This window comes from Eublepharis macularius, chromosome 2, assembly GCF_028583425.1.
Source record: "Eublepharis macularius isolate TG4126 chromosome 2, MPM_Emac_v1.0, whole genome shotgun sequence".
NCBI lineage: Eukaryota > Metazoa > Chordata > Lepidosauria > Squamata > Eublepharidae > Eublepharis > Eublepharis macularius.
This window is the reverse complement of record NC_072791.1, coordinates 113,507,722-113,631,947: the sequence shown is the minus strand read 5'-3', so window position 1 is coordinate 113,631,947 and position 124,226 is coordinate 113,507,722. Positions and strand designations below refer to the sequence as shown.

The 124,226-nt window shown below is 41.1% G+C and overlaps 1 protein-coding gene across 2 annotated transcripts; it reads left to right on the top strand.

The window, feature by feature from the left end:
• The first annotated feature begins 4,480 nt into the window (after positions 1 to 4,480).
• Positions 4,481 to 106,255, top strand: WT1 (WT1 transcription factor). 2 transcript variants are annotated; one of them, XM_054971516.1, is made up of 9 exons: positions 4,481 to 4,871; positions 12,620 to 12,742; positions 13,789 to 13,879; positions 37,289 to 37,366; positions 77,573 to 77,675; positions 79,335 to 79,485; positions 100,782 to 100,871; positions 103,309 to 103,392; positions 105,977 to 106,255. In XM_054971516.1, the coding sequence occupies exons 1-9, from the start codon at positions 4,481 to 4,483 to the stop codon at positions 106,096 to 106,098; spliced, it is 1,233 nt and encodes a 410-aa protein (XP_054827491.1). In that variant the 3' UTR covers positions 106,099 to 106,255. The 2 variants fall into 2 exon arrangements, with proteins under 2 accessions (XP_054827491.1, XP_054827490.1); XM_054971515.1 differs by having other exon boundaries at positions 103,309 to 103,401.
• Positions 106,256 to 124,226: the final 17,971 nt, after the last annotated feature.

The following is a 124,226-nucleotide window of genomic DNA, read 5'->3' as shown; positions in this document are numbered from 1 at the left end:
TACTATAAGGAAATGGTTCAGAGAGATGCGTTGGAAAGGGGCTGTGGACTACTCTACTTTGCGCTGCAAGTATGCTCTTACTAGGTGGTTGGGTCATGTAATAAGTTATGTCAATTTACTTAGCGTCATTTCCAGCTCTGTATCAGATTTCTGCTTGTTTTCCATTTTCTGCAATTCATACCATATTGTATTGTTTATTGAATATTGTAGCCATTGATCGTGTTGATCTACGCTGTGTAATCCGCCTTTAGTCTCAGTGAGAAAGGCGGATGATAAATAAATCAAGCAAACAAGAAAGCTACACTATTCTTCCATGACATTGTTGAGGAGTTTGAGATGCGAGCTGCCCTGGAAATGGTCGATTGACTGATTATGTTACTAACAGTCTTTTCAGATTACCTGTAAAGGACCTTTACCATTTACAATGAAGACCAAATTAAAATTGTCTTCATGCACCTTTTCAGTAGCGTTCTCTTTTGGGGGTCGGTGAGTAATGAAAATAGCTGCACTTTCACTGTCCGTCTGTCCCCCGTCCAATTTGAGTGGCAATTTACCCCTCAACCTCTGCACAAATTTACTGAGCTCTGGAGATCAGATCTGATGTTTAGTTCTGTGCTGAGAGCAGTCACTGTAGAAACTGAACAGTTCAATAATTGAAAGAGTAACTCTTTTTTGTTTAAATAAAAAAGACATTGCATATATAAAATAAAAAAGAAACATTACTCTAAATAATGCCTGTTTTTTTAAACACTGATCTTTACATTGAAGATGAAATTACTGAAACGAGGAAAATTCAGAAATAATTTAGCAGAAGATGACTGTACCCAAGATTATCGCAAATGTATGCTCTGTGTAGGAGCAAAAACAAATTGTAAGGTTAGCACTATAACATTTTCCACATACCAAGGAGAGAGGAGTTCCGCTGGATGAGGACTGCATCCCACATTAATTAAAAAGACTTAGTAAAGGAAATGTAGAAACCTTCCAATTTAATTAAACTTTGATTTTAGGCTATTTTGGAACAACCTATTATGTTTTTCAAAACAAATTTCTGAAAAAAGTACCCCGTGTTCCGGTTTAGTGGAACGAATAATCAGGAAATCAAATAACTTTGAAAAATATATCAAGTTCAATTAGTCCTTTATTTTAAATTTAAATGTAAGATGTCATATTTGAAAGGAAGATGTTCTTGAATACTTTCTGTAGATTGTTTTAAAACTTGTAAACAAACGAATTAATGTCAATTATCAAAAACAATGAAAATTCTGTACAGCGTTCCCAACACCGGATATAAAAGCTGTACATGTTGTTTTAAAATGATGTAATATGCTGCCTAGGTTTTGAATGTGATTAAAGTAATAAACTAAGACTAGAGTTTCTGAAGTTGCCCTCTTCAAGTACCAAGTAACCCGACTCCCCAGAGAATATTATGTTAACTAGGTTCTCTAATACCTGTTGAAAAATTGCAAATGACACCAGAAGAGTGATTTGCAACGTTTTGCTTCCTCTCTTGTAACATACACCGGTAAGTTTATTGCGTTAAATTTCATCTGTGGGGAGCTGTCATCAGAGCCAGATGTCAAAAACAGCTTAGGCTGCCATCCTAACGCAGCAATACAATGAACTCCAGCGTATAGTTCTTTGAACTCAATGGGACTTGTTTCTAAATTCCTCGGATTGGTCTGTCCTTAGGTTTCTCAGTAAAAAAAAGAAGTTCCACTAAAACCAATGAGCGATTACCTTTGAGAGAATGACTCAGCCTAGATGTTTTCTTTGTTAAATACATTAGTTTCGTCCCGAGTAAAAAAAAAATCTAAGCAACACCAAGGAAATACCTATGATGAGACCAAGCAATGAGTTCATCTCCCTAGAATCTTTCTTTCTTTCTTTCTTTCTTTCTTTCTTTCTTTCTTTCTTTCTTTCTTTCTTTCTTTCTTTCTTTCTTTCTTTCTTTCTTTTGCTATTGATATGCATTCAAATGAAGCAAATCAGAGTCCTTTTGACGCACCTCTCCAAATTTTTTAGTTATTATATTTGTATCTTGCCGAGAATGCAGAGTATCCCGAGAATGCAGAGTAATAATTTGACCGAACAACAAAGCTGAGATGTAGGCGTGGCTGAGAGCCCACGGCTTGTAGAAAATTATTCCTGGTTTTCACCCACATATGAAAGCCAGAATCCCCTCCAGAAGAGCAAGGCTCTTAAAAATGCCTGCCTATCGGGCTGTCCTCGTTCAACCCCCGAAGTAAAAGTGCCAGCGAGAGTTTCCAATCTGATGCCACCTCTTCCTGAAGGCTTTAAAACTTATCCTGGTTTTGGGCAGGGGACAGGATACAGATGTGAGCCAAACTCCCTAGCAGCTTGGGGAAAATGACTTCCTCACAGGATTGCTGCGAGTGTTAAATGAAAGATGAAGCAGCATGAAGTTGAACTCAGTTTAATAATGACGAACTTCTTTCTACTCTGAGAAGCAATAACAGTGCATTAGTCACCAATAACAGCATCATTAATGTCGATCTAGCCTTCTGGTTATGAGGGCCAGCATGGAAGGAGCTCAGTCCTTCTCTACCGAGCCCTGGGTTCAAATAGGCCAGAGCTTGGACGCTAACCGTGAATTTCTGCAAATTCCTAGGGGAAACGGTAAAGGCCCGTTTGACAAGCGGCATGTGGCCACCTGATAAGACGATCCTTTGTACTGTCCCGCCAAGCGGCGAGGAGACTCTTAACACAATTCTGGGCCTCCTGAGAAGTCCAGGCGCAGAAGAGTGCTAAGATAGCGGCTGGCAAAAGGTCCTCTGCGATTCTCATTCTAACCTACTTTCCAGGCTGATAAAAATGCGAGAACGGGCCAAGACAACACCTTGAGATCCTTGGAAGAAAGAAGGCTGCGGATAAACGAGGTTAATCAAACGGGACAAATGCCCAGTGCAGCAGGTGGTATTTTCTACCAGCAGCACCTCTAGGAGCAGGCTCCGAAGAGCGCCGAGTTTCCATTGGATTTAAAAGGCTCTGGTGGGGGTGGGGGGATATTCTGTGCGGGACAGCAGGCCAGTGTCAAAAGCACCGGACTTTCCCTCAGTCAACTGGTTGGTGGAAAACTCGACTAGGATGGTAAAGCAGAGTGTGAAGCATCTGCCAGAAGTATATTAAAAAGCTCCCCCGCTTCAGTTCTCCCGCGGAACCATCGTCCCACAGCTTCAGAGTTCGGGTCCTATATCAGAACCAACACGTTTAATGTACACGTGCAGGATGTGTAAGGGGACCTTTCATTTTTAACCCTTCTCTTCCACTTTGGCTGCTGGACAGAATTTCCCCCCATTTTCAGTTGGTGAATTTGTATATTATCGACTCTGTCCTCTTCTAAGGTGTTGTTTCACATCTGTTGCCTTGTCCGTAAGTGCTGCAAGATGGAGGGGAGATTTTATCCCGAGGGAGCAGGAAGCCACTCTGGAAGAGGCTCTGCTGGATGACAGGTGGCCATCAGAATTAAACGGAGGTGAAGAGGGACAGAAATGTGTACTTTTGTCTTCTTACATAGTAAGAAGGTAGACGCATATAGGTAGACGCATCAGATGATCTTTGACCGACGCGTCTTTAATTTTTTTTTTAATCCTACGCTTTCACATACACACCCGAGTAACAGAAAGCCCCGTGTGCCAATGGATCTCTCCCTCTCCTCCGTGGCGCATTTCTTTCTTTTCACACGAACCAGCCTACATAGCTACTGAGGGGTCAACAAACCGGCGGACGACCTGCCTCCCTCACTTCGCGTTGTAAAGAGGAATTCGGAAAGGAACTGCGGCCGTTCGGGTTTGGCGGCGGCCTTTATTGCCCAGAAAGCGGGTGGGCGCGGGAGGGGAGACTTGGTCTTCTCTCCTCCTCACGCCCCTGCCCCGCTGTTCTGCCCGGCCGTGGGAGCGAGCCAGCGAGCCAGCGCCCTGCCGTCGGGGGAGGGTTCCGTGGGCGCGAGGAAGCCGTGTGGCTGAGGAGCGCGTGAATGGAGCGCCCGCGCGCCACTGACTCCTCCTCCTCCGCTACAGCCACCTCACGCGGTGAGCCCCTCACAATTAGCCGAGCTTTGGGGATTTGAGGGCAAAGCCACAGCTGAGGGAAGAAGTTCAAGGCGTCTCCCTCAGCCCGCCTCTCCCTCGCAGCCATCTCTTCTTTCCCGCCTGTCCCGCTCCGAGCTCGGCTGCGCGCTCTCTCCGTGCGCTGCTGACTGTTGGACCAAAGGGCGACCCTGGAGACCAACCTCGCGCTCTCGCTGTTGCCCGCTCCCGCAGGGCTGGAGCCGGGGACTTGCCTCCCCAACCCGGAGCCAGCGTCCCCGAAAGGGCTGAGCTCGGCAGCCTGGTGCCTTCAGCCGGAGCCGGGCAGGGGCCAAAGTGCTTGGAACAAGTGCTCTGGCCCGGGTGCTGGGGTCGCCGGCGGAGGCAGCGAGTGGTTTCCCGCCCCCCGGCGGAAAGTGTGCGGCGAGCAAATGGGCTCGGACGTGCGCGACATCAACGCGCTGCTGCAGCCCTCCGTGCCCTCCCTGGCGGGCAGCGGCAATTGCCCCATGCCGGTGAGCAGTGCTGCGCAATGGGCGCCGGTGCTGGACTTCCCGCCGGGAGCCTCCTACGGCTCGCTGGCCCCGCACTCGGCCTTCATCAAGCAGGAGCCCACCTGGAGCGCGTCGGAGCCGCACGAGGAGCAGTGCCTGAGCGCCTTCACCGTCCACTTCTCGGGCCAGTTCACCGGCACCGCCGGAGCTTGCCGCTACGGCCCCTTCCCGCCGCCCAGCCAGGCGCCCACCGGCCAGGCTCGGATGTTCCCCAACGGGCCCTACCTGCCCAACTGCCTGGAGAGCCAGCAAGCCATCCGCAACCAAGGTAAGGCCGCGTGCCCCGTCGGGACCTGCTGGACACCCTTATCCCGCGGCAGCTCTGCCTGACGCGGGGGCTTCTAGTGCCCCCGCCGGAGCGCTCCGAGCTTTGGGAGAGGGTTGCTTTCGACAACGCCTTCTCTGGACCCTCGTGTCCTATGCCGGCCCCCCAGTTTTAGAGATGTTGACCAACAGTGGTGGCAATCCGCAGCCCCCAGGGAGAACAGTCTGCAGCAAGATCTTAGCCATCAACTTGTACGGTTGTTTTTAGAGGCCATTGCCACGCAATTGCTGTATAAGCGACTGGCAATAGGCATGTGCGTGTATTGGGCCAAACCTCACCGGAGATACGCATCCAAACAAGCGAACTGCAGCCAATAATATCCGCACGTGCAGCGCGAGCCTCTGCCCGTTTGCTCTGAACTAAGTTCTACGGAGTCAGTCGCTGCAAAGATTGCAGCCTTACTTCTTGCCCGGGATGTGAAGTGAGGCTATTCCGGAAGAAATTAATTTTGGGTTGTAATTTCATGTTCGAATTTCAATTTAATTAATCTAGTCCAGATTAACTAGTTTGTGGATCGCTGCTTGATTAAATGAATTTAATTTCATGACCAAAGAAACACTATAAAGAATTTACTTGAAGTATGAGATTTAGATGGGGACAAAACGTCATTGAAGCCATTCCGAATTTAGTGGGTTTTAACATTCAGGGAAATTATTGTGAATCAAACGGATTCTGGATGGGTAGTTTTAAAAAACAGTTAAGAACTCCACTGGACTATTCTGGAGTAAGAAGGCTGTGGATTGCAGAGGTTTCTTTAAATGCACTCCAGATTCAGAACAATCAGTGGAATATTTGTGATCCCTTCAGTTAATCAGCATTTCATAGTAAGTTTTATGTTCTATTTTTTTTAATTGATGGAGCACAGACCCATTCAGCTTTCTCCTTTCCTAGTGGACTTTTATACTTCTTGCTTCAGAAGGCAAGATAGAGAAATCCAGAAAAAAGTTTCAAGAAAACACACAACAACCAAGTTTCCATAAGAGTTTGATCCTAATTCTCCTGCATTCAATAGAAACTTTATAATAAACTTTATAATAATCAATGCAGCCTCAGATGTGAGTTCCCTTGAACTCTATGGGGAATCTCCTAATATTTAAGCTTAGATTGCAATATTAGTGGAAAACAAGCTTTTGTTTTCAGTTCTGAAGTCAGTCTTGTTTACTTATTTATAACAGGGGAGCCTGTTAATCCCCACCTTTCCTTTTTTAGTGAACAGGTTGTAGTGGTATTTCTCTTCTTGAATCAAAAAGAGTCCCGTAGCACCTTTAAGACTAACCAATTTTATTGTAGCATAAGCTTTCGAGAATCAAGTTCTCTTCGTCAGATGCATGGAACAGAAACTGGTCAAATATAGAAGAGGTCTTCTCTTCTTGAAGACATTCCACAAGAATTTATGGTGAATTTCCCAGGAACCAGATTCCAGAAATTACTGTGTCCAGTTGGCATACAATAAATTGTTGGAACTTTGCTAATAGATTCTTCTACTAACCTATAGACAGTGGAAATAAAAACGAATTATAGTCTAATTATAGCCCCCTCTACCTTTACATCTACTAATGAAAAAGAAACAAGCAGGTAAGTATATATAGTGCTGGAATAAATGCCAGAACAAATAATATTGAGAAACTAACACTGTGGGGCTAGTACAAAGTTTTAATGCTGAAACTATTTGTGATTTTATTGAGTTAAAGAATGCCTTTGCATTTTACACCACCAAATTTCGCTGGACCACTATATCAAAGATATGTTCAAAGATGCAGTTCTTTGGGGGGCACATTACTAAATAGCACCAGAACCATAGTATATTAATGCGGTAGTAATTCTTGGTGAAATCAACCATTTTTTCCCTGTATTATGTATGCAGAATAAATTATTGCCTCTAACAAAATTTTCAAACCCACTTAACCTACTTCTAGAATTTGGCATTTGTGACACTTAACTCTACATGGATTCATTTAGAAATGTTCCACTGATTTAGGTGAAAGTCATATTCAAAGAAATATCCAATTCATTGGCTTATTTTGGGTCATAGCTCCTGATAATTGAAGAGGACCTTCATAGGCTTCTGTTTGTTTTGCCCATGAGGAATAGGGAGAGAGATGGTGAAAAACCAGAAATAAGTTGTAAAGAACTACCTACTAAAATTCACATGTTCCTTTGTTTTACTCAAGATGTCTCTGTATGAAGAAGAAAGCAATGTCTTGTATGAAATCAGGGGAAACATTAGTACAGTTATATTAGTATATATATACACTAGTACATCAAAGGAAACGATCCAGTAGAACCATTCATTTCAATGGGGCTGGTAGAGAAGAGCTTGCAAGTGGATTGCACCCATATAGTGTCATGATTTTTTCCTTGGCTACAACCTGCTTAATAAAATCACTATTAAGTAAAGGTACAAAACAAGGGGAACCTTTTGTTCACGTGTAAATATATTCCTTTAAAACATGTTGCTTGAACTGCAATACATAGCAACAGTGAAATACAATTCTAAAGAAAATTAATTGGTTTCCTTATAATGCTGTCACAGTACTTTAGTTTTGAAAAACAAATCCTCCCCAACTGTTCTAAAAAGTTTTCCTAAATGATTGCTTTAATAATAAGTTGTTAGTTGTAATGTGATAATGGGATTTTCATAATCTGAGATTTTATGTTCTCAAATAGTGAAGAAAATAGCTTTCTGAAGTATGTGAAAGAAATCTCTTTGATTATATGGGGTGGGTGGGGGGAGACAGCTCATTTTTCAAAATAATTGCTGTCCCCCCCTCCCCTGGGATAATAACTTTTTCTGAGGAATTTTGATGTTTTATTACTTGCTTAGGCAATATATGAAGCAAATTAATATCCCTACTGGATTCCACTAAATATGTAAATTTACAGCACTTCTAGGGGTGGGTGGAAATTGTCATATTTAACTAGGGGAAAAAAGCCTAGTGCCACCTTAAAAGACTAACAACATTTATTTAAATATGAGGTTTCATCAGACAGAGCTTACTTCTTCCATTATGAAGCTGTGGGCTCAGGAAAGTTCAAATTCAAATAAATGTTGTTAGTCGTTAAGGTGCCAGAGGGCTTCCGTTTTATTTTGCTATGATAGAATAACAAATAAACCAGGACTGAGTAATTTCAGGGTTTCTTTGGTGTTCCCTGCTGTTCTTTGTTTGGTACATATCTTTTTGTGCTTGTGGTTTTTTTTGTTGTTGTTGAGGAAAATATTTTAGATGAATGAGGTAGATCAGATAAACAAAAAGCAATTTGTAAATTTAACAGAATGATAAATTCAAATATTAACATGAACAGGGTGCTAGAAAAAGGAGCACAATTTATATTAATAGCCTTCTCCCCAAACATTATTTAGCTATTTTTTTATTTTACAGAATTTCATATCAGTGCTGTTTAAAATCACTAACTAAAAGTCCAACTTTTGTAAAGACCACAAATAATTTTTTAGTTATTAGGAATGCATATCATACTTTAGGAAGAGATACTACATTTCCAAGGTGCAGCAATATGTCAAAAGCTAGAATTTGTATTACATTCATGGAGAATATAGAGACAAAACAATTTACGTTGGTACTGCAGCTGAATCTGCATCTCGAGAATTTGGATTCAAATTTTAAGGATCCTCTGAACTGTTTTACTATTCTGACATAAAAGAAAGAAATGGAAAAAAAATGAAACCAGGAATCTGTCCTTCATGTACTAGTTAATCCTTTTCTGGTCCTCTTGAGTTACAGGTTCATGATTCTCTTAGATTTAGACTTCCCGACATTTATATACTGGGAAGTAGGAATGAAGAGTAGTAGATTTGCTAGGTTTTCTTACTGTGTTAAAGGAGTAATAGTGAGGAAGAGATATTGAGGGGTGGTGGTGGTAAGAACTTGAATGATAGTTCTAAACAAAAACAAACCAGCAGCTTCTTTCTAGCAGACTCAAGCTATACAGAAATGAGGGTGAGGAGGGAGAGAGGGAGAATCCTAATTTTGGGGGACTGGGAGGAACTTGGGAACACTGGTGAACTTTGTTTGGGAAATAAATATAATGTTCTTGCTTCGAATCAGTCAAGGCTGAACTTTAGCTTTAGACAAATTTTCCCACCGTGGGAAAGATGTTACCTTGGTGGTTTTGCCAAACTTTTGGCAGGGGGAAAACCCTCTTGCTTTGAATCTTCTGCCTATCTGTATTCTCCCTTTGCCCCTTCCATTCTTTCATTCCTCTGGGTTCCTCTAACAATTGGATCCCTTTAGAATATTTGCCTTCTTCAACAGATGTCCAAATTTCAATTATTTTCAGTGTGTCTTAATCAGCCTAGCCTCTGATAAAATCCTAATTAAAGAGACCTCACTATCAAAAGGATAGTTCAGAACTCAGCCTTCTTATCACATTCCTGAAGCTTTGGGTCAAGCAACACCGGAAAATGCGGCCAAAACATCATTCTTGCTCTGAGGAAAATTTTGAAGGTCACGAAATATCTGCATTTGAACCAAGAGGAACTACAGATTTGAAGTGTCAGTGTTGCAAGACAGTTGAAAAGAAAAGAGGGGGCATAAGAGGAGAAGGGGGAGGCCTCTGCTTTGTGGGTTATGAGCTTAGATAAGGGAGCCAGGAACAGCTATAGTGTAGAAGAGCAAGGGGTTGGGCACCAGCCTGTCATCGCTGTTAACTGGCTAGGAGAAAAAGGACTTCACGCCCGGGGTTGTGCAAAGCAGGTCTGGAGAGGCGCTTCCAACCCTGTTCTGTCTCTGGCCAACTGTTGGGGGCTGGGGAGGGAGGTGCAATTACAGTGTATCATCAGTCCTTTGCTCTGGAAGCAACCTGAAGCTCCAGTAACTTCTCCACCCTGGGAGAGACAGGAAGGCTTTACGAAATCCTATTTTCAAGAGTCACTAACTCTCAGATTAGAAAAGTTTACTGCTTAATTTATAACTCTGCAGTATAAATATTATTTAATCTCATTCACATCCCAGTCCTGGATATATTCTAACTAGAATCTTACTTGGGAGTAAGTTCCATCCAGCACAATGAGCCTAATTTTCAAGGAAACTTGCAAAAACCTAGGCTGCAGATAAATGTATGTGCAAGTCACCTGAAAAGTATGTCCAAATAGGCAGTTTTTATATCTAATTAAAGGTAAATATGATTATGATTAGTATTTGGTATGAGTTCTACCTGATTGCAATAGAAGTTAAATAGCTTACATCCAAGTCTTATGTTAAGTGGGTTATGATGGATTGGGCTATAATAGTTAGATGATACCCACCACAAGTATCTTAAACTGGACACATTTATTTAAACCACTTTACTATGAGATCCTAAAAGAAATTCAACTGCCGCTCACAAATAGATTTCTTTTGGGGTATTGCCACTGAATTTAATATGATGCTTCCAAGTAGGCCGTTGAACAGTTCCAGAGTCCACAGTAACTGCCACTAGGACAGCAATTTAAAATTATGCACCCAAGCAAGTTTAACTCAGCTGGAAATACAGATATTAACCAAATGCATGTAAATTTAACTAAAGACAATGGGCCTGTGCCCCCTGGTTCTAATTCTTTGGCTTGGAAACATTGGCATAAGTGGAATTGGATTTATTTCCTCTGGTGATGCATTCAGAATCAGGATGTAAAGTGGTTTACATATAAAATGAACTGGACAATGTGGCAACTCTTCTAACAATTAATGGGATTATTCTGAAACTGCTGTTGCTTGAACCTCTGGTTGCGATTCACACTGAACTCATGTCAGGGTGATTTTATTCAATTCAATGGGACTCTGATCTGAAAGTTTTTCACTTGACAATGTCCAGTTGATTTCAATGGATGTTTCTTTCAAGTTAGGCTGCAATCCTAAGAACAATTACTCTAGAGCAAGCCCATTTAAATTAATGGCAATTTTGAGTAAACATGTCTAGAAACCCACAGGTAATGTATTTTTTGAAAGGGGGCATTACAAGCCCAGCCAGATACTTGTTTTAGTTACTTGTGGATCAGGTTGCATATGGATGGTCAGTAAATCACTCTCTGGAGTACTATGGAAACTTTCCTTCTTTGCTCCACCCTCTCAGGTATTGATTTTTTCATCCTACACTGTGATCTAACATCAACCATCGCCTTCATTTTCTTCTTCATTGCCATCTATTGCCACAGAATGAACAGTCCCTGGAGCAGAAGTTTAGTCCACTGGATACGACAACTGAAGATAGCGTCACAATACAAAGGAGCATCATTGTCAATCTTTTTCTGCTGCAGAGTCTGATTGTGTGAGAACTTGTTCCAAACAGAAATCATCATAGTTGCATGACATTGCCTGCCTGAATGTTTGGAATGTTCTCTTAAAACTAGCGAGTTTACAGCAGAATGGGATTTAAAGAAAACAGCATTTATAACAACAACTGCGGGGCGACGGGGGGGGGGGGGGGAATCAACTTGTGTTGATTGCGAAAGCAAGGGCAGGTCTCAAAAGGGCTACACTAAACATTCTTTGGTCTTGGGGTAAATGCTGATGAGCCGAGAAGCCTCAAAGATAATATTACTTTGTAATTACTTTTTAGCTGAAGTTGTTTAGCTGGCTCCAAGTAATTAATGAAAGTTGGTGTCTAAATGCCTGATTTACGATTCGGTGTCAACCTGGGGTCACCAGAGGCGATTCTTTTCCTTCTGAATTTGCTCCTTAGGAAAAAAAGAGGCTGTTTATTATTATTTGAGCAAGCAATTTTCGCTTAAAGGAGGAGGTTATTTTTTCATTTGACGGCTTGCCTTTTTTTATTGCAGATGCTTCAGAAAGTTAATTTTATAAAATTAGTGATAAGCAAGAGAGACAGAGATTAAAGGGTAGCTTTTACACGTGAAAAGGCAGAGGGATTTGTTCAGCAGATGAGAACTTTCTCTTAAATATGAGGAATAATGAATGAAAGTATTGTGGCAGGCAACCTGCCCGCCCTTTTCAAGCATGAAGAAAGCTCTTTACTCTCAATTTCCCACCAAAGTAGATATCCTAGGACAAAGCCCCTCATCCCATTAATTGTACCTAGGTCCCAAATATGTCAGTGATTTACTTCCAAGTGAGTGTACTTACAATGGGGCTACTATAGAAGTATTTCATTGTGAAATGAGTGTTTAAATGTGCTTATGACCGCAGGTAGTTTCCCAGTGCCTGATCACCAGCGGTTCTCAGATGTGGGGGAAAACAGTATCACCAACACTTTGCACAAGGAAACTAAGGCCCAGCATTAATTGATTTACAGTGAAATCCTAAAAAGAGTTACTCCCGGCTAAGCCCATTGATTACATGGGCTTAGACTAAAGTAACTCTGTTTAGGATTTCACTGTTAGTTTGTGCTTCTGATTTTCACTGATTTTAACACAAAATGATTTTTTAAATAGCTCTATTCTTTTGATGAGGTTTGAATGTGCAACAGGAGTTAACTTTTATATGGTGGAGAAGGTAGTGCAAGACTGGGGCTAGTCATGGAATTTACACTATTTTGGTCTCTCTGTGGGTTTATCTGGGTTCATTGTGATGGCTATCTTTTCTTGTGGAAAGGAGCTACCAGCTGCTGGAAAGAGCGTAGGCTTCAGATTTTTTGACGCCTGCCTGGGGGAAACATTTTTTGCAGGAAGCTGTTTCATGAGAAAGTTCAAGGCCAGGCGATTCAACTTGTGATTCTTAACTATGTTGTTCTCTTGGCAGGTTACAGCACAGTGGCGTTTGATGGAACTCCAAGTTATGGCCATACTCCCTCTCACCACGCAGCACAGTTTACAAACCACTCCTTTAAACATGAGGACCCCATCGGCCAACAGACGTCTCTAGGTAACTGCGCAAAGGCCTTTGTGCAATGTGTCAGTGATCACAGGACTGAAATTACTGAGTATTACACACACACACACACACACACACACACGCTCACAAGCCCCACAAAGTCTCCCCAAACCAGTGCACCTATGGATTTTTATGACTAAAGAATAATACAAATTCCAGTTGAATAACTGGTATCCTTACAAAGAAAGTAGTTGTTTCCATATGTAAATACGAAGCTGAATAGATTAGTGCTATTGAAAATTATGACTATGCTTTTATGAAAATAGTACATCATTAAAACAAAGCTGTAATGATTATATCCCAGAACTATGTACAATAAATGGCCTAGAATATTTAGACAGATTGATGGGACTTTATATATGATGTTACCCTGAACTCAACAGGACTTCTGGAAAAGGCATTTAGAACTGACGTTTAAGTCCTGTTTAAGAGATAGACAGTTGAATATATACTTAAGGCACATTCCAGTTGAAATAGATGCAACTTTTAGATGTACACACTCAGCTTTCTCTTTGCAACCAATGTGTCTTAAAACGCTTAACTTTGGAAGGATTACTTTTAGCATTTATATCATACATTTCAGGTGTTCAAAGGGCTTCATTTATAGTACTCCAGTAACCCTTGGTGTAACATTCACTGAAGTACTGTAAAGGAGGCTAGAATTACAATCTCTGTTTGACAAATGGGAAGCAGAGAAATAAAGGCTTGCCTCAGGTCAGGAAGTCATAGCCAAGTGAGATTTGAACCAAAGACGTTCAACTGATAGCTCACCTTAGGCTACATCAGCTGTCATTGAGCTACGTGCTTGTTAACAAATAAAAGCAACCACCAGTTTTACAATTTGTCAAACAATAAAACAATTTTCAGGAAAACTGGGAATCAGTCTCTACCTCTAATGAAAATAACTATTGAAAATAATTATATTTTGAAAAGGAGTCAGTCCCTTTCCCCTTGCCCCAGGTTCCTAATAATGCTTTAAGATTAGCATTAGGTCACAATGCTTTATGGTAGTGAAATGCTCTGTCCTTTGTCTACAGGTGACCAGCAGTATTCAGTGCCTCCTCCAGTCTATGGCTGCCACACCCCCACAGACAGCCAGGCCTTACTCCTGAGGACCCCATACAACAGGTGTGCTGCCTTCTTTTTAGTTATGCTGTAGTCTCCTCATCATCTAGTCTTTGTGTATATTCCACCTCCTAGATATTGGCAAAACAGCTTTGTTGGTTGTGCAAACAACTCTGAAGTTAAATTGCTGACCTCCCCCTTTCTCTCTTCCTTTTCAGTCTACTAGACTTTATTTATGTAAAAGTAGGCACTCATCTTCCAAGAACAGGAAGAATATTTAACTTTATCACATATTCTAATTTTCTCTAGAAGAATCTAAAATACATATAGCAGCAAATGTTAAAAGCAAAGACAGAAAACCAAGGTATTCCTATGTTATCCCATCATGTGTATTGTTTCTGGAAACAAAAGCCCTGATGTTAATTTAATTATCAGTTTCTTTAAATTGCAAAGGTATGATTAGAATCACATGTTTCTACTCTTAATCTCTCTGGATCTTATTCCACAGCGGACTTCTGGTTAACAACAATTCAAATGTGTGATTCTGGGAACTCCTTATTGTGCAGTAGCTGCTACTCTTTCTTGACAAGAATGATCTTGCTATAACCAACCAATCAATTCACTTAACTGTAAATGTTTGTCACTAACAAAAGATGGCCACTCATTTCCAAATTATGTTTGATCTGCACTATCTATTCTAGTTCCAGGAATAGTTGTTTGCCATGCTTTTCCCAATGTTTCTTGTTAATGAAGAGCACAGAATTGTCTAGTAGAGAAGTTCCTTTTAACCATTAGTTCAATCTTGATTTCAAAGTCCAATGTATAGGAAAGTTAAATAAAACTTTTGGAAATCAAGCTTCTTATTGAGGTTAATGGGGCCAATATGGTTTGAGACAAAATCTTTCTTGGTTAAACTTTAGATCTTTTGTAAGTGAGATGGAAAATTAAGGATGTAATTAATTTGTTCATTAGTAACCTAAGGCTTCAATTAATGGATTTGTTCCTTGATTTTTCTCCATCTGGTCGGTGGCAATTTCAAAAGTCTATCTCACTGATAAATAGGGAAAAGGGAGTGATCGGGTGTTTTTCCATGAATGTAGAATGACAGGACAAAATACTGGTACTTGAAAATGTCAGGACATCTCTCAAATAGATAGTATTCCGGAATTCTGGGATTTTTAAAAAAACTAATCAATGTTAACAGCCTTTTACTGGAGATTAATACCAACTGTGACAAATTTTCAAGATCCAAGAAAGGACAAACTACTGTTTTAAATCTGCATTTCACAATATTGGATTATGAGAGGAAGAAGTTTTCTCTTTGTTTCACAGCACTTGGAGTAAGCAAGAGGGCTTTCAAAGTCCTCAGTTGCAAGATACACATGCATGTGGATGCACACTGAAAACCTATTGAATTCCTATTATTTATTCAAGAACAGTGAAGAATTCTTTCTCTTAAATTGCTTTCACTAAAATTCTCATGTGTTCATCAATGACCATTCATTATTTTATTTGTAGGGAACTGAGTCTGAAAATGGAGAATGGGTTAAAAAGTCTTATTTTCTGTGATGGGCATATATGTTTTAAACTAACACTGGCTATAACTATTGTTGCCATTTTCTTTGATATGATGTGTGTGTGTGTGTGTGTGTGTGTGTGTGTGTGTGTGTGGGGAGAAGAGTACCTTTTAGTTTATTTTGAGTTTGTTTAGGAGCCTGAACAAAATCTTCCTCCACCCCTCTCCCCCACCTATTTTTCAACTTTTGGTGAACTTGGAACCAATCCCATGTCTGGGGAGCTGCTAAGAAACATGTGCACAAAAAACAATGAGCCTCTCCAAAGGGGAACTTCACAGGCTTGGTTATATCATTGTTGATTAATCAGTTCTGGACAGCAAGAATATTGTGTCACTCAGTTCCAAAAGCTTTTTTCTAGCAAACCTGCCTGGGTTTCAAGGAAATGAGGTGATGTGGTAATAAGGAAACAAAGACTTTATTCAGATTAGTTACACAGGAATAACCATGGCAGAGAAGATCCACGTGAAAATAATAGCCACAGTCCTCTGCCAAACATCTATTACTGAAATTTTAAAGCAGACTTCAAATTTGAGATTATAATGGCTGTGGTGCCTGCTGCATTAAAATCAATGTTAGTCTTGACTTCAGTAGGAATGGGCTTTCATTCAATGCTTAACATTGCTTGCTTCTCATACATAGATATCCCTTAAGTAAATCTCATAATTAGAGCCAAGCAAGGAAGACAGGAACAAAAAGCAGTCCTGAAGTGTCCTTCTGCTGGGGCTTGCATATCAAAGTGCTAGGCCTGATGCATTAATTTAATTAGTAAGAGTCAAAATGTGGGCTATTGGCCATAGAACCAACTTGTTCTATGGCCAATAGAATACTTCACAACTTGTCTATAAATTACCTTAGTAGTTTGTTGGTTTTTTCCCTGCTTAGATCCTATGAAATGATCAGGATTTACAACTTAAACATATTCATGGTCAGTTTACATTACCACTCTACTGGCTTGTTAATTCACTTGGCAATTTGTTTAGATCTCACAGATATGCAGAGTTGTATTTCCTTCTCCCTAATGCAAAATTCTGCTGCTCGACTATTATCAGGAGCGAGCAGGAGCTTGAACATCACTCCCATCCTACAGTCACTCCATTGGCTACTTATCAGTTACCGTGCTCAGTTCAAGGTATTGGTTATTACATACAAAGCTCTTCACAGCCTTGGTCCAGCATACCTATGGGAACGCCTCCCTCCCTATGTCCCTACATGGCAGCTTCGCTCATCTGAACAGGGACTCTTGCAGGTGTCAGCCTGCATATGGGCAAAATCAACAGCAGCCCATACACGAGCTTTCTCTGTGGTGGCCGCTACCCTATGGAATGGCCTGCCTGAGGAGGTCAGGAGAGCCCCCATCCTCCTGGCTTTCTGCAAACAATGCAAAACTGAATTATTCAAAAAGGCCTTTTTCTCAGCTAAGAGAGTGGTATTGTAGGAAAGGGGTCCCAGATGTTTTGCTAATGAGTTAGAAACCATAGATTTCACCATTATGTTGCCTTACATATTATCTGTTGCTTTAAATATGTACTCCTATATCCTACCTGTGCTTTATGTTGTTCATTGTAAGTTCTAGAATTGATTATGTTCTGTTTCAGCAATTCCTCAAACCCATACTGGATCCTTGGTAATACTATGTCTTTGTAAACTTATATTCATTTACCCCATGACATTGTTTATGGAAATATTCTTGACACTGGAAATGCCTGCACTTATCCTTGCCTCTGATTGTACTAATCTCACACTGTGTAATCTGCCATGAGTCTAAGCGAGAAAGGTGGAATATAAATGACATAAATAAAATAAAATAAATAATGCGAATGGAATAGAACAAACATGGTAAAGAATTCTGCTCCTACTTTTCTAACTGTCTTATTAACAAAAGAATAGTTGTGCTGCCAGGAAATTCTCTTGTTTGCTTTGTAGTGTGAGAGTAGAATGGTCTCTATGTATGCCAGAGCAGAGTGTGGATTCCTTTTCACAACAATAATGCACGAAGCTGAGTTTGTGTTGCATTTTTTTCTTTCTTCAGTCCAGTCAGTAATGGGTACATTGAAGCTTACATCTGGTCATTTAAGTTTTCAGGGAGGCCTTCCAGTCATCGGTGATACTATTTACCAGGCTCCACAATATGGCTCCTCATTCTCATTTCCCCATGAATGTTCATGAATTTGTAAGAGCTCATAAATTGCTGGATTGATTCTATCTTCAGCCATTTGTTGGCGCAATTACTTGGTCGCAAATCCTATTGAAGTCACTAGGACATACTTCTGAGTAAACATGTGGACTACCACTCTCTTGTAATTTGATTTTAATCAGACCACTGAAAAATACCATGTCAGATATCCAAATGTTCACCCCAGCAGCCTTATAAAGCAACAGATAATACGTAAGGCAACATTATCCCTAACTTGTTACTGAAGCATCTGAGACCCCATCCCTACAATACATCCCTCCCATATGAGTCAAAAGCCTTTTTGAATAATTTGGTTTTGCATCATTTGCAGAAAGCCAGGAGAATGGGAGCTCTCCTAACCTCCTCAGGCATGTCATTCCACAGGGTAGGGGGCAACAACAGAGAAAGCCTGTGTATGGGCTGCTGTTGATTTCACCTATATAAAGGCAGCAGCAAAAAATGCTTTTTAAAACCTCACTCTAGCCTGGAAGATGGCTTCTTATCTTGACATGGCTGACCTGGCCACCTAGATCCATGCTAAGGTACAGTAACATCAAGGCTTGACTATTGTAATGCACTATACATAGGTCTCCCATCTAAGTTAACTAGGAGGCTCCAATTAGTGCAAAATGCTGCAGCTTGACTGTTATCAGGAGTGAGCAGGAGCATAAACATCACTCTCATCCTACAGTCACTCTGTTGGCTACCTATCAGTTACTATGCTCAGTTCAAGCTCTTCATGGCCTTGGACCAGCATACCTATGGGAGCGCCCTATGTTCCTCCATGGCAGCTTCACTCATCTGAACAGGGTCTCCTGCAGGTGCCAGGCTGCACATGGGTGAAGTCAATAGCAGCCCGTACACAGGCTTTTTCTGTGGTGGCCCCTATCCTGTGGAATGACCTGCCTGAGGAAGTCAGAAGAGCCCCCACTCTCCTGGCTTTTCATAAATGATGCAAAACCAAACTATTCAAAAAGGCTTTTTACTCAAATGGGAGGAATGTATTGTAGGGATGGGGTCTCAAATGCTGTGCAATGAGTTAGGGACTGTAGAATATGTTGCCTTACATATTATCTGTTGCTTTAAATATGTACTCCTATGTACTACCTGTGCTTTATGTTGTCTAAAGTCAGTCCTAGAATTGTGTTCTGTTTCAGTATTTTTTCTACTTTGTATTGGATTCTTGCTAATGCTATGTCTTTTTAAACTGTGGCATTGTTTATGGAAATGTCCCTAATACTGGATGGAAATGTACTTGATTCTGAATGTACTAATCTCATACTGTGTAATCCGTCTTGAGTCTCAGTGAGAAAGGCAGACTATAAATAAATAAATAAATAAATAAATAAATAAATAAATAAATAAATAAATAAATAAATAAATAAATAAAGAAAGAAAGAAAGAAAGAAAGAAAGAAAGAAAGAAAGAAAGAAAAAGAAAATGAAAGTAGGGATAAAACCATAGTGTGGCTTGCATTCTAGCCTGCCTCCAGATGTGTTTGGCTCTGGAAACTGGACTGGCTCTGGAAACTGGTTTGGCAATAAAATCTGACCATGGGACAAAAATACTGGGTAAACTCATATAAAGTGTTATGAATTTTACAGCTAGAAAGAAGAGCATAGGAGGAACTGTCTCTCTCTCCCCCTCCATTGGATAGCAGATGCGTGATGAATTTCTTGTTCTGAAAATTTTTGGAAGAGCTGCTGCTAAGTTGCTGTTGCAAACTAATATAGAATTCAGTGATATCTGAATGCGTATAAAATTTTGTAGGCAGTGTATTATAATTCAAACACTTCTTTAGTTTGTAATACAAATGTATCATGCATACATGGTTTACAAATAGTAGCTATTTTAGTGCATGCAGATATAATAGTCAAATTTCTGTCTCACAAAAGTATTTCATGAGCTGCTGTAAATAATATCACTTGGAAACAATCAAAGCTCTAGAAAGCTGGAGCAGGAAACCCATTGAGATACTGTCAGTGTTTTTCAGAGTCATGACAGTGGGAAGGCAATACTATTCATTATGTTCATGCTCGCTCTCCAAGGGCAGCATATTTGGAAGAATAGTTAATCATCTTTAATGACTATCTGGCAAGGCAGTTCATTCTTTGAGTACAATCTCTCAATGGCTGTTGAGACAGCAAGGGTTTTTTCCTCAAAACATTTAATTCTTCACCTATCAATGGTTACAATTGAAAAAACAGTTGTGAGGATACCATTTATTGTTGGAGAGGCAGCAACCATATGGCTGAGCTAGGGGAGCATTTTAAGTTGCACAAAGCTCATTTTCTGGCAGGGGCCCTCTGTCTTCTACCTCTACCTCTATTATCTCTATCATTTCTATCTCTATATGGGATGATGAGATTCTGTGATAGATCTAAAGAGCAAGTTTTTGGGATGTTGCATCTACAGAGCAATAGAAATGGATGATTGCAATACTATCTTCAGGACCAGTTTGTCAGTGGAATCTAGTGATGTCATAACATGGGATTTGAAAAGAAATATTAGCGGTAGTATTTCCACATATAACTAGATATTGTATCACATGATATCTGAATATGTGTAGTCATAACTGTTTATTTATTTATTTGTTTATTTATTATGTCATTTATAGTCTGAAACTCAAGGCGGATTACGCAGTGTGAGATTAGTACAGTCAATATCAAGGACATTTCCATAAACAATGCCATAGGGTAAAGATAGACAAGTTTACAAAGACATAGCATTAGCAAGAATCCAATACAGAATTGAAGAAATGCTGGAACAGAATATAAAGAGATGGAATATTCACCATACTAAAAAAAATAACATGGAAATAAACTATATGCTAAATGTGTAATGTCTTCATGCTGATAGAGCCACCTACCGTCTATATGTGTAGTAGTTACTGTAAACAGGCATGAGGCACATACATTTTAGAAGAAGCCATTGAGTGTTGAGGCTAGCTGATTACCCTAGCAGTGCAAAACTGTGCAGTCAGTTAGGGTTGCCAACAGCCTGGAAAAATGAATGGCCTTAAATTAATGGGATGTTATTTATCTCCATTCCATGAAAAGTTTCAGCTGCTCATTTCACATATTAAGCGTCTATAAAAGGGTCAGAACATTTTTCTTCATGCTTGTTGGCAACCCTAAATCACTTATAGTATGAGATGCAGTCAACTAGCCAGTGAAAGATGATTTGCTAACAGCAAATTAATAATAATGAGTCCTCTATAGATCTAATTAGTGTACCTATATTATTCTCAGAAGATGTTGCAGGGCATAAGGTGGGGATATGATTCAAAACTGTGTTGGGATGGGGAGATGGGAGTGGGGGAGATGGCAATTAAGCAACGCTTTGGAGAGCAATTCTAAGCAGGTGAACTTTGAATCCTATTTAGGAATGATCAATAGGGCTTACTTTCAGGCAGTGTTCTTAGTAGAGATGGGCACGAACAGCAATACAAATAAAAAAAAAAAGCCACGAACAGCCAAATCTGCTGTTTGCGAACAAGCTGTTCGTGGGGCCCCATTCTAAATGAACAGGTGGTCATTACAAGCCTCGTTCGTTGCTGTTTGTCCAGTCAGACAGTCCGGCACCTGCAATCAATTCCCTTGGCAACTTAGGCAGGGATTGTCTGAACTCTGTCTGAACTCCTGCTGTTGCCCTGGAAACCCCAATCTAAGCCCAATTTAGCTTGATAGGCAGGTCTTCCTTTCAAGTGTGGAGCTCTAAATTTCTTACAACAAGGGAGCAAAGACCAGGGGGGAGGCTCCCAGCTCTGACTTTGCAGACAGTGGAGAGGGAGAAAGACAGTTGCTGTTGGCATTTTGATGGAGCAAGTGTATTGGCGTGTGAATTTTCTTTGTGTGTGGTGGGATAGGGATCTACCCCTTCAAGTTCTAGGGCTGCTGCCAGGCTCTGGGACCAAGCTATTATTTATTATTGGTACCTTTCCTGTTGCCTGCTCAGGTGAGGTTTCTGGGAGTGGTGCAGTAGGGATCTTGACTTGGATGATGGCTGGAGGAGAGCCTGCTGGCCCCCACGAACATGTTCATGAACAGGGCCATGTTTGTGGTTGTTCGTGAGTCCCTGTTCATGGATGGCCACGAACAACGAACATCATGTTCATTTTTTTTTGTTCGTGCCCATCTCTAGTTCTTAGGACTACACAGAATTACTGAAACAAATGATTCCTGAGTTATACCTTCCTGCAAATCACTCTAAATACCAGATAGTGTAGTGAGGGGAAAGTGTTTTGTATGTGTGCAGAGTGTTTACAGTTAGCATTCAGAACATAAATTATTTTTGGCTCAGATGTATTTAGATCCTCCTAAAGGAGCTATTTTTCTATGGTGAGAGGCGGTGGGTATTATGCCCTTCAGTCTTTTTGCTTCTATAGGTACCTCTAACTATAGGTACTTATAGTTAGGGATTCTGTGGTTTAAACTTACCTGAGCATTACACACCTTCAGTCCTTTACTCCTAATCCCAGATTTTTGAGGTAGTGTGTGACAGTGTTATGACTAATGAGTAAAAGGCATTCTGTTCATGCTCAGAGGCACTTAGTCTTTCACACAGACAAATTAGTTGTAGCAAGGGGACTTGCAATTATTAATTAAAATAGATACTAAGCTACCTGTGGTGGTAGCTACACCTGCTCCCAAGGCAAATTTTCCACTGCAAACAGGACAACCCCCAAATGGTACAAATGTCACTTGTAATTATTGACAGTAAAGAAAAGGAAGCAAACAACATTGAGACAAAGGAACCAGAAAGAAAAGGTTAACAAAACATATCAGAATAATTATGGTGAGGAGCAGTCAATTGACTTAAAACTGGCCATCGTGCAGCTTCTCCTCTCTTGGACAAACTTTGGACAGATAGCGTTTGTATACTTGCACAATGAAAGAGCCAGATACTTGCTTTAAAGAAACACGAACACTGGGAGTGCAGAGAGGGAGCACAACTTCTTTCTAAGGAGGCATTGATCACAGAGCCTCCTGCAGCTTCGGTCCTAAGGAGAATGATATTTGCTTAAAAATGCATTTTATTAAAACACTGTCTTATAAACCTCTTCTCTTAAATAATTATTTCCTACCTAGTCGCCTTAAAGTCACAGTAATGCCAGCTCAATTGTAATAAATTGTTACCTAATTTTAAGTAAATGTATTTCACTTTGGGGACATATTAAACGGAAATGGAAAACTGGGTAAACATCTTTCCCCATTTCCATCTCTGCCTCTGAACCATGAACCTTCAAAACCTATTTTAGTCTCTTCCTTGGAAGATAAAGAAATGCAACAGTAAGGGATAATATGAATGAATAGATGCTGTCACTAACTGTTGTTATTGTGGAAGCTGTGAGATCTCATAAATATCTACTTCTGGCAAATTCTTGTTCTTTGGGACAAATACAATTAATTGTCAGGGTAGTTCTTTTGTCTTAATAGTTGTAAAGTTTATAGTGCAATCCTTAACCAAGTCACACCTAAGCCATTGACTTAAAAAGGTATAACACTGTTTATTACTGAACCATCAAACTGTGCATCTAGGGGTAAGCCCCACTGAACATTGTGAGACTTACTTCTGAGTACACATGTATAAGCTTGTGCAGCATGCATTTTTCCAGATGAAGGTTCTGTAATTATTACACAACTGTAAGAAGGAAAACTGTTTCTGATACAAATATTCTTTTTGTATAATTCTAACATGTACAGGAATCCCCTAAGAATGTTACTTTGCTAGCATCAGTTACTATCAGTCTATTACACTGATTAGGGTTGCCAGCTCCAGGTTGAGAAATTCCTGAGGATTCTGGGGGTGTAGCTGGAGAGGGCAGGGTTTGTGGAGGGGAGGGACTTCAGCTGAGTATAATGACATTCAGTCCACCTTACAAGGCAAGCCTTTTCTCCAGGGGAGCTGATCTCTGTCACCTGAAGATCAGGAGGAGCTCTCCAGCCATCACCTGGAGGCTGGGAACCTTATACACTGTTATCCTGCCTGTTATCCATGGAGCATGGAGCTACATACATAGTTTTCTTGTCTCCTCATCCATTTAACCTCCTAACAAATTTTGTGAAGTGTGTTAAGCCCAGAAAGCAAGTTCAGATTATGGTCACTGTACTTCTTTCGTGTGTGGATTGCATGATTAATAAGTTGTATGGTGTTTGAGAGAGAGGCAGAAATTGCAAAGCAATACAGACTGTATATGGATCCATTTCCAAAAGCTATGGCCCCATTCAAATGGTGAAGTGAACTTTTCTGCATCACATTGTTTGATGCAATAAACATGTTTAGTGCTGAAAATTTACTATGAGTCACACTTACAAAGACTTTAAGAGTGGAGGAGTTGGAACACAGATTATAGTTGTTTCTGTACCAAGGTCAAGAACTCGTAGGCAGCAGTACAGGCCAAAACAAACTCCATATGATCTACTACTGGTTTCCTTTTAAGTTCCTTTTTTGCTTAGAGTTAACTTCCTTTTATTTCACTCCAACTAACATTAATCCCTTTTGTACAAATGCCTTTCCCAGCCCTCACTTCAATTTAAAAACATCTTTGCAAGAGGAAAAATGACTTTTGTGGTGCTTTGTTCACAGCAATTTTAAGGATGAAATGATTTATTTGAGAATAATAGATCATCTTCCTTCCAGTCAGTTCTTTTTCTTCAGACTGCTTTAAAGGAGAAGAAGAGCTATTTGCATAAAGCCATGGGTTCCAAGAATGCAACCTATTATGCTAACTGATGCAAAACTATAATATCTTTACTTTAAATAAGATTTGAATATATTATTCATTACAAACCATCTTTAAAAGCCTCATAGAACTATTTTCTGTTAATGCCTAAATTAGAAGCAATAACTCGCTGTCTTCAAGCCTCCTTTTCTACTTCATTGTTCTTAATGAGTGGAATTCAAACCACATGACAGGCAACAGTCATATTCTTACCTTATGTAGACAGTGTCTGATAAGACTAAGTTGCTTCTGGCACTGAGGCTGCAATCCTAAGAATGCTTGCTAGGGAGTAAATCCCACTGAATCCGGTTGGATTTACTTGTAAGTACATGCTTACAAGTATATACTGTATGACTGTTTGCTGCTGGAGTTTTTTATTTAAAAAATTAAAACAAACTTCATACAGAATACAAATAAAAATATTACAATACTGGCAGGTCTACACATAAACATCTATAAAAAGTTTCCAAATTTCTAAAAAATTATTCCATATGTAATTGTTGTCTATATGCCCTATGGTCAAATATAAATCTTACAGTTACTGACCATTGGTTATCTTCCAAGAAACTGGCAAATAGTTTAAAAGTTCATATGCATGCTTTAAAATCAATGAATATTCTAAAACAAAGTTAATATGAGTAATAACTTCGTCCCAAAGCATATTTTTAAGATATGAGTCCTGTAAGTTACAATGCCAGCAACTAGACACTTTACTTAGTCCTTTAAAGTGCTGCGGTGTCCAGTATATCTGAAACTTACTACAGCTTATCCATTGCAACAACAGGTATAAAGTTTAAGGCCATATCCCATAGCTTTGACAAGACTGAGCAATCTAGGTCCTTATTTCATTCCTGAGACTCTGAATATATTATTAATCAACGTCAAATATTTAGAAGCAAATATTGTAGGTTTTCTGCATTGATTCAATGAGAATTTCCCGGAATAAGCAAGACTCTGAAACACTTAATGTTGCATGGTCCATCAACTGATCCAGAGTAAAAATTCCCATATCTATCTAAACCTTTCATAAAAAAGATTTCTTTACAATTTTTAGATCTGAGTTGGCTTATAATGTTATATGGGTCAATGTGAAAATGGATCAAATTGATATTGTTGTGAATTATGCATAATTCTCTAACTGCAGAAATTATAGGAGGAACAGGATCCACTTTAGCATATATTGACCTTAATGCATTTCATTTAAAGAAGGGCATCAGACAAGCAACTTCCAAAAGAGCCCAAGATGGATGAGAGGAACAATCACAATAATTAGAACAAGTTAACAAATAAGACTCATTATATAAACTATGCTCAGAAAAACCAAATCCTGATACCGGAGTTGAAACTAAGGCTGTGCCAGCACTAACACTTGCTGTATCATTTAACTTCATTTTGTTTTCTACTGTCCTCTGGCTCTGTCCTTGTGTGCTTACCACTCAAACATACTTCTTCCTCCTGGATATGCATGTTCAGTTTTTAAAAATAAATGCTTAATTTATATAGTTGCACCTGTGAACCGGTAACTTAATAAATTTGGTGTAGCATACAAAAAAGTAACAAGGGGGAAAGAGAACTTGAGCTAGGATTGTAAAATAACTTTTCTCTAGGAAATATCTCTGTTTTGGGATCATGAAACAATTAGAATTTTATCTTCTGTTAGCAGATAAATGGTAGCAAAATGTCTCAGTGACTGTGCTCATTGTTGCTATGAGGAGATTTCACCTACATAAAATGGCTATGTTAGGGAAAGAAGGGCAGCACTAAGGCAAGAAAGGGTCATTGTGAAACATTGTCCACATTGATCATGTCAATACCTTTTTAATAAAGCAGATAATATTGGAAGACAAAATCAGAAGTACAAACAATGGTGGAACACAGGATGTAGACTGAATCCTCTCTTTATGTGAACATTAACAGTACATACCATTAATAACAGCTGTTGAGAACACAACATGATCAGAAGCACCAAGCACAGATGAACTGTTTTTTCCCTCTTTGTGAGCTGTGGTAATATGAAAAAGTTGATTTTCATAAAATATTCCTTTATGATTCTTGGTTTTAGATAGATAGTGTGTTGCTTTGCAGCAAAACAGCAGGATTTGAGTCCAATGGCTGTTTGTTTAATACCTTTTAAAACTTTTGCCTTTAGACCTTTAATCCAGCTGCTCCTTACTTTACGTTAAACTTAAACCTCACGAGGGCTCAGGTTATAGCCCACACTTTTAATTTTTACTCACACTGAGCTTCAGGTGTTCTCTTCTTTACCCAAGGTTTTACTTCAATAACACGTTCCCTTTTTTGCTTGGTCATAGATCCAGAGGAGTTAGCTGTGTTAGTCTGTAGTAGCAAAATAGTAAAGAGTCCAGTAGCACCTTTAAGACTAACCAATTTTACTGTAGCATAAGCTTTCGAGAATCACACTTCTCTTCGTCAGATGCATGGAGGGTAAGAAGAAACTGGCCAGATATATATAGGTGGTGAGGGGAGGGGGGAGTAGATGCAAATCAGTTTGTTTCTGATGAGATCAGTTTGCTTCTGTTAATGAAATCAGTTACTTCTGATAATTCAATCCAAGTCTGGCTGAGTCAAATTTACATATGAATTCCAATTCAGCAGCTTCCTGTTGGATTTTGTTTTTGAAAGGTTTCTGTTGAACTATGGTGATCTTTAAGTCTTTGATGGAATGTCCTGGTAGATTGAAGTGTTCTCCCACTGGTTTCTGGATGCTATTTTTAATGTCCGATTTGTGTCCATTTGTTCTTTTGCGCAGAGGTTGGCTGGTTTCTCCAATGTACAGAGCAGATGGACATTGTTGGCACATGAGGGCATATATCATGTTGGATGATGAGCAGCTGTAAGAGCCGGAGATAGTGTAGCTGATGCCATTGGGTCCTGTAATTGTATTTCCTGAGTAGATATGAGGGCAGAGTTGGCATCTGGGTCTGTTGCAGGGTCTGGTACCTGTGCTGATGACCCTGCTAGCTGATTCATTGTTGTTAGTGAGAAGTTGTTTAAGGTTAGGGGGCTGTCTGTAGGCAAGGAGTGGTCTTCCACCCAGGGCTTGTGAGAGAGAGGCATAGTTTTCCAGGATGGGCTGTAGATCACTGATGATACATTGGATGGGTTTGAGCTGGGAACTATAGGTGACAACCAGTGGTGTTCTGTTGTTAGTTCCTTTAGGTTTGTCCTGGAGCAGGCTGTTTCTGGGTACTAGTCTGGACCTGTCGATTTGTTTCCTCACCTCATTTGGTGGGTACCGTAGCCCCCAAAATGCTTGTTGTAAATCTCTTAAGTGGGAGTCCCAGTCAAGAGCATTGAAGCAGATACAATTGTAACGTAAGGCTTGGCTGTAGACAATCGACCAAGTGGTATGTTTAGGGTGGTAACTGGAGGCCTGTAGATATGAGTATCTGTTGGTGGGTTTCTGATATAAAGTGGTATTTATCTGTCCATTATGTAGTTGTACAGTGGTGTCCAGGAAGTGTACCTGTTGTGTAGAGTGGTCCAGGCTCAGGTTGATAGTAGGGTGAGAATTGTTGAAGTTCTGATGAAATTTTTCAAGGGCTTCCTTCCCATGGGTCCAAATGATGAAGATGTCATCCAAGAACCTTAAGTACAGGAGTGGTTTCAGTGGATTGGAGCTGAGCAAGCATTGCTCTAAGTCTGGCATGAATATGTTAGCATATTGTGGTGCCATGCGTGTGCCCATGGCTGTGCCGTTAACCTGTAGATATAAACTGTTACCAAATTTGAAGTAATTGTGAGTAAATATAAAATGGCAAAGTTCAGTGGCAAGGTGTGTTGTGGTTTTGTCTGGAATAATATTCCTGATGGTTTGCAGTCCATCCACATGTGGGATATTGGTGTATAGAGCCTCAACATCCATGGTTGTTAGGATGGTGTCATCTAGTAGGTTGTCAAGGGACTGTATTTTCCTGAGAAAGTCAGTGGTATCCCATAAATAGCTGGGTGTACTGGTGGCATAGGGCCTGAGGATAGAGTCCATATATCCTGAGACTCATACTGTGATAGTGCCAATTCCTGAAATAATGGGGCGTCCTGGATTACATGGTTTGTGGATTTTGGGTAGTAGGTAGAATGTTCCTGGCTGTGGTTCCTGGGGTGTGTCCATATGGATACATTCTTGTATGTCCGTAGGGAGTGTCTTTAATATTTTATTGAGTTCTCTTTTGTATTGCTCCATAGGGTCTTGCATCTGACGAAGAGAACTGTGGTTCTTGAAAGTTGGTTAGTCTTAAAAGTACTGTTGGACTACTCTTTACTACTCTTTACTATTTTGCTACTACAGACTAACATGGCTAACTCCTCTGGATCTATCACCATGGAAAGCACCTCATTAAGCCGAATGGAGAGGAAATCCATCAACCTCACACAGACATAGTTTCACTCAGGCCTTTCCGCACAGCTTTCCTGACCTAGATAGATATTTTTCTCTCAGATATACATAGACTGATCCAGGCTCATACAGACATAGTTTGCCTTAGACAGAATTAAACTCTCAGACTTCTGCACATTCTCTGAGACACTCAAAGATGGACTTAACTAGAATCTCCCAGCTGGTTAACTTTCTTTCAGAAACACACAGACATAGACTCTTAGGCTCCACACATTTTGCCTGACTTAACTAGAATAACACTTTCTCTCAGATACACACAGACAGCTCATGCTCTACCCTAATTTCCTGATTTTGCCAGAATCCTTTCTTTGAGACATACAAAAGCTGACTGAAAACCTTCCCCTCGGCACTGACTAAAAATTGCAGTTCACTCCTCCTCCTAGGGTACAGCTACTGTCCAATTATAATAGCAGGATTTGAGTCCAGCGGCACCTTATATACCAACAAGATTTTCAGTGTGTAAGCTTTTGAGAGTCAGAGTTCCCTTCTTCAGGCAGAGCTCTAACTCTTGAAAGTTTACACCAAACCTTGTTGGTCTCTAAGGACTCAAAACCTGCTGTTCTATTGCAGACCAACATGGCTACACATTTAACTGAACAATCAGAGCAGACTCCATTCACCTAGCCCCCCTCCTTCTTTCCTCAGAGATCTGCATTTAAACCTGCAGTAACAAATATTAACACAACATTAATAAGTAGGAATAAAATCAAATTAAATACATTACATGTGAAACATAACAAGATTTTCAGGGTATAAGCTTTTGAGAGTCAAAGCTCCCTTCTTCAGAGGAACTGAAGAAGACACCTTTGACTCTGATTCAGGCTGGGTGAAAAGGGGTGGGCATTGCCTCCTGCTCTGTGCCTGATCCCAGAATCACAGAGTTGGAAGGGGCCATACAGACCTTCTAGTCCAACCCCCTGCGCAATGCAGGATGAGCCTTATTCTGGAAGCAGCTAAGAGGAGATGACTTCCAGGTAGTTTCAACGCGCTGCCTCTTTCAACCCAGATTTTAAAGGAATCCTTACTTACGGTTGGACCCAGTAAACAAGACATGGTTCAATCAGAAGCAAGATACATCTTTATTGGTCCAGATTTATTTGTAGACAAGCGGTAAATTCTTGATAGCTGTTGCATCCTTGCTTGAGGGGGTAAGATGCCGAACAAAGGGAGGAAGAGGACCATCAACTTTTAACACCTTCACAGGAAGCGTACAATAAACTTCTATGTTGGAGGGGGGACTACAATTCCCATGAGTACCAATTGTTAAAGGGACAGCACATAGTTCTGACTACACAGATAGCAGAAGCTTACTAAGCTGCGGTTGCAGTACAAGCCTAAAGCATCCCTGACAAATATTCATCCAGCCTCTTCTTGAAAACTCGCAACAAACAGAGTGGAAAACCACCCGGGTACTAAGAAAATATATCCGTTTTTATATAAATTTTTAACAAGAAAATAATCACAGTGCTATATCTGTGTGAGTATTTGTGCAATGTGCATAAAATGCATTCATACATTCATCATATAATTACAATTTCCCTTTTCCCACAGTCCTATCCCCGCAATATAGATTGAAACTGATAAAACCAATGAACAGTTTTCAGTTAACAATTTCAGATAAAGCAATAAAAAGTGAAATTGGTAAAACAGTGAAAATCCTACAAATATTAATTGGGTCCCTTAAGAACCACATTAGCCCGTATTTTTTTTGCAGCCAGGGCAAACAAGGCCATTTTATGGGAAATATTGCTGTCAGCATCAGCTAGTAAGGCTACAATCTTCTCAATGTCCAAGTGGGTACAGAGGTCGGACAACATCTCAGAGAGGAATTTAGTCCTGGGTTGAGTGTATAGCAGGCAGTTAAGAATGTAATGAAGTAAGTTTTCAATTGCGGAGATTCTGCACGAACAAAAATGCTGGTCCTTAGGTGTTTTACTGTAGTGACCGTCTAAAACTGCAGTTGGCATTGTTTCAAAGCATAGGGATGTAAAAGCTGCTCTAAGATTGTAATTTGTGATAATGACTAGATAAGAGGCTCTGGAGTGGTTAAACCAGGAGGGTGAATAGCAGTTCAAGGCCGCCTGTCTATCTATCAGGGCATCACCCTTATAGACCCAATTTCTAAGATCTAAGTTACTTGCTGAAGGGCTGAGAAGATCGTCGGGGATGGAATGTCTGTCTAATATATTACGAGGAAAACACTGGCATACCGGGTCCTTGGATATCATTTGACTGAATGCCAGATAACTGAATATATCAGATCTGGCTATTTTGTCCCCCCCCCCAGAATTTTAATAAAACAAGGAGCGCCTGTGCCCTTAAGGAGTGCAGACCTGTTTCTGCTCTCATTAGGGCAGCAGGCGCTCCTTTAGGAAGTGCCAGAATTCGTTGTAGGAATTGATTTTGAATTGAATTGTTTTGAATTGATGGGAAATCCCCACACCTCGGCACCATACAAAAGATGGGGAATAACCTTACTCTTAAATAGTTTTAGAGCAGGGTCAGTAAGTGCTCCACTCTTGGAGAAAAAGAACCTCAAAACAGAGCCTGCAATCCTTGATGCAGAGGCTTTAACTGTAGCAACATGTACATTCCAATTCAGATTTTCTCTATATGTAATTCCCAAGGAACTAAACTGATTTATTGAGTTGCCTAGTATATTCCAGGAAGAAATTTGGGCCCTTTTCCTGAAAACCATAAGTTTAGTTTTTCCAAAATTGATGTTAAGGGCCTCATCCTTACAATACCGTCCTAATTGCTGAAGCAGTCTTTTCATCCCAATTTTGGTAAGGGATAACAATGCCATATAGAAGGCCTTCTCTAAGAAAACTTATCCTGTAGTCCCAGAACCCAAATCGCTCCTGCTGGCACCACCACCTCAGCCAACGATTCACCTTGAGTATGGTCTGTTCCCTTTGCGTTTCTTTCCTTTGACAGGAAGGATAGAAGAGAATATTACCTGTGCCCCCACTGTCTTCAACTGCCTTCCAAGAGCTTCATAGTCCTCTTTAATTCTTGCGATGGCATTCACAACCGTATCATTTGTTCCCACGTGAACCAGCACAAACGGTTACTGATCAATCAGTCTGATCAGTTTCGGCAGTCCGTCTGTAATATCCTGAATTTTGGCTCCCAGCAAGCAACACATCTCTTGGAGTAGGGAATCTGGCCTGGACACATGACGTTCCATACCCTTGAGCAGAGAGTCCTCGATGACCACCACCTTCCATTTTCTTCCACTTCTGTGTGGCCCCATACCCTCTTCACTCCCTCCTCCTGGTATTTGTGGTTCTCCTTCCACTCTCGTCTTCATCATCTCAAGCACCTCAAAATGATTCTTGAGCTCCAGTGGACCAGAGTGTCACCTTAGTCCACGTCTTCCAGTTTGCACTGCAGAACTGAGAGGAGGCTCAGAAGGGAGATGGACTCTTCCTTCTCTTGGATTTATTATGCTTGTGTAGAGCCCCAGGCTCTTCTCAATAAAAATCCTCCCCTTCCTTGATTTCCTGAAGGGTGGTGATCCTCTCCTCCAGGCTCTGAATCTTTTCGTCCAAAAGCCTGACCAGCTTACACTTCTGACAAGTGAAGTCCGTCTTCTCTTCCAGGAGGAAAACAAACATGGCACACTGCATGCAGGTGACTGGAAAGGGGCCTTCTGTCGACATCATCGCCTTCCAAGTATATTCCAAGAGTACTCTTCTAGCTGCAGGTCCCTTTCCTTTTCCTTCTCAGAGCCCAGATGGATGTGATGTGCCTCTGGTGAGGAGGAGCCTAATTCAATTCAAGGCTCAGTCAGTAGAGGGTGGGGCCAGCAGTTAGCCCCAGGCAAAACAGACACTCTCCAATTAGTAACAATCCCCCTCTGCAATCAGCTCCAACTCAGGCAGACAAGATAAACAGAAACACTTACTCCAACTGGCATCACTTTACAGCAGGCTCTACACACTCACACAGCCCCAAACACTGTCCTCCCACACAGTAACCTCAGCAAATTCTCCCAGCAGTTAAGGAAGGCAACAGAAAAAGACTCACCACTCTAACAGCTCCCTTTCCTGCCCCTCCCTTTCCTGGCCAAGTGAAGGAGGGGTGGGTATTGCCACCTGTTCCATGCCTGATTCTGGTGTGGTGAAGGGGACTTATCTTTATATATTTGGAAATCCTTTATAGATACTTATAGCTTTGCCAATAGTGTTTCTGTAGCTAGCATTGATTCTTCCCTTTCTCTCTCTCTCTCCTGGTTTGCTTTTTTATTTTTATGTTTTTGCACTAATAAATAAAAAAAATAAATGTCAGTGATGTGCTACAATGTTGGCAATGAAAACTAATTCAATCTATTAAAGACAAGTCCATGCACATTTGCCTTCTATATGAGATATGTTCAAATGCTGATAAGTTTATAAGGTCTTCAATTTAATGATGTACGGGAGGTGGGCTTTTGTTTTTCCAATGCTGAAGTAACTGTAAGGGCATGGAGGGTCTATTTCCGTTTACCATTGGTTAGATTCCAAGAGACAGGCAAGTTGTTTAACAGTGTATTAACATCCTCAAAAATAAACAGATGTTTTAACACACAATTAATATCACTAATAACTTCCTCCCAAAAGGGTTGAATGATTAAACATGACCAAATCATATGCCTAAGAGAAGCATGTTGTGAATTACACCACCAACAGTTAGACACTGTGCTCAAACCTTTAGTAAAAAGATGCTGTGGTGTCCAATATACTCTAAACATTTTTTTTTTGCTGAATAAGTTGCAGCTTAAGATCCATAGTAGCAACAAATATATGGCTTAAGGCCTTATCTCACTGCTTTAGCTAAATTGGACACTCCAGATCATTATTCCATTCATATTTATTAAGCAACTTCAAATATTGATATACAAATATTGTAGATTTCACTTTCCATATTGATTCAATAAGAATTTGTATTTTTTCAAGATATTTATATCCCACCTTTCCCAAAGTACGGGGGCCCAAAGTAGCTCACTAAACCATTTTTTCTTCCTCTGAAATATCCAAGTTAACCTAATGTGAGTAATGTGTTTATTATAAATTGACACTTATTATAAATGGACACTTATATAATGTGCCTGTCATTGAAGACAAAATTTAAAAGCAGAAAGCTTTTAAAAGTGTTCTGATTCCTGATTTTTTTTTTTGCAATGGTTCCCTCTCACTCTGCGTATATAACAGTAGATTCTGCAAGGAAAAATTCCACCAGGTGAAGCTTCTCTAATGAGGGAAAGTGGCATCTACTAAAATTCATCACTCTGTGCCTCTCTTAAATGTATAGGAGTTGTCTTGGGATCTGGACCTGAGCAGCTTCTAGCTGATGTCAAGATGAGTAAGTGTATTGCTTGATGAAAAAGCGAATGAAGAAAAAAAGTGGATCTTGTGGAGGAGTCTCTTATAAATGAACTGTCAAACGAAATAAAGTTAAAGGAAAATCTCCTGCTGTAAATGCACAGGCCTGGTGCTTCTAATAAAATCAGGGCCCCAGAGGAATTAATTACATCAGTGTTACAGGAAGAATTCATGGAATTGCAAAATGTAGTGGCACAGACCAGCACGAACCGCTGTTGCAAATGAGGAAACTGCAGGAGAGTCTTAACAATTTCTGAGCTGATACGTGGGACATTGTAGTCTCATAATAGCAGTTCAGACATTGTAATGAATAATAGTGTTCAATGCTAAAGACAAATGATATAACACATACTTCCCAACTGAAGTAATCTATCTCTTGGTGCATGTGTGTGCACACAAAAAGTTTCTCACTTGAATCTGAGTTCTTTAGGGCTGTACCTGTTACTGAAAAATGTTATTAAAGCAAATTTTAGTGACTTTTTATAATTAAATTTAAGAAGATGATTTCTAGTAATTTGCTGATTTTCATAAACTGCAATATGAAGCAAATGGCTCTCAAGCTATAACCAGTGTTATGGTTATTGATATGACCCAGGAGTTTTTCATTTGATGTACTTTGATGTACACAATTTAGAGTACAATTAATAAGACTAATAGTGCAATCCTAAGAAAAGTTGCTCCAGTCTAAGCCCACTGAAGTCAAAGGGCCTAGACTGGAGTAACTTTCTTGTGCCTATTAACAAGGCATCAAAATAGGGCCACCACAGAAAGTTAGGGATTTCTGCATACTTGGGAAACTTGGATGATCTTCCAAGTAAACAGAAAAACTTATTATGTAAATTAAAATATGGAATAAAATAGCCTGATAAGGGCTGATCAAAGTTAATCCCTCTCACAGAGGCCTGGAATATTGAGAAGGAAAGGAAAAGGAAGAAGGAAATTTTGTTTGATTAACTCTAGCAGTTTTCTGACTTTCTTGGAAGCAGGAGATTTGGAACAGGCAAGATACATTGTGAGTGCAATCGAAACCTCCTCTACCCATCTTGAATGCTACAACACATTTAACCGCAGTGCCAGGAGCACGTGCATGCTGCGCGCACGCGCGAGGGGCCGGACTTCGGTTGCCCTGGGTGCCGGCAACTGTAGATCCGGCCCTGTGCTGCCCCAAATTCCTTCAAGGAAGGGCAGGATAAAAATTGCTAGTTAGATGGAGCTCAGTGGTCTCATGACATTATAGGTAGTTTTCCAAACCTTAAATTCACCTGCTATTCATAGTGTTGTAGTTAACAATTATTACAGTAATAAAAATAGTAATCTATGTGTATGGTACTTCACAGAGTGCAACAAAACAGTCCCTGCTCCAGAGTTCATAATTTAAAATAAAATCTTAAAAGAGAGGGAGGGCAAGGAGATGGATGCAGAAGTAAATGGGAGAAGAACGTGTTCATTTCAGTCACACGTATTTAGGCTTAAATAAACATGAACTTTATGGACCTTTAAGTGTTAACTCATTTTTTATTCTGGTGTAAGTATCTTCTCTTTCATAGCAGGAAGGGCTGAGGGACAGGCAAAGAAGTAACATCACCATGATGGCATCATGAGTGCCACATTCAGGGCCAAGCTACAAGTGACAACACAGGTTGGACACTTGTCAGCTTCCCTCAAGTTTTGATGGGAAATGTAGGCATCCTGGTCTTGCAGCTTGGCTCTCCGACTGCTGTCCACTGGACTTTTCAACTGTCACTTGTCCAAAATTCCACCAAGCTGCCTACATTTCCCATCAAAACTTGAAGGAAGCTGACAAGTGTCCCTCCTGTGTCATTCGTCACTTGTAGTTTGGCCCGCAGAGCAGTTAACAAAATCAGTGTTGTTGTTATCAAAACGATAAAGCTGGAAAGCTGCAGCTGAAAGGAGTTGCTTACCCAAGGCCACCTGCAGAGTTCATGGCAGTAGTGGGACTTGAACCAGCAAATTGGTAACTCAGAGCCAGCCGCTTAGCTACTATGCTCTTTAAGGTGCTGCCATAACAGAAGTGAGCTGTGGCTCACGAAAGCTCATACCCTATCACTAATTTTGTTAGTCTTATAGGTGCTACTGGAGTCTTGCTCTTTTCCACTGCTACAGACAAACTAACATGGCTACCCATCTTGATCTATCTGCCATAACAGAGCGATCCCTTTGAAGTACTTAGTTTCAGTAGAGAGAAGTTTCAGTAGTACTGAAGTTTCAGTAGAGGGATGGAGGGATTAGTGCACCTAAGGTTTAATAAAGGATGTGGATTTTGATGGGAGATTTGAAGGGAGTGAGAGGTGAGAATTCTTTTCCTTTTGTAAGAAAGTTGATTGTAACTGTTTGGATAATAAGGTTTTCTTCCTACAGTGTAGTCAGTGAAATGGTAGTTTTTCAGGTAAAAATGTATGCACCCAGATAATTATAGTAATCTTTTGAGCATGCATATGCCTGGCTAACCTGTGCATGGCACATGCTAACCTGGCTTAAAGATGGAGAGATGTATGGAGAGATCTGTCCATTTGGGGGTGAGGTGAGGATATCTCCTAACCTGAGGGTAGATAATGGAGCAGGTGTCAACAAACATGTAAACTGGGTTTTAACTTTTTGTATCTCACTGTTCTTCCTGAAACTTGATTTGTGTTTTTAAAAACTTGACATTTTATATAATAATAGAAAATAAACAATAAAGATCCAGCTTCAGGAAATGTTTACATCTGCAAAGTTCACACTCAGCTAAAAGTATGATAGAATAATTCAGTCTGGGAGTCCAGTTTAAAATTTAGATTCAACATTTTTCTTTTATGTCAAGTTTCTATATTTAGCAACATTATTAATTGTTGAGCCCTATAGTTTTTTCAGTTCAATAACCTTGTGATCATTTGCAGTGTTCATTAAGGAGTGGTATTTCATTCCCCAAAAGCAATAAAATAGGCCTCTGCATAATTAAATTGTACAGAATAATAATTTGCAGACAACTCTAAGCTATTATATTACATTTTCCTGTACCAACTATTTTCCAATCTTTCCCCTGCTTTCTTAAATACAGCCTTGCAAATAGGTATTTAATATTAAATAAAGTTCTAGGTTTTATTTGTTGCTAAAATGTTTTTCTAATGAGACTAAGAATATTTCTGCTCTATAAAACAAATGATTTGAACTTCGTCACATAACTTTAGTTCTAACTTTAAATATTTTCATAACAGTGACAATTTATACCAAATGACTTCACAGCTTGAATGCATGACATGGAATCAAATGAACTTGGGATCTACACTTAAGGGGTAAGGTTTGCTTGTTTTTAAATTTAGTCTTAGTCTGTAATTTATTTTTTATTTCTAATGGAATAAGGGAATTTATCAAAATATTAAACTTCTTAGCATGTGAATATTTGTCCCTGCATATACTACAGGTTTAACTTTGAAAAACACACACTGTAATCAGAATCTGTAATGATAACCTAAAGCCAAATTTTGTTCAAGTTTCTGAGCATGTTAAGCAAAGGCCAAAAGGATCCCCCCCCCCCCCGGTTTGATACATATTACTATTTTTAAAGCAGCTGTCTGAGTCTATACTGTATTCATTTTACAAATCTGAGGAAATGTGCTGCAGTTATAGACAATTCCAAGTATCCTACATTCCCTTTATACTTGTTATACTATTGACTTCATGGCCATGGATTTGTATGTGTTATGTGCTGTCAAGTTGTCTCCAACTTACAGAGACCCTATGAATGAAAGACCTCCAAAATGTCCTGTCATTAACAGACTTGCTCAGATCTTGCAAACTGGAGAACATGGCTTCTTTTATTGAGTCAAGCCATCTCATTTTAGGTCTTTGTCTTTTCCTACTGCCTTCCACTTTTCCTAGCAGTATTGACTTTACCACCGCAAATGCCTTGATGATGGCACAAACCCATTGCAATTCATAGTGCATTGCTAACACAGGTGGAATTGCCAACTGAAAATGCCAGCTTTTGTGCTGGACTCTTCCTTTAGTCTTTTCCTATACTGTTGGGTGGTACTGCTGACTGACCTAAAACCAAAGAAGTCTTCCTTTCCAGGACATTCTATGAAGCAGAATTTTTCATTTTTAACAGTTGGAAGATCTAGATAGCAGTGCTCATAGGAGAGCAAGAACGCTGCCCTTGAAAGGACACAGTATCTCCTTGTTTAGCCTGTAGCCCTGAAAGGCCCAGCACAAGGAGTATCGGAACACAGGTCCAGATTTCTTTGCTCCAACCCAATGTTTCTGACAATGAACGTTACAGCCAACAACTTCTTTCACCTTTCTTATTTTAATCTTCTCTATCATCTCTCTTTCTTACATTTCCTTTTATTGCCTTCCATTTATATAGGTCTTACATCTCTAGCCTTTCCGGTGTCCCCCCCATATTCCCTAGTTTCCTTTCTACAAAGGGTTGTTATCCTCCGACCTGTAGGGAGTAGGCTCCTGGCTGACCACTTTTTGTACAGTACTGATTTCCTGTTATCCTGGAAGCAGGAAGTCCTTGAAACAGCTACGTACTGAATATATTAATGAGGCTGTGTACAGGATATGGGGATGCTATGGTGTTCTTTTTTCTTTTCTGAAGTTTGAACAGAGTTGGAATTTGGATAGTAAATTGAATTTAATACAGGTTATGTTTAGATACATTGGAATCTTGGGACTTTGTAAGTAAAAAGGGTTCTTTCTAAACATGTTAAATATTAGTAAGTAGTTTATTAATTTGAAACCTACAATACATTTTGAAAACCTTCATTACTGAGTCAAGGCAAATATAAAAATAGCTTTTCTAAATCACTAATGTTATAATAGCTCTTAACTTTTTTATCGGAAAGCTTTTGCTTATATTTTTGAGAGCATGTCCATTATGGTTGTTGGGGGTTTTCCGGGCTGTATTGCCGTGGTCCAAGACCACGGCAATACAGCCCGGAAAACCCCCAACAACCATCGTTCTCCGGCCGTGAAAGCCTTCGACAATACATGTCCATTATGTTTTTAAAAAAATATATGGATCAATGGTATTGGTAGGTATCTGGTACAATTATGTTTTTTCAAACAATTTACCAATTAATCATATTACAGAAATCTGTATTGACAGACAGAAATCTCACAATTCAGAAATTGTGGTCACAACTAGGGTTGCCAGGTTCCTCAGGGTCCAAACTGGGGGACAGGGGATGTCTTGGGGGGGCATGCTTTGGCGGTACTTATCATGCTGATTTTATCAGGCTGATTTTAAGGAAAATACCCCCGCACATGGGACTTCCTTTTGATGTTGCTCCAGGAATGAGATCATTCCTGGTGCAACAATGAAGGCTCTGGAGTGCATAGGAGTGTGCTTCACAGCTTCTGGGCTGTTACCTGCACAATTCCCCCCACTGGCGAGATAAGAGGCAGTGTGTGTGGGGAAGGCTGGGAGTGGGGGATGCCCTGCTCCCACCGGGGGACTGGGAACCCTAGTTACAACTCATAGCATACCTACTAGGCATAAATATGGTGCAAATAATATATCTTACAATGTATCTAAAAAGTATGTTAGCAGTGTTATCCTCTCATTCATTTGTTACATTTGGAACAAATGTACAGACATTTTTATACAAAATAACACCCAAGTTACACAAATATGGACATTAAAATAGTTTATATACTATCATATCATCATATCTATTAATATGGTCAAATCTATGCGTACTTAACCAGAGACTGGAGATGTGAACAGACAAAAGAGATCTTTCTACAAACCTGAAAAACACTTGAAAAATCTGAAATCTAAAAACAAAACAAAACAGCCTGAGGGGTTAACCCCCCCCCCAAAATTAATAGAAGCAGCTTTTGTAGCTTTAAGAAACAAAAGCCCTCAATGGCCATTGCTGGGCAACCATAACCACAACAGTATTACCAGTGTTCAAGCCGTGGTTTCTGTCAGTAAAAGGCAGGCCCTTTCCAGGGCTGTTTTAGTCTTTAAGGAAGGACTCATCATGGCCAAGCCTGGCAGTGTCCCCTTGGCAACTTTATACCTTGTGACTTGCATGAATCATTGAGGACTGGCTGCTTGCTAGTATTCAACAACAGCCACCCCATAAAAGACATTGTTGTAGCGCAGTGGTTAGAGTTCCACACAAGGATATGAGAGCCAAAGTACATGAGGTGAATTACTCGTGTATGACAGGTGAACACACTTACACGTGTTTCCTTGTTGCTTTCCTGTTCACTCGTGTACCGCAGCCACACTGCACTCGATCTCATGCTCAGACTGGCACGTGTTTCTTCCTCATTCCTCCCAGACAAGAGATAGTATCCCATAATGCACCTTCTCTTTGTGCATGCTCAAACCTTCCCCTGTAGCTTTTCTGAGAGGAAGACTTGTTGGACGTATCAGGGAAAAAAACCTGCCAGGTTTCCTGGGGGTGGGTGGGTCCACAGCTCTGCTGGGATCTTGCAGCTTGGGTCACCAGGAAAGGGGGACATCTACGCAAAGGGAGGTGGGCAATCCTCACTTCAGGAGCTGTGGCAGCATTTCTTGCTGCTGTGGCAACTGTTTCCTGCCTGTTTGTCCCCAACCATATCAGATCTCCCTTATTACCTATAGGAAAAACATGGGGGCTATCTAGGGGGATGGGGGTGGCATTTTGCAAAATAAATCTACAAAATTTCCAGGGGACTTACTTCTAACTGTCCTCTAAAGACTCTCCAAGTTTCAGGGAGATTGGACCTTGGGGAGTCATTGGACCTTGGGGAGTGATTTTTGGGCCCCCCCAAAGAAGGTGCTGCCCCATTCACTCCTATTGCGAGGAAAATTTTGACAGGAACTGAGAAAATCCTTAGATCATGCTTTTCCCAGGGTCAATTCTCCCTGAAACTTGGGGATTCTTTAGGGGATAGATAAATCTAGCTCCCCTGCAAATTTGGTGGGTTTTGCAGGGAGGGCATTTTAGGACCCCCCAAAAAGGTGCCTTTAGCCACTCCATTTTTTCCTATTGTGAAGAAACACTGACAGAAAGTGGGGAAACCTCGATCATTCCTTTCCCAGGGTCCAATCTCCATGAAACTTGAGGAATTTTTAGGGGATAGATAGGACTGGCTCTCCTGCAAATTTAGTGTATTTTGAACCTTTTGAAGGTCATTTTAGAGCCCCCCAAAGAAGGTGCCATCAGCCACCCCATTTTTTTCCTATTGTGAAGAAACACTGACAGGAAGTGGGCAAACCTAGATCATGCCTTTGCCGGGGTCCAATCTCCATGAAACGTGGAGGGGACAGATAACACTGTCTCCCCTGCAAATCTGGAGGCTTTTGCTTGCAAAATACCACCGCTATCCCTCTAGATAGCTCTCCTAGTTTTCCCCACAGGGAATAATGGAGATTGAAGGTGGTTAGGGGCACCTTCTTTTGGGGTCCATAAAATGCCCCCCCCCAAGTCCAATCTTCATGAAATTTGGGGAGTCTTTAGAGAACAGCTAGGAGTAGGTGCAGGAAGGAGGAGTAGGGAGGCAGTGGCATCAACTAGAAAATGGGAGGATTTAAAACATGCCAGCTTAAAAGCAAAGCAGTTTGAGTGTAAGCTGGATATAAGGGCAAAAAAGAGGGGAGAGGGAATTGGAAGCCGCTCAAAATTGATGCTCTGCAATGGTGACTCACTGATTATGATTATTGATACTCACAACTGCAACTACACCAGTTACCCGACACGTGCATGGACTAGGGCTACAAGATCCGTGTTCACCATGGGTAAAATGGACATGGGCAAGAAGGAACAGACATTATTCTATACACTTGCATGACCTTGTGTAATGTGCCTTGTCCAGTTTGGCTATGTGAGAACCAGGTTTGATTCACCACTGTGCTGTGGAAGCTGACTGGGTGACCTTGGGCCAGTTACATATTCTCAGCCTAACTTACCTCACAGAGTTGTTGTAAGGATAAAACGGAGGAGATGAGATGATGTAAGCTGCTTCGGGTTTCCATTGTGGAAAAAAGTGGGGCATAAAAGAAGTAACTGAGAGCGGGACCACAAGTGACGCCTGACACAGGTTGGACACTTGCCAGCTTCCCTCAAGTTTTGATGGGAAATGTAGGCAGCTTGGCGGAATGTTGGACAAGTGACAGTTGAAAAGTCCATTGGACAGCAGTCAGAGAGCCAAGCTGCAAGAGCAGGATGCCTACATTTCCCATCAAAACTTGAGGGAAGCTGACTAGTGTCCAACCTGTGTCAGGCGTCACTTGTAGTCCCGCTCTAAGTAATATAGCTCAAGTTGTGGGGGGGGGCAGAAGGAAGCAAGGAAAGGTGAGGATATGGGGGTTGCCAGGAGGAGAGAAAGAAAAGATAGTGCAGAGAAATGAATATAAGGGAAGTACCCCCTGCATACGGTTGCCAGTTCCCCTTACCCTCCTGGTGGGAGGGTGGGGGAACCTGACACTTACATTGAGATTTTCTTGTGTGTGTGTGTGTGCTCCTGGGCAGGTGTGATGATGCCACTTCCAGATGTGACATCATCGTACCTGGTGGCAGGCATGCTGCTGTATTCCAAAGGGGCCAACTGGGCCCCTGTGAAGTGCGGGAGCATGTCCACCACTGGGTTCAATGACATCACTTCTGTGAAGCACAGGAGCATGCCCACTGCTGGGTATGATGATGTCACTTCTGGAAGTGACATAACCACACTTAGTGGGAGCACATCCTGCCCGAGGAGATTTTTGCCCCTCAAGACCTGTCCTCAGAACCTTTCCCACACTGGCCAGGTAAGTGGTAGTGGGGGGCAGAGGCTGGGAGCAGGGGACCTGGCAACCCTACCCCTGCAAGTCCTTGTTGGTTTCCCACTTGACAACTGGGCCTGGCCCAGCAGTCAGCATCATGTTACTGGGCCTCGTGGCTGGCACTGCACAACTGGGCTATAGATTTTTCAAGTAAAAGATGCAAGAGGGGGAAGGAGGGAAAGCTGAAGATGGGGAGCGGAAAATGGTAGATTGGTTGGTGTATGGGAAGAAGTGAAGAAAGCACGAAAAAGGGAAAAGCTATGAGGGCATTCAGGGAAGGGAAAGAAGAAACAGTGAGGGAGGGAAGGATAAGATTCCCCTTCCAAGTCCTTATGTTATACCCAACATGTTATACTCCCATTGCGGTGCGACAATGTCACTTCCAGGACCAGGAGTGATGCCATCGTGCAGGCCACAAGAGTGCTCCTGTGCTTCATACTGGGATGATTTGGGTCCCAAACATGGCCTGAGATTTGGATCCTTAAATCCAAAGATTAGAGTCATGAGCAAACAAGGCAGATTTTTCTACAAACCTGACAAAAACTCCATGTTTGCATAAAAATCTGAAAATCTAAAATAATAGATGGGGAATGGGTTAACCTCCCAACAATGCAGGCAGTGCCTGTAGTTTTAATAAATGAAAAGCATCTGAGATTTCAGTGGTCCTTGTGGGAATTGCTAGGAAACTGATACAGTATTGTCAACCTCCGAGGCTTGTTTTTTTTGTCAGTAAAAGGCAGAAGGAAGAGGGAAGGTCCCTTTCCAGGGCTAGTTTGGCCTCCCAGTCTACTCCTGATTTATTTATTTTATTTTTTATTTTATTTATATTTTCGATTTCTATTCCACCCTCCCTGCACAAGCAGGCTCAGGGCGGATCTCCTCTGATCCCCTCCCTCTTGCTCTGGAAGGAGGACTCCTTGGAGTCAGGTCCAGCAGAAACCACCAGGCAACTTGCTGCTGCATGACTCACCCAGGCCTGGTGACAACCACCGGGTGACTGATTACTATATGGCAGTAGTTTTCACATTACTAGCCTGAATGACTCACTACCATGCAATTTGCACAGTTCACCTTAATCTGACAGTGATTGGCTACCAGATGACTTGACTTGATGCCACACAACTCACCTGGGCCCAGTGGTGGCCCCCACATAACTCACCTAAGAAAGTTGCTACTGCATAACTTTGCAACTTGGTTGGACTTTTTTTCAGTGGATGGTTACCAAAGGAAGGAAGGAGGGAAAACTGAGAGCTGGTGTGGTGTAGTAGTTAGAGTGTCTGACTAAGATCTGGAAGAACCACATTTGAATCCCCACTCATAAAGCTTTCTGGGAGATGTTGAGCTAGTTGCGCTCTCTCAATCTAATCTACTTCACAGTGCTGTTTTGAGGATAAAATGGAGGAGAGGAGAATGATTTAAGCTTCCCTGGAACCCTATTGGGGAGAAAACAACACAACAACAACAACATTCGATTTATATACCGCCCTTCAGGACAACTTAATGCCCACTCAGAGTGGTTTACAAAGTACGTCATTATTATCCCCACAACATATGCCCTGTGAGGTGGGTGGGGCTGAGAGAGCTCCAGAGAACTGTGACTAGCCCAAGGTCACCCTGCTGGCTTCAAGTGGAGGAGTGAGGAATCAAACCCGTCTCTCCAGATTAGAGTCCCATGCTCTTAACCACTACACCAAACTGGCTCTCCTACACCAAACTAAAATGCTTCTGAGTAAAACAAGCAGCAGGCTCAGAGCAGAAAGGTCCCGTGTTCTTAACCACTACACCAAACTGGCCCAAAATGAGTTATAAATGAAGCAAACATATAATAAAACTGGGGGGGGGGGGTTGGCAGATAAAAGGTAGGTTGGTTGGTGAGTGGGAAGGAGAGGAGGAAGCAGGGAAAGGAAGGAGGATATGGGAGGGGGAAAGGAAATAGTGTAGGGAGAGGGATAGCAGAGTCTCCTGCAAATCGTTGTGGGTTCACAATTTGTTAATTTTTATAAAACACAGATAATACTTAAAACTTAAGATTTCCTGGTTAAGAACATTTTATTTTTAAGACTGCTAAGAAATATTTAGCAACTGTAAAGATTTAGCAGCCTGTCAGGAGATTTAGTAGATGGTTATTTTAAGAGTGATTTGGGAAAGTAAGGGTGGGACTCGTTAATTTAACATAAAATCTCCAAATGAAGAAATGCCTTATGGTTTCTGCAACCCTGGGCACACAGGATACCAGAGAATCTATCATGTATGATGTAGCTCAACAGTGGGTAGAGAGTTAAAGTGTGCCACAGAAAAAGGTGGCATACCTGTGATAGAACTGTGAAATATCTACTAGAGGTGTGTACTGATTAAAAATTTATTATAATTCTGAATCTGGGCTTTGGCTGGGTGAGGGGGCGGGGAGATTTTTGCTGTGATTGCTTATTTCTGGTTAGGGCATTACCAGTTTGGGATTCAAATCCATGTGGTTTTTTCAGATTTTGGAGTTACTATTTTCAATGGGGAATGTATATCAAGGTCTGTGGCAGCTGTTTATAGAGATAATGATAGAATACAGTCCTCACTCTAAAGACCCCCTAAGTTTCAAGCAGATTGAATAAAGGGGTTTGATTTTATAGGCCTCTGAAGTAGGCACCTCTGCACAGCCACGCTTTGCTCTATGGAGTCTTAAAATGGCAGTCAGCAGCCTAACAGGAGACCTCTATTCAGCTTTATTTTATTTATTCTGCATTTTATTTTCCTACTCTTACATTGACTGGTTGTTTCCATACGTCCTAATGTCGCACAGCCCTCACAGAATGAGGGCATCTTCACGGCGTGATTTCTGATGCAATTGCACCATGAAAATGGGATCGTGGTTCAATGATGTCAGAAATCGCTCCATGAAAAGAATGTATATCTTCCTAATGGAAATGAAAGAAAATGATGGGGTGGAGAAATGTAAAAGACTATGGATACAGAATTTAGGTAATGATATTGACCAAGTACAGTGGAATAAGATATGGAAAGTATATGTTAAAATAACTAAATCTGCTGTGTTTAAAGAGAATTTATATAAGGTGTTCCATAGATGGTATCTAACGTCAGTTAGACTGGTTAAAATGTTTAAAAATATGTCAAATAAGTGTTGGAAATGTAAAGAAGGTATAGGGACATTTTCCCACATGTGGTGGTTCTGCAAAAAAGTGCATAGATATTGGATAATGGTAATAAGTTATTAAAAAATATCTTACAGATAACAATTCCTTTGAAACCAGAAATTTTTCTACTAAACTGTATGTCAGATATAAAGAGAGAGCAAGAACACTTAGTAATCCATATAGTAACAGTGGCTAGAATCTTATTGGCAACCTATTAGAAACAACAAAGAATCCCCCAGCAAGAAGAATTAATAACAAAGGTAATGGAGACGGTGGAAATGGATAAATTAACATTGTTAATGAAAGGGCAAATGGAAGAAGACTTCTCTGTACCATGGGATGCCTTCTACAAATGGATGACAAATAACTACAATCGGTAAACATAAATATGATACTAAGATTAACTGTATAATGACAGAACTCACAATTGATGTAATAAGATGGAATATAAGAGATAAAGAAATAGATAATAGATATCGACAAGTAAAATGATAACTGTCTCATGTTCGTATATATATGTGTTGGAAAACAATTTAAAAAATTATAAAAAAAGAAATCATGCCATGAAGACACCCTCATTCCGGGAGGGTTGTGCAACGTTAGGACGTGCGGAAACAGCCACTGAATGAATTTTTAGCTTTCTGCTGAAAAGTCTCCATTTACCATCGTTCCTTGTTGTGGTCTGTTTTGTTTCCTTTCACAAAGTGAGGAAGGCTTCCTCTGCAGAAAACCTCACTGTTCCATTCTGCCACTGTTCTACCATTATTCCCTATAGGGGTTTTTGGGGGGGCAGGGGTGGTTGTTTTTCAGCCAAATTACACCATAATTTCAGGGGAGCTTGTGCTACCTGTCCACTACCCTGCCCCCAAGTTTCTTTCTTTTTATTAGATATTTTATTGATTTTCTCATAGCGATGGGGATAGGGGAAAGGGAGGTAGGAAAAGGAAACAATAGAAAAGTCATAAAGTCTGCTTGAATCAGCATTCTACTTATCTACATATTTCACACTACCAATCATTCGACTGTGATTACTAGTAGCAAGTTACAATACTTCCTTCATAAGGTTACTACATTCAGGTCTTTATATTTGTTTTTCATCCAGTTGTAAAAAGGGGTCCAAAATAGCATTTTGTTCTACTTGAAAGCCTCCCAATTTTTTATCTTTATTGTATCTGGACTCAATCTGGGCCCTTGACCATCAATCTAAATCAATGCCTTGTTTCTGTAATTCCTCTTTTGTTTTTAATAGTCCTCTATCATCTAGAAGGTCTTTATATCTAATAGTCCTGTCTAAAGAAAATACATTTGGCTGTGAGAATGTTTCAGGAGGAGATACCCATTGTGGAATTTTAGAGTATATTAACGGTACAGTTCTTTCCCATATTGTTATAAGGGATTTTCTAATCAGATGATTCTTGAAATACTTATGTCTCTTAGTTTTTCCATACCATAAAAATGTGTGCCATCCTAACTGCAAGTCATGTTCTTCTAGTGCCAAAAGTCTTCGGGTTTTTTTTAAAAAAAATTTATTTCAGCAAACAAGCAAAAGTTCATATAGAGAAACAAAAACATAAAAACAAACAAACAAATAAACAAGAACATAGAGGGAGACATACCATTTAAACATTTTACAGATTTTTTTTCTTAGCACTTAATAACTCTTCTGTAATACCCATATCTTAACATATAACTTTGATTTTACTGCAAAGATATCTGCATTTTTTCCGCTTACTTCAGCCTATTATGTTGCCGACCTTATAACTCTAATTTTCAAACCCACAGATCATTAGTTCTGACTTCTCTTTCATATACAGAAAGTCCATGAAAAGTTTCCAGATCTTCACAAAATTTGCTGTCATTTTGTCCCTCAGTAGTTCCGTTAATTTTGCCATTTCTGCAATCTCCAACATCTTTATTGGCCAATCATCTACGGTTGGCAATTTATTCGATTTCCAATATGGTGCATAAATTATTCTTGCAGCCGTTGTCATATATCTAATCAAAATTCCAAATTCATTTTCTATTGAAATATCCACTAAACTCAATAAACACATCTCTGGCTTTAGTTGTAGGTTGCTCTTTAATATTTTTCTCATTGTTAGATGTATTTGTTTCCAATACTTTTTTAGCAACTGGGCAGGACCACCACATATGGTAGAAGGAACCCTCATTTTTTTGACACTTCCAACATTTGTTTGACACCCCCTTAAACATCTTACCTAATTTTTGTGGGATCATGTACCACCTATACATCATTTTATAGTTTTCTTTCAAGTTATAACAATATAAATTTTAGACCACAATTCCACATTTTCTCCCATTGCTCCATATGGATATTATATCCAAATTTTTTAGCCCATTTAACCATACAGTCCTTCACTTGTTCTTCTTCTAGTTCAATTTTTAGCATACATTTATACATTCTAGATATTAAGTCATCTTTTTTACATAACTCTTTTTCAAATGTACTAGTAGTTTCCTCCATACCATACATTTTAAAGTCATTTTTAAACCTTTCTGATAGTTGCATATACACAAACCACTGACATTCAAAGCCTTTCTCTTTCAATTCTGCTCTAGAATGCATTTTGTCTCCCCTTGTGAAAAATTACATAGATTGTAGTATGTTAACCACTTATCTTTATATACTATTTCCCTTCTAAATAATGCCTCCTGTGGTGAAAGCCATAATGTTATTTTTATTGTTATTCTTGCCTTGAATTTATTCCAAATTCGTATCAGGGCTTGACGTATGATATGGTTCTTGAAGTCTACATTTACTTTGATCTTATTGTACCACAGGTATCCATGCCACCCATATCTTAGATCATGTCCTTCTAATTCCGGGAGTCTCCTATTCTTTAACTTTATCCAGTCCTTTAACCAAACTAAACAGGCAGCTGCATAATATAGTTTTAGATTCAGCAGCCCCAATCCACCTCTTTCCTTTGCATCTTGCAAAGGCTTTTGCTTAATATGTGGTTTTTTCCTTTGCCATATAACTAACTGCTTATCAGAGCTTAAAATTGGGATTGTCAAAACAAAAACAACAGGCTTGGCAGAACATTCATTTTAATAACAGAAATTCTACCTAACAATGATAGTTGTAATTTCTCCCATCTTTCTAGGTCTTTTTTAATTTCATTCCATACTTTGACATAGTTGTTTTGGAACAACATCGTATTTTTGTCAGTATTACCCCTAAGTATTTAAACTTTTTTTCAATTATAAATCCTGTTTTTTCCATCAGCTGGCTTTTTTCTTTTTCCTGCATGTTCATTGTTAGCATCTTTGTTTTTCCTTTATTAACTTTAAAACCTGCTATTTCACCGAATTCCTTTAGTTTATACATTAATACCTCTAGGGGATTTTTTAGGGTGAAGACCAGGTCGTCTGCAAATGCTCTTAGTTTATACGATTCTTTTTTAACTTTAATACCTTCGGTCTTACTTTCCTCTCTAATGGCTCTATATAGCACCTCTAGTACCAATATAAACAGGAGGGGCAACAGCGGGCAACCTTGTCTTGTTTACTTTTGCACTTCGCATACGTTAGTTAATTCTCCATTAACTATTATTCAGGCCTTTTGTATATTATAAATAGCTCTCACCCAGTTAATTAAATTATCTCCAACGTGCATTTCTTCCAGGACTTGTATCATAAATTTCCAGTTTATATTGTCGAACGCTTTTTCTGAAAAATCAGCGCTGCTTGTACCTCTTAGGTTTTTCCAAATATTCAATTATATTCAGCATATTTCTCATCATCTTTGGTTTTCCAAAAGAATCCACTCTCTCATCCACACTAAGCAACATGCTTTATAATATATTTTCCAGTTCGGTAAGGCAAAACCAGCGTTCTCTTTCAGATCTTGGAGTGTTTTCAGATTGATTCTTGATTTTTAACCTTGCCAGATAAATTTGGACACTGACTTGTTTATCTCTTCAAAGAAAGATTTATTAATATTTGAAATGGTTTGAAATAGAAATATGATCCGTGGTAATATATTCATTTTGATGGTTGCAATCCTTCCCAGCAATGAAAGGTGTAGTCCTTTCCATCTCTCTAGATCATTCTTGATCTCTTGAAGTAGTTTCATATAGTTATCTTTCATTAACGAGCAACATTTTGATGTTAAATAAACCCCTAAATATTTTACTTTCTTCTCTAACTGAAATCCTGTCATTCTCATTAGTTCCCTTTTTGGGGGGTATTGTCATATTTTTAGTTATCACTTTTGTTTTCTGGTAATTAATATTCATTCCAGCCATCGAGCCATATTCCTTGAGGTGGTGCATTAGTTGCTCTGTTGATTCCAAGGGCTCCTCTAGTATAAATAATAAGTCATCTGCAAATGCTTGTACTTTATATTTGTGGCCCTTAACAGATGCTCCTTTAATTGCCAGAGCACTCCTTACAGTTCTCATCAATATTTCCAACATCAAAATAAATATTAAGGTTGAAATAGGATAGCCCTGTCTTGTTCCTTTTTCAATCCATATTGCTTCGGTCCAGATCATTAATAACTATTTTGCTTTCTGTTCTTATATATGGCTTCAATCTCTTTTATGAAGTCAGTTCCAAATTCCATCTCTTTCATCTGTTCAATGAAGAATTGCCAATTAATATTCTCAAAGGCTTTTTCAGCGTCCCAAAACACCATGGCTATCTGCTTCTCAGGATGTGCTTCATAATATTCCAACAGGTTTAAGGCAATTCTAATATTATTTCTCAGTTGTCTTTTAGAGAGAAATCCTATCTGGTCTTGATGTATTATATCAGGTAGTACTTTTTTCAATCTTGTAGCTAATATTGTAGCAAATATTTTATAGTCACAGTTAAGAAGGGATATAGGCCTAATTTCCGTCGTATACGTTCCCTCTTTATGTATTAATGAAATCATTGCCTCCATCCATGACTCGGGCAAGGATGTTTTTATTTTATTTTATTTATTTTATTGTATTTGTATTCCGCCCTCCCCGCGAGCAGGCTCAGGGCGGATAACAGCACTAAGAACATTTAAAACATTCCATATAAAACATTTAAAAGCATCATACAAAAATATAAAAATAATATACAAAAATATTTAAAAAATGTTTCTTCCAATGCTGTGGTAATCATATTTTTAAAGGGTTAAAAGAATAACATCTTCTAATGCTTTGTAGTATTCTGCTGGAAGACCATCTGGTCCCCAGATTTCCTCATTATTTTGTTTTTGTATGGCCTCCACTATTTCCATTGCCGTGACTGGGTCATTCAACCCCTTCCTTTTTTTTTTATAAAGTTTTTTATAAAGGGTTTCCACGATTTTCTTTAGTTCTTCCTTTTGTGTCCTTTCTCTTCTTGCCTTGTCATAGAGGCAATGAATACGTCTTTTATCTTTTTCCTTTCTGAGTTTGTAGGCTAGCCATCTCCAGGATTTATTTGCATGTTCAAAGTAGTTTAGCAAATTTAATATTCTGTGCAATTTCTTCAGTCAATAACAGATTTATTTGGTTCCGTAGAGCCTTAATTTTGCATTTTAAACTTGTGTTTGAAGGATCTCTTTTTAATTCTTTTTCATTCTTCAGGCTTTCTGTTATTTCTTTGTATCATTGCTGCTTCTCTCGTTTTTGTTTGGCTGCATACCTTATCGCCAATCCTCTGAAATATGCTTTACTTGTGTCCCAAACAATATTCATGAGAGTTTCAGGCTTTATATTTTGTTGGAAGTAATGTTTCACTTCTTCCTTAACATCTTGCAAAAAAATGTTATTCTTCAATAATTGTACATTCAGTCTCCATCTAAATTTTTTTGGTACATCTGCTATTTTCACCATTAAAGGATTATGGTCAGCGTATGTCCTGGGAAGTATATCAACATCCTTGACTTCTTGCAAAATGCTTGCTGAAATCCAATATATATCTATTCTGGACCAAGACTTATGACAGTCCGAATAAAATGTGTAGTCTCTTCCTAATGGGTTTCTTGTTCTTCAAGCATCAATCAGTTTATATTCTTCTGCCAATCTAAGAAAGGATCTTGGAAGTAGTCCTTCCGAATTCTTACATTTCTTTGTTGTTTTCCTATCTAGTTCTTGGTCAAATACCACATTGAAGTCTCCTATTAAACATATGTCCGTATAATCAAATCTTGGCAAGACCTCCTTTAGGCTCTGATAAAAATTTTTCTTGATGATCATTTGGTGCATATATCATTGCTAACAAGATCTTTTCTCCAATAACAATTTCTACCAGTAGCATTCTGCCATCTTCAGGTGAATAGATTAAATTTGGTTTCAATTCTTTTTTTATATAGGCTACTGTGCCTCTTTTTTAAGTTGAGTCCGCTGTAGCGAAGGTAGGACTGAGTTTTTTACATGTCAGGTAGTGTTGGTCTCTCTTTTTTATGTGTTTCCTGTAGGCAAACAATATCAACATTTAGAGTTTTTAATTGTTTAAAGGTTTTATTTCTTTTTTTCTGGTGATTTAGTCCATTAATGTTGGTTGAAAAGATTATTATAGGTTTCCCCTCCATTATGCTAATTCTTTATTACTATCTTCTTTGTTTTTTCTTGTTACTGTCTGCAATTTTGATTTGTAACTTGCAGCTTTTGGGGATGAGGGTCCAGCCTCTTCTTCTGATGCTGTTGAGTAATCTTGCATTGGGGTTCCCTCATCTATTTCTGATCCATCTTGTGCCTTCAATCTCATTTTCCTATCCTCCACTTCTTTGCGTTTCTTCCCATATCTTTTCATGAAATTCTCCATTTTATGGATCGAATCAATTTTGAATCTCTGTTCTCCACAGTTAAAAATAACCCCTTCAGGAGTTAGCCATCGAAAGGAGACTAAATCTTCTTTTAATTAATCTGTTAGTGGCATATATTCCTTTAGTTTTTGCTGTATTTTCCATGGAACTTATCTCCCTATCCTGTTTCTTGATATTGTGCAATGCCAGGTCCATTAATAATACCAAAATGTTGCAAGATTTCATTGCAGCAAAAGGAGTGGACCTGGTGTACATGACCAAGACCTGGGTGAGGGATGGTGAGATGGTCACCTTGAAAGAGCTGGCTCCCCCAGGGTTCTTGGTCCTTCATCAGTCCCAGATGGATGGTCGGGGTGGGGGATGGGTGGCAATACTCATTTGAGAGTCTTTCTCCTTCAGGACTCTCCCTGCTCCAAAGATCCCCAGTATTGATTGTGTTGGCCTGGCGTGGGATGCTGAGGAGAGTTTGGCTATCTACTTGGTGTACCAACTGCCTAGCATACCAGTAGCTACCTTGTCGAGCTTGTTAGAGGTGGTGTTGGGGTGGGTTTATTTATTTATTTATTCAATTTATATACCACCCATCCCCAGGGGCTCTGGGCGGTAAACAGTTAAAATCGATAAAAACAAAAACTAAAATCAATATACAAATAATAAAACAAATTAACAAGGTGCAGTGGTGGGGAGAACCTTCCCCACCCCAAAGGTGGGAGGCCGACATGGCACCGCCCCCTTCAATCACCAAACGCCTGGCGGAACAGCTCTGTCTTATAGGCCCGGCGGAACGATAATATGTCGCGCTGGGCCCGGGTTTCCATTAACAGAGCGTTCCACCAGACTGGGGCCAGGACTGAAAAGGTGTTGGATCATCCTAGACTGTTGGTACTGGGTGATTTCAATGTCAATGTTGATGATGCTGCCTCTTCTCATGCTTTGAACCTGGTGTCTTCCATGGCAGCACTGGGACTCTCCCAATTTGTTTCAGCTCCTACGCATCAAGCAGGCCACATGCTGGATTTGATCTTTGGGGCAGGGATTCAGGTGAACCTGGATGCTATTAAAGCAGTGTCATGGTCAGATCACCATGTTCTGAGGGCTCATATGGGTGTGCTGGCCCCCTCTTGCCTGGGCAGTGAGCAGATTTATGCTCACCCACAGAGACTTATGGATCCAATGGGCTTCCAGAATGCTCTGCGGGATCCGATGCCCCTTGGTGGTTCGTTGGATGAGCTGCTGGGGGACTGGCATGACCGTCTCTCAAAAGCCATCAACAAAATCGCTCCCCATTGCCCTCTCCGTCCCATCAGACTGGCTCCCTGGAATACAGAGGAGCTACGTCTGATGAAGCGGGAACTGAGACGACTAGAGCGAGTGTGGCAGCAGAATCGGGGCGAAGAGGCGAGAATATCTTATAGAGCGTTTATGAAAACCTATGAGGTGGCTATGAAGGCGACAAAGAAGGAATACTTTGCCACCTCAATAGTGTCTGCAAGCTCACACCCGGCAAAATTGTTCCAGGTAGTTCAGTCCTTGGTTTCCCTATTGCAGGGAGACCATCAAATTGGAAATTCGGCTATTAGCTGTGAGGCTTTTGGGAGCTCTTTTGCAGATAAAATCTTGTCCCTCCATCATGATCTGCTGGCCACGATTGATACAGTAAGGGAACTGGAGGCCCCTTGGCCATCTTCTGGCCCATTTTTGGATCACTTCAGCCTGGTCTTCCAGGAGAAGGTGGACAGAATCCTGTGGCTGGTGAGGCCTACCACATGTTCCCTGGATCCCTGCCTGTCATGGCTGGTGAAAGCCAGCACTGATGGATTGCAAGCCCAATTGGAGGTCATTATTAATCCATCATTGAGCTCTGGGGTTTTTCCTGGGGCGCTAAAGGAAGCCGTAATGAGGCCTCTTTTGAAAAAACCATCTTTGGACCCTACTGACCCATCCAGTTACCGCCCAGGGTCGAACCTCCTGTTCTTGGGAAAGGTGATTGAGCAGGCGGTGGGGGATCAGCTACAGGTGTTCCTGGAAGAGACCTCTGTTCTGGACTCATACGAGTCCAGGTTCTGTATGGGTCATGGGGCAGAGACAGTGTTGGTTGCCCTCGTGGATGATCTCTGTAGGCATCTGGATCGGGGCGGGTCAGCAGTGCTCATCCTGTTAGACCTTTCAGCAGCGTATGACACGTTCAACCATGAGTTGTTGGCCCACCGCCTTGCCGATGTGGGGATTCATGGGACGGCCTTGCAGTGGCTTGTCTCTTTTCTCCACAGTTGGGGACAGAGGGTGGCGCTGGGGGAGAGAATGTCCGCATGCCAACTGTTGGAGTGTGGTGTCCCACGGGGGCGATACTCTCTCCCCCCTTTGTTCAATCTTTGTATGTGTCCCCTTGCCCAGTTGGTGCAGAGTTTCGGACTGGGTTGTCATCAATATGCAGATGACACCCAGTTGTATCTGTTAATGGGTGGCCAACCTGACTCTGCCCCTGACACCTGTTGAGAGCTCTGGAGGCCATGTCTGGGTGGGTAGAACAGAGCAGGCTGAAGTTGAATCCCATGAAGACGGAGGTCCTGTACTTGGGCCGTGGACTGTCGGAGGCAGGGATCCTTCTCCCGACCTTTGGAGGGGCACCACTTGTGCCCATACTATCGGTTAGGAGTTTGGGTGTGATTCTGGATTCCTCGTCTATGGAGGGCCAGATTGCGGCTGTGGCTCGGGTGGCCTTTTTCCACCTTTGGCAGACCTGGTTACTGGCCCCCTACCTCTCGGCCTAGGACCTAATGACAGGGATCCATGCAACAGTCTCCTCCAGGTTAGACTACTGTAACTTGCTCTATGCAGGGCTGCCCTTGGGCTTGATCCGGAAACTTCAATGGGTCCAGAATGCTGCTGCGCGTGTCCTAACTGGAGCTTCGTGTTGGACACACATTATGCCTATCTTGCAGCAGCTTCACTGGCTCCCAGTAGAATTCCAGATCCAGTTCAAGGTGTTGGTTTTGACCTATAAAGCCCTAAACAGACTGGGACCAGCATACCTAAGGGACCGTCTCTCCCTGTATGTGCCCCAGAGAGCACTTTGTTCAACCGGAAAACATCTACTGGTGGTCCCTGGCCCTAGAGAGGCTTGGCTGGCCTCTACCAGGGCCAGGGCCTTTTCAGTCCTGGCCCCAACCTGGTGGAACTCTCTGTCTGAGGACACTCAGGCCCACCAGGATCTTGTGTCATTTAGGCGGGCCTGTAAGACAGAGATGTTCTGCCAGGCATATGGTGGAGGCTAATTTTAGTCCATCGTTGCCAAGCCTTCCACCGGTCTCCCTCTACAATTGTGCTTATGCAATTTCAACAGGAAAGAAGAGACTTTAAGAATGAATAGAGCATGGTTTCCAGTCCTGAAAAACACCAGGCTAACAAAACACTCTACATCCTACAATAGCTCTGCAGAGAAGATTAGCATATCAAGCACCAATCCATTTGCAAAAGAACCTCCTCAGGATACAGTGAAGCCTCCCTCCATTAGCATTCCACACCCTGGGAAACTCTTACAGGATGACTCAGCCCAAACCCACCTTCCTGAGTAGATATAAATTACCTGCCGGCATCTTCTCCACACTATGACACTGAGAGATCTCTGTCTTTTGGTGCTACACCTCTGAAGATGCCAGTCACAGCTGCTGGCGAAACGTCAGGAACTACAATGCCAAGACCATGGCTATACAGCCCGGAAAATCCACAGCAACCAAATAGTTTGTCATGTAATGTTCTCAGAATAAGGTCTCTTGTTGCCCGTCTTGCAAACTTCGTATGTACTTCTCTTGACACATTATTCTTTTTTGCATATATTGAGTTAACTCTATATATTAAGTCAATTTCTCTGGCAATCTTCTCTGGTTCCTCTTCTAAAAATTCAGCCAGAGCTTCTGTCATTTCCATCATCAAGTCTTCTCCTTTCTGTTCTAATACATTCTGAAAGAATATATGTAGCTCTTTTCATTTCTAGTCCCATCAAGGAATTCCAAGTAAAGTTTTGCTGGGTGGCTACTTCTTCTAATCTCTGCATGGCTTCCTCACTCTTTTTATCTACTCTCTTAATTTGTTCAGCTATCTCCTGGGTTGTCTGTTTATTTTCAGTCAATTGTGCCTGAAAATCATTTACTTTTCCTTTTAGTTCTCCCACTTCTGTATTTAAATTCTTAATTTGTTCTACAAATTAGTGTACTTTGAATTTTCTCTATTCCTGTCTGAAACCTAGTTTGTAGATTACTCTGTAACTCTGTTGCTGCTTCCTGAGCCATAGGTATTCTTTGTTTTCAGCTGTGCTGGAGATGGTGGGGCTATGGCCTGAGCTACTACTTTCCCCCTTGTTTACTCATTATATCCAGATATCAACAATAATCAATTATTATTATATTAATATTATTTTTCCTAGTTATCATGACTTTATATGTTCCCCAATTATATAAATCATCAGATTATTAATTCTTATTTCACCCCTCTTTCAATCTGTAACTTTCTTGACCATACAATATTTAACACTCAGTATTCCATTCAACACTCTCTTAAATCAGACCCCCTTCAATTCTTTCATCCCTTTTACCAGGAAGGACATAGACAACCCCAACAATTTACCAGATTTACAAGTTTCAAGCATATTGGACAAGGGGTCCAATTTTACAGGCCCCTGAACAAGGTGCCATCCTACATGTGTAAGAAAAAATAGCCATGCCTCCACAACAGAGGGAGGGAAGGAGAAGGAGCCAGACTCACAGCTCTGCCATGCTCTGCATTTAATTTGTGCCTGCCAGGAGTCTTGCTCCCTAGGCCACTGCCAGAGAAATTTAAAGAATCAAAGAAAAACAACCTGCTGCTGCTGATGGTAAGCACTCAGACACAAAAAACAACATACATGTTTCAGAGAGGGTTTCATAATTCCCAATAATCCCAGATTTGTGTTAGTATTCCAGAAAATCATGTTACTAACCCAAACCAGTGATTTTTTTGTGTATATTTTGGTTCAATTTTCATGTATATTTATACGTAATAGTTACTCTATTGGCAAAAAGGAGTAGAAGGCAAAAATCCCAGATATAAAGGGAAACAGATGCATTTAGCATCCAACAAAAGGTGTCATCATTCCAAAATTTCAAGCACATTCATCATTAAGCTATAGGCTCTATTGAGCCCAGTGACAAACAGAGAAGATAATGAGAAACTCAGATCAGCAACTTTTGTGCTCACTACCATGCTATAGGTACTCAGAAAAGTATCAGAAGAGAGGCATTTTAAAGGATTTGGAGTTGAAAGGATTCTGGCAAAATTAAGACCAACCCTAAGTTTTATGGCTGGGGACACAGTCAACTGGTTGCCAGTTGTTTCATACCAGCCCCTTATCCTCTCATTGCAGATGGGGTGTAGTAATGAGAGTGAGAATGACTTAGAGCATTCACAGCTGAAGCAACATTCAGACTGGGAACTTCCCACCCAGTCTTAGCATGTGAGTTTCCTGGATATATCTCCACCAACTAAAACAAACAACTTTAAGTACAGATTGCTGTACAGTCATAAGTTATTTTTAAAAGATGCTATTTTCCTTAAAGAGCTCAATTATTTACATAGTATCCAGTGGTGAATTGGGAAGCCAAAATGGCCCTGGAAAAGGGCCCCACCCTCCAGACAGAGGGGTGAGGAACAGGAGGAAAATGAGGGCTACCAACTTGTGATGGCTCCTGCTTGCTTTGTGCAGGTCAGAGGTTCTTGGTTTGTAGCAGCAGCTTGCACCTACCTTGTGTAAGGTGGGGGCTGCTGGTTTGTGTTGGCAGTGGCTTGTGACAGCATTACCAGTGCCAGGGGATGCTGGGTCACCGTGACCTACCTTCTGTCTGTTTTGTGCAGGGCAGAAGCAACTGGCTCCACTCATTTCATGTGGAGTGGGGCCACCAGCTTGTGGTGGTTGCTGCCAACCTACCCTACACACAAAAAAAAGAGCTGCTGGTTCATTGTTCCTGCCCTGCCTGCAACAAGTCTTGCCTTGCTGACCGTCAAGTTGGCCCTGGTGGGGTGATGATGGTCCACCATGATATCAGCCCACTGACACTTTTCCTGGAGGCTAAAATACCTGGTCTGTCTCTTATGGTATCAAGATGTCCCCTATACATATATTGCATTACAGAAATTCTGTCTATATTTCTTGTCAGCCTTTCTATTCTATTACCCCTTTATTTTCAACCAGGAACTGATTTTCATTGGGTTACTTGAGTTTCAAATGTGAACTAATACACTGTGTAAGTTCAAAGTGGTTCTACATAGTACATTTAAAGCCACAACTGTGGCAGTATTATTTATGCTGATGCAATGAACTATGAAACTGTTACTCAGCATTTGACGTGTAAATAGTGGAACATGTGGGCAGAGCCAGGAATTTTTAAAAAGTAAAATACTTATAACACTCTTTAAACACTCTTAACACCCCAGCTCTAATGAGCAAAGATGCTACAAAGCAATTATATATTCAAAAAAACTTATTAAAAGAATTTATGTCCTGTTACTAAAATATAACAGGCTTTCATATCGTTTACAGATTAGACATGAAAGGAAATACATATTTATTTATTTTATTTGGTATATACCTGGCGCTCCCCACGAATGGGCTCAGGGTGGCTCACAACATCCATAAAATACAATAAATTAATCATAAAACTATAAAATCAGTAACAATCTTAAAACAGTCATTAAAATAGTCTAGGCCCTTTATCCATAGGCTACTTAAATCAACAGTAGGGAGTCTGTATATAGGCATACATATGGGCATAGCACATAGCTGAGACCTGTCCCAGAAAAGTGGTGGTCTTAGGTGGAAGAGGGGGGAACCTGCTGGTCCTCAGCCAAAGGCCTGGCTGAACATCTGTGTTTTACCGCAGCAGGAGAGCGTTCCATCAGGCCAGGGCCAGGGCCGAAAAAGCCCTGGCCCTGGTTGAGGCCAGGCAGATGTCCTTCAGGCTGGGACCACCAAGAGTTACTTGTCTGCAGAGTGGAATGCCCTGCAGGGGACGTGATGGGAGATAACAGACATAGCAGATATCATCATCAGTTTATAGGATAGTCAAGCTACTGTCTAGAGGGGAATGTTATCACAAAATAAGCTTGCAGACTAGCTTTAGAACTTAAATGCTTCATTCATACATGTTGTGTAAATGTTATACAAATTTTACTGCAATCCTTTCAGTGAAATCTGACATGGAAACAGGACAAATGCAACAATCTATACCTAGTTTTGCTTTGGCGCATTCCTGTACTCTGCTGGTTCTTTGGTCACTATGTCTGACTTTTCTTCAGCCTCATCTTTAAGAGCCAAAACACACGTTAAGAAATACCTAGGTTCAGCACGTGTTCTCTTACCTCAAGGTTTGCCGGGATCTGTAGGCGTCCTGGAAGCTTAAAGTTTAGCATTTACAGAGCAGCAAAAAGGGGAAGGGAAATACAGGCGCCTGTATTTTAAGCTTTAAGCTTCCAGGACGCCTTTAAGCTTCCAGGACGCTTACAGATCCTTTAAGCTTCCAGGACTTTAAGCTTCCAGGACCCCTACAGATCTTTAAGCTTCCAGGACGCCTACTTTAAGCTTCCAGGACGCCTACAGATCCCGGCAAACCTTGAGGTAAGAGAACACGTGCTGAACCTAGGTATTTCTTAACGTGTGTTTTGGCTCTAACTTCCTCTTTAAACTCTTTTAAATATAATAGCAGCCTAGTGGCACCAATAAAGATTAAAAAAAAATTGCTCCAGCATAAGTTTTCATAACTCAGAGCTCACCTCACTAGATTTACCTGATTCAGAAAAGCTGATACTGAAACAAACATAGTTAGTCTAACTTGCCACTGGGCTCCTGTTTTATTTTACTGCTACAGACTAACCTTACTCATTTGGAATTATCAACCTTTAAAATGTATTGCTCATTGCAATATTGTGTGCATGTGTGTTATGTGCCGTCAAGTTGCCTCTGACCTATGGCAACCCTATGAATGAAAGACCTCCAAAACATCCTATCATTAACACACTTGCACAGATCCTGCAAACTGGAGGATGTGGCTTCTTTTATTGAGTCCAGCCATCTCGCTTTAGGTCTTCCTCTTTTCCTACTGCCTTCCACTTTTTCTAGCATTATTGACTTTTCCAGAGAATCTTGTCTCCTCATGATATCACCAAAGCACAATAGACTTAGTTTTTTTTCATTTTAGCTTCTAGGGAGAATTTAGGCTTGATTTGATCTATTTGTTTTTATGGCTCTCCGTGGTACCTGTAAAACTCTCCTCCAGCACCACATTTCAAATGAATCAATTTTCTTCCTGTAAGTTTTCTTCATTTTCCAATATTTACATCCATGCACAGTAATGGAGAATATCATAGGTTGTATTATCTTGATCTTGGTCCCCAGAGCGATATCTTTATCTTTAAGGATCTTTTCTAGCTCCCTCACAGCTGCTCTTCCAAGACTCAGTCTTCTTATTTCTTCATTGCAGTCTCCCTTTTGGTTGATGATTGAGCCAAGGAATAGAAAATCTTGAACAATTTCCATTTCCCCATTGTCAGCTTTAAAACTGTGTAATTCCGCAGTTCATCTTTAATCCTGCTTTGGCACTTTCTCCTTTAACCTTCATCAATAATTGTTTCAAATCTTCACTATTTTCTGCCAGTAATGTGGTGTCATCTGCATGTTCCAATATTAGATAATATTTTATCTTTTCTGGAGAAATTATCCTGCAAAATGAAGAACTACATCAATCTCGACTGAGATACAAATTATTAAAGCAAGGGAGAAGTTATTCTTTGGGGATATGAGTGAAGTGAAAAAAAACCTGAATTAAAGAGAAATATTAAAACTGGAATGAAGAAAAAAAGTCCATAAACGTAAGTGCAGGCTGTTAGTACTGATATGGCCTGGAAGGCTTTGAGAAAAATAGGAAAGAGACAAGATCAAGATAAATTATTTATGTTAAAGTAAATTTAAATGTTTTTGTGTAGGCAAAGATTGGAGAATCTGTGGAAAATCAGAGCTAGACATAGTCTCATCACTGGTAATATGAGCCAAAATAGTTATCTATCTTCTCCAGCTGAGATTGTTACAATACACAGTGCCTTCACTTTCAGTTGCTATGAACATAAGCTATCCTTCCTAAGATTTACATCTTTAAAATACATGAACTGTTCACAAGGGATTCCCAGGAGTTTAGTATTTCAGATATTTTCCTCCTTTAAGTATTTAATGAATGTTGGCATCTTTTTTTACTTTGAAATGTATGGCTTCTTTATTTTTTTGATAGAGATGACAGCTCTTTCATAGTCATTATCCTTTTTCTCCATTAAGTTAATTAATATTTCCCTCCCATATTATGAAGAATGGTTTCAAGAACTTTCCAAACTTTAGACATACATATACTTCATAGTTTTAACAATGGTCCAGTTAGGGCAGGGGTCTCCAGGCTTTTTGAGCCTTAAGGCACCTTTGGAATTCTGACGAAGGGTGGCAGGCACAACCACAAAATGGCTGCTGCAGTTGGTGGGGCCAATCACACAAACACAGAGAAGCCCAAGTGCATGGGGACAAGAAGAGTTGTTTTTTAAAAAATACACTAGGAAATGAAGAGCATGAGGATAAAACCAGCAATGTAGTATAGCTGTCACTGAAACAACTTTTTAAAAATCTGCACAAGCAATCAAATCCTCAATGGCTAATCAAAAGACCTGCTGGACAGGAGTGCCACCTGATCTAATCCACTTTCTAAAAATACTCGGTGGACACCACAGTAAGTCTTGGCAAGCTCCACATTGGAGAACCGTGAGCTAGGTCATATCTGTATGGAAGCAGGTTTGGCTTACTTGTTCTTAGTGTACACAAATAGGTGCTGTACACATGGTTCTTCCTCAGTCCAGCTGCTGAAGCTGCATAGAAAATTCATGATAATACCATTAAGTTGTTTATGACAGAGCAGTGTGTATGTGTATGTGGCAGGGTGGAAAGGCAAGAGTCTCCCCATCCAACAGGTGATCAGTGTGATTATTTCCTGAAAGGACTATATGGATTTTGGTCATTATCTTTACCACAGATTCATTTAAAGACTTCTTTATACAGATTTAAGGTTTGGTTCACAATTCATACAGATTATTTGTTTATAAAATGCATAATACTGTGATAGGCGCTGCAAAAATTAAAAACAACTGGCAACCCCTCCCTCCAAGTCATTGCCCAGCACCTTTCAGTCGAATTAAAATAATTTAATTAATGGTCTCAACAACAACAGGTGTAGTAATGAAGAATAATAGAAGCAATGGGTCAGTTGTTCTTGAGAAGTTCTCCTTTTCTTGGTTCTTTTTCATCAGTTCTCTGTTAGTCTGTCATCTTAAGCAAATTTTCTTTTGTTGTATGCATAAGAGAAAAATGGGAGTCCTGAGTTTCTGGATAGCTTATAGTGTTAATGATAAAGTTGAACAAAATTTGTGGGAGGGTATGAACTTTCCTGAGTCACAGCTCAGTTCTTCAGATCTGAAAAAATGAGCTGTGACTCACAACAGCTCATACCCTACCACAAATTTTGATAGTCTTATAGGTGCTACTGGACTCTTGCTCTTTTCTACTGCTACAGATAGACTTACATGGCTACCCATCTTAATGATAAAATTTGTTATGTTTACAATCACTATTTTATTATTATTTTTAAATTCCAGAGATATATACATTGAATGAATAGTTTGGTTTCAAAGTCAATGTTTATAAACTAAAAAACATGGAAATTCAGGAGGGCTATTCATTCACATGTCTCACACTCCTTCCAGTTACTTCATGTACAATTAACACAAGTTTACACATCATCTTTCCTTTGTCTTAATGTCCCTAGACTGGAACTCAAAAATGGCATGTGGTTTTCTACATACAGAACAGAGCTTTACTGCCCTTCACACCTCCCAGCTGGTTTTTGTGAGGGGCCCCCTTGGAGTGGTGTGCTGTGTGGTGCTGGGGGCTACAGAGAGGCGTGGTCTGCATACTGAGGTGGAGAGGACACCAGCATTGCCCATGACTACTATTTCCCATAATATGGAAACCAAGTGCCTTTGGTTTCACTATTTTTCCTTCATGCCCCCAACGGTTAATCCAGAATATTACTATCTTATTAAAGTTAATAACTAAATTCAGATAAATACATCTGTTATTTTGCCATGATTGTAACTTGGTGATTAACAAAAGCCTCATGGTAGTAAGTTTTTAGAAAGCTGAGCACACATTACTTCTCAGAACTGGATTAACTATTATGCTATGCTAACTATAACATAGCACAGAATCAAGGGCACTGAAGGATACATTTCCTTGGTAATCCTGAGGACCTCTCCATAGCCATGTATTAATCCTTCTCATCCTTATAGTGCTATTATGGTTGCTAGTTCCGGGTTGAGAAATTCTTGGAGATTTTGGGGGTGGAGCCTGAGGAAGGTGGGGTTTGGGGAGGGGGAGATATCTCAACCAGATGTAGTGCCATAGAGTCCACCTTCAAGGCAGCCATTTTCTCCAGGGGACCATTTTCATTTTCTGAGAAGTGGGAGGAGAGAGGAGTGGTGAAGAGAGACATATCCGGGGGCGTGGCGTTGGTCTCCGAGTAGATGGATGCGCGTTGAAGGAGCTCCATTTCCCCCAGCCTGGAATTGCGCTAAATAAAGCATTCTAACAAACAAAAAGAAAGGAATGAGGGGACAAGGATCAGGGAAGAAGAAGTCACCGAATAGAGCAGCCGAGTGCCAGCAGTTTCTTCTCCCAGAAGAGAGCTCCGGCGCACAGCGAAGCCGCAGCTCAGCAGAAGGCAAGATAGTGGACGGAGCTTTCGGAGCTGACGCAGCGGTAAATAACCCTTCTTATCCCTTAAACCAGCAGTTTGCTCTATTGCAACAAGCACTTTTAAAGCAGATGTCTGACTTAATTCAACCACTCTCGGCTCAGTTAGCTGAAATAAAGCTTGAAATAACCAAAACGAATGCGAAAGCTGAGAATGCACTTGATATGGCTTTAATGTCACAACAAGACATTCGTTCCCTGCAAGAGTCCTCTGATTCACTCCAAATGAGGGTAATCAATCTGGAAGTGGCCTCGAGAAAAAAAATCTGAAGCTGCGTGGGATAGGAGAGTCCCAATTAAAAAGGGAAAATTTAATTCCAGCTTTAAACAACTGGCTGGTAAAACAATTAAAGTTGCAAGAGGCTGGGAAACCTCTCATTGTGAAGGCTTTTCGCATTGGGTCAGAAAAAGTCGCTATGGCAAAGAACACACCTAGAGACATTATTGTTGAGTTAGAAGACTTTAATATTAAACAGCAACTAATGGATCAGGCTAGGACACAAGGTCCTCTACTCTTTAACGATGTACCAATCTGCTTATTTTCGGACTTGCCCAATGGAGTACTGTCCAAAAGAAAAGAGTTGAAGCCAGCAACTCTGGCGTTGAGAAGAGCTAACATCCACTACAAGTGGCTGAACCACACCAAGCTTTCAGTTATTCATAAGGGTAAGCTGATTGTAGCCTCAGACCCAGAAGAAGCAGAACATCTCCTGCAAGTCTTGGAGCTAGATTCCCCGATGGAGACTAACAAGCCAAGCTACAAAAGAAAACTTATGATGTCACCCTTGCAGCAAAAAGGGAGTAAAATCCTGGTTAAGAACACAAATATAAAAGTGTTCTGCTGTTATTTGTTTATAGAAAAAAACATCTATTCCAGGAGGGGGGAGTGTGGCTGAGTTCCCTTGGTGTTGCTCCCTTTTTATTGTTGTGGTTCCTTAGGATTAGGTTTCTACCTATTGCTAGTGTATGAAGTAATACACTAGGCCAAGAGAACACCTTTTAGTTCTTATGATTAGAGATATTTTTTTTATTAAAGTTTATATATATATATATATATATATATATATATATATATATATATATATATATATATATATATATATAGTCACATACGTTAAGGTGCTAAAAACATAATTATAAACATTTATTAGCTATAAAGGTTAAAGTTACTGTCTAGTTTATAGTTGATTCTGTGGGTTTCAAGGTGTTAAAGTTCATAGATACAGAGTTGAAGAATAAAAATAAAGAAAGAAACAAAAGGGGGGGTGGGAGGGGGAAGGAAAAAGGGGGGAGAGGGGAGGGATAGGGACCTGGGGGACAGTTAAGTACAATTTAAGTAAAGTTACTGATCTATTACTAGTTGATTTAGGGTAATTAGCAAATTTAATAGACTTATATAGACGCTATTTACACTTGAAGTTAAACTTAATTGATTACATTTTAGCCATTGTATTACTAGGTATGTTAGAACTTTTAGCTCTAGTGTACGGTTATTCACAAGCTTGGTTGTTATTAATTTTGTTATTAACTTTGTTATTGTTGATACATTAAAGCCTATCAATTTACAAATCTTTATAATACAGCTATTTATAATTTAATTGGTTAAGATCTGAATCTTCAATACTAAAATTTATTCATTGACTTGGTCTTTCAGTAAGATGTCATCAAGTATAAAAATTGTTTCATACAATGTTCGTGGTTTGGGGAACCCGATCAAGAGGAAAAGAATTATCAATGCTCTGTCGAAGCTAAGCCCAGATATCATTCTCTTACAAGAAACCCATTTTCACCCCAAGCGTTCACAGAATTTAAACACCAAAAATTTTCATCAGCAATACCACGCGTTTGGTACTTCAAAAGCTAGGGGGGTGTCAGTGTTGATATCAAATAAATTACATTTCCAGCTAAAGGATGTTTACAGAGATCCCCAAGGCAGATTTGTCTTTGTCAAAGGGCTAATTGAGAACCACTTATTTACCTTCCGGTCGCTTTATGTGCCAAATCAAACCCAACTGTCGTTCATAGAAAATGCTTTAGATAAGTTTTCCCAATTTCAAGAAGGCATTCAAATCTTAGGCGGGGACCTAAATTATGTGGTTGATCACAAATTGGATAGAACTAAACTAAAAAAAAGAAAGATCTAAAAATAAAAAGTCAATTTCAAGATTAGCACAGATTTTCGAGAGCAATAATCTTATAGATATCTGGAGGCTCCAACATAGCACAGAAAAAAACTTCACCTATTTTCCCCCTAAATATAACGTTTATACTAGTATCGATTACTTACTAACGGCAAATTCTCTTTCTGATAATCTAATCAATTCTGAAATAGGCAATATTGGCCTTTCTGACCTTGCGTGGGTTCAATGTGAAATTTCGATAAACCACAGTATTTCAAAATTTAAATCTTGGTCGCTAAACAAATCCTTACTTTCAAACCCACTCGCAATCGCTGAAATAAATAAATATATCGAAACAGCCTTAGCAAACAACGATACTGGTGATGTTACTCCTAACATTTTATGGGATGCAGTTAAAACTGTAATCAGGGGAAACATAATATCACTTTCGTCTCACATAAACAAACAAAGAAATGCTATGAAACAGGACCTTCAAGACAACATTAAGCTATTAGAGGACGCCCATAAAAAACTTGTAACAAGAAAATTTATAAGCAGCTTTTGTCCCAATGTAAATTATTAGAGTCATTAGAAATTACTAAAATTCAAAGAGACCTTCAGTTTGTCAGGCAAAACTATTGGTTCAATTCACCCAAATCACTGCGCCTCTTGTCTCACAAGATAAGAGAAAAAAAAAAGCTTTAAATCATATCAAGAAAGTGATTGATACCAAAGGTACTATCTACACCACGACAAAAGAAATCCTAAAAATCTTTGAAAATTATTACACAAGCCTTTATTAATCTAAAACCCTGAATCTAGCTTACATAAAAAAAAATTACATTCATGTAAAAACTTTAAAAAATTAGAGAATCGTCACAAGAATCTACTGGACAATCCAATCACTCAACAGGAAGTATTAGAAACAATTAAATCGTTACAAAACAATAAAACACCAGGTCCTGATGGATACCCAGCCGAATATTATAAAACATTTGCAACGCAACTAAGCAGACCCTTAACTAACGCATGCAATGTAATCTTGGAACAGGGGAAAATGCCTCCATCCTGGTCAAATGCAACTATAACAATATTATTAAAGCAAAATAAAGACAGCACTAAACCGAATTCATATAGACCCATATCGCTCTTGAACCAAGACTACAAAATTTTGACAAAAATCGTTACCAAAAGAATTAACTCTTTCATATCACAATACATCCATCCTGATCAGTCGGGCTTTATTCCAAACAGAGATATGATGAACAACATTTACAAAACAATCTAATTTCTTATTGTCAAATGAACAAGCTAGATTCCAGTCTTTTATCCCTTGATATAGAAAAAGCTTTTGACTCGATTGATATTCAGTATCTAAAATCAACATTGCTACAGATGAATTTTGGTAATAAGTTCCTAAGGCTGATAGATGCAATTTGCTCTAATCCGACAGCTCAAATTAAGATCAACGGGGCCATCTCTAACAGAATCCCTATTCAAAGAGGCACAAGGCAGGGGTGCCGGCTTTCCCCAATTTTATTTGCCCTCTCTATCGAGCCATTAGCAGAAAAGATAAGAAATAATATTGAAATCCAAGGCATAACAACTACTCAAAACAATCTCAAATTAAGTTTATTTGCTGATGATTTGCTTATTTATTTAGTAGACACAATAAAATCACTAAATCCCCTTCAAAAAATTCTAGATGACTTTAGCCAGATCTCAGGCTTAACAGTCAATTATTCTAAACCCCAGCTACTTCCACTACACATGCGAACTGATACAGTAAAATGGGTTAAAAAGAATTGTAATTTTCAATGGTCACCTGACCAGATAACTTATTTGGGTGTAAACATTCCAACTGATTTGAATAACTTGTTGAAGATCAATCATCATAGTGCTTTTGATAAAGTTAAACTTAATCTTATCAAATGGAACAAACTGAACCTGTCATGGTTTGAGAGATAATTTAATTAAATCTTTTGTACTACCAAAATTACTGTTTTATTTTCAAGCAATTCCCTTATTGATCCCTCAAAAATTAATTAAAAATTGGCAGAGTAGACTAAATGCATTTTTATGGAACGGGAAAAAAGCTAGAATCGCCTTCACCACTCTTAGGCTAAAACACTCAAGCGGAGGATTTAACTACCCAGATTTGAATATTAAATTTCGACCAGATTAGTTAACATTGTACAAATACTAAAATCTACAGTATCTTCGGATTGGACTCGAACCATACATCCTAACAAAGACCTACCAACAATTCAGAGCCTCTTTTGGAATGGTAAAAAAAAATCAATTGACAGGAGACATAAATAACCCATTCCTAATAGCTATGTTGACAATCTGGAACCAACAAAGGAAAAAAATCCTACCCAGTATATCAAGATTTTCATCTTTTTGGGGTCAAAGTTGGTTCTTACCAGGCCAATCCAAAACTTATGCAAAAAACTGGATACAAAAAGACATGACCCGGCTGATTGACATTTGTTCAACCGAAGGTATTTTAGACAAAGCTGAGTTAGAACAAAAAATTCAAACTAAATTACAATGGTTCGCATACCTACAGCTAGCCCATATGGCGAATCAAATTAAAATAACACAAATTTTTAAGGCGCCTCTTTTATGACCTGTACTTTCTTTAGGGTGGATTTTGCTTTAATCTTTCCCTTCACACCCTCTGGGTAGTTAGCTGCCACCAGGAATATTAAATTCCAAATATATTTTATTTAAGTTTTCCCTTTGGTAATGTGTTTATGCGTCAGGCTCCTTCGTGGTTCTGTGTGGCCCTGAGGATAGGAATGGGAGATAACAATGACTGCTACTCTGGGATATAACAAAACAAAAGTTTATTTTTTAAGAAATGTATTGGTTACATAAAAGTAGTTCTTAGTTCTTCTAGTTGCTTCATCCAAACTCATTCACACAGATCTCTTGTAAGGCTTCACACACAGTTAGCCTCTTTCTCTAGGCTCTATATTTCTCTCACAGAGAACTCCTCAGCACACAGCTAGCCTGTTTTCTTTTCACTCTCAATTCTTTCTCTCTCAGGTGCACACACAGTTTGCCTGCTTCAAATAGAATGAATATATAGTCTCACAGACACACTGAGTTCAGGCTTCCACTCAGGTTGCCTTTCCCTCACAAATACATGAACACACTCAGGCTGCACACAGCTCGCCTCTCTTGCCCTAACCCTCATTCACAGAAATATTAAACCTGCTCAGGCAGCACACAGCTGGCCTCTCTTTCCCTAACTGAGTGTCCTTTCACAAACATGCTCAGCTCAGGTTCCACACAGGTTATATTTCTGTCATAAATACTTCAGTATACTCAGGCAGCACACAGCTAGCCTGCTTTCTTCTGACTGCAACCTTTCTCCCTGCACTGTCAGTCTAAACTGCATTCACTCCGCCCACACTTTCAGTCATCAACCAGTCACATCACTCACTCTTCCCTCTCTCACCCCCACTCTTCACCTAGCTCAAACCAAGCATTTAAAGACACATGCACACATTTACTTGGAATCATTACAGCCTCTATTGGACTTTGAGATTATCTTACACCAAACAAATGACTCCCAAAAGGGCCTGATAGCTAAATTGTATAATATACCCTTGAACACAATAGAAATCAAATTATTAAAATGCCAACAGAACTGGCAGAAGGACTGCAATTCAGAAATAACGGCAGCTCAATGGAAAACAATCTGGACTTCAAATAGCTCACAATCGCACATTACTTCTTCTAAGATCCAATCTTACAAAATTCTCCACTGTTGTTACCTAACCCCCCCAAAACTGGCATTAATTTCTCCAAAACACTCTCCACTTTGTTGGAAAGGATGTGGGGGAGTGGGCACCTTTGCACATTGTTGGTGGGCTTGTCCCTACATTGAGAATTTTTGGAAGGAAATTCTTAAGAACATACAAGAGATCACTGGATATTTAATCCCACTAGACCCCAAATTAATTTTTCTTAACCAGGGAGTCTGTAAACATCCCTAATATACAGAAAGAGTTAATCTGTAATTTTCTGACAGCAGCCAAGTTACTGTTGGCTTCTAAATGGAAATCATCCAAAATTCCCTCCACTGATGGATGGATAATTAAGCTATGGGATTTTTACATTCAAGAAAAAATTTCAGAAATTACTAACTGTCAGGGCTTGCAGCGGCTGCCGCTGGGTGGGGCGCTGCACAGTTTGCTCCTGACATCAAAGGGGGGCAAGGAATTCTGCAGGACCATGCTCTGTGGAAGGAGGGGTGGTATACATCACCCAGGCTCCCTCTCAATCCACTCGCTGGCCTGCTCAACCTGTGCCACTCACCTTCTTTCGTCGTCGCCGCCGCCGCCGCCGCCGCCGCCGCCCTGGCCTTCCAGCATTGGCCTGGGCTGTCTCAAGCTGCTGCAGCTGGGGTAACTGGCTGGGCTGCCTGGATCAGCAACAGCTGCATTATGTTGGCTGGCTGCCAGGCCTCCCTGGCTGAGCTGATTACTGAAGGGAGGCCCAGCTGTGGCCCCTTGGCTGGCTGCCCAGCTCTTCCCACAGAATGCCTTCAGCAGCTCCACCTGGAGGAGCTTGGTTGTGAGCATCTCCTGAGCCAGGCTGCTGTCTTCAAGCTGAGGTGGAGGCTGGGGCGTGGCTCTGAGCTGCTGTGGCTGCTTTTCCTCCCTGCCAGGTAAGAGCTCTGGGCTGCTGCTGGGGCCCTATTCCCCCTGCCTTAGCCCTTTTCCTCTGGCCTGCTTAGCTCCCTCTTCTCCCCCTGGAGGGTGGGACTAGCTGGTCTCTCCCTGCTCCCTCCAGCCCTCTGAGGCTTTGGCCTTTCGCCCCTTCCCCCTGGAGTAGGCAGGTCCTGGACCTGGTTGCTGGCTGGGGCGGCAGGGTTGCTGCCTCCTGGTTGCCTCCCACTGTTCCCTCCTGGCAAGTCTGGGGGCTCTGACTCAGACCCTGGACACTAACCAAGCACTCATCTGCCCAAACGGAACTGAGTCTAAATGGTTCTCATTTTTTGAATTTTTAATTGTTAATGACATTCATCCTCCTAAACATTTATCTTTTTTTTGGTGGCCCTGAATCAGTGCAAGCTGTTTTTGGTACCAAAAGACTTGTTATTCTGAACAATACTGTAAACATACCAATATGTTAATGCTCTAGACTGATGAGATGATTTTGTCATATCTGCTGGTTGATTGTATAGATTTGTTGCATTGTTATGTTAATATTTGTCATCTGTTTAACTAAGCTGAATAAAATTGAGTTATAAAAAAAAAAGAGAGAGAGACATATCCCACAAAAGAGGATCATCTGTGGGCTGACTGGCATTTCTGTGTACTGTTTCCATGTTTCTGTCACTTGTTAAACTGGTGTGACTTTCTGGTTCTGTATAAGCATCAGACTTGTGTTTGCCTGAGCTATCTTCTTATCTGGTTCTGTGTCTGCCAAATGTTTAGGGTAGGACAGAGAGGGGAGGGAAAAATAGAAGCAGTGGCCTTGCATCAGGACCATTTTATCCCCAGCCCATTGATTGGATGCTCACCTGCACTAGAAGAAACAGACTAAAGCTTTGCTTGTATACATTGGCAAGCAGGCAGGGCTTCAAGGACCAGGGAGATTAAAAGGCACATAGTTTGCCCTCCTGGCAGGGGGCATCCCATCTACCCTGCAGGGGAAAGGCGGGGAGAGAGATGGGGGAAGAGGTTATAGTAAAGAGCAAACACGTATACACAGTTAGGAGATGTGAATGATGATGATGATGATGATGAAGAAGGATCAAATGATCTCTCTGTGTGATGAAGTGCTGGTTTATTTGTCAGATTACAGTCATTGGGGTCTGCTCATTCATAGGAAAAGCAAGGAATGTGTCTCAGTGTGTCTGTTTTCAGACAACCCTAAAGCACACAGATAGGGGAAGCTAACCCTGCCCCTACCCCTTTCATCTTACAGTACTGTAATATACTCATGTCTGAAGAAGGAAGCTCTGACTCTTGAAAGCTTATACCCTGAAAATTTTGTTGGTTTCTATGGTGCTGTAAGGATTCTGATCTACTGCAGACCAACATGGCTACCTACCTAAAACAATTAGCTGTGTGTGTATAGGGAGGAAGAAGTTATACTTAGAAATATGTTTCCCATCAACACTAATGAAAAAGATGGGCATTTTAGCACTCTTATGTAAACTATAGAGGATAATGAATAATCTTCTCTCAAAGTATTAAGCATTTCCAGTGTAGATGCAGAGGTTTCCAGATAAACAGCATAGGCATTTCTCAGATATCAGTTTTATTCCTCTGTTGTCTATACATCTTTTTAAAGGACTTGAAATAAGATGTCTGCATCTGACATCAATTGAAATGTCAGTCCCCACCCCCATCCCATTATTTCGGTAAGCTTGTAATAAAACATGTGGATGCACTTTGAGAAAGCAGAGAAATGTTCTTAGGAAGACCTATAAATCTTTGCTTATTGTATAATACTAAATAACAATGATATATATCTTAAAATTCTTATTGTTTTACTGAAAAACAGTTGTCGCTTTGAGCCTATTTCCCCTTTTCACCTATAAACTTAGATAATATTTGGTGGGCCTTTTGGTCTCATTAGTACATTCTGGAGGTTGAACTATTATTTATTTATTTAATTTAATTTGTAGTCCACTCTCCCTACATGCAGGCTCAGAGCAGATTCACAATACATGAATATAAATACAATAAAACAGTAAACAATAAAACAATTAAATAGTTAAATTTAAAACAATCATACAAATATCACTAAAACATAAGACAGCAGCCCACCTTATACCCTACATCAACATCCTGTGCCCCAACCTGTATTTATTAAAGTTTGCCACTGGGCAGGGTGGCAAACTGTAATAAATTCAGGTCGGGGCACATATCCCCCCCCCACACTGGGAGGGTCAGTTGGGTGATTCACCTGCCTTAGTCCCCATAAGCCTGGCAGAACATCTCTGTCTTACAGGCCCGGTGGAAAGATAAGAGATCTTGCTGAACAGGGCCTCTACAGAAAGAGAGTTCTACCAGGTAGGTGCCAGGACTGAAAAAGCCCTGGCCCTAGTTGAGGCAAGGTAAACCTCCCTGGGGCCAGGGATCACTAGTAGCTGTTAATCTGCTGATTAGAGCAGCCTCTGGGGAATATAGGGTGAGAGATGTTATGTTATTATGCAGGTATGTTATTATGTGTCAAGGATGATTTAATTCATCTTGCATTGGGCAGGGAGTTGGAATAGATCTTTAGGCCCCTTCCAACTTTTTGATTCTATGATAATCCAAAGGGAAAATTCAATATGAAATTTGAACTTTGGATAGGATCCCTTAGATCATAAGGTGTTTAGTCTGGCACAAATGATACCCCCCTCCCCCATTGATCTTTGACCTGGAGAAAAATGTATACAATTCAGTCCACTCACTCTTACTTCGAAGTAAGATATCGTGGAATCAGTTATACCTATTTCAAAGAAAGTGAGCTTAGGATAGCTGTATTAGGCTGATTTACTGCTGAATTGTTTTTCTCTTAAACATTATTTTCTTATGAAGACTGATGAGATTTATATACAGTCAACTACTAGGACTGCCAGGTCCATGGTGGAGGTGGGGGATCCCCTGTTCCCAGCCTCTGCCCCCCGCCGCCACTCACCTGGTCAGTAGGGAAAAAACCTCAGGGAATGCGCCTGTGAGGAATGAAACCGCCTGGGCTAGCACGCAGTGGGTGAGCTCCCCACAGGCATGATGACATCACTTCTGAAAGTAATGTCATCACGCTTGGCCGTGGGCATGCTCCCACTGCTGCCATGATGATATCACTCTTGCACTGGGAGATTAAGAGGACTTGGCAACCCTATCAAGTACATATAACAGATCACTGTTATCAATCAAAAAAACTACTTGGTACATATTAGTACCATTAGTTTTGCAAACTGAAGATGTGAGGAAACTCACAGTTTTGCAAAAGTCTGTTTCCATGCTTACCCTTGTTACTAAAAAGTTATTTTAGGCTAAGAAGAATTAAAACCAAAAACAAGAATGAAATTCCTGTAATACTTTTTATTATGACCAACTAAACACAAAATATTGTGCAAGCTTTTGAACTCCTCAGAACTCTTCATCAGGATAAATGTTACAAAATTGTAAAAGACAAAAGGGTAACAACCAGATTTTTCAGGTTGTGGTCTGATCTTGCATGCATCCTCTGAGAAATGTGGTCCTTCGTATTGTTCTTGACATGCAAGGAAAATGTGTTTCTTATTTGGAATTTGGGACAATTGGCGGGAGGGGGGCACTTGGTTTCTGTATTTCTGTGAAAGAATGGACAACAGACTGAATTCATCTTACCAGAGAATATGCTGTAAGGTGACATCATGCCAGGAATAAAGTTAAACCAACTACATGCTTGAATTCCTTAGAGCATATATGCAAGATCAGACCATGACCTGAACATTTTTTCACCCTTCTCTCTTTTAAAATTTTGGGACAGCCAGCCAGATGAAGAGTTCTGGTGAGCTTGAAAGTTTGCACAATATTTGTGTGAATTTGGTTGGTCCTAATCAAGGTATTATATGGATTTCATTCTTGGTTTTGAATTTTACATGGAACAATATGGCTTCACTCCTTTTAAGAAAAAGCAGCATAGCTAAATAAGAGTTTTGAGCAACTGAAAAGATGCTACCCTAACCTATAATCCAGTAAAAAATTAACTGTTACCTATAAATCCCTATGGCCTGGGGCAAGCAGTGGCGCATAAGAGAACTGCTAGTACCATGAGAAATAAATTGCTGAACAATTAAAAGTTCCTGTAAGCCTCAAACAACCATCCATGCAGGAGCTACCTACTATGTTTCTAATTCAGTGCAGTACCCTGGTCTTCTTCCACTCAGGAAGCACAGGTGGTTTCCATAAAATGATGGGCTTATATGGTTTCAGCATTGCTGGTGCTGCTGCTGATACGGTGCAGCAGCCACAAGGCTTCCTCATAGCAGGTTTCCCTGACATTTCCCTGCCCCAGTCCCCCAGCAGAGGCCACTCCCCCTCCCTTGGGCCACTGGGGCTTTTGCAATTTTTTAAAAAAAGCACCAGTATATCATCATATCAATATACCAAGGTGTGTACCAGGTTCTCTGAATTTCAGGTTTTCATTTTATTTACTACTATGCCCATCTACATTTTATTTATCTACTATGCCCATCAACAATGCCCATATATGGACTCCCAAATATTTATTTAAATAGCCTGTATCTGGACTATTTTAATGACTTTTTAAAGTTTATTATTGATTTTATGGTTTTGTGATTAATTTACTGTATTTTATGCAGGGGTCATTTAATAGAAAAAGAGCTGGAGGAACTCATTAGCACAACTCATTAGCCTATGCCACACCTCCTGCCATCACCGGAAGTGTGTCATTAGCATAACAGATTTGGATGTGCCACACCCCCTGACCACCTACTCTGGCTGTTTTGGACCCAACCCTGGCCATTCATGACTGAAATTGGGCCCAAAATGGCAAAAAGGGGCTGAAAATGGCCGAAAAGGGGCCCAAAATGTCAGGATTGGGCTGCTGATGAGCAGAAGAGTGATCCACCACCCATCAGAGGCCCGATCTGGGCCATTTTGGCCCCAATCCAGGCTGAAATGGGCCCAAAATGGCTGAGAGTCAGGTGGGCGGGGCCACCTGACATGTGACCTCTTTGGGGAACTGCTGGAACTGCGTTCCTGTGTGTTCCCCCTTGAACTGAGCCCTGGTTTTATGAATGTTGTTAGCGGCCCTGAGCCCATTTGTGGGGAGAGTGGGGTATAAATCAAATCAAATCAAATCAAATAAATAAATAAATAATAAATTTTCCTACCCAAACAGCAGCCATCCAAGCTTTACTATGATATTTCCCAAAACTTCAGAGCAAACACAGTTTGCGAAATATCAAAGAAAAGCTGAGGAAGCCTCAGGAGGTACAGGAATAGACCATGATATGTAGTGAAACATGATGAAATAAACTGCCTTGAACCGAGAGCAGATAATCTGTGTGGACATGGCCACAGTGGGATCAGTTATTGTGAAGATATGCAGAGGATTGGCTCCTGTATAGACATGCACTAAAACACTACACTAAAAGCAAATATTTCAATGTGCAGGAGAAGCATGCCTCCAATTTCTTTTAAAACAATGTTTTCCCTGACATGGGAGATACATGTAGGAAAATACTTGTAAACAATGAAGACCACAGATTTCTGCTTTGAATTTGGGTGTAATTCCTGCTGCACTGGAGTAAAAAGGAACCATTGATTCCAAGGGGTAACCATTTGTTTGTTGATTTTATTAAAGGTTAAGCTACAGTACATCTTACATGCTGATATGTAGGTTAAATAGTTAGGATGCTGATTTGTTATCCTGTCCTAGGGATACAGCACTGCTGTTCTTGTAAATGTCATCACTTTCTCAGTACTATCTGGTTATATTTGAGTCATGAGGTGCTGACAAAAACCCACAGCACTTAATTTGAAACTTGAGGCATTTTGCTCATTCCAAAGTTATTAGTAATAGCCAACCTGGCATTTGGCCGATAAATAACTTGCATGTATGCACAGAACTTTTTTCTTATGTAGTTTTTCCCAATTGTTTCTAATTCACTTATCAAAATTTAAAGCACAGCTAGATAAATCTTGCCCTTTGGAACCTATGTTTTGAATAGAATCAGTATATCTTCACTAAATTTGAGTGGAAGTTTGGACTACATGAGAAATATGTAACTACTTTAGTATCCAGTGAAGAAACATTGTACATTTTTGGGTACATGCTTGTTAACTAGGTATTCCTAAACATTCTTTCTCTTTGTTTTCAGCCACACAGCAGGATATGAAAGTGACAGCCATGCAGGTCCTATGTTATATAGCTGTGGGGCTCAATATAGAATACACACCCATGGAGTCTTTAGAGGAATACAAGTGAGTGTATTGATAGAAACATATAAGTCTGTATTGATTACCTGGGTCGAATCCACATTACTCATTCTAAGTCGCATGTTCCCCGCATTCCCCACGCAATCCCGAGTGCTGGTCACATTACCTCATTAAACAGACGCATTTCATTCGCATTTCTCCCGAATATGTGGTCACAGGTTTTCAACGGGAGTTTCACGGTGGCCGTGAACGGGCCAATGTGCAATTTACGTGGTTTTTTTAAAAACCACCCCCCTTCCTGTCTCTCCGGTCGTTCCGAGAGTTCCTATTGGCTGATTCAACTTGCAAGTGCTCCGTAGTCTGCAAAAGACTGTTTTTGAACGGACTCGCGAAACTTCCTTTTTAACTGTTTTTTATTTTTTTTATTTTATATTACTGTAATATCGAAATTATGAAATATCGAAATAATGACACTCCAAGGAAGTGAAACTTCAGTAAAATTCAGGCACTGAACTGTCCTGCATAGGAAATGCCCACGGAAGCTTCCCGCATGCTTCCAAATTTCCAAAAAAGAAACGGGAGAGAGCCATCAGTGCTGTTAGTGGGGGAAAGAGAGGCATCATTATCTTCAATGATGTTTCTTTATAAGGCAAGATCAAAATAACGGAAAAGTGCGCTAAAAAAAATAAAAAAAAATGGGTGGGAAAAAAGGTCCCGCCCAAAAAAGCAGTTTTCGAGCAGCCGTGTGACCGGAGGGAAGCGCAAGAAAGACAGATTGGAAGCAGGAATGTGAACGAAGAGGAAAAAATCGCGGATTGGAGGCAAACGGAAGATATCCGATAAACATGCGGGTAATGGGTGAATGTAGATTCGACCCTGGTTGATGTTCTTAAGTTCTACTATGTCAGTAACATATCCCAACGAGATGCCATCTTATTCTCAGAAAGAGCAATTTATATTTATTTATTTATTTATTTATTTATTTATTTATATTTAATTTATATTCCACCCTCCCCACATCAGGAGGCTGAGGGCAGATGACAACCATGTTTAAAAACATATTTCATCATATATACAATTTAAAATCGTAAAACATCCTAATACATAAATTAAAATACATGTAAACATATTCACACACACACATATGTGTATGTATGTATGTAAACACAGCGGCACATAATCCAGACGACCCCCTATTTAGCCATCTCCAGAGTATTTTGCCAGGGATGTATGAGAGATGGAGGTGTCACTAGTAGGGAGGGCATATACTGGGCTCCCCCGGCTAGGGAGCACTGCCCGGCATCAACCATATGCCTGGCAGAACAGCTCTGTCTTACAGGCCCAGCGAAATGCTAATAAACTCACAATGTATTACATAATAGCAAAACAATTCATTTCTCTTTTAGCAGAATACATTTGGGACTATATTGCTATATTTCTCTTTACATGAGAAACCTCTAATTTACCTAGAATGCCATATACCTATTCCCAGATAACATGAATCCTTCTTTTCAAGTTGTATGAGATATCAGCAGATGACTTGAACATTTTTTGTGTGCATATGTTTGAAAGGACTATATATTAAACTTTGTTTTGCAAGTGGAAAAAAAAGTCTTTCCAACACTTATTATAGTATATTTGACATTTATGATACCATGATAGTAGCAGTACTTTAATAAAAAGATATTCTTTATGCCATTATAGGATATGCGGAGAGTGCCTGGAGTAACTCCTACAATTGTTAGATCTGCAAGTGAGACAAATGAGAAACGGCCTTTCATGTGTACATATCCTGGCTGCAACAAGCGATACTTTAAACTGTCTCATCTGCATATGCACAGCAGAAAACACACTGGTAAGCATTGATCACAAATGCCTTCCTGTCTCATAGCTTAATTTTCTCTCCTACTGCCCTTTCTTTTGTACAAGCAATGGAATCCTTTCGTTGTCCCTCTCTTGTGGCATTCTATGAGTTTTTGGGTGGCAGGGAGCATGATACAATCCTTAGTGGTGGAGGAAAGTGCAGTCAAGTCACAGCTGGCTTATGGCAACACCTACTGGGATTTTCAAGGCAAGAGACTAACAGAGGTGCTTTGCCATTGCCTGCCCCTGCAACCCTAGTCTCTACTGGAGGTCTCCCATCCAATCACTAACCAAGGTTGCCTTGCTTATCTTCCAAGATCTGATGAGTGGGTTTGCCTGGGCTATCCAGTTCAGGGCAATACAATCCTTAACTGTCCCAATTTTAATAATGAGAATGGTAGGGATGAGGTACTTTGCAAGGAGGGCACAGTGTCAAGACTTTACAGTATTTACCAGGCATAGTCTCTGAACTCAAGCATCTTTGTAGAGTAGAATCTTCTACATTCTAGATCAACAAAGTACCTGAAGTTTTGGAGGAAAGTTTTGCATATAAAAATATATATTTCACTGGACAATATTTCATAAAATAAATAAAACTGGCTAGCAAAAAAGTGGTCCTTAAATTTCCTTATCTCAGCACCTAGATATTTATAGGAAACTGACTCATGTTTCCTGCCATTCATTTTCAGATAAAGTTTCTAAAAACTGGACCACAAAACATGTGGAGGTCTGTTACACAAAACTGGAATTTTGAATCAGCATTTACCAATGTTTCAACACAGTTTTCCTGACATCTCATATCCCCAGCAGCTGCTGATCAAGTTGCAGAGGGGAGGCAATGTTACTCGGCTGTAGCAAAATGAAACAGAAACAGTGGCACTTCAAAGACTAACAACATTCATTTCAATTTGTGTGAAGAGGAAATCATTCTGGGAATTCTTATAGGGAAAATTACAAGAATGGGGAAATAGAATGTAGGAATTGAGGCAGAAAGAGGATTGGTGTAATCCCATCATAAAGCTCACAAAATATTTATAATGGGATTCACACCAAACTTCTCTCAATCTCAACTCCTCCTCCCTCCCTCTTCTGTAATTTTATCTATAAGGAATACCAAAACTATTTCCTCTTCACACATCTGCAGAAGTGAGCTTTGACTCATGAATGCTCATGTCAAAATAACTGTTGTTAGTCTTTAAGGTGCCACTGGACCTTTGTTTTATTTTGTTTATCACATGCCTTCCTAGCGTTAACCATGCTATTATTGAAACAGATATAAAAGTATACTGCTTATCTTGGAGTATCCTGAAGCATATAAATATAATGAAAAGATAAACATAAATAATCCTGAAGACAAGGTGATTAGGCATAGAATCAGAGAGCCAGGATGGGCCCTGTAGGCCATCTAGTCCAACCCCATGCACTGAGCAAAATTTTTTTTTAAAAAAAAATCCAGAGTAGAGAATTTAACAGATAACTTCCAACCTCTCTGCTTGAAGACCTAATGGTCAAAAATATAATTATCTAGCAAAATAACACATCTTTTGAAGATTTTTCTGGCAATTATTGTTTTTACTAGTAAAGAAACGCCTTTTTTCAGCTCAAAGTTTTCTTCTCAACAAAGCTGTAAATATACTGTGAGCAGATTTGGCCATCATATGGAGGGAACAGTTCTTGGAAAGAGTTTTCTTGTTTGACAGTTAACAAAAATTATATGGATGATTTTACATTAGAAGTCATGGATCCAAGTCTGGCCCAAGAAGTTTTGGTACCCAAAGCAAACTATGATGTTGGCATCCCAAAGTGCCTAAGTGAGAAGCCTAGAACAAACATTTTACTTAATGGTAACTCAAACAAGAATGTAAAGTTGGAAATAGACAAGCTCTTCAAAAGCCCTCTTGTGTTCCATCACAGCAGCTACAGAAGGCCAAAGTCAACAGACACAAAGATTCCAGAAGTCAGTTTACACCAGGCTAGTAGAAGAGGCGTCTCTTGCCTTTTTGGTGCCCTTCTAAATCTTGCACCCTATGCAAGGTAACCTCTTGACTGTATCTGGGAAGCCTATTATGGCCTTTCATTGCAGAAAGCTGCCTATTGACTAACTGGAGATGGAGATTCTTGCTGTTCTGAACGCTCTTGAGAAAGATTGCTGAAACAGGAGAGTAGCTAGCCCCCTGTCGAGTGATTCTCAGCAGCTGCAGACCCCTCTTCCTCCTCAACTGGATGGTCCTTCAGCTGTCTCCTGTCTGGGAATCGCAATGCTATACCTAAAAATAGAGAAGTGAAAAGGACTGTTTGGGAAAGGATAATTGGAATTGAGAAACTGTTGTGGACTCTCCAGCCTTTTTTTCTCTTGAATAGTAGGAGAGTACCCTCCAGGTGGTAGCTGGAGATCTTCCAGAGTTGCAAATCATCTCCAAGCTACAGACATAAGTTCCCCTGGGGAAATGGCTGCTTTGGAGGTGAATACTCTGAAATCATATCCAAGTAAGGTCCCTCACCTCCACAAACCTTCCCTTCCCCAGGCTCTACCCTCAAATCTCTTAACCTGGAACTGCCAACTCTCACAATTGCCTAGATGTGCCTAGTGATTGGGCCACCCCTGCAAGGATCCTCCTCAAGGGAAGGGAAGGAGCCTGTGGTGCACAGACCAACAATCCTATTGTTCTTCAGAATGTCTTCATATCATTTTCACAAACCTGCTCACCTGAAGGGGTTAAACTGAAAGCTTGTAATTAAAAGTATTACCAAAAGAGATACTTTTAAAAACAAAAACAACAAATTCCACAAAGAAATTAAAAGATAAACATTATAATTTCTTCTCTTCCGCTGCTGATATGGATTGAGCTGAGCTGAATTTTAAGATTTACGGTCTAAAGACCAGCAGTTATTTATGCTATTTATAGTCTGCTTTTCTCACTGAAACACAAGGAGGATTACACAGTATATGTCAATATGATCAACAGAATGACATATCTAAGGCTGAATCCACACGTTCCGGCGTCACAGTAAATGTTTGCTAAACTTCCAGAATTATAGCATCTTTCTAGCACGATTTCTAACTCATTGCGCGATGAGTCAGAAATCGTGCTAGAAAGACATTATACTTCCAGAAGTTTAGCAAATGTTTACCGCAACGCTGGGACGCGCCAGGACGTGTGGATTTGCCCTAATAGAAATCTGAAACCAAGACCAAATACCTATGTCTAGATTCAAAACATGATAGACAGCAAAACCCCACCGATAAGCAAGCTTTGAGAAGAATTTTTTTTTCAATTTGTGATACTTGTGGAGGCTTTAGTGACACTTGAGGTTTGGGACTAACTTATAGGAGAATTAGTTGTGAATTTGGAAATTCCAGGTGTCTTGTTAATTACTAATTGCATTCAGCAATGGTAAATAGAGAAGGAAATGAGATTACTTGTGGTGATGTTCTTTAATAGCCAGGAACATATCAGGTGGTAGCTTCAACTGGTTGAAGGGTGGGAGAAAATCCCAGGGAGAGTTTATGGAACTCTGACTAATTGTGGTGGTATGTTGGGCAATTCTGGGCCCAGTTTTATTTTCTACATAGTTGATTTATTGAAAAATGTATCTGAAAATGTGTTTCTACATTACAATTGCAAAGCAATTAATAAAAACAAGTGCAAGGTTCTCAGCGATGGGGAACACATAAGACTAGACTCATATGTGAAATAACAGGCTGCTGGGATGCCATAGAAAACTGCTTCTCTTTGGTAAGAAACTCTGTTTATAACATCTAGACTTAATTACCATATGACTTGCTGCTGCTATGCTAAGGCTCTTCATGCTCTGGCACAATCTTCTAGGATCACATATATAGTAAATTGTTTTAGGCATTAAGATGGGCATCATTTGCCACCTTTTAGGCCTCCTTTTAGCAGCATTTTTGTGGTTAATGTAATGTACATTCTGGCTCACCACCGTAGGAGTATTTTGAGGTTTCAAAAAACCTCTACTTGTGGCCTTTTCATAACATGAAGTATTACTAAATATGCTGTTAGCGTCCTGTTGGACTCTCCAGGGGTGCTTCTTGCAGGGTAGGGCCAAGGTGGTGCCTCAGAACTGAGAGAGGAGGGAGTTGTTTCAGCACCCTTATCCCTCTCTGGGTCCCTTCGCAGGCTTTCCCGCACAGCTCTTGTGAGTGGCCTTGCTCTTCCTCCTCAGCCCTCCTTGGTCCTGCCTTTTAAGGCTGCCTCCAGGGGCAGGCCAACCTGGGCTCCTCCTCCCCATCCTCCCTTTGGGTGGGGTCTACCCATAAAGCAGGCCCCCATCTGAGGGCCTTCCTCCCCTTCCCAGGGCTACAGTGGTACTGTTGCATTACCCTGCACAGGCCTACCTGTAGCTTTGCTGTTCCTATCCCTCCTCCCTCTTCCAGGGACCCATTGTGGGTGCTCCTTCCCCCATGGGTGGTGGAACCTGTCCTGGGCCTGCTGGCTACTGCTACTGCCATAACTGCTTCTGTCTGGCTGAATAGTACTCCTGCTACTGCCTCTTCCCTTGATGCCTCTCCTGCCAATGGACAAGGCATCTGGATCTGCAGGAGATTGGTGGCCTGCTTGTCTGAGTGCATCTCGGTTGGCGGGAGCCTGTCCTGCTGCTGCTTCCCAGGCAGAGGCTTCCTCGCTGTCTTGACTGCTGGTTCTGCATTCCTTGGAGACACTAGTGAGTGTGGGGTTGGAACCTGCAACTCCGGACACATCCTATATAATACCTTTTGGAAACTTTTGTTTCTCACTACTGTGGTATTTACTGTTTTTATTGTTGTTGTAGTAGATTATTCCTGTTAATAAAAGGTGATAAGAAATATTCAAAACATCTCTCATTAGGCATTTTTGGATAAACTGATGGCTTCCAAACCAAATTTTATTTATATAGATGCTAGTAAAAAATTGAAAGAACTTGATTTTTGATACTGCTCAAATTGTACTTTGTTTCTTGTAACTGTCTGATCAGTCATGTTCTCTCATAAGCAGTTGCTCACACAGTTAGTGTTGAGATGGACTGAATGCAGCTCTGGTACAGTTAGCTAACTTGAATTTTAAGGCAGAATCACAGACAGGTTTGAAGAGAGCTGTAGTGGGGGTGGGGGTGGCAGCTAACAATGGGGGAGGGGGGAATGAGAGAGAAGAGAGAGGGGCTGCTGAGTTAACTGCCCTCTTGACTTATGGCTGTCCACTCCCACACTCTCTGATCCCTCCGTTTATTTGTTTAAACCCCAGCCACCCACACCCAGTAAAAACTGGGGAACACAAGCTTTGATTAACTGTTGGTATTATGTAAGCTTTGTACTCCTTAAAGGACTCTCATTTGAGACCCTGCTAGAATAATACACTTAATTTTTAGGTAAGTATAGCCCCCTTTTTCACAGCTATTTTTTACTGGACAGACAAGACAGATGTTAATGGACAACAAAGATTTATTTACAGAAAATAAGGTGTTTAACATGGTAAAGGTTTTGAGTGGAATTCTTCAGTATAGAATGTACAACCGGCTCTCAACTTCAGTCCCCAGAGATTATATATTTTCCTAATATGGAGTTAACCTGTTGAAACTGAACCTCAGTTGACATACTCAGACACCGAGGAAGATTTTGTTCCTCTTTCTTTAGACAGGTTATATAGGTTTACCCTTTCACCTTACAGTCTCTGGTTCCCAGAAACTGTCTTGGTAAATTTGACACTCCTGGCTTTTTCCAGCATGCTTATTTATCACATAAAAATAAGCTTTCTTGCCTAAGCCTATCCCAAACTCTACCTAAAAGCCAAAAGAAAAAAAATCCTGGTTCTGGCTGTTATCCATAGCCACAGTTGCTGCTACCTGAGGGGAAATGTTTCTCCTCCCCATCTAGATAGTTTCACATAGGTAGCTGTGTTGGTCTGTAGTAGAAGAGCACAAGACTCAGGTCCAGTAGCTCTTTAAAGACCCTCCCATCCAGTAGAGTTCCATCAACGCTTGCTGCTGACAATCACATGGATTTGCATGTGGCAATAGACATGATATGGGATTGTGTGGTAGATTTTGGGTGGCCCCATGTAAAAATCAAGAGGATCCATGCTTTTGAAGCATGTTTTTGCACCATGGTGGTGCCACAGATCGGTGGTTATGTGATTGTTTCAGTGATGTCTGCAGACTAGGATATGATCTATAATATGACAGCCTTTTTGTTTTGCTTCAGTATAAAAATCATATGAATTCATGAGGATCTGTTTAAAATCTTCTGGATCCAACTTTTACCCACTTCCTTTGATTTGTTCCCAAAGACTATCATTCCACTCTGGTGACTGTCATTCCAGCCCAAAAGCAGTTTAGCTGCTCCCAGGGATTGTCATTCCACTCTGGGGTGGGGGCCTTCATTACAGGCTCAGATAGGGTTGCCAGCTCCAGGTTGGGAAATTCCTGGAGAATTTCCCAACCTGATGAAGGCAGGGTTTGGGGAGGGGAGGAACCTCAGCAGGGTATAATGCTATAGATATCTCCCTCCAAAGCAGCCATTTTCTCCAGAGGAACTCATCTCTGTGGCCTGGAGATCAGTTCAGGGAGATCTCCAACCTGGAGGCTGGCAACCCTAGGCCAGTGCATCTAAGCTTGTGCAGAAATAATAGAGAACAGTGCCTCTGCAGAGCACTTTCCATTGTCAGAGGAAGATTCTCTAACTCCACTCCACATTTTCATTGCGACTTTTTCGTGCTTCAACGTATCTCAATGGAACCAATGCAAATCAATTGGCATTTGTGGCTCCTATTATATTTAATAGAACTTTCCTGGGGCAGCCACTTTGTGTGTCTATAACTTGGACATCCGAAATCCAATCTTCACCAAACTTGGAGGGTAGCTGAAGGAGAGCCTGATGAAGACTCCCTGTGAGTTTGGCATCTCTGAGTGTGAAGGGGGCCATCCAAGGGCCCCTGGAAGTGATGGACCACAAACTGATGAACCAGTCCGTGAACAGGGGTGGGTGAAAAGTTCATGATCGGTGATCTGTGAAACATTTGGTCCATGGTTTTTTCCTGGTCCATGCTTGCCTCTAGTAATATGTGATGTAGGCTTTAGACAGGGAATTGGGCAAGATTGAACAAAGAAGCTGGCTAGATTCAACCCATAGTAGAGTGTAAAACTCTCTTTGCTCGATTACTGGGAATTTTACATTCTTTCAACACCATTGGTTTTTCCAAAAGTGTTTACTAATTTCTTTTTGTTGTTTTATGATAGCACTACAAAGTGACTTTATTTTATGATGGCACTGCAAGTGATAGCCCTTCATTTTTTTTTTTTAGTAGATGGGAATAGCCTTGTTGTTGAAACATAGATTACACCACCAAATTGACCGTGCTCTTGCAAGCCGAATCAGGCTGCTATATGGGCAGGAAGGGGACTTTATGCAAAGGTGCTAATTTTCTATCCACAGAGGTGAACTAGAAAGTTAAAACAGCTCTGGAAATAAAAGCATCAGAATGATCCTGTGCGTACTTCTTACCGGGTTGTACTGGCAGAGCTTTGCTGTGGAATCTGTGTTTTATTTTTTTAGTCTGCCATTAAAGCATTTTAGGTGTGACAATGAATAAAATACCCGAAGATGCCTTGAATTATTAAACCATTCTTGAACTCAGCATCTTTCTAAAATTAAAACATGAATCAACATCACAATCTGGTCTGATTTTTTTCTGCATAATGGCTACATTTTCTGATCAGAAATGCAGAGATCTATAAAAGTATTAACATTCTGGAATGGGTAGCTGTCAAACCCTGTCTAAACACATTCCCATGTAGATGAGTGACAGCTGTTGTTGGTTGTTTGATAAAGATATAAAAGTTCCAGGAAGTTTATCAGCAAGGATCTTTGTAATGTAGAAGCAGTGTAAATCCTACCACTCTGTTCAAATGCATATGCACTATATTTGTGTTACAGTCTGGAGTGGAGACTATGATCTGGATAGTGCATCATGTTTCACCAATACTCTCCCTCTTCAATCTGCTAAGGTTTAAATGTTTTTCAGAATCAGTTTCCAAGGCATGGCATTTCCTGTGGGAGGCCTTGTGGTCACATTTGAAAGGAATAATTTTAAATAGATATGGCAATTTCACAAATAAATTAAATTGAATAGACATAGAAATAATCCATTTTTGAGTTTATAAAACTGTCCCAGGAAGTCATAAAGATTCTCTTACAGATACTCAATAAAACAGGAAAGTGGTGGCACCTTAGAGACTAACAAAATTTATTTAAACATTAATTTTTGTGTGCCAAAACTCACTTAATCAGATGTATGCAGAATATGCTTGAATGAATTCTGTTAGGGTGCTGCTAGTCTCCTGTTTTATTTTGTTGCTACAGACTAACACATATCTGGAGATATTCACTAACTATTCATAGCTTGGTCTCACTGCCTGTTTCGTATACTCTGATAAACTGTTAATATTAGTGATATAATTTGCCTTTTGACAAACACAAGATCTCAAAGCTATTGGTTTATGGCATGGTAAATATAACCATTTTACCAGAATGTATGTTAAAAAGATCCTAAAGAATCACACCAAAGTCAGAACTGGTTCTGACATTTATCAGAACTGAGGAATGCAGAAGATCATGTGTCTATGCAAAACCCATAGCTCACTGGTAAAAACATATTCGGCATCGGTCTTCATTGCAGTCCCACATTGGGGACTGTGCAGGCACAGGCCAGCCATCAGAAAGATTTTTCAAACTCTCAAACGCTAGAGGGCACTCCCTCCCAGCAACATGCCTGTGTGGAGTGTTCCCGCCAAAATGCTGTGTTGCTAGGCAGAGTGCCCCTTCTTCTCTCAGTTCCTTTCTTGCTGTCATTGAAAAAGGTTCCCTCTCTCTCTCTCTTGCCTTTCTTGCTTCTCTGTCTTCTATTTGGGATCCCTATGTCTACAACATCTCAAAAAGCCTTGTTTAAAAAATGCACTCACTGCAGAACAAAGATGCCACACTCTAATGAGCATGAGCTTTGCTTGCTCTGCCTTGGCAAGGGCCTTAACATGGGGACCTGCCAACACTGTAAGTAGTTTACCCCCAAGGCCAGAAACGATTGGGCTGCACGCTTGAAAGCAGTGTTATGGGAATTATCCCTTATGGCCTCTGAAAAGCCGACTACCTCCTGACCATCTGAACGGGATGCAAAGTTGCACTCCGAGCATGATCTGCCATGCTCTAGAGCTGATGCACCAGATCTGAAGCAGAACCGACCCTCGGTTTTAACACCTGAACTGACATCAGACCCCATGAGGCTCCCGTTCCATCCAAGGGTGTGCAGTCAAAGTCGGAATTGAAGAAGTGTCTAGAACAGTGGATAAGTGGCTAATTAAGTGCACCTGGTGGTTGTCCTTGATTAGGCGGCTCCTCCCCCAGGCTTAAGAAAAGGCTGGGTGGATCGAAAAGAAAGGAAGAAGAGGCTGAATCACAGGAGCATGGAGGTTGGGTACCTATTTGTTTAGTGGGCTTTGTTTTAGCTAAGATTAGGTCAAGCTCTTTTTTTTATTGCCATTGCTTTGCCTCAAGAGTGAGTATTGTTAATTTGACTGTTCTCTTGAGCTAATAAATAATTATCCTTCCTGTGTCTTGAGTGTCTGCCTGCTGTGCACAAGGGCTTCCAGCTAAGAACCCTGAAACCGGTGAGTCTGGTATAAACAGGCAGGGCATACTACTCTGGGAGAGCTTCTGGGGTACTCTGTGGCTGTTATCAGCACCAGAACCAGGCCTCATCCTCTCAGGAGGATCCAGTGACATTGGAACCTCTGGCTAAAAAGTGCAAAGCTAAGATGAAGCACCCTTGAAAGTCGGCATCAACACCTTCACACCGACACCACCACTTTTCGTCCTCCGCTCTGTCCCTTATCATTGAGGAAGAGATTCTCTGGCAACTGGTGACTTCATCACCACCACCAACTCTGCCTCTGCACAGGGAAAAAGAAAGCAGGAGCCCTGCTGAGGAGATCCACCAAATCTTCTCATCGGACCTGAGCTCAGTTCCGTGCCCACCGTTAGCCTTGGGCGCGACTCCTTTGGAACCAATGGCTTCATCGTCTGCAGCATGGAACCCACCACTGACACCTCAGACTCCCTTTCCTGCATTCCAGGGCACACTGCTTCAACAGATTCTGAACTGGCAAGACTTCCTCTCATGACTCCAATCTGCACCGCTTCTCCTTCAGTTCCACCTTTGATTCTGACAGGAGCATTACCAACCCTGTTACTCCTGAATCTGACAGGTTCATCCATCAGATCATCCTGATTCCATGACCACTCACCTGCTCTTTCTGAATACTCAGATGAAAGAGAGGATGCAGCTTCTCACCATTCTGAAGCAGTGTCTGATCCGGTGTTGGATCTGTCCCCCAAGGAAGCAGTAGGAAACACTAAATTTATCTCTCCAGCCGAAGATTCTCACCTATTTTCTGAGCAGATGCTCTGGATGGCGCGTGCTCTTGACTTAGACTTAACTGCTGCCACTCCAAAACCCAAGAGCAAAGTGCTCCAGGCACTTTACTCCAGCTCACCAGCCTCAGTGGCCTTCCGACTAGTGAAAAATCTCCTGGACATTGCTCATGCAGTTTGGGAAAACCCAGCATCATCACCTGCTACATCACGCAAGATTGAAAACACCTACAAACTGCAACAGAAAGATTGTGCTTTTCTGTTCACACACCCATGCCCTTCATCCTTTGTCACTGAGGAAGTACAATCTAGGCATCCTTATGGTTCCCACTCATCCCCAGTGGATAAGGAGGGACACAAAAGAGGGATGCTCTTGGGCCGAAGATATATTCTTCAGCAGCACTAGAATTCTGGACTGCAAACTACCAGGCAATCATGGGTTTGTACAACCTATTCCTGTGGGATCATTTATCCAATTACACTCAAGATCTACCAACTGAAAGAAAGACACTTATTAGAGCACTTCAGGGAGAAGCCATGAGGTTTGCCAAGCAGCAGATGTCTGCAGGCAAACATGCTGCAGACTGCTCAGCTAGAGCCATGGCCTCAGCTATAGTCCTTAGATGCCACTCCTGGCTATGTTCCATGCCTCTTCCCCAAGGGAAACGTAGCAAAATCGAGGACTTCCTTTTTGAAGGATCATCATTATCCTCTGAACATACTGATGAATTTCTTCAACAGATGAAGAAAAATCAACAGACACTAGGGGTCATCAGCCCCCCAGCACCACCACCACCCGCAGCAATACCCTTTTAAACAACGTTACCAGAGTTGTCAACCTTATCAATGCCATTCAAGGTACTTGTACCAACCTTACCAATCTTACCAACAGAGATCATATTCCAACTACCCTTGTGGAAGTACAAAAAGGTCCAGCAAGTCCAGACCCAGACAGCCTCAACCAAGCTCCTCAAAATCGAGACAGGGACAAAAATCCCTTTTTTGACTAACCGCCCAACAATCCAGTGTGTTTAGAGACAGGTTGGCCCCTTTCACAGATTATTGGGCATCGATCTCAACTGACTCTTGGATCCTCCATGTTGTGCATCATGGTTACTATTGTATTTACCCTGCAACACATCTACATGCCCAGTGGAAGCCCTTTCCTCCGTTATCGAAGAGCTCCTGGCAAAGGGGGCTATTCAGAAGACCTCACCTGAGGAATCTCCATACGGCTTTTTTCCCGACTACTTTCTGGTGGAGAAGAAGGATGGACCTTCGCCAACTTAACTTGTTCATTAAAGTTGAAAAATTTAGAATGCTGACCCTCTCCAGTGTCTTGCAGTACCTAGAACTCAGTAACTGGTTTGCAGTCATTGACCTCAAAGATGCCTATTTCCACATTGCAATACACCCTGATCATAGGAAGTATCTTAGATTTTACTTCCAGGGAGAAATTTTCCAATATTCTGTCTTGCCTTTTGGCCTCTTATCTGCCCCCAAATATTTACTAAATGTATGGCAGTGGTGGTAGCACACTTGAGGTCTTGGGGCTGTTCCGTTTACTCTTATCTGGGTGACTGACTGCTGGTTGCCCACTCTAGGAGTCTCCTCCAAGATCATATAGAGATCACCATCCAAACTATGTCCCATCTGGGCTTCATAATCAATTGAAAGAAATCTGCCTTAGTTCCCACACAGAATATCCAGTTTATTGGAGCTAGGCTAGACTCCACAGTTGGGAGATCCTTCCAGCCACTAGACAGGGTAAGATCTCTCCAATGTCTGATTATCATGTTCAAGAACAACCATTTTCAACCTGCTGTAAAAATCCCAAAACTCCTGGGATTCATGGCATCCACTTCCAGTGTAGTATCTTTGCCTGCCTCCGCATGAGGCCACTTCAAAATTGGTTTATATGACACTTCGACCCCTCAGAGATCACTAAGAAAGGAAACTCCCTATCCCCAGGGCAATGATTAGACCTCTTGACTGGGGGTCCTTAGAGACTAACCTCCTTTGGCGAATGCTATTTGCTATACAGATTCCCTGAAACTTCTATCACTACAGATGCTTCCTTTATGGGGTGGGGCGCACACTGTAGGGTACAAGGGACGTAGTCACACTCTGAATGCTCTATACACATTAATGTTCTAGAACTGAGAACAATTAGATATTCCCTTGCTTCTTTTACAGATCTTCTCTGCAACAAGAGCGTCCAGGTCTGCACGGACAACACAATCACCCTCTACTATGTCAGTAAGCAGGGAGGAATGGCCTCACTGACCCTCTGTCCCAAGGCAACAAGACTGTGGCACTGGGAAATTCAAAGCAACATTTCCCCCCAGGCCACTCACATAGCAGGAACCGCAAACAACAGAGTGGTCTCCTTGAGCAGAGTATTCAAGCCACACTACAAGCCACACTAGAACCTACTAGGGGAGAGGTGATCCTGGATTTGGTCCTCAGTAATGCTGAAGACCTGGTGAGAGATGTAAATGTGATTGCACCACTTGGGAACAGTGACCATAATGTTATTGAGTACAACATATGTATAAATAGGAAATTGCCAAATAAGACCAACACAGCCATGTTTAACTTCAAAAGGGGTAACTTTTCTGAGATGAGGGGGTACGTGAAGAAGAAACTGAAAGGGAAAGTAAAAAAGGTCAAAACACTTGGGGAATCTTGGAGACTATTTAAAACTACAATCCTGGAAGCTCAAATTAAATATATACCGCTGGTTAGGAAAGGCACAAATAGGTTTAGGAAAAGGCCAGCATGGTTAACAAGCAATGTAATAGAAGCTGTAAAAGGTAAAAAGGATTCTTTTAGGCAGTGGAAAACTAGTCGGAGTGAGGTTGATAAAAAGGAGCATAAGCTGTGGCAAAAAAAGTGCAAGTCTGTGATCAGACAGGCAAAAAGGGAATATGAGGAGCATATTGCAAAGAACATAAAGAAAAACAATAAACAATTCTTTAAATATATTAGAAGTAGGAAACCAGCTAGGGAGGCAGTGGGGCCCTTGGATGACCAAGGCGTAAAAGGATTACTAAAGGGTGATAGGGAAATGGCCGAGAAGCTGAATGCGTTCTTTGCTTCTGTCTTCACTGTGGAAGATAAGAAGTGCATGCCCACTCCGGAAGCACTGACTTTGGGAGGGGTTTTGAAAGACCTGAGTCACATTGAGGTGACGAGAGAGGAGGTTATGCGACTGCTAGATAATTTAAAAACTGATAAATCACCGGGCCCAGATGGCATACATCCAAGAGTTCTGAAAGAACTCAAGTGTGAACTTGTAGATCTCCTCACAAAAATATGTAATCTGTCATTAAACTCTGCATCTGTTCCTGAGGACTGGAAGGTAGCTAATGTTGTCCCCATCTTTAAAAAAGGTTCCAGGGGAGATCCGGGAAATTACAGGCCAGTCAGCCTGACGTCAATACCGGGTAAGTTGGTGGAAACTATTATCAAAAATAAAATTAGTGGGCACATTGATGACCAAAAGCTGATGAGGAAAACTCAGCATGGGTTCTGTAAGGGAAGATCTTGTCTCACCAATCTGTTAGAGTTCTTTGAGGGAGTGAACAAACAAGTGGACAAGGGAGACCCAATAGATATTGTTTATCTTGACTTCCAGAAAGCTTTTGACAAAGTTCCTCATCAAAGGCTCCTAAGTAAGCTCAGTAGCTATGGGATAAAGGGCCAAGTCCTCTTGTGGATCGAAAACTGGCTAATTAATAGGAAACAGAGAGTGAGTATAAACGGGCACTTCTCACAGTGGAGGGTGGTGAGCAGTGGGGTGCCACAGGGGTCGGTATTGGGTCCAATGCTTTTTAACTTGTTTATTAATGATTTGGAATTGGGATTAAGCAGTGAAGTGGCTAAATTTGCAGATGACACGAAATTGTTCAGGGTGGTGAAAGCCAGAGAGGATTGTGAGGCACTCCAAAGGGATCTGTCGAGGCTAGAAGAGTGGGCATCCATGTGGCAAATGAGGTTCAATGTAGCCAAGTGCAAAGTAATGCACATTGGAACCAAAAATCCAAAATATAAATACAAGTTGATGGGGTCTGAACTGGCGGAGACTGACCAAGAGAGAGATCTTGGAGTCATGATAGATAACTCACTAAAAACGTCAGCACAGTGTGCGACTGCCATAAAAAAAGCTAATGCTATGCTAGGGGTTATTAGGAAAGGGATTGAAAACAAATCAGCCGGTATCATAATGCCTCTGTATAAATCGATGGTGAGGCCTCATTTGGAGTACTGTGTACAGTTCTGGTCGCCACACCTTAAAAAAGATATCATAGCACTGGAAAAAGTACAGAGAAGGGCAACTAAAATGATTAAAGGGTTGGAACACTTTCCCTATGAGGAAAGATTGAGGCGCTTGGGGCTCTTTAGCCTGGAGAAAAGACGACTGAGGGGAGACATGATAGAGGTTTACAAGATAATGCACGGGTTAGAGAAGGTAGAGAAAGATGTGTTTTTCTCCCTTTCTCACAATACAAGAACTCGTGGGCACTCTATGAAATTATTGAGCAGTCGGGTTAGAACAGATAGAAGAAAATACTACTTTACACAAAGGGTGATAAACACATGGAATTCGTTGCCACAGGAGGTGGTGGCAGCTACAAGCATTGCCAGCTTCAAGAGGGGACTGGACAAATATATGGAGCAGAGGTCCATCAGTGGCTATTAGCCACAGGAGATAGATGGTATTCTTTGTGGGGAGGTGGTGCTCTGTTGTCTTGGTGCTGGAAGGAAGGCAGTGGGAGGGCTTCTGGTGTCCTGGCCTCACTGACAGTCCTTTAGCTGGCACTGGATTTCTAGCCACTGTGTGTGACAGAATGTTGGACTGGATGGGCCACTGGCCTGATCCAACATGGCTTTGCTTATGTTCTTATGTTCTTAAATGGTCTATCAATATTCAATATCTACTCCCCATATTCAGGAAATGGGGAAAACCAGACGTGGATTTGTTTGCAACCTCAGACAATTCCAAGGTTGACAATTTCTGCTCCCTGGCAGACTTGGACCTGAATTCCCTTGGGAATGCTTTTCAAACCCCATGGGAGGAGACCCTTTTCTATGCTTTCCCACCCATACCCTTAATCCCCAAGGTGCTCAGCAGAATTCAATTCACACTGCATCCTAATCACTCCCTTTTGGCCATGCAGAGACTGGTTCCCGACACTGTGGGAGATGTCTTGGGGGTCGTACATCCACCTCCCGGAGGTTCCAGATCTCATCCATAGAGGGCAGGTCTTACATCACAATGTAGCCGTCCTCAAACTTATGGCCTGGCTTCTACTACCAACACAGCCCCTTTCTCTAGAGAAGTAACTCAGATCATGCTGAATGCCTGTAAACAATCGACGAGATCCTCCTACGGGCATAAATGGGCTCATTACTCCAAATGGATAGCTGACACAACTTTCTCTACTTTTTCCTGTCCATTGACAATCCTATTTGCTGTCACTGTTGAAGGATGGTCTAGCAGCCTCTTCAGTGAAAGTCCATCTGGTGGCTATCTCTGCCTTCCATGAAACTGTTGATGGTAAAATGGTGTTCTCACACCAGGCATCTAAACAATTCCTGAAAGGCATAAATAAAACCTCACCTAGAAGACCTCTCTTACCACAGTGGAGTCTATCCTTAGTGTTGGGTCAACTTATGTTAGCACCCTTTGAGCCCCTAGCCTCTTGTGACCTTAACTTCCTCTCCTGGAAAGTCATTCTACTGGTTGTGAATTACCTCTCTAGAGAGGGTGGGTGAATTGGGAGCTCTTCGCTTAGACCCCTAATTCCTTCAAGTTTTCATGAAAACATCATTTTCTACCCCAGTTTAGAGTTCTTACCCAAAGTCGTTTCCAAGTTCCACTTACAACAGAAAGCAGTCCTCGCAGTGTTCTTCTACACTTGATCTTGGCTTGAACATCTCACACCCTTCTCCATTGGTGAGTAGCTTGCTGTCCTCCCAATGTGGGACTGCACTGAAGACCGACAACGAAAACAGTATTGCACTTCCCTGTGACTGTTGTTTGTCTAGGTCTTTGTGCAGGCACACATTCCCTTCCTCCTACCCCACTGTGAGATTATTAGCAACTTGTGGCAGCATAGGAGGAACTGAGGGAAGAAGGGTCACTTCTAGACATGGGCACGAAACAAAAAAAATTAACGAATCAGCGGATCGTGGTTCAGTGCCGACGATGAGTCTGAATTAATGAACTGCAACGAACATCTCCTGTTCCCGAACCAAACCAGATCGTGGATTGTGGATCGTGGAGGCCAAAGCGGGGCACGCTGGTATCCCGAGCTATGTGGGAAGGTGGGTGCTGGCAGCAGCTGCTGGGCCTGGCGGGCACGGGGAGGCGGCGACGAGCTGCCTCCCCTCAGGCGGTGGGGGGTCTGGCCACTCGCCAGCGGCACCCCCCCATGTGCCTGCCCGCCAGGCCAAACTGGAGCGCGCTGGTATTCCCAGCAAGAAAGGAATGGTGGGTACTGGTGGCGGCCACTGGGCCTGGTAGGCACGGGGAGACGGTGGAGAGCCACCTCCCCTCAGGGGGCAAGGGGTCTGGCCATTTGCCGGCAGCACCCCCCCATGTGCCCGTCCACCAGGCCAAAAAGGAACGCGCTGGTATTCCCAGAGTGGGTGGGAGAGGACCTGTCATCATGAGGAGGGGGAGGGGGAATATCCCCCAGCATCCGTGGGTCCTCACCCGAGGGTCCCACCAAGGAACAGTGTGGCGGAGGCAGCCAACAGTACACACCTTCCTGCCTTGCCGGAAAGGATGGGAGGGAGAGGACCTGTCATGTGGGGGGTAAGTGGGAAGATCGCACCCCCAACCACACTCTACATTCAGTTCTCCAACCACATACCATTCTCTAAGTAACATTCATTCTCTAATGTTTGTGCATACATTCTAGTGTCTTTTGCATTACACTGATACATTCTGTACTGTTTGTCTCTTTCTCTGTTTTTGATTTTCAGTCCTTTTCTCCATGGATGTGGCGTGTTCTGTTCGATTCTATATCTCCTTGATGCATTCACATTCTATTTCTACTTCTAGAATGGTTGATATCTGTGTGCCCCTTTCTATCTGTTTCTCTGTTTCTCCCTCTCACCGTCTGTTTGCAACTTTCGATCTCTCTCTGTCTCTTCCTATGTGATTCCACCACTATTTATCTGAATCTCTTTCTACGTATATATCTGTCCTTTATTATTTCTTTCCATCTCTAGCTGTCTTTTTTTCTTTTTCAATAACTATGTTCTTTTCTATTTTCCTTTCTCTATCATCATCCATCTGTAGGCTTGTGTGTCCATCTTTTCCCAATGGTTTTGTTGTTGTTTTTCAATACATCTTTCTATCTGTCTCTCTGTCTTGTTCTGTCTGACATGAGGAGGGGGAGGGGGAAGATCCCCTAGCAGCTACGGGTCCTCACCTGAGGGTCCCGCTGAGGAACAGTGTGGCGGCAGCCCCCTCCTGAGCCATCAGCCTCGAGGTTGTAAGCGGCGCTGTCCTGGACCCCGAGGGGACAACCTCCACCAGCACGGCCTGCTGGAGCACTCTGCTCTCACCAGCATCAACCTCAGGGCAAAGTGATTCTCCCACTGACCTCCGCTCAGAAGAGCGGATGGCCCCCTTTCTCCCCCCAATGGATGTTTCACTGGGTGAGGAGGGAGACAGGCTTGGGTGGTGCCTCTTCAGGTGCCTCTTCAGGGCTGTCAAAGACAGGTGCTTCGGGGTTTTGCCCCTGTGCACCAGGACATCACAGGCATGGCACCACACCACACGGGAATCATCAGGAAGGGCCTGAAAGTGCCTCCATACGGAGGCCTTGTAACACCGACTGCTAACTGTCACAGGGGAAGGAGGACGAACAGTTACAGGCTGCGCTGCGGGGTTGGACACAAACGACAGGGTGAGGGGTGGACTGCGGGAGGGGACACCACTGAGAGTTTGGGATGGGGACAGGAGGGATCTTTCATAACACATAACATTCCTCCAGAGATCCATCGCCCACCCACCCCTCAACAAAACGTTGAGAGAGATTCTCTCCCTCCTGTGCAAAGACCTCTTGGGCCTCCCTAGCCCACATAGGTGAATTGGGGAGAGCAGGAGGACTCCCTGTGGCCCCCGAGCCACACCCATTACTGCTTTCCACAAGTGAACCCGGAGGACTGCCATCTCACTTCATCCCACAACCACCCTTGGCAGCCAACACAGGAAGACTCATTGTGCCACCAAACTAGAATTAAGGAGGACAGGAAAGGAGATGACTCTGTGTGCCCTCCACCGCAGTGCCCACTGAGCTTGGCCCCAGGGCCTGGTAGCAGCCCTGGCACCAGAGGGAGGGGGGACTAGAGCCCTAGCCCACCACTCCCACAGACCTGAATAGATCAGGCACTAATGTGAGCCCTCAGCTGAGCTACCCACCGAGCTTGGTCCCAGGCCCTGGCAGCAGCCCTGGCACTAGAGGGAGGGAGGAACCCTAGCCCACCACTCCCACAGCCCTGAACAGATCAGGCAGTAATGTGAGCCCTCAGCTGAGGTACCCACCGAACTTGGCCCCAGGGCCTGGCAGCAGCCCTGGCACCAGAAGGAAGGAGGGACTAGAGCTCTAGCCCACCACTCCCACAGATCTGAACAGAACAGGCACTAATAACACTGTGTGAGCCCTCAGTTGAGGTGCCCACTGAGCTTGGCCCCAGGGCCTGGCAGCAGCACTGGAACTAGAGGCTGGGGCTACAGCTGTAGCCCAGCACACCAAGATGCCTGGGCAGAACAGGAACAGTGGCTAAGAGTAATAATAGTAATAATAGGAATCATAATTTAAATGATTAGGATTGTGATAATAATACAAATCATTTGGGGAGCCCTCAGACCAGGTGCCCACCTAGCTAGATCCCAGGGCCTGGCAGCAGCCCTGGCACCAGAGGAGATAGATCCCTATCCACCAAAGCCAAGCTCAATTGTACTCTCTCATTCTCTCTCTCCAAAGGCTAGCAAGTGGGAAGCACGAGCTCTGTCTCACTCCACTGCTCGCAGAAAGTGAAACCCAGCCTGGGGGCCCATGGCTATTTATAAGCATGGGTCCCATTCAGCAACACAGGAGGTCTGTGTTTGGCCGTCAGAGCTGCCTATCAGGGTTTGCAGGGATGAGATTGGAGTGCCCATGGCTACAGAACACCCCCTTCCCCCTCCCTCCCCTGGGTGCCTTCTCCCAACTTGTAACCGCTTTGCAGCTCCGTGGTTGGAAGGAAGCCCTGCTGATCCAGGAAAGCTGGGCTTCCATTTGGGTTTCCAGGGCGACAGAGGGAGGGCAGACAGAGCTCAGGCATTCCCCTGGCTCCGTTGCCAGGGGAATAGATTGCTGGCGCCTGAGTGTCTGGCTTCCCGAACGCCCCAAACTGGGCCTCTCCCAACCGCTGGTTCGTTGGCCGTGGCTGATCACGATCCGCCAGGTCATGATCACGCAATCGCCATTTTCGTGGGGTTTTGACATTTGTAATGCGGTTCGTGCCCATCTCTAGTCACTGCATCCAGCAACACTGCATTTTGGCGGGAACCCTCCGCGCAGGTGTGTTGCCAAGAGTGAGCACCCTCTAGCATCTGAGAGCTTGAAAAATCTTTTTGACAGCTGGCCTGCGCCTGCGCAGTATCCAATGTGTGCCTGCACGAAGACCTAGACGAACAACAGTTACAAGTAAGTGCAACACTGTTTTTTGCATACATAGAATGTATGTTTAAGCCCTCATATACCCTGTTAAAAATGATGGCTGGAAAAGACCTTTCTTGAGTCTTGGGAAAGTCACTGCCAGTCAGAGTACAGTCATGGGCTTGGTAAATCTTTGGTCTGTCTTCACATTAGGTGGTTCTATATTTTCATGTGTATTAATGTATCCTGTGGACAATCTCAGTTGGTACTTACTTTTATGATGTTGTTTTGAAGTACAGGAGATTATGACAATTTACTTGGAACTTTGATATTTTTCTGTACCAAACCTGTCAGTTAGTGTGAACAGGAGGAAGTTATCTAAGTAGAATGGAGATAGAGGCACGCCAAGGGCTAGGATTTGTGTAACATGCAGGTGGTCATTACAAACTAAAAGTGTAAGTTGGCCTTCAGTCTTATGTAAATAACAATTTCAGTAGATCTCATAAGGTGCAATAGATTTAAGAGATTAGCCTCAGAAGGAAAATAACCAAATATATTACAAACGCAGATATTTTTAGCTGCATTTTGGGCATTTCAAGAAAATTCTATAAATGTGCTAATTAAAATGACATTCCTTTATACATTATCTACATAATAGTGTTTTTATGTTTAAAAAATCCTGCCTAGATTGTCAAGGAATATCCAGCATAAATTCTAACCCTTCATATTTACCACCCAAACAACTTGGTTAAGTATAATTGCTTCAACCTAATTGAATGAAAGCAAATACAATTTCTGTGTGTTCCTTTAAGCATGGAGATAAATTTCCATGTAGAAAAGGTCACATGCACTAAGATGATCAGTTTTGGAATGAGATTTATTCTGCCATAAATACACACTCTGAACAGTTGTTAAACGTGACAGCTATGCTCTCTGAGTATTGTGGATAAAATAAAGTCTTGTGCCATTAACACATGATTGTTGTTTACACATTTTCTTGATAAACAAAAAATGTAAAAAGCAGCTTTTCCAGAAGCACAGTTATATTGACTTTCCTCAAATGTCTTCCTCCCTGCTGCATTATATGTACATTGGTCATAGAAGTAAGAATTGTTCTAGTATTTTAGTATGACATGTAGTATTGCTTTCATTTAATAACTTCCCCATTTATTTAATCCTTTCAAATGAAACATTCTCTCAAAGGTGAGAAACCATACCAGTGTGACTTTAAGGACTGTGAACGAAGGTTCTCTCGTTCGGATCAACTCAAACGACACCAAAGACGACATACAGGTTTGTTGCATGTATTGCCTTTTAAAATCTGTATCAGTCTGATTTCTAAATTACTTGGAGTGTTCAGAATTGAATTCTAATTATTTTCCTTAGTACTTAAGAATCTTGGGTTGCATTTACACATCCTTGAATATTGCACTCTCATTGCACTATAGCAATAATTTGTAACTGGATTTTCCTGTGCAGTTTAAGTCGATGCTGTTGTAATATATAACAGAAAGATGGTGCAACATCCAACAATGTGTGGTTACAGCCAGGGGTTACAGCCAGGGGCTGTACAGCCAGATTCAGTCAAAGGTTTAAATATATTCAAAATTAAACAAACACTGAACATATGAGGTGGTTATTTTTACATTCTGTTATAATTATAACAATATTATCAGCACAGGTCAAACAATTACACATATTTGAGAAAAGGGAAGCAATTATATTTGGATCTTTGGCATGCATAACTAATATGCAGGCCAAAATTATTATTTCTTACAGTACCTAGTACATATAAAAAGGGTGTTATCCACCAATACAGGTAATCTTGAGGAATATGAAACACTGGGCTATATTCTATAAACAATGCTCCTCACTGTTGACAGTACACATATTTTAGAAAAGAACTACCAAACAAAATTTCTTAGGTAATTAAAAAAAATAGGTAAATTATTCAGTAATGAAAACACATTAAAAGTTGGAAGACCACACTACATATTTGCACATTTTTAAATGCTGAAGTTATTAAAAAGTGCACTATATTTTAGATCATTTCAGGTAGGTAGCCATGTTGGTCTGCAGTAGAACAGCAGGATTTGAGTCCAGTAGCACCTTAGAAATGAGCCATGTTTTAGAGTTTATGAATCATACATGACAACTTTAGTATTATAATTAATTTTTTTATTTGTATAAACTTTCTAGCCCATACTTCAACATTATAAACCGATAGTATTGCTGTTTCATTTCTTGTTTTTTCTCTCTGCCAGTTAGGCAGTCACTTAGATCTGAGGCACCTCTTTTGAAAAGAAAATGCCGTACGTACAGTCCCATTTGGGTGGTAAACTCCATAGTTTATTAATGGGAAAGGTGGTTGAAATGCTGTATACCATACAGCCTTGCTTACTATCTATAACCTAATACACAAAGCTCTTAATAATATATGCATTTAAACATATGCTGAAGCAGTTCTTTATGGAATAGCAATAAGAGAGTGGAAGAATATGGTAGCACATAGATGCATTGTGAAATTTAGCAAGATCTAACCACAAAAGTTTTGCGGCTGATTTCTGAGTTGGAGAATAACCCATGTTTGGAGGGAAGTCATTTGCTCCGGCTGATCATCGTGAGCCTATCTCCATTTCCCCTTTTTTCCTCCATCCCACCTACCTGTCCCATCTCTCTGTCCATCCGTCCATCCATCCACCCACCCACCCACCTGCAGCTTTTCTGGTTTTTTTTTTTTACTTACTTAATTTCTCCAGTTTCCATGGGGATCCTCAGCTGTCCCCATTTGAAGTGATTCTAGAGCAGGCATTTTGGATTACCAGAGTTCCCCAGGTAATCCTACTGTCTGCCAAAATATTGTGAGGAAATCCTGTGATATCTCAGAATTTTAAAGATTTTTATTGCTCCCCTTTTATTATTTTTCTGCAAACTTGAGGGATTACCAGATTTATAAAAAGATCTCCTCCCCCTCTGTACATGGCCCTAATCTGCAGATTTAACTTTCTGAATCTAGGGCTATATTCATCATTAGATATATGATTATTCATAGCTGAAGAAAATCTTCACCTCCAAGTATGACATGGGCATTTCCACTATCAGATTCCATACTCTGGTAACTTGGAGTCAAAATATGAAAAACAACAAATTAACATGAAATGTTTCCCATGCATTATGCTTTCATTGATTCACTTTACGGTTTAGGGGTTTATAATGGTATGGAAAACTAGTTTTGTGGATAGTAGAAATATGAAAGGAAATACTCTGCTGGGTACGGTCAGTAAATTTCTTAGGTTAGATTAATTAGTAAACTTTAAGAGATTGACTTAGTAAAAAAAACCCCAGGATAAATGATTTACAGTAAATTTTACATTTACATTCGAATTATGTCCCAGAAACTGAACTGTTAAAACAGCAACCAGTATCACAGAGTGTCCTTCACTTACAACTTTTTGAGTTCAGAACCAGTGATGAGTTAGTACTTACTTACATTGCCAGAAATTAAGATACTGTGGGATTCAAGTATTAAATGGAGCTAAAGAGGAAGAAAAGGTTATAAAAGATTAGATAGCTGAGGAGTCCTTTGGAATATGTAGGAGAATAGTTAAAAATAATAAGTAACTATTAAATAATAAACTATTCAGAGTTTGGAAACTCAGAAATAACAGATATTCCTCATCCCTCCCAAAAGGCATTGAAATACAGGAATAGACTTCTTTTATCTATTTAGGTGTGAAACCCTTCCAGTGTAAAACCTGTCAAAGAAAGTTCTCCAGATCTGATCACCTGAAGACTCACACCAGGACTCATACAGGTAAAACAAGTGCGTATACTTTTTTCCAATTTACATTTTTTGATTTACCTTATCTTAACCAATTTTGTTATGATTTAAATTCTTACAGCATGCTTAAGACTTTGGCAAATGTATAGTTTGTTTGATCTTAAGAAATGACAATATATTTAGTGATGACATTGTAAATATTTCTTGAATTAAGAGGAACTGATTCTCACTATCCCCACATAATAAAGGTGCAAATGACTAATAAAGAGTTCAAGATTATCCAAATATTTGTAGTCCTTCTAGGTAATTAAATATTTTCTTTCAGTGCTATATTCAGACTAGAGCTACTTCAACCCTGTAGTGTAATAGCCAGGACAACGTATTAGATGGTGGTGATGGGAAGAGAGACAGTGATACTGTTTGGGTTTTGTTTTTTTTAAAACACCCCCGCCCATTATGTTGATCTTGTTACTGTGCCCCTAGAGGTTAGGTGTTTTTTCTTTTTCCAAGAAAGTGATGTCAACATAGTATGGAGCTAATTGCCAGAAGTGTTTAGACTTATGCAAATAGTAATGATAATGACAATGGTGGTAGATGTAATGCTTATTTTTTATTTATATCCAGCTTTTCTCTCTGATCAGGGACCAAAGCAGCTTTTCACATCATTCTCCCCTCCTCTGCTTAACCCCCACAACAATAACCATGTGAGGATAGGATAGACTGAGGGCCAAACTACAAGTGACGAATGACACAGGTTGGACACTTGTCAGTTTCCCTTAAGTTTTGATGGGAAATGTAGGCAGCTTGGTGGAATGTTGGACAAGTGACAGTTGAAAAGTCCATTGGACAGCAGTCAGAGAGCCAAGCTGCAAGACCTGAATGCCTACATTTCCCATCAAAACTTGAGGGAAGCTGACAAGTGTCCAACTTGTGTCAGTTGTCACTTCTAGCTTGGCCCTGAGAGATAATGATGGGCCCAAGATAACCTGGTGGGCTTCCATTGTTGATTGAGGCATTCAAACCCAGATGTCCCAGGTCCTAGTCAGACACTATAATACTACATCACACCAGCCCCCAATATAATTGTTTTCCCGCTAGTTTGAAAGAGGGACTTTCAGTATAATCCTATGCAGAGTTACTTCAGCATGACCCCATGCATTGAAATACTAGTTTAGTTAATAGAAGTTACCCATCCCTAAATTAACTTACTTGAATGCATGGAGTATCTCTTAAAACTTTTCAGCCAAAAGCTAAAAAGACAGTATCCTTCAATGAGGCACAAAGTATTTGAGTGCTCTTTTCCCACTTATAATAATAGTAGACCCTGTCACTCAGACGTGTCTCCTGCTGGAGCTGTGGATCAGGGTCAGACTGGGGGGAGGGGGAATGGAAGGGGAAGTAAAAGCTTGCTGTGACTTCTGCCTGGCTTGCACCTGCCTGTATTGTGTGGAGGTGGTGCCATTGGCTTGCAGCTGTGGTGGCTCCTGCCCCCTCAACTCACAGAAGCAGTTGTGTTCCTTGAGTAGGGCTGCCCAGGGTCAGGGCAGCTCAAACAAGGGGGGGAGGAGAATGCCTCCCATGTAATTGGTTCACCAGGGCTTTCCTAGGTAGCTTTAATGGCTGTGGGTATAATCCTGAATACTAGTTTGGTGGGAAACCTGCTGGGAGCCAAAAATAAATCACATTAATTTTTAAAGTAATAGAAGTAATAGTAATTTTAGTAATAGTAAAGTAATAGTAATTTTTAAAGTAATAGAAGTAATAGTAATAGAAAAATTAATTAAAAGTAATTTTTAAAGTAATAGAAACTTAATTTTCAAAGTAATAGAATTACTTTAATTTTAATTCATTTTTAAAGTAATTAATTTTTAAAGTTAATAGAAACTCAGAGTGCAGCCTCTCTCCTCCTGGAATAATTGACTTTCATGACCTTGATGAATGAAAGAGTACTCAAAGTTTAGCTACATTAGCTAGACCACAAGCTTCCTCACATCAAAAAGTTTCACTCCATTGTAACCCAAGCCCAGACCCTACTGAATGTGAGACTGGTTTGCAACAGTTTGGCTCTCAGTGCTGTTGCTAGGTGGTCCTCCCTGCCAGTGCCCCACCTTCCAAAGCAGAATAAATTACTTTGAGAATGGGCAAAAGTTAAGGAGGGAGGGCTTACTAGGAAAAGTCAGATCTTGATGTGAAAAGATGACCACTGAGCCAAGGGCTTTAAATTTCCTCTTCCTCCTTGATTATATTTGGGAGGCAAATGAAAGTCCCAATTCAGTTATCCCTGCCAGGAAATCATGCCCCTTAACATGCATCCTCTCTTCTCAATGTTTAAGTTTTTCCCCCCTTGGTAGGAGAAGCAACTGAGAAGGGAGGAGGGCCTTGCTTCCCTTGATTGGTTTTTTTTTGGTCAAACTTTCTTTTAAAAAACAAACAACCCCCATCCTTGGAAAATACCAATTCCCCCCTCCCCCCCCAAAAAATTGTTTAGGAAAACTTGAGAAAAATTGAGTCCTTAATAACACTACATAATTAATAAGATTCCTAAGGGAGGGAGGGACCTAGATTAGGATTCAGTATACTCCTATCCTAGTTTAATAATTGTGTGTTTTGTTGACAGGTGAAAAACCTTTCAGTTGCCGGTGGCCCAGCTGTCAAAAAAAATTTGCCAGATCTGATGAATTGGTCCGCCATCATAACATGCACAACAGGAACATGACTAAACTTCAGCTTACCCTTTAGATGTTTTACTGCATATGTACAAACCAGTTGGGACCCTATGAACTACTGCAAATATTTCAACCATTGTCTCAACTTTTTAGGAAATCTTCTGATGTCTTCATAATAAAGTTGTGACAAGTTAACTCAATTGTGGGATTCTGTTCAGTCTGGGTGTCTGCATAGACTTTTGGAATCTTTCCATTCAGAAACTTCAAATGATTTATAATATTATTATATAAGTTGACTGTTATATTTTAAATATTACAATGAACCTTGTATATTTTTTCATTTGTTCCAAAGTTTTTGAACTTTTTACTTTTTGCTTGAAATGTGCAAAGTCAAGCTAGTGGCCGTACCCATTCTTATTCACCCATTCATTATGATGGGTATGTGCGAATGACTGTTAGTGTATACTCTATGCTTATTACATAGAGTATTCCAAATACTGGTGCAATTCTGTAAGAATAAGAAGACAATTTTGGTGAACTTTGTACTGACCAAGAGGGAAACTTCTATGCTCTTCTTCCATGTCAACTTTTCCAAAATACTTTGTTTAAATTCCTCAGAGCTGTGGACACTGTTTTCTCATAGAATATATTGGCATATGCATCTGAGTCCTGAGTCCATATTGGGTTTGTCCTCCACTTGTGCTGTTGCCACAATTACACTACAGACTGAGGCAGTGCTGTTGCTGACAAGAATGATAGCAGGGATACAGTGTTTTGTGTTTGTGTTTTTTAAAAAAATAAAATTTAGTAGCCAGTAACATTTTCTTGGAGTCATAATAGAGACCTGAAAACACCTGCTTTCATTGATATTTTGGACTGTTTCTCTTCTCCTCCTATTTCCAGCTTGCCAAGCCCCTGCTGCCAGCGGGGGTGCTTCCTGCCACCACTAAGCTGGTGGAGGGGGAAAGTGGTAGGAAAAGTTAGCAATATCCTGACATGCTGACATCACTCCCCTTGTGCTGAGAAATGATATCACTGCATTGCTGGAGATGCTGAGGATGCGTTGGTATTTGAGCAAAACTCAATAGAGTTTTGTCAAAATTCCAGACCGTCCCTGGCATCCTCTGGCAATGCACTGATGTCACTTTACAGATGCATGGGGAGTGATATCAGGTCATTGCTGGTAATGTAATGATGTCACTGGTGGCCCCTGACCACTTGCTTGTGGCCAGGGAGGACCTGGCAAGGCTATTCTACTGCCTTCTTTTCAGAAAGAGCTTAATAGATTCAGGGCTCAAGCCTAACTGGAAAAAAAATACAGCATCTGACTCGGAAAGCTTCCCTGCATAGTGTTCCATAGGCATGGGAAGAACACAGCAGCAAAAACAATGCAGGAGGAGGTGAGTGGCCGAGGCCTGCAAACAGACCACAGGAAAAATATAGGGTTCCTGTCGTCGTCGTCATCATCAGCTGTGGCACCCTTCTCCAACCACAATCTATCTGTAACATTTTTATCCTACCCTTCCTCCAAGGAGCTCAGGGAAGTGGACATGGTTCCCCTCTCTGCAATCTTGTCTTCCCAGCAACCTTGTGAATTAGGTACATTGAAACAGCACAACTGGCCCAGGTTCACTCAGTGAGCTTCAAGGCAGAGTGGAGATTTACAGCTGGGTCCCCCAGCTCCAGCTGATAATTCTAATTACTTCTACACCCCACTTGCTGACAATATATTAGGTATTGATGGCCATTGAGTGCCTAAGAGTTTGATATCCCTGATTATGGGGCAATATCATAATTCACCATTTATTTCCCCTTTCTTCTCTAACTTCTTGTGGAAATAGAGCTTGATGTGCCTGCAATTTTCCAAAATACTTTCCTTCCCCATGAGTTTGTGAAAAATCCAATCTACAAAATTATTAGTCTACTCTTGACTATTAAACTGGTGCAGATAAATCAAAACCTCTCTGTATTGTGAATAAGAATCTTGCTTTAAAGTTAACTTGTTCTTACCAATAGCATTGACCTATAGAAACTATATAATGTTCTTAAATGTTTGTGTGTGAAGTCGTCACACCAAGTAAAGCCGATTATTGTAGATGTTTAGGATTTGTTTTACATGCAGCCATGCTGGTTATGTGGCTAGCAAGTTGTATAGAATAAAACTAAAGCTGAAATTAAGAAGAGGCTGGTCCAGAATTCTCATTCACCTATGGCTCTTCAAGTAAGCAGGTGGCTTTTGTGACTTGAATGTCTCCTCATTTACAATTGTATGTGCAAAAAGAGATGCCCATTGTGAGGAACTGTACTATTTCAGGGTTTAGGGCTTTATTATTTACTATTAACTGCTTGAAATGGTGTATATATCTTATATATATATAGCTATATATATAACTATCTAATGTATTGCTCTTAAACAATTACAGTTAGAAAGTAAATAAACATTAGATGCATCACAGTTCAGACATTATTGCAAGTTATTGATGCCACCAAAACTGTAACCTGCATTTTCACTGATCTTACAATTAAAGCCCAATTAAAGAAAGACAAATATGAGTCCAACAAATATCTTGTTTCATGGCTAGTATTAAGTTTCAAATTTCTTGTCCAATAGCGTTGACTCTGTTATGCATAGAAAGGTACCACCAGCACTGATGACCACTATTTAACCTGTCTAGGTCTTGACCACAATTTATCCTTCTCATTGGGGAATTGTACTGACAACAGTATCAGGTTTCATATTATGTTGTAGAGAGTTGTTCCACTCCACTACAATCACTTAACAGCTGCTTTCCTTTAATGGGATTATCCATAAGCCAAACTGACACTGGCATTGTCTCATTGAATTTAATGAATCACCTCTTCCCATTTCGAATAGACACAGTGTCTACAATACAAACTACACTAGGATAATGATACTGCTTCCTTTACTATAGCAACATTATTCCATATTCCACAACAGCTGTATGGATGGAATGAAAAGGAAAATGGTTGTATGTGTATACAAATATGCTAAAATTGCATAATGTGTTTTCCTGTTACAAAGTGCACTTTTCATTACAAATATTATCCTTTTCCTTTTAAACCACAATCAATTTTTATTAGATTTATATCCTGCCTTTCATTGTGGAACTCAAGGCCACATCATTAATGCCTTTTTGAGGGTCAATCTAGATGTGAACGTTTTTAACGAGTTGGGTCTGGGTTCCTCCCCTCTCAAGTTGTTTCCTTGAGTCAAAATACCACAGGAGGGAGGTTTCCCCCCTGTTTTTTCTGCTCCACATGGAGTATTCTGTGCACATGGAGTAGTAAAAATAGGAGGGGATTCCCCCTGTACTATTGTGATACAGGGAAATGGCTTGAGGGGAGAAGGAGAAGCCCTTCCCCCATGGTGTTATTCTGAGGCCATTTGGGCTCTCCTCTGCATGTCTAACTTGACCCTTAGATTTTGTAGCTCTCACAAGTAAGGGTGAGCTCTACTTACATCTGGTATGCACATTTAACAGGAGATATTTCACATATTACCCAGATGAAAACCTGAGTTTGTTGTAACCTGACAAAGTTCCCTGAAGAATGTACTTCTATAATAATGTGTTGGTTGCATTCACACTTCTATATTTTAGGGAATATACATAAAATATTTTAGGTGTTTACTTAAAAAATTAATATATGAAGAGGCATTCAGTTGAATACTGGTTGAATATTTTTTACAAGCTATAGATTTTAGTTATATGCTCTAGCTGAGTACGTACATGCTCTTAATAATATTTTGTTCTACATCTATTTTATTTTTTCCTCCTCACAAAAATGTTGATTGAATTTTTACATCTCCAACACCTGTTCATATGTAGAACTAAAGAGAAAGTCTTATATTTTCATCCATTGAGTGCAGCTGCATATTCCAGAATAACTCAACAGTTAATTTTTAAAGTTTTTTTCCCACATGGGGATTGAATCACTCTTTTATTCAAGGGTACTATGACTCATTTGTATCAGTCAATTTTATCTTTTGTTGTCAGAAGAATGCACGCCTCTAGATAAACTCATATCAAGAAGTTGCAAACAAAAGAATTGTGGGGGGAAAGTAGGTGTATGTATATGTGTGAAAATGCTTTCTTGCAGTTTAGACTAAAGATGGGCAGGAACTGAAATATGAACCAAAATTCATCACTAATCTGGCCGGTTCATGGTTTGCTGACCAGCGGTTCGTCAGAGCCCATTTCTGATGAACCGGGACAAACTTTAGGCTGGATTGTTTGGTTCGTTTTCAGTTCATCACTGCAGACAGCCTGGTGCCGATCAATCAGTTTCCTAGGCAACCGGAGATGAACTTTCTGCAGTAAAGGTCTGCACCCGGCCGCTTTTCAGCTGATGGGAGCAGGATCCCCCATGAGCTGAAAAAAGTGCGGGCATTTGAAAGGAGCAACAGTTCTCTTGCATGCAAGAAAAGTGTTGCTGCTTTCAAATGCTGGCTGGAACTTTATAGCATTTCAGTATATGTTCTGCTTCCCATGTTTGCAGAAGTTTGCTTATTTGCTGGCTTTAAAAGCCAAGAAAGGGCTAAATGGCTGGTTCCCCCTTCCCCTGGGGTATACAACACACACACACACACACACACACTTTCCCCCCCCCCAAAGGTAAGAAAGTGTAGCAATGTTGTAACATTGTAGCATTGCAACATTGTAACATTACTGCACTTTCCTCCTGGCTTTAAAAGCCAGGAAAGGATTAAATAGCTGCTTTCCCCTCCTTCCAAGACATGTTTCAAGCTTTAGGAAAAGAAAAAAACCCAAGCATTTTGCACAGCCCTTTGGAAACAAAGTAGCAGGGAAGCAGCAGCAGCTCAGCTTTCCTTCCTCTGCCTACCTACATACCAAATCTGCCTGTTGAATAAACCTGCTGTTATCTTTTTGAACTTTTTTAAACCTCTAGTGCTATTTCATTTTAAAGAAGACATGGACTTCTGCTTTTCCCTTCTTAATTTTGAGCTGTATATGCCATATATATATACATATTTAAGAGTAGGCTTGCCAGGTCCAGGTTGGGAAATTCCTGGAGATTTGGGGGGTGGAGTCTGTAGAGGGCAGGGTTTGGGGAGGGGAGAGGCCTCAGAATGGTATAATGCCATAGAGTCCACCCTCCAAAGCAGCCGTTTTCTCCAGGGGAACTGATCTTTGTCACCTGGACATCAGTTGTAATTTCAGGAGATCTCCAGCCACCACTTGAAGGCTGATGGCTCTATTTAAGAGTGAGACAAAGGGAATTCTAAGTTACACCCAGATACCAGAGGCTTCCCAGCCCCAGCAAACAACCCCATCCATTTTGGAGGGAAAATCTACCAGAGGGGGGGGCAGGGGTGAGAAGGGCCTTTAAGTTATAGCTTCACTTGCCAGTTTCCATATATTAAGCCTCCATAGGACAGGACATTTTTCTTCAGGCCTGTTGCCAGCACTCTATGTGAAAAAAGCACATACCTGATCAAGCAAGAAGGATGCATCTGTGAAAGCAGTCTTCCTTTTGTTACTGAGAAGAAGCATGCAAAGAGGTGCTGCGTGTAATCAGTGTTCCTCTAGTTACACTGACACATCCAATATCGGGCACTGGTGAGTGTGTTCTCTCTGTTTTTTTAATGTGGAACTGTTCGTACAGCCCAAATATTCAAACAAATGCTGTCTAAGCTGACATGGCCAATCACTGGAGTAGCAGATGGAGAGACACAAATAAATGTTCATGGGCATTTCATTTTAGAAGAGGCCTTTCCAGTTCTCCCTCATATATGTGCAATGCCTCTTCAGTATCTGTTGAGGCCCACGTGTGCAATAACTAATATTAAACTGATTTTTCTTCAGTATGATTAATTCATAGACAATTAACAAAGAATATAGCTGGAGCAAATATGAGACTGGAGCAAATAGTTATATTGTTATTTAGTACATTTTATCCTGCCCTTCTTCCATTTTATTGTCACAACAGCCTTATGAAGTAGATTAGGCTGAGAGAGAGAGAGAGAGAGAGAGAGAGAGGCCCAAGGTTACCTTGTGAGCTTCAAGTAGATTTGAACTTGAGTATCTCAGTTCCTAGTGGGATACTTAGTTTCAAATTCACATGAAGTTCGCTGGATGACCTTAGGTCAATTACTAGGCTGACTTATTAAGGCCTAAAATAAACATGATTCTTACTCCTGTTTTAATTTTTTAAAATTTTATTTATTACATTTTATCCCAGCATTCTTTCAAGGAGCTTGGGGAAGCATAGTTAGCGTCCTTATTTTATCATAACAACAGCCCATGGTCATCCAATGAGCTTTATGGCCAAGTGGGAATTGAAGCTGTGTGCCTTTAATTCAGGTCTGTCTAACCATTATACTATACTTTTGAGAAAGATCACCATCCCAAAGCAACTTTGAATGGTAAAGGAGAAACTTAAACCTTTTTCACCTCTGAACATTCTGTTTGTCTCTTGTTCAAAGTCACTCTATTACTTTTCTGCTGTGAGCTCCCAGTTGAAAGATGGCCAATTGTATCTTGAAGGTGGAAATGCAGCTGATGGGGGTGGGAGATAAGTAGAAAAATAGCAGGAGAGGGAAGGATAAAACAGCCCCCTTTCCTACTCCTGTCCTCTGCTAACATTTTTACTTTTGCTTTAAAAAAAACTGTCAGGAAATATAACACACATTATTGGGTTTCAAAAGCAATGAAATATATTCAGAGACCAAACAGATAGGAACAAAGAGTTCAGGGGAATAACACCGAGACAAAAATCAGAAGACAGGCTTGGTATGCTAGCTGGTTTTACAATTTGGGGTGTGCCTGTCATTTGCCAGGTTCTTATAAAGTAGCAGAGAAAACGATTGGGGTTTTACCCTACATGTCAACAGAGACATGTGAGGAGCAAAGTAAAATGTCCATATGGTATGCAGCTAAGATGCATTTGACAGTTAGGAATCTGTACATTATCATCTACACAGCATATTGTTGTTGCTTGCAATATCACTAATGAGATTCCCATAAGAGTATCACTAGTACAGCAGAGGAAGAATCCTTGGGAAACTCCCCAGTGAGTGAGCTTTTTGTAAATCAAGATTGTGCAGCTTTTCATTTTGTGAGAACTACTGGGTTTCGTGTTAAGACTGATTCAAACATGCAAGGCACACACTATGACAAACTGAAGATCAATTGTGTATGAACACAGCGTAGTGGTGTGCTTGCATGTGTTCCTCCCCCCTCCATCCCTGCACAGAACTTGATACAAAACTTCTCAGCCTGATCAGGCTCAAATTCACCATGACATCTAAATTCAGGTGCCTTTCTGAACTTTGCTAGATTATCAAGGTGTATGTTGGCCTGTGTACTATCCAGGTGAAACAGCTTCTCAAATAGGATCCTTTGATGGTCTTGGCATGGGAAATAATACTTCCAGGGAGAAAACAGTTTGTCATGAAATAGTATGTGCATTTTATGATACTTTATTGACGCATAAGCTTAACAAGAGTTTCCTCCCACCAGTCACATGGAAAAGCTTCCATAATCTACCATGCAGACATAACAATGAATTGGACCTCTATCAAACTGGAAAGTTTTGGATCAACCTCTGTGCATAAAGGGAGGTAGGGGAACCAAAGGATGTTCATGCACAGTTGGGAGTTTGTAGTAGCATTGTGACATTTGAATGCAGCCTTTACATGCCAGCCTCCAATGATGTTTCACTCAATGACTTATAGCTGAAAGTGTGAATTGCCACCACTGTATTGTGTTAAAAGTATAATTTAAGACTTCTAGCCAAAATTAGCTGACATTCCTGCATTGCTTGATCTCTGCTGGCTGTTTCACTCTGTTTCACTCAATGCTACCATAATTGAATAGTGAACATGTGCAGACTTATTCTTCACAACTCTGTTCTGTGATATATGATTATCTTAGCTATGTATGCTTTTTGATTTTTTGGATAAGCTCATTGGGTATTGGGGAGCAGATATAAGGAGTTTTTTTTCAGAATCACACTAAAACAATTTCAACATTTTTTTTAAAATGGCATCATAACATAAAATCCAAAGTATGAACTCTTGAGAAAGTAAGAGTCTTGAGAAATATGTTAGGACTTCAGAAGTATCTATGAACTGGAATCTGAAGTGCATCTGCAGAAAGAAATGCCACTGCGAAGACACAAATCCTAGTCTATCTGTTGATGGCACAGAGTATCCATCATGAGAAGCCAATCCAAGTTACTGCGAGCTAAATTTATGGACTGTTTCCAGCTAGTGCAATGTTTCTTTCAACCTAAATAGAACAATCTCAGACCTTGCCTCCTAACTCACCAATAACAGCAAATATTCCACGAAGATCCAGCAGTCTCTGGAAATTTGCATAATCTTGAAGGAATATTCAAATATGGTGGATTAATATGGAGCTGCATGGGTAAATTTAACTTTTGAATAAGTATCTGCCGATTGTAGGAAGTGAACAAATGCATTTCCTCTCATACATTGTCTTTCCTCTGCAGAGTTTGGGGCAGAGGGTGGAAGTAAGGGACCCTTAATGAATTCTACAAGCCTCAGTTCCTACCGCCAAGCTTGAATAAAATGGAGAGACCGCAATCACCATTCCATAGCTGAAAGATTACAAAAAGCAGGGGCAGGTCCCCTCTAATCCAAGCACCACTTCCCTCTGCAAATATTTACACACATTAAGCATTAGACTTGGACATGGGAACTGTATTCCGTGCTCAGCCATAAAACTCCACAGATGACCATGTCTTAATCACTGTACTTTAGCCTAATCTAATTTTTGTTATAGGATAAAATTAGATAATCCTATGTATAAACTTGAGTGTTTAGCAGAGGAATAAAAATGTGAGTAAAGAAATATCCCTGTAGTAAGGTTGCCAACAACCTGGCAAAATTGCCCTTTCCCTTTAATAGCAACTTAACGTGGAAATGAGCAGGGGAAGCTTTTCAGGGCTCGAGACACAAGTAAATAACATCCCATTAAGCCTCTCTCTATTAAAGTGACAAGACACTTTTTCTCCAGGCTGTTGACATTCTTCCTTGTAGTTATGCACTGTTATATTATATAGACATTAATTAATATTTAATAGTACTGAGGTTTCTTGTTTAAATTTTCTAAGGATAACAGATGTACATTCCTGTGAAATAAGTGAATAAAAAATAAATCAGCACTATCTAACCCAAACTAAGAAACTTTAATTCCAATTTATTCCAATGTCAGTGTTAAACTGTTTACTATACCTCTTACAGGGGAATCAATTAGACTTTAAAATACTGTATTGTGCCAAACAATAATCTAATATATGTACAGCTTCTCTTGCTTGAGCGATATAACTCTATAACACAGTTAATAGGAGTAGTAACAATCAATAGAAGCAGTTGGCAGGTGGTGTTTACTGCTGTGGCTCATTGCATAAAACAAGTGAGGAACCCACAAGGGCTTGTGAGGGCATCTTATTTTTTCTTGTATCCCCTCCCCCACTATTTCCTCTTTCTTTTCCCTGGAAGCCTCCATAGCCCCTTCCCCTGTTCCTGCTTCCTTTTCTCCTTCACATCCACCAGCCAACCTGCCTGTAAACCTACCTGTATCTGCCTCTTTGTCTTCAGCTTTCCATCCTTCCATGTCCATGCACTGAGCTGCCAACTCCAAGTTGCAAAATTCCTGGAGATTTGGGAATGGAGCATGGAGAGGGTGGAGTTTGGGGAGGGGAGGTAGCTCAGCAGGGTATAATTCAATAGAGTCCACTCTTCAAAGCTGCCTTTTTCTCTGGGGGAGCTGATCTGGATTCATGCCATGGTAACATCGAGACTAGACTACTATATTTCAGTCTACATAGGTCTCCCCTCAAAGTCAACTTGGAGACTTCAGCTGTTGCAGAACCATGTAGCTTGTTTATTTCAGGAGCTAGATGGAGCATGCATATCACTCATATTCTGCAGTCACTCCATTAGCTACTCATCAATTACCAGATTCAATTCAAGCTCATGATTATTACATACTATTATGAACAACATGGTGTTATGGGGAAGTCAGCATGGATTTGTTCTCAACAAGTCCTGCCATACCAACCTCATCTTCTTCTATGACTGAGTGACAGGTTGACTGGATTGCAGGAATGCTGTTGATGTAGTTTATCTGCATTTCAGTAAAGCTTTTGACAAGGTTTCTCATCTTTCAAGAATCCAACATTCTGATAAGAGTTTACAAAAAAGAGTCAGATATTTATTAATTTGTTCACTATTGTTCCTGTTGCATTTGTCAAATATATCCAAGGCCTTCTGCTAAAAGGAGAACACCTGGGTTTACAAAATAAAAGAACCCTCTTTCTGTAAGGAATTCAATTTTGTCACTCAGTGCCTGGTACAAATCTAGTAATAAATATTTAGCTGTGAGTATACTGTATATATTGTGTATAAGAAACTGTTTTTGTTTTACAAAACTTAATGGAATTTGATATGTTTAGTAAAATAGGCAAGAGCTTGAAGCTGGGCTGTTTAATTGGTAGAACAAATTAATATGTCTATGCATACAAACAGCCTTTCTTTGGGAGCATATCATGAATCACTTTCTCTAAATCAACCTAAAATCAGTAAAAGGGCTACATGGAAAAATGGATTGTACATAGTAGCCTTTCTTCTTTCTCTCCCTTTCCTATGCAGATGGAGATATGTTGATGTGAAGTTCTAAAAAAAACCCCTCCATTCAGCCAGATGGTTTGTGGTTCCTGAGTCAATTATTCTGGGAAAAGATGAATATTTAGCCAACTTTTTTGTCAAAAACCCAGCAGGCTGAAGACATCTAATTTGCGGGTTCTACATTTTCACAGAGAAAAGCAAAGTATGGGTGCACTTTGAGAATCTAGAGCTTCAGTTTAAAAAAACAGGTTGGATTACATTTATTTATTTCTTCATATCCTACCCACCCATCCTAAAGATGGATTTCAAGGGAAGATTATGCTCAGAAGTGCAGAGTGATGTGACTATATATGAAACACATTATTGTTTTATGAAGTCTGTCATGTCTGCTATATGTGGTTTTCTCAGCCTTGCTAACTAAGGCAGCAGTTCTAACAACAGTTTGGTGTAGTGGTTAAGAGCAGCAGGACTCTAAACTGGACACCTGAGTTTGATTCTGCACTCCTCTACTTGAAGCCAGCTCAGTGACCTTGGGTCAGTCACAGCTCTCTCAGTCCCACCCACCTCACAGAGTGATTGTTGTGGGGATAATAATAACGTACTTTGTAAATTGCTCTCAATGTGGCACTAATCTGTCCTGAAGATCAGTGTGTGTATAAGCACAAGGTTATTATTATTATAACACTTACCTGGGAGTAAGCCCCACTTACTTCCAAGGAGATCTGCTTAGAAGTGCTCTTAACTGGAGACAGACGATAATGAACTTACACATGCAAAATGTGCTCTACCACTAAGCTTCAATTCCACTTATTACAAGGAAATCTTTGATCCCACATCAGTTTAAATACTGTGCTTTTGTCATGTTATGTATTATTGTCATTGTTATTAGTTGGGGTGAGCAAGAAACCAGGTGACAGTAACTATTCTGGGCAACTACTCATAATAGCCATTTAATGCTGATTGCATAGAAAAGGTTGGTGTCATCATACCTCCCTTGCTTCCCTCTCCCCCCACTGCTGCTCTTTGCAATCCTAGGTAGTTATCTCCAGTCATCAAACAGTTAGGATTTCATGACAACAGCGAGAGATGGTGCCTGTAATTTTAATACTTCAAAGCCTTGGGTTAACTGCAGCAGCTAAGCCTCCTGCTCCATGCCACACTCATTCCCTGCCTCCAATGGCCAGTAGATTGCCAATCACAGCAGGCGGTCATCACTGCTGTTAGATTAGTCCAGACCAAGTGTTGTGCTGCCTGTGCCTCTGGGGCTCATGTCAGCTTCCTGCTGGCTGCTAGTGGCCCTCCATGGCAGCAACCCACTAGGAACTCCCATTAAGGCAAAAGGTTCATCTGCCTCTTAGAGGGAAGTGGTAGGAAATGCAGCAGGCACACATTTGCTTATTTATACAACTTTTCAGGACTGGATATTTATTTTTTAAAAATATTTAAATATCCACCTTTCTTCAGGGCAGGTAACAACAATATAAAAACAATATAAATAATTTAATGAAAACACATTAAAAACAACAATTAAAATGACTTTGCCTCACCAGGGTTTTCCCCCTTTGCCCAGGTTCAGTTAGGGTTGCCAAGCTCCAGGCAAGGCCTGGAGTTCCCAACATTATAACATATCTGCAGACTCTAATTCTACTGGAGAAAACAGCAGCTCTGGATGGTGAACGCTATGGCATCATATCTCTGGTAAGCTTCCTCCCACCTTTAAATTCTGCTCTAACCAGGCTCTGCCTCCAACTCTTCAGGAATTTTCCAACCCAGAGTTGGCAACCCTAGGTTGCTCTAGGCTTTCTAGTTACCTGCTGATGGTAGGCAATCTCCTGGGAGTTTGCCCTGTTGCCTGCTGATCGCTGCAATCAGCAGGAGACTGGTGATTGCCCATCAGGGCCATTGCCCATTGCCTGGCAACCTGGCAAAGTGTACACTAGGCACGCTGCAGGTGTGGCAAGACAACATCGCTTCCAAAAGTTACATTGTCTAGCCAGCTGTGGCCATGCTCCTGTGCTTCACTGGGGCCAATTTTGGCCCCAAACAAGCTGAATTTGCCCCCCCTACACAAAGTGTGGGAGCATGGCTGGTATTATGACATCATTTCACAGAAGTGGCATCATTGCACAAGCACTGGGAGCACATGTGTACTTTGTGTGCATATGAAAAGAATATGCCTGGGAAGCATGAGGTAAGTGTCAGGTCCCCCCTCCCACTGGGAGGATATAGGGACTGGACAATGTAGGCTGCTTCCAAATGCTCTCTGGAACATGCATCCTTACCATAAAGCTAGGAAGGGTAGGATCCCCCCTGGCCTTTTCTGGGAGGCTATTTCAGAGGCATGGAGGAGCCACTGAAAATGCCTGAGCATAGATCATGGCAGAACCTGCCTTAGACAATGGGGGATTGATAATAGACCTTGCTGGGAAGATTGGTGCTGCTACACAGGACATGCAGAGAGAGGGAGGAGGACAGGGGAAAAAATCTCAGAGCACTGAAAGCTGATACAGGTACCATCTCTGCACAAGAACATGGCAACATGGCTTATGATAAAATCTGCCTTGTTGAGCTCAACATGTTAGATTAATGAGGCCCAGCAGATTCAAACACACTGTTGGCACCTAGCAAAAAAAAAGTCTTTGTTTTGTGATATTTTGAATGATGCTTTACTTCTGTATGATCATTAAAACAGTTTGTTATTTTTCTTGCAGCCAAGTGATATATACCTTCAGAAGGTATCTAAACTAGACATGGGCATGAATGGAAAAAAAACACCCGAACACCCTGTTCGGTGCCATCCATGAACAACGAACATGAACTGTTCCTGGACATGTTCATTGTTCGTTGTTCATGGGGGCCAGAACCACCCCACCCCACTTAGCCCCCCTCCCCTCAAATCCACTTACCTGGCCCTTTAAAGATCCTTTTAAACTATCAGCTGGCAGGTGGCAGGGGGGGAATTCCCCCTGCTGACTGCCTGCTGATAGTTTAAAGGGCCGGGAGAGCAGTCCCACAGCCAGGCTGCCTGCCCAGTGTGAGAGAGGTGGGGAGATTCTCTCCGTCCCTCTCACACCCAGGAGAATCTTTCCAATGTCCAATACCTACCAAATTTGCAGGGGATATAGTCGTCACTGTCATCTGAAGGCCCCACCCCCCAGTTTCAGAGAGATTGCACCCCAGAAAAGCATGATCCATGGCCCTCCCCCTTTAGTCCTCACTGTCCTCTGAAGAACCCTCCAGTTTCAGAGAGATTGCACCCCAGGAAAGGCATGATCCATGGCTCTCCCTCATTAGTCCTCACTGTCCCCTGAAGACCCCCCCCCCAGTTTCAGAGATATTGCACCCCAGGAAAGGCATGATCCATGTGCCCCCCCTTTGCTGTCATTTTCTGTTCACAGTGACAAAAACGGTACTGCCTGTTGGAAGGCAGCTACTTTGAGGGGTTACAAACTCCCTTTCCCAATGTCCAGTACCCTCCAAATTTGCAGAGGACATAGTCCTCGCTGTCCTCTGAAGAACTCCCAAGTTTCAGAGAGATTGCACCCCAGAAAAGACATGATCCATGGGTCCTTCCCTTCGTTGTCATTTTCTGTTCACAGTGGCAAAAACGGGACTCTCTGATGGAAGCTACTTTGAGGGGTTACAAATTGACCTTCTCAATGTCCAATACTCACCAAATTTGCAGGGGACACAGTCCTCACTGTCCTCCGAAGACCCCCCAAGATTGCACTCTGGGAAAGGCATGATTCATGTGTGTCCCCCCTTTGCTGTCATTTTCTGTTCACAGTGGCAAAAACGGAACTGCCTGTTGGAAGGCAGCTACTTTGAGGGGTTACAAACTCCCCTTCCCAATGTCCAGTACCCACCAAATTTGCAGGGGACATAGTCTTCACAGTCCTCTGAAGACCCCCCCCCCAAGTTTCAAAGAGATTGCACCCCGGAAAAGGCATGATCCATGTGTCCCCCCCCCGCTGTTATTTTCTGTTAACAGTGGCAAAACCGAAGTGCCTGTTGGAAGGCAGCTACTTTGAGGGGTTAGAAACTCCTCTTCCCAATGTCCAATACCCATCAAATTTTCAGGGGACATAGTCCTCACTGCCCTCCAAAGACCTCCCAAATTACAGAGAGATTGCGCCCCAGGAAAGGCATGATCCATGGGTCCTTCCCTTTGTTGTCATTTTCTGTTCACAGTGGCAAAAACGGGACTCTCTGGTGGAAGCTACTTTGAGGGGTTACACACTGACCTTCCCAATGTCCAATACCCAGCAAATTTGCAGGGGACATAATCCTCGCTGTCCTCCAAAGACCCCCCCAAGATTGCACTCTGGGAGAGGCTTGATGCATGGGTCTCCCCCTTGTCATTTTCTCTTCCCAGTGGCAAAAACGAGACTCTCTGCTGCAAGTACTTTGAAGGGTTAAAGCCAGACGGAAAGCCAGAAGGAGTTCAGACAGAGTTCAGTCCCTCCCTCTGGTTGCCAAGGGGATTAATTGCAGCAGGCGCCAGACTGTCTGGGTTGTTGAATGGCTGCCGAAGGCAACAAACAAGGCTTTTAACAACCACCTGTTTTTTTAGGATGGGGCATCACGCTTGCTCGCGAACAGCAGATTGGGCTGTTCATGGGTTTTTTCTGTTTGTAATGCTGTTCGTGCCCATGTCTAATTTAAACTAACAGTCTGGGCTACATGGAAGTAGTTTTACACAATAATAATTTTAACCACTAGATGGCTTATTCCCAAAGGTATTTTTAAACATAATGTATTACACCATTTCTATGTAGCTCAGCCAAAGTTGAAAACAAAGATAGGTTTATCCATTAACTAGGATCAGAACCTGTTTTTTTTTTAAAAAACAGGCCATAGAAAACCCAGGACTGCTGGGCTAGCTGTGGATCCCTTTGGAGGGGTGGTCAGGCTCACCTGGCCATCCCGCTCAGGGGTCATTTTTTTAAAAAAAAAGCTGCAGGAATTCATTAGCATAACTCATTAGCATATGCCACATCCCTTGCCATCACCAGAAGTGTGTCATCGGCATAACTGATTTGCATATGCCACACCCCCTGACATCACCTGTCCTGGCTGTTTTGGACCCAATCCTGGCCATTCAGGGCCAAAATTGGGCCCAAAATGGCAAAAAGGGGCTGAAATGGGGCAAAAAGGGGCAAAAATTGTCAGAACTGGGCCACTGCTGAGCAGGAGAGTGATAAACCACCCATCAGAGGCCCGATCCTGGCCGTTTTGGGAGCAATCCTGGCTGTTTTGGGCCCGATCCTGGCCATTTTGTTCCTGAATTGGACCCAGGATCAGACAGGCTTTCTCTCTAAGAGACAATTGAGAAATAATATTAGAATTGCTCTAAACTTATTAGAATATTATGCGGTGCACCTGGAAAAACAGATAGCGATGATATTCTTAGATGTTGAAAAAGCATTTGATAATGTTAATTGGCAATTTTTTATTGAACAGATGAAAGAAATGGACTTTGGAATGAAATTTATAAAATCAATTGAAGGTATACATAAGAAACAGAATGCAAAAATAATTTTGAATGATGACTTGACAGACTCAATCTCAATAGAAAAAGGGGCAAGACAAGGTTGTCCACTCTCACCATTAATATTTATTTATTTGCAAGAAATACTGGCAATAGCTATAAGGAAAGACCCTCTGTGCAATCAGTTCTTCTATGGGGAGGTAAGGTGTTGGCCTCTTCTTCGGTGAAATCTTGTAAATAGGCTCTGTACTGTTTGGGTATTTGGTCAATTTCCTCCTGGGTCAGGAGGGCTTGTTCTATAAGGGTAGGATTCTTACCCCAATTCTGGTCCCAACAATGAGACTTGCAAGTATCTGTTTTGAAGGTGACGCTTCCAGCTGCCCATTGATACTAATCTCCAAAAGGGATTCATCCAACCAGCGAACAGCCCTCATGCTGCTCCAGTACTGTTTGTTAAAAAAAAGGATGGGGGATTGAGACTGTGCACAGACTTCAGAGGACTTAATGCAGTCTCCTCCACAAACGCCTATCCCATTCCTCTCATCAGGGATCTACTCAACGTCGTGGCCCAAGGTAAGATCTTCACAAAATTGGACTTAAAAGATGCTTATTTCCACGTTCGTATACAAGAGGGGGATGAGTGGAAAACCGCGTTCAATACGCCATTGGGACAGTATGAATATTTAGTTATGCCTTTTGGCTTGTCCGGGGCCCCTTCAGTTTTCATGTCCATGATCAATGAAGTATTGCACAAGTTCTTGTACAAGGGAGTAGTTGTTTACCTAGATGATGTGTTAATTTACTCTGATTCTGAAGAAGAACATGTTCGCCTAGTGCAGCAAGTATTAACTACCCTCATGTGTAATAATTTACCCATCAAACTGTCTAAATGTGAATTCCACAAAGCAGAACTTACCTATTTGGGATATTGCATCTCAAAAGATGGGTTAAAAATGGATCCGGGCAAAGTAAAAGCTGTTCAAGACTGGCAAACCCCCACAACTCGTAAAGAACTGCAATCCTTCCTAGGGTTTGCCAATTTCTATAGAGAATTTATACAAAACTTTGCCCAAATAACTCTCCCCCTTACTGAACTTCTAAAAACAAAAGATAAAGGGGAGCAAGCTAAAAAACCAAAAGCTAAACTGAATTGGACGCCACAATGTCAATTAGCCTTTAATCAATTAAAGCAGCAATTTGTATCCGAACCAGTGCTGCAGCACCCCAATGAAAATCACCCGTTCATAGTGCAAGTGGACACCAGCGATATGGCGATTGGAGGCGTCCTTCTCCAGCGGGGAACAGACAATATCCTCAAACCCTGTGCATACCTCTCCCGTAAATTTACTGAAGCAGAAAGAAATTGGAATGTGTGGGAGAAGGAGGCATTTGCTGTAAAGGCTGCGCTCTCCACTTGGAGGCATTGGCTAGAAGGGGCGCGTCATCCGTTTGAAGTTTGGACGGATCATAAAAATTTAGAAGCGTTACGCAGTCCTCGGAGACTCAATGCCAAACAGTTAAGATGGGCGGAATACTTTTCAAAATTCCACTTCACCCTCAAATTTCTGCCAGGCAAAACCAATTTCCTAGCGGATGCCCATTTGCGCATGCCCCAACATAAAAGCAAGCGGGAGGAGACAATAGATACAGTGTTTTCGCCTACCCAACTAGGGTGTGTGGTTACTACGTGCAGTCGCACAGCGCAACCTCCTCAGGCAGACAATGGGTGGAGACAAAAACTGCAAAACGAAGTCGAGAAGGAGGGGGATAATATACCCAAAGACAAATTAATTCAATCCGAACAGGGGGAATGGCTGTGGGGTAATCGATTCTATGTACCAAAGACTTTGGGAAAAGAAGTACTACACCGCTGTCATGATGCCCCAACAGTTGGCCATTACAGATATTTAAAAACTCTTCATCTGGTTCAGAGGCAATTTTGGTGGCCAGGCATGCGCAAAGACATTTCACAATATGTAGCTTCATGCCCCATTTGCCTCAGCGCCAAAACGCGTAAGGGCAAACCTCCTGGACTTTTACAACCCCTTGAAACTCCAAGTAGACCGTGGGAAGT

Coding starts and splice junctions, on each gene's coding strand:
- WT1 (XM_054971515.1), top strand. CDS start 4,481: ATGGGCTCGGACGTGCGCGACATCAACGCGCTGCTGCAGCCCTCCGTG. Junction 13,880..37,288: donor CTGAGGACCCCATACAACAG/GTGTGCTGCCTT, acceptor TTTTCATAACAG/TGACAATTTATACCAAATGA. Junction 37,367..77,572: donor TTGGGATCTACACTTAAGGG/GTAAGGTTTGCT, acceptor CTTTGTTTTCAG/CCACACAGCAGGATATGAAA.